The sequence below is a fragment of the Amphiura filiformis genome, chromosome 19 (genome assembly GCF_039555335.1).
Source record: "Amphiura filiformis chromosome 19, Afil_fr2py, whole genome shotgun sequence".
Taxonomy (NCBI): domain Eukaryota; kingdom Metazoa; phylum Echinodermata; class Ophiuroidea; order Amphilepidida; family Amphiuridae; genus Amphiura; species Amphiura filiformis.
The window spans coordinates 1,502,698-1,629,945 of NC_092646.1; the positions used below are offsets into that span (position 1 = coordinate 1,502,698).

The 127,248-nt window shown below is 36.4% G+C and overlaps 7 protein-coding genes across 11 annotated transcripts; 1 reads left to right on the plus strand and 6 right to left on the minus strand.

Moving 5' to 3' along the window:
• Positions 1-11,374: 11,374 nt before the first annotated feature.
• On the minus strand, positions 11,375-34,497 carry LOC140140793 (low-density lipoprotein receptor-related protein 6-like). 3 transcript variants are annotated; one of them, XM_072162547.1, is made up of 10 exons: positions 22,186-22,300; positions 21,559-21,671; positions 20,496-20,621; positions 19,711-19,824; positions 18,761-18,877; positions 18,107-18,220; positions 17,440-17,637; positions 15,550-15,655; positions 13,386-13,942; positions 11,375-13,316 (listed from the first exon to the last, which is right to left on the minus strand). In XM_072162547.1, exons 2-10 carry the CDS (start codon positions 21,626-21,628, stop codon positions 13,243-13,245), a joined length of 1,476 nt encoding a protein of 491 aa, XP_072018648.1. In that variant the 5' UTR covers positions 21,629-21,671; positions 22,186-22,300; the 3' UTR covers positions 11,375-13,242. The 3 variants fall into 3 exon arrangements, with proteins under 3 accessions (XP_072018648.1, XP_072018647.1, XP_072018649.1); XM_072162546.1 differs by having other exon boundaries at positions 11,376-13,942; XM_072162548.1 differs by lacking the exons at positions 11,375-13,316; positions 13,386-13,942; positions 15,550-15,655; ... (2 more) ...; positions 18,761-18,877; positions 19,711-19,824 and adding exons at positions 24,399-24,656; positions 24,882-25,009; positions 25,603-25,765; ... (1 more) ...; positions 27,182-27,301; positions 34,214-34,497 and having other exon boundaries at positions 20,495-20,621; positions 22,186-22,302.
• Positions 34,498-36,591: 2,094 nt separating this feature from the next.
• On the minus strand, positions 36,592-52,048 carry LOC140140794 (low-density lipoprotein receptor-related protein 6-like). Its single transcript, XM_072162550.1, has 13 exons — positions 51,871-52,048; positions 49,780-49,883; positions 48,514-48,759; positions 47,351-47,513; positions 45,764-45,894; positions 45,197-45,454; positions 44,687-44,803; positions 43,577-43,687; positions 42,955-43,080; positions 42,230-42,343; positions 41,282-41,478; positions 40,509-40,617; positions 36,592-39,153 (listed from the first exon to the last, which is right to left on the minus strand). Exons 2-11 carry the CDS (start codon positions 49,844-49,846, stop codon positions 41,285-41,287), a joined length of 1,527 nt encoding a protein of 508 aa, XP_072018651.1. The 5' UTR covers positions 49,847-49,883; positions 51,871-52,048; the 3' UTR covers positions 36,592-39,153; positions 40,509-40,617; positions 41,282-41,284.
• A 4,729-nt stretch (positions 52,049-56,777) lies between these two features.
• LOC140140795 (uncharacterized) lies at positions 56,778-75,604 on the minus strand. Of its 3 annotated transcripts, none has more exons than XM_072162553.1 (17): positions 75,466-75,604; positions 74,717-74,827; positions 73,849-74,082; positions 72,806-72,968; positions 71,585-71,712; positions 70,682-70,930; positions 69,832-69,954; positions 68,364-68,486; positions 67,819-67,941; positions 67,194-67,463; positions 66,698-66,815; positions 65,595-65,932; positions 65,291-65,371; positions 61,734-62,051; positions 59,355-59,405; positions 57,729-58,040; positions 56,778-57,438 (listed from the first exon to the last, which is right to left on the minus strand). In XM_072162553.1, exons 2-17 carry the CDS (start codon positions 74,769-74,771, stop codon positions 57,389-57,391), a joined length of 2,736 nt encoding a protein of 911 aa, XP_072018654.1. In that variant the 5' UTR covers positions 74,772-74,827; positions 75,466-75,604; the 3' UTR covers positions 56,778-57,388. The 3 variants fall into 3 exon arrangements, with proteins under 3 accessions (XP_072018654.1, XP_072018653.1, XP_072018652.1); XM_072162552.1 differs by having other exon boundaries at positions 59,355-59,408; positions 75,466-75,603; XM_072162551.1 differs by having other exon boundaries at positions 59,355-59,408; positions 61,728-62,051; positions 75,466-75,603.
• Positions 75,605-80,124: 4,520 nt separating this feature from the next.
• Positions 80,125-81,405, plus strand: LOC140141674 (uncharacterized). The gene has a single exon (XM_072163586.1). It carries the CDS (start codon positions 80,125-80,127, stop codon positions 81,403-81,405), a length of 1,281 nt encoding a protein of 426 aa, XP_072019687.1.
• A 2,358-nt stretch (positions 81,406-83,763) lies between these two features.
• Positions 83,764-102,269, minus strand: LOC140141675 (pro-epidermal growth factor-like). The gene is made up of 13 exons (XM_072163587.1): positions 102,039-102,269; positions 101,400-101,510; positions 100,197-100,421; positions 99,120-99,282; positions 98,674-98,801; positions 97,970-98,239; positions 95,402-95,521; positions 94,985-95,105; positions 94,568-94,764; positions 93,956-94,069; positions 86,806-87,012; positions 86,197-86,299; positions 83,764-85,672 (listed from the first exon to the last, which is right to left on the minus strand). The coding sequence occupies exons 2-13, from the start codon at positions 101,461-101,463 to the stop codon at positions 85,285-85,287; spliced, it is 2,100 nt and encodes a 699-aa protein (XP_072019688.1). The 5' UTR covers positions 101,464-101,510; positions 102,039-102,269; the 3' UTR covers positions 83,764-85,284.
• Positions 101,497-111,046, minus strand: LOC140141676 (uncharacterized). The gene is made up of 2 exons (XM_072163588.1): positions 110,686-111,046; positions 101,497-101,510 (listed from the first exon to the last, which is right to left on the minus strand). The coding sequence occupies exons 1-2, from the start codon at positions 111,044-111,046 to the stop codon at positions 101,497-101,499; spliced, it is 375 nt and encodes a 124-aa protein (XP_072019689.1).
• A 503-nt stretch (positions 111,047-111,549) lies between these two features.
• LOC140141677 (uncharacterized) lies at positions 111,550-112,662 on the minus strand. Its single transcript, XM_072163589.1, has one exon. It carries the CDS (start codon positions 112,660-112,662, stop codon positions 111,550-111,552), a length of 1,113 nt encoding a protein of 370 aa, XP_072019690.1.
• Positions 112,663-127,248: the final 14,586 nt, after the last annotated feature.

Sequence of the window (127,248 nt, forward strand, 5' to 3'; positions counted from 1 at the left end):
TAAAAACGACAACTATAGACTGGTTTCGAATATCCATTATATTGCCAAAGTTCTTGATAGTCTTACTGCCAGCACAGAGGAGGCTTAAAGGCATTCCTACAATGCACTATGATTGGGAAATTTGATCAATATAACCTAATTGTGGGAATGTCTTTAAACATCTAAAGATTCTAAGACTATTTCACTGGACATAGTTTGGATGACACATAACAGTCTGCATATCACCACAGCACTGAAACTACTCTCTTAAGATGTAAGAGGGATATTCTCCGTGAGTTAGACAGTAATCGTGTTATTCTTCTGGTTATGTTAGATTTAACGGCAGCATTTGACACAATTGACCACCATGCCACGCTTGTATGTCGTCTTCAGAACTCATTTGGAATAACAGGTCCTCATCTCGACTGGTGTTCTACCTATTTGTCATCTAGACGCAGTCGTGTTAGCTTTGAAGGGGCATATTCGGATGAGATGCTTCTGGACTGTGGTGTGCCTCAGGGTTCCATATTGGGACCACTTGTTTGTACCAAATACACTCATCCGCTCAGCAACATTATCTACAATCGCAAGCTTAAATACCACTACTACGCTGACGGTACTCAATTGTATATTTCTTTTGATTCTAAGATTCCTGATGACCATGAACGCGCACTCAAGCTGCTGCAAGACTGTATCAATGACATCAACTCATGGATGATAATTTTTTTGATAATTGGCTCATCACACCATCACAGAAATCTGCATCCTCTCCAACTACAGATCAACACCACAACAGTTGAACCGGTTTCCAATGTTCGCAATCTTGGGATATATTTTGAACATACTATGTCTATGGACAAACAAGTTGCTGAACTTGGTCGCAGACTCAATTATCAGATTCACAATATTGCTCGCATCCGTAGATACCTGAAACCTGCCACCACATCATTAGATCACTTGTCACATCTCGAATGGACTATGGTAATTCATTGCTAACTGGTATCAAAGAAACTCATCTGAACAAACTCCAACTCATACAGAATAAAGCCGCTCGGATAATTTTGCACCTTGCATTAACTTCCGGTCAGACAGAAGATCAATTTCAAACTTTTGGTTCTCATATACCAAAGTATTCATCATGAAGCTCCTATTTATTTGTGCAATGCTATATGTCTTCACTCATCTACTGTTAAGAATACTCGCATGCTAAGATCTGCAATGAACACAACTCGACTGAACATCCCAAAGACATCCAAAACAATTGGTGATCAGGTCTTCTATGTCATGGTCCACGCACCTGGAACACACTGCCAATATCCATCCGGGAAGCATCAACCACCAACACTTTGAAAACTTTGTTAAAATCATAGTTGTATCCTTATTAAGTGTTTTTGCATTAATTGTTGCTCATTTAAGATTCTTCTGGATTGTTTGAGGTTCGCCCTTTTTGTTATGCACCTAGATCTATTTGAATAGGTATGGTATAAAATGTTTTCATAACATTCAAAAACATTACTGCCAAAAATATTTTACATGACAACATTTTAAAAATGTTGTTTTAGTGTTAGTCAGACTCAGGTGGGAAATGGGGTCCACTTTATATTTGATGTTGATTTTCGACTTGTATGGTTCAGGTGAGCATGTTAGTAAACACCAATTAAAATATAAATGTGCCAAAAGGTGTCCTATGGATTTGAAAACGCTAAAAATCAATTCCAAAGTATCTCAAAATGTTCCTCCTGGTACAAGGAACAATAAAAAGTCAACCATTTCATTACTCTGAGATGTTTAGTTTTGGAGATTTGACCGAAACAAGTCAAAGGTCAGCGACCTATTGCATGGGGTCAAATTTTTCAACAATCCCCGATTGGGTCAAAATCTTCCTCTAGATGCAATGATTTTCAAATAGTTTCCTTTAATGTACCATGTATATTAATTTGATCTCGTGCACTAATTTGATCTCGTGCGCTCGTATAAATGTTTGTTTGTTCAAGTGTATGATGGGTAAGCCTCATCCCTTGCTTGTAATTTGTAATTATATTAGGCTGGCAGGTAAGCATCATTAATTGATCTTGTACACTGGTGTTATGTGTTGTTTGTACTGTTTACCCTGACTGCTCATCAGGGACAGTCTGTGTAGCTTAGTGGTTAGAGCGCTCGCACCGCAAGCAAGAGGTCTGGGGTTCAAGTCCCCACACATGCAGGTTTGTCAAGAGCTTTTACTCTGGTTTATCTGCCTATTCCAACTTGTACTTTCATTTATAATTGTGCGATGCGTAATTCATCTTACCCATGTACCATGTGTAGTTGTCCTGAAATTTGTTAATATAGCAAAAGCCCATTTACCACTGTGTAAATAAAAGCTAATAAGCCTTCTTTGGTATTTTATATAGTGGTCAATGGGCATTTGTTATTTGATTTGTATGGTACATGTAGGAAATATAAATATTTGGAATCATTGCAAGAATTTGACATGTATTTTGACCCGATTGGTGGATTTTGACAATTTGATCCGTGCAAAAGGTCGTTGACCTTTGACTTGTTTCGCCCATATCTCCAAAACTAAACATCTCAGGGTAATGAAATAATTGACTTCTTTTGTTCCTTGTACCAGGAGAAACATTTTGATACTTTTGAATTGATTTTTAGAATTTTCAAAATTCTTATACCATTACACCCCGACCTCCAGGGGACTGACCCCCAGGGGACCCCTTGGGCACATTTATATTTTAATTGTCATTTACTAACATGTTCGCTCAACCCATACAAACTAAAATCAACATCAAATATAAAGTGGACACCATTACCCACTTGAGCACAGTGCTGAGACGGACTACAGCCTGTCTAAAAAAATTGTGCAAGTGAAAAGCGTCCTCTTTGGCAATTAGAAAATACCGCTGTGACATGATGCTTACATCAACGTCACGGGCGCAGTGTTAGCTCTCAAATGCCGTTTGTTCTGTTTAATTTGCTTGTCCAATTTTGAGATATGTTTATTTAACAACGAAAGGGTAAAATGACAATTGTGGCACTTTTACTAGGGAAGAGAGCTGTACATGTAAATCAATGATAGCTGATGTTGATGCGTCTAATGCACTCCCCGTTTCGGGGCGCATGCATTAGACGCATCAACATCAAACGCATCAACATCAACATCATCATCTATTATCTCTCCCAACAAGTAATACGCGTTCATTAACCTATAACATGTATAAGTGCGCAATATTTATTTGTCTTTTAACATGTCTTAAGTGACTAAGAGAACAGTATTTGCCATGATAAAATCATTGACATGCACATGTATTTAATTTTACAGCAGAATGTGAAATATTTATTTATCTTTTAATCTCTTTTAAGTGGAAAAAGAGACTCATCATTCCTGCATCATGATAAAACAGTAAAAACAGTCGGAACATTTTTGAATTGTGTAATTGATGCATTAGTTTGATTTCACGAAGGAACTCTTGATAAACTTGATGCTATCACTGTTACATGTAAAGCCCTCTTCCCTAGTAAAAGTGGCACAATTGTGATTTTACCCTTTCGTCTTTAACTAAACATATCTCGAGATTAAAACAAGCAAATTGAACAGAACAAACGGCATTTGAGAGCTAAGACTACACCCTTGACCTTAATGTAAGCATCATGTCACAATGGTATTTTCTAATTGCCAGAGAGGGCGCTTTTCACTTGCACAATTTTTTTTGAGACAGGCTGTATTATGTTTTCATACAAAACGTTTAAAAAAAGTTTTCATAACCTTAATATAACCCGACATTTAGTGTTATTAAAACGTTCTGTCCAAAACCAAACCCCAAAATATAACCAATTTAAAACAAATGTGTTTGCTGGGTTGGCATTGTTTATTGGTGTGATAATAAGTGAATATTGTAGATTAAAGTAAGAAATGTATTTTGTCTCTTAAAGTTGTTTATTGGTGTGATAATAAGTGAATTTGAAGATTAAAGTATCTAATTTATTTTTGTCTCTTTAAATTTGATTATTGGGAGTGTCAGCCATAATCTTTTATAACCTTTATTAACATATTCTCGTTCATTAATAGGTTAAACGAGTAGCATATGAACAAAAATAGTATACAAATTTATTTGCTGCTTATGACGGATCTGGTGGAATCTATTGGTCCCCGAGGTGAACTGGAGACCGTGGACTTACTACAGACCCCACAACTAAGCCAAAGAATTAAGGTACCAGTTATGTTCACCCTTGTATATCCTAAACAAAGACAAATTTGTCAAAATTAAAACAAGCAGCCAATACCTGCAATCAGAACCCTAGTCACCAGCTTCTATTGTTGCGCAAGAAGTCGAACGATACATGTTAAAATCAGCACAATTCAGAGATACACCTTTTTTTGCTATGAAATTAATTTTCTCGGTCAAATATAAACCATAATTTTTTCTTAAAATAAATATAAAAAAATAGTCCTTGGATATACATTTTTTAAATCCTGGGATTAAAATTATTGCTTTTCATTTGTCCGAGAAAATTTATTTTTCGCGTCTTTACTTCTCAACACCAAAAATTACTTAACTTCTCAACACCAAAAATAAGCAATGAACTCCATAGGAGAGCCACTAGCATGAAGCTGACTCTGAACCCCTTTTTAATGCCAGTCGCTCTGCCTGTGTGGTGGTAAACCAACTTTGGTTGATTTTCATTTTGGTGATAATCTTGTGAAATCTGTCAATGATGATTTTCAATGGCGATTCCATGGGTTGCTGGTTACATTTCACGGAAAAGAAAAAAGAAATTTATGAACATATTATCTCTCAACTTAACGGAAAATCAGATTTATCTTTGATTCGCAACGAGTAAAAATTGGCTATTTACATCCATCGTTGCCTTTCATCATTGAGATTCCGTCTCACAGGCCACGATCTCACTAGTTCAAATCTCCAGGTTTTGGACCGTAGAGCTGAGCAGTTCCTGAAAAGCTGGCTAGGGACCTTCAAATAACCTCAATCATATTTTGAATTCAAAATAAAGCCCAGACCAAGGAGGATTACGCATGGCGTATCAGGCTCACGTTACGTTATCAGCAGTCTTTAAGGGATCTAGAATGAGCGTTTATGGCGTTTCGACAGTATTTTTTGTGGGACATGAGAGCACCTCAGACGTATCGAATTGCATTCTGAATACGAAGCATGTCTTTCTGATATCAAATAATTTTTATTTTTGAAATTCACGATATAATACAAATTTTATGACAAATTATTAAAATTTGATATTTTTCAAATTTTGATATATAACAGTCCTCGAAATAAATTTGATAAATCTAATGATATATTCTTAAAGTGTATGTAGCTGGGAGGAAAAGCCGACGATCAATTGAAAATTTTGACCATTCATATTGAAGATATGGATTTTTTTCCCAAAAAGACCTAATTTTTGTTGGTGTTTTGGGAAGAAAATCCACATCTTCAATACGAAAGGTCAAAATTTTCAATTGATCGTCGGCTTTTCATCCCACCTACATACACTTTAAGTATAAATCATCATATTTATAAATTTTACTTCGAGTACTGTTAAATATCAAAAATATCAATTTTAATGATTTGCCATAAAATGTGTATTACATTGCGAATTTCAAAAATCAAAATTATTTGATATCAGAAGGACATTCTTCGTATTCAGAATGCAATTCGATATGTCTGATGTGCCCTAATGTCCCACAATAAATACTGTCCAAACGTTCATACCCCAGTTGTTTATTGGTGTGATAATAAGTGAATTTGAAGATTAAAGTATCTAATTTATTTTTGTCTCTTTAAATTTGATTATTGGGAGTGTCAGCCATAATCTTTTATAACCTTTATTAACATATTCTCGTTCATTAATAGGTTAAACGAGTAGCATATGAACAAAAATAGTATACAAATTTATTTGCTGCTTATGACGGATCTGGTGGAATCTATTGGTCCCCGAGGTGAACTGGAGACCGTGGACTTACTACAGACCCCACAACTAAGCCAAAGAATTAAGGTACCAGTTATGTTCACCCTTGTATATCCTAAACAAAGACAAATTTGTCAAAATTAAAACAAGCAGCCAATACCTGCAATCAGAACCCTAGTCACCAGCTTCTATTGTTGCGCAAGAAGTCGAACGATACATGTTAAAATCAGCACAATTCAGAGATACACCTTTTTTGCTATGAAATTAATTTTCTCGGTCAAATATAAACCATAATTTTTTTCTTAAAAATAAATATAAAAAAATAGTCCTTGGATATACATTTTTTTTAAATCCTGGGATTAAAATTATTGCTTTTCATTTGTCCGAGAAAATTTATTTTTTCGCGTCTTTACTTCTCAACACCAAAAAATTACTTAACTTCTCAACACCAAAAAATAAGCAATGAACTCCATAGGAGAGCCACTAGCATGAAGCTGACTCTGAACCCCTTTTTAATGCCAGTCGCTCTGCCTGTGTGGTGGTAAACCAACTTTGGTTGATTTTCATTTTGGTGATAATCTTGTGAAATCTGTCAATGATGATTTTCAATGGCGATTCCATGGGTTGCTGGTTACATTTCACGGAAAAGAAAAAAAGAAATTTATGAACATATTATCTCTCAACTTAACGGAAAATCAGATTTATCTTTGATTCGCAACGAGTAAAATTGGCTATTTACATCCATCGTTGCCTTTCATCATTGAGATTCCGTCTCACAGGCCACGATCTCACTAGTTCAAATCTCCAGGTTTTGGACCGTAGAGCTGAGCAGTTCCTGAAAAGCTGGCTAGGGACCTTCAAATAACCTCAATCATATTTTGAATTCAAAATAAAGCCCAGACCAAGGAGGATTACGCATGGCGTATCAGGCTCACGTTACGTTATCAGCAGTCTTTAAGGGATCTAGAATGAGCGTTTATGGCGTTTCGACAGTATTTTTTTGTGGGACATGAGAGCACCTCAGACGTATCGAATTGCATTCTGAATACGAAGCATGTCTTTCTGATATCAAATAATTTTTATTTTTGAAATTCACGATATAATACAAATTTTATGACAAATTATTAAAATTTGATATTTTTCAAATTTTTGATATATAACAGTCCTCGAAATAAATTTGATAAATCTAATGATATATTCTTAAAGTGTATGTAGCTGGGAGGAAAAGCCGACGATCAATTGAAAATTTTGACCATTCATATTGAAGATATGGATTTTTTTCCCAAAAAGACCTAATTTTTGTTGGTGTTTTGGGAAGAAAAATCCACATCTTCAATACGAAAAGGTCAAAATTTTCAATTGATCGTCGGCTTTTCATCCCACCTACATACACTTTAAGTATAAATCATCATATTTATAAATTTTACTTCGAGTACTGTTAAATATCAAAAATATCAATTTTAATGATTTGCCATAAAATGTGTATTACATTGCGAATTTCAAAAAATCAAAATTATTTGATATCAGAAGGACATTCTTCGTATTCAGAATGCGATCGATATGTCTGATGTGCCCTAATGTCCCACAATAAATACTGTCCAAACGTTCATACCCCAGTTGTTTATTGGTGTGATAATAAGTGAATTTGAAGATTAAAGTATCTAATTTATTTTTGTCTCTTTAAATTTGATTATTGGGAGTGTCAGCCATAATCTTTTATAACCTTTATTAACATATTCTCGTTCATTAATAGGTTAAACGAGTAGCATATGAACAAAAATAGTATACAAATTTATTTGCTGCTTATGACGGATCTGGTGGAATCTATTGGTCCCCGAGGTGAACTGGAGACCGTGGACTTACTACAGACCCCACAACTAAGCCAAAGAATTAAGGTACCAGTTATGTTCACCCTTGTATATCCTAAACAAAGACAAATTTGTCAAAATTAAAACAAGCAGCCAATACCTGCAATCAGAACCCTAGTCACCAGCTTCTATTGTTGCGCAAGAAGTCGAACGATACATGTTAAAATCAGCACAATTCAGAGATACACCTTTTTTGCTATGAAATTAATTTTCTCGGTCAAATATAAACCATAATTTTTTTCAAAAAAATAAATATAAAAAAATAGTCCTTGGATATACATTTTTTTTAAATCCTGGGATTAAAATTATTGCTTTTCATTTGTCCGAGAAAATTTATTTTTTCGCGTCTTTACTTCTCAACACCAAAAAATTACTTAACTTCTCAACACCAAAAAATAAGCAATGAACTCCATAGGAGAGCCACTAGCATGAAGCTGACTCTGAACCCCTTTTTAATGCCAGTCGCTCTGCCTGTGTGGTGGTAAACCAACTTTGGTTGATTTTCATTTTGGTGATAATCTTGTGAAATCTGTCAATGATGATTTTCAATGGCGATTCCATGGGTTGCTGGTTACATTTCACGGAAAAGAAAAAGAAATTTATGAACATATTATCTCTCAACTTAACGGAAAATCAGATTTATCTTTGATTCGCAACGAGTAAAAATTGGCTATTTACATCCATCGTTGCCTTTCATCATTGAGATTCCGTCTCACAGGCCACGATCTCACTAGTTCAAATCTCCAGGTTTTGGACCGTAGAGCTGAGCAGTTCCTGAAAAGCTGGCTAGGGACCTTCAAATAACCTCAATCATATTTTGAATTCAAAATAAAGCCCAGACCAAGGAGGATTACGCATGGCGTATCAGGCTCACGTTACGTTATCAGCAGTCTTTAAGGGATCTAGAATGAGCGTTTATGGCGTTTCGACAGTATTTTTTTGGGACATGAGAGCACCTCAGACGTATCAATTGCATTCTGAATACGAAGCATGTCTTTCTGATATCAAATAATTTTTATTTTTGAAATTCACGATATAATACAAATTTTATGACAAATTATTAAAATTTGATATTTTTCAAATTTTGATATATAACAGTCCTCGAAATAAATTTGATAAATCTAATGATATATTCTTAAAGTGTATGTAGCTGGGAGGAAAAGCCGACGATCAATTGAAAATTTTGACCATTCATATTGAAGATATGGATTTTTTTCCCAAAAAGACCTAATTTTTGTTGGTGTTTTGGGAAGAAAAATCCACATCTTCAATACGAAAGGTCAAAATTTTCAATTGATCGTCGGCTTTTCATCCCACCTACATACACTTTAAGTATAAATCATCATATTTATAAATTTTACTTCGAGTACTGTTAAATATCAAAAATATCAATTTTAATGATTTGCCATAAAATGTGTATTACATTGCGAATTTCAAAAATCAAAATTATTTGATATCAGAAGGACATTCTTCGTATTCAGAATGCAATTCGATATGTCTGATGTGCCCTAATGTCCCACAATAAATACTGTCCAAACGTTCATACCCCAGTTGTTTATTGGTGTGATAATAAGTGAATTTGAAGATTAAAGTATCTAATTTATTTTTGTCTCTTTAAATTTGATTATTGGGAGTGTCAGCCATAATCTTTTATAACCTTTATTAACATATTCTCGTTCATTAATAGGTTAAACGAGTAGCATATGAACAAAAATAGTATACAAATTTATTTGCTGCTTATGACGGATCTGGTGGAATCTATTGGTCCCCGAGGTGAACTGGAGACCGTGGACTTACTACAGACCCCACAACTAAGCCAAAGAATTAAGGTACCAGTTATGTTCACCCTTGTATATCCTAAACAAAGACAAATTTGTCAAAATTAAAACAAGCAGCCAATACCTGCAATCAGAACCCTAGTCACCAGCTTCTATTGTTGCGCAAGAAGTCGAACGATACATGTTAAAATCAGCACAATTCAGAGATACACCTTTTTGCTATGAAATTAATTTTCTCAGTCAAATATAAACCATAATTTTTTCTTAAAAAATAAATATAAAAAATAGTCCTTGGATATACATTTTTTTTAAATCCTGGGATTAAAATTATTGCTTTTCATTTGTCCGAGAAAATTTATTTTTTCGCGTCTTTACTTCTCAACACCAAAAAATTACTTAACTTCTCAACACCAAAAAATAAGCAATGAACTCCATAGGAGAGCCACTAGCATGAAGCTGACTCTGAACCCCTTTTTAATGCCAGTCGCTCTGCCTGTGTGGTGGTAAACCAACTTTGGTTGATTTTCATTTTGGTGATAATCTTGTGAAATCTGTCAATGATGATTTTCAATGGCGATTCCATGGGTTGCTGGTTACATTTCACGGAAAAGAAAAAGAAATTTATGAACATATTATCTCTCAACTTAACGGAAAATCAGATTTATCTTTGATTCGCAACGAGTAAAAATTGGCTATTTACATCCATCGTTGCCTTTCATCATTGAGATTCCGTCTCACAGGCCACGATCTCACTAGTTCAAATCTCCAGGTTTTGGACCGTAGAGCTGAGCAGTTCCTGAAAAGCTGGCTAGGGACCTTCAAATAACCTCAATCATATTTTGAATTCAAAATAAAGCCCAGACCAAGGAGGATTACGCATGGCGTATCAGGCTCACGTTACGTTATCAGCAGTCTTTAAGGGATCTAGAATGAGCGTTTATGGCGTTTCGACAGTATTTTTTTGTGGGACATGAGAGCACCTCAGACGTATCGAATTGCATTCTGAATACGAAGCATGTCTTTCTGATATCAAATAATTTTTATTTTTTGAAATTCACGATATAATACAAATTTTATGACAAATTATTAAAATTTGATATTTTTCAAATTTTTGATATATAACAGTCCTCGAAATAAATTTGATAAATCTAATGATATATTCTTAAAGTGTATGTAGCTGGGAGGAAAAGCCGACGATCAATTGAAAATTTTGACCATTCATATTGAAGATATGGATTTTTCCCCAAAAGACCTAATTTTTGTTGGTGTTTTGGGGAAAAAAAATCCATATCTTCAATACGAAAGGTCACAATTTTTATCCCACCTACATACACTTTAAGTATAAATCATCATATTTATAAATTTTACTTCGAGTACTGTTAAATATCAAAAATATCAATTTTAATGATTTGCCATAAAATGTGTATTACATTGCGAATTTCAAAAATCAAAATTATTTGATATCAGAAGGACATTCTTCGTATTCAGAATGCAATTCGATATGTCTGATGTGCCCTAATGTCCCACAATAAATACTGTCCAAACGTTCATACCCCAGCCCTTAACATTACGTTAATGTCCCTCTTAAAATTTGATTCTTCTTCATATCCATTTAATAGATAACTAGTAGTTTGCTATAATAACAAAGGTATTATGTATCGTAGATGTGGGGTCAGTATCATCAGATAACCTCGACCAGTCCTGCTTACCAGAATGTGACATTCACATAAGGTAATTCAGCTACAACGTTGGTAAAATATGACAAACTGTTTAGGATACTTAACTTAATTGATGGTAAGTGAAAAACTGACAAAAGACACCAGGACACAAACGAATTATTTTTTTTCAAGTCTTTTTTGGTTTTTATTTAAGAATATATTCTTTGAAGTGAGTTTCAAAGAATGGTTGGAAAGATTTATAACAAAAGTATTAGTTTATTGACATTTTCTTTTTGATAATTATAGACATCATCCCAGCAAATGCAAAACGTTTTCGACATGCTTCGCAAAAGGTTGTCAGAAAAGGTTTAAATGTCGGGTTATATAAAGGGTACATTAATGGTATAAAACGTTTTCATAACATTAAAAACATTTGTTGGTAATTTACTGCACATCAAACACACATGTTTTACAGAAAACATTTAAATGTCGGGTTGTATAAAGGGTATAAAAACGTTTTAATAACATTCCAAAAACATTTTTAATTGACAAAAATCATTCTAAACAGAATGTAATTTTGGGGTTGAAAAAATATTTTGCACAAAATGTTTGCCCAAAATATTTACAATAACGTTTTAAAATGTTTTCACGACCTTTATATAACCCGACATTTAAATGTTATTAAAACGTTTTGTAAAAAACATTTTAAGAACATTTCTGTGTTTGCTGGGTGCAAATATTTTAACATAATGTTTAAGTGTTGACAAAATATTTGGCCAAAAATGTTTGCAAAAATAGTTTACAATGACATTTCGAAAACATTTTAAAAATATTGTAGTAGTGTGTTTAACGATTTCATGACCTTTATATAACCCGACATTTTAATGTTATTAAAAGTTTTTACCTAAACCAAAACCTAAAATATAACTTATTTAAAACGTTTTTGTGTTTGCTGGGATATCGTAATTATCAAAACGTGATGTGATGTAGTCAGTTAATGTATATGCAGCTCATTAAAACGCACCCGTTTATAGTGTATACATGTTTTCAACGGTTAGGGTTTGTGCAATAATTATGAGCCCTGATGGGAGGGTGAAAAAAAGGGGGGGGGGCTAGAATATTGTGGAGAGGCAAAGGGGGGAAGCATTATTTGGGACCCAAAAAATTTTGTCATGTGCAAAGATTTTTGGCAGGACGAGAGGTGGGGGGCAAGCAATTTTTGGCACACTATTTAAATTTTGAAATTCTCCCCCGGGGCTCATACTTATTGCACAGCCCCTTATGTCGTCTTTTGCTAATGGTATTATGCATGTATCGTAGATTTTGTACAAATAAGTTTTCTACGTCCTTAAAGCCCATGCAATTGGGTGCAATTGGGTGTTGCGTTTATATGTCTTGAGTGCTATTATATATCCAGATTATTGTAAGCTTGCCAAACCTCTGAACTAGTGTATTGTTTCATTATTTTGCGAAATTCTTGAACATAAACCGTAGGTATTCAAAGAATAACTTAAAATTCAAAAAAGAAAATGAAACTAACATGCAAAATAATTCTTACATAAAATGCAAAAAATCTGGATATTTTGTAATATTTTCTGTTTAGCGAATCACTGATTTTGCAAGAAATAAAAATAATCAAGATAACTAATTACTACATGTAGATCAGCGAACTGTGTATTGTGTATGGGACATCTTATTCCCACTGTTGCTTAACGGCATGTAGAACTGTATTCATATTAAAGCAAAGTTGAACACGGATGGCGCTATTTAACTTAAATCTTGTTCGCATCTTTACACGGGGTAGGCACTGGTATAATTGCATTAAAACTTCGTAAAACTGAGTAACATATAGCAAGGAAATTGTCAAACTACGTTTAATTTTGAAAAGGAATAACTCATATTATTGGACTCTAAGTTCAAAACTATGTGTATATTAGTATAATTAATTATAAAAGTTGTTGGTATAATTGTAGTTGTCTAGAATTGAAAATTATCAAATCCAATAACCGTGTTCCACTTTCAAAGGAGATAATGTCATCTTTATCAGTTAGGTCTATTGGGCATTCGGATATCAATCTTAACACCCTCTTTCATCGCAACATAATCAGACTCGTCATCTGCATTCGCACGGCTCAAGTTTTCTTGACTTCCGCTGTTCACGTTCTCAACATAATCAGACTCGTCACCTGCATCCACATGGCTCAAGTTTTCTTGGCTTCCGCTGTTCACGTTCTCAACACTTGCAATGTTTTTGTTCTCAGTACCTGCGCTGTTCGCGTTCTCAGTACCTGCACTGTTCGTGTTCTCATTACTCACACTGTTCTCATTCTTAATACTTTCGCTGTTTGCGTTCGCAAGTGTACCGTTCATACTCTCACTATTTATACTGTCCCCGTTCTCATTACCAGCACTATTTGCGTCCACATTGCTAGTACAGTTCTCGTCTATATGTGTACTGTACGAAGACTCCATCTCGTCATTCTTACGCAGTGTGTCATAGGCTGGTGGATTAGGTGGAAGCCTATTAGAAATAGGTATTTCATACAATTCAGGTATCTCTGCATAGGTAGGACTTGTTCTCCGCTCATGATAGCTGATTCGCGTGTCGTAGAGAGGATCCTGTCTGTGATCATAGGGACCGGCATAGTGCGATGAATGCGATGGAGTAAAGGGCCGCTCTTCTTTTGGGACTGGCGGGTCAAGGCGCGGACGTTCCAGCAAGTTGTTGGTTCCAGATTTTCTCCTGCAAATGGAAGAAAAATGAAGTTTGTACTGTATTGTGTGACAGAAGCGTCTCTTTGTTAAGATTTTGTTATTGAAAAGCATACTGTTCCAATATAACTGTGAGCCTATAATAATGTGAGGAAGGGCATTAAGGGGTTACCAAATTTCCTTATATTTGCCAGGCCAAAGAATTTGAAGCAGGTTTTCAGTGTCTTGCTAGTGATGCCAATGGATCCAATTTCTAAAGGGAAGCATTTTTTAAAGCTCACATCCTGCCAATTCCTTTTCTCAGATAAGGTCTTCATACTTGCCATTTAATAGGCGGAGGCGCCCTATTTAACGTTAGCTTTGGACATTTTATTATTTTATTGATTTTTCACCCGGGTTAGTCGGGTGGAAAATAAAGAAAGTAATTAGATATCAAAGCTAACGCTAAACAAGGTATCTCCTTCTAATGCATTTTTTTCGGTGGTTCGCTTTTGCTTTGTCATATTCCCTTCAGCTGGTACCGTCAGCTTAATGACTACGCCCAGTATCATTAGTGGGTGAGTAGATGGTGATATCTGCATGGTCTCCTTGAGGTGTTCCCTAATATTGGCGGGATTATGATTAGGTATTTGTTTCATCCCACAACACCTTCCAGGCCTCAAACTTGTTCAAGTTGGTTGGTCTGGGTAGTGTGTTTTGTATTATGTTTAATAGGTAGAATTTCAGCATTTTCAGGTGACCAAGAGTAGAGAAGCTTGCTCCATCTGATGTCCATTTGCATAGCTGTCTCCAAAGCCAAGCCTTGTTAGGCCATGCTGTACAGGATACCAATGTCTATTTCTTCAATATTTCTCTCTCCAGAGAGGACAGTAATTTATGTGTTCTTTCTTAGTCATCTGGTCTCTGCCTTTACAGCCTTTACCTGTTCTAGTGAAACCACGACCATTACGGTTTATTATGTTGTTCTCTGCAGAGTTCATTGCAGTTATCCTAACATTCCATTCCAAGTTATTACGCGCCATTCCACAGTTTCGTATCTCCGTGTCTGGACACGGGCCATACACGAACTGGGTCTCCAGGTCGACTGGATATTTCATGGTGTGTTATTTCACCACTTGCATACACTTGAGGTGAGTGATGAGGGCCTTCAGTTTCAGTCCTTTCGGTTCTCTCTTTTCAATATAATGGGTTTGCACATACTAAGTATTGACAGCTCTGCCCATCTCTTGAGATAACGTGTTGCCAATGCGTGGAGATTCTTGGCATACGATAAAGAGAAGTAGTAGATAATAGTTCAGGCAGTGGCAAGTAGCTAGGGTGAACTTTCTGGATCTTTCCGGAGTACACTTTCCTATTTTATGTCGGTTGCAACCGATATAGTCTCCCTGCTGAGCATTATAAGTGGTTGCTGTGATGGATGTGTGATGAACAATTTTTTTGTGTAAGTGTTGAAACTATAATGAAGGACGAAGTATTTTTACACTACCGTGCATGTAGCATCATTTAACCATGCGTATTGCCAAAAACGGCAGGTGACGTGAATATTTGGGAGTATATAAAAATAAATCATTAATAAGTGAAATTAAGTATTAGTTTCATGATTATTGACTCTCTGTGAGTAATGAATATACTACATACATTTTGGTGACGCAGACTACAAGGAGTATTACAATCAGAATTAAAATGATCACTCCGATGCTTGATCCTCCTCCGATGAGGGCGCTTGTGTTCGGTCCGTCCTTCTCTGTACGTAAGAGTATACAAGAGTTACAATAAAAAGGCAATGCAAAGAATTGATTTCACAGTAAAGAAAGTTGTAAAATATGGTGGACCAATAATATTTCATAAAAGAGCATTATTTGACACAGGGGCAGTTTCCTATTCATATAGTCACCCTACATGGTCTAGCATAACATAGCATAATAGGATTGACTCCCTAAATGCTCAACATCATATTAAATTAAAAACAGGACAATCAGAAGAGAATCGTTAGCCCAGAAGAATATATCAAGCTGGCTAATTTTTAACAAGAACGAACGATATCTATGGCGGGAGCGCCTTTCATCGACTGAACCAACTAGCATTGACTACTGGACTAGACCGCTCAATAGTTGACACGCATACACCAAACATAACTATGTTTTTGTGGAATATATCATCTATCACATACTTTTGAATTTTGACAATTGACCTCTCCATTTTGAAATAAAAGAATTTTACGAAACTACCTCATTTTCAGCCCGTTCCACGGAGTCAAATGAATCAATGACAATAAGCGCCTCATGCATACTGTTGCGCAGTGATTAGCACTCCGAATACAGGACATCGATTGATATTTGAATCCTAAAATTCATATAAACTGAGCTCAAAAAGAAACTTATAATTTTTTACAACTTGTGAATCACAAGGTCATATCTTAAAATACTGTCAATCAAATGAACCAAAATTACACACAGGATTACCTTAATACTCTACTCAAAACACATGTCAGTAACCAAGCAGTTGTCCAACTGACACAATAGCAAAATGCACTGTCATGGGACAGCTTCCTGGACTTCCTTCACTTTCACAGCCCAACATTTGGCACCCAGGACAAAAAATCTGTGAGAATGCACACAAGATCCTTGCACAGATGATAAAACGGTGCTGCTTTCTGCTTTTCATACACTTTTTCATGAAACAGGGCTGGGCTGTGAATGTGGTCCAGGAAGCTGTCCCATGTCAGTGCATTTTGCTGTTGTGTCAGTTGGATAACTGCTTGGTTACTGACATGTGTTAAGAGTAGAGTATTGAAGTAAATCTGTGTGTAATTTTGGTTCAATTTGATGGACAGGATTTCAAGATATGACCTTGTGAAAAATTATAAGTTTCTTTTTGAGCTCAGTTTATTTCACGAACAGTGTTGTCAAAATTCAAAAAGTATATAATAGCTGATTTATTCCTCAACCACACAAGTTATTTAGTTATGTTTAGTTGTGGCGTTAAAATAACCAAACAAAAAGTATCCGACGACACAGTTCTTTCAGGGACAACCTATATACAATATATTTTATTGGTAATTTAGATATTGATACCTATAATAAATTCAATATAATATAATGAAAGACAGAGATAAAAAGTCTAGTTTGCGTCTGACGTCATCTGTCAATCAAATTCGAGCACGGTTTGTTTACAAGTGTTGTGATGATATGACTGAGTTGCTGAACACGGCAGTAAAACCGGGTGCCTAATTGTTAATTTTGCACATTCAAACATGCAAACCATCTCAAAAGTTAGGTCTTAATAGTAGGAAACTTATTTTCGCGAAGGCACTATGTCAACAATGCCTAGAAAAGTTGCTTTTTGCTTTGTAAACGTACGTAATTTTTTGCCATTTACTGCTATTCCTTTTCTCCGATCGGCACCAGATAAATCGACCTTACGCGCTAATTTTAAAACCAATCAAAGATAGTAGAGAATTTGACTGACAGTAACGTTAGACGCAAACTATTTTTTTTTAAATTTTTGTCTTCAATTATACCTCTTTACCTTCAAAACAAGTAGGCATTTCATGGGACCATGTAGAATCTGTTTGACAGAATATCACTTTCGTGCCTAGTAGTTCATAATCGTCTACACAAACATACTCTATTCGTTGTCCATGAGGATATATCGCGTTAGTAGTACCACCGGATATGACGTAACCATTTGCTAAGTCTCCTGGATGGGGACAGCCTATTGCAGCTTCTGCAATTTAAGCATTACGATGGAGATGATTCATTTTCAAGAATGCGTAAGGGCGGTAGAGGCACCAGGCACCACATGCGGTGGGCATGCTGGGGCGCAAAAACTGAAATTGTCGTAATTTCTTATTTTGCTTGGTTCATGAAGGGGGGCAAGAGTTCTTACCGGGGAATTTTCAACCATGGCCCAGTACAACATACTGAACATATATTTATGTCCTTTCCAAAGCTTCTTTGTCTCAAATGGTTAATTGCTTCTAAGATTCATTCAGTACTTCCATCGGATTAATTGATCAGAATTTGTCTTTTAATACTCTTTAAGCGCCATAAAAACACGTTTTTTTCCAGGTTTTGATATGCTAATTTGGTTGATTTGAGGACCTTTTAATCATTTCAAATTCTGAACATAATTCATCTAACCAAATGGTTTATTAAGTGCCTATACTATTTTAATACATTTCGAAAATACTTACGCGATTCACAAAGAGCGCCCTCATAATAATCTGTGCAGTCGCAGAGGAATCTGTTTACCAAATCATTGCACGTACCGTCATTTTGGCATGGGCTACTTGAACACTCATCTATATCTGTGAAAACAACACACAGCCCCAGCCAATTATTTTATTTTAGATTAGTTTTAAATCAACATGAATCAACACATTACGAACATTAGGTTTCATTATCACTGAGGTATGGGACTTTTTATTTTATTTTTTTCAGAGAAGGCAACTATCTTTTCACATACTGTTAAAATAGTAATACAAGGAGCATTTTAAAAACCATGAAACAATTGGACATTTATATTACTAAAAATGGAGGATATAGAACCCTCACTGGGGATACTCTCTACAGAACTCCATTTAAACAGCTGTTATAGGAAAACACTACTACAATAAATAAACAAAGTTTGCATGATGTAAATTCAACATCTGGAATGTAACCTTAGTGATGTCTTCAAAGCTCTTCTAAATTCTAATTAAAAGTCCAGACTAAAGTGAATGACGCCATTAATAGTACTAAAAATACACTTACATGAAAATGTATTTGTTATAAAAAATGAACTGAAATTACAAAGTAAATCAAGGATTACAGGTGCTATTTCTTATAATAATTGGACAATTATTTACCTGTATCACACAATTCTCCTGTATATCCATCTACACACTGACACATAATTTGATCACCAACTGATGTGCAGATTGCGCCATTTCTACACGGTTGGTAACGGCATGGGTCAGATGGTGCTGAAAAATGTACATTAATTAGTCTGAAATAGGAGGGGGTGTAGGGGCGGGGTGAGTTTGGGGTGCGTATGTGATGTGCGTATGGGCAAAGGTTACGCAATTTTATCAAAACAAAATCGGTTTTCATTTTGTTGCATGAATATTGTTCTTAAACACTTAAGAAAGATACTGCAATCTCATTGGTTCTTAACCGTGTTATATGACACAAAATATTGACTCGCACGCGCTATTTGAACCAATAGGAGTCGCATAGCAACAGCGGGCTAATCGATTCAAGTCTTAGGTAATTCCTAGCAAAATGTGGGACTTACTTTGATTAAAATTCGGTATACTTAAGATTATTATTTTTATTTGAATTGAAGTGAATAAGAATGAAGGTATTGGTTTTTAGCCGCTTCGTACATTTATCGTCTCATATAACACGGGTGACACAATTATGTTTCTGGTAAAACAAACGAGGCGAATACTTATAATAATGTTGTCGCCCGTGTAATATGAGACTATAGATGCACGACAGCGGCTAAACAGTACCTTTATTCTCTGAATCTTGAACATGTTTTGTACCAGGAGTTATATTTTTCCAGATAATAAAAACACTCTTGCGAAAATATTTTTGACAAAAACATTTGACTAAGTATTTTTGACAAAAACATTTGACTTTATATCTACCAAATGTAGATAAATGTTCCTTAACTTTGACACGGATTTACCCAACACACATCTCTGGATGTCTGTATGAACATGATGAAAGTAACATATACGCAGAAGGTAAAGCTAGGTAAGGTGTCTATACTCTGTTCTACACATAATAGCTATAAACATTTATTACTCACCGACATCGCAAATTTTCCCGGTGAATCCGTTTATGCATGAACAATCAAAGTCGTTGATCCTATTGATGCAAGCACCATCATTCTGGCATGGGTCAGGATCACAATTGTCTATCCCTATCATCCAAAATACAAGATGCAACAAATAACATTAATTACATTTTTAACTTCATTTAAAGCTATATCTTTGTATCCTAAATAATTTGTAAGAAGTTTTGATGTATTTGTAGTATCCACATCTGATTTACGTTATTACAACGCATTCATGGTGACTTGTGAGCAGTCATGTTAGCTCAATCGATTAGGCGTTCGACTATGGTGCGAGAGGTTGCGGGTTCGAACCCTGGCGGTGCCTAGTACGCTCCCGTGGAAAAAATTAATTGAAATTCCCCTGGACAAGGAACTTACTGCTAGTATGTCTCGTTGTAACCCGTACGAAACTCGAGGAACTGATCCTGGTTGCGAAGGTTATTTATGGAATGATGTGGGGCCGTAGTGTGCTGAGCCTTGTGGATCAACGTCTAGGCGTTGTGCCTGTGCGTATTGCACTAAAAACCACTGCGTTTTTAGTAAAGATGTTATAATGTAGGAATGACGTTAGTTATGATATAATAACGCCATACACAACCAAGATATACCAAATTACAAACATTACTTTAATGCAACTTGATCAAAACCAATTTCGCTCACTGGGAAAGACCATACTGGTACTGGCAGGTCTTTCTCAATTTTAATTATGTTATAATTTGAAAGTATATTATAGCGTACGAATTTTCAACAAAACCTACCAATGCAAGTTGTGTTTCCATCTCCAGTAAATCCAGGTTGACATTGACAGATGTAGCTGCCTATACTATTGAAACAATCTGCATCGACATGACACGGGGATGGTGTCTGGGTGCATTCATTCACATCTAAAAGAAAGGACAATATTTCTGTTGGTTGGTTATTGCTATCATTCTAATGTAGTACCAAAGGAGTGCTGCCTTCCTGAATGAGCTAGTTCAGAGAGGTTGATGCTTCGTAATCCTTTTCACTTGCCAGACGCTTTTAAAATCCCAAATATTACGGGCGTATCTTTATGATGAGCGAGAAAGTATTTTACTCTTATCTGACCATAAAAAACTTACGCATTAATTATATATTTTGAATTAGAGAACAAGGCATTAGGCGCTTTCAATCTTAACGGTTTTTTTAACGATGTTTAGCGCAGGGTCCTAGCTAGGATTTGACAAGTGCCTGTAACTTCCACCAAAACTGCCTGCCCAAATTTTGACCCTGAAAACAAAAACCACACCTCTACCCCTTCTGGAGGTTCAGCCTTAGTTCAAATAGCTTATATAACCTTGATTTATATGTCGGGTATTGTGTCGGTCCACAGATCTTATTCAAGCATTAGAATTTAGCATACGTCACAGGCATAATTTTGCCTGTCCCAGGTACAAACTGCCTGTCCAAAATGATTGGTGGACGGGTGGCTAGCTAATATCCTGGTTCAGCGAAAGAGGGCGGCATACATGGTTAGCTACAACTCAGGTGCTGCTAGAACTGCTACAAAGTTTAAGCGTTGCTTCACTGCGCACCTACCTAAACACAACAAACACCCATTCTAGTCCCTTCGGGGGCGAAATATTGCGACTTCAACAAACTGTTTAGTGCAGCGTAGTACGATCGACGTTGATTAAAATTTCATATATTGCCCTCTTCAGCTGGCGCTGGTTCCCTATTCTCTAATTCAAAATAATTTATGCGTGACATGAATTTAACAAAAAAGCCGGATTCGACCGTCTGCTGAAATCATAACGACATATAAACCCACAAAAATATAAATGTACCAATGAATGTGCTCACCTAGTTCGCAGTTCTCCCTCTCCAGTTTACTGAACATTGACAAACATAGCTGTTTATTCCATCTACGCATTGCCCATCATTCATACATGGACTACTGGTGCATTCATAAATATCTATCAAAAACAATTTCGTCGAATAGAGTTATAGTTATGTTATAAAATGGTTGAGACCAATGAGGTTATACACAAAGAGCATTTCCTCTCAATATTGCCCCGTGTTTATGGCTACAATCTAGGCAACTGGACTTACGTTTTTCTTCTGGCGGTAAAAGGTGACCTGTGATACAACAACATCCGCTTCACAGGTCCATGAACTTTTACCGCCAGAAGATCAGTCGGGCTGATGATGCGTTCAGGATCGAACGTGAAAATTTTCCACTCAAAAACGAAAGTCCAGTTGCCTAGATTGTAGTTCAAAATATTATAGCATTATCAAATGTTCCCCCAAAACATCAAAATTTAAACAAATTGCTATAACTTTACAAGTATATTTATTACAAACTTAATATTTGCTGTGAAGATAACATGTAACATAAGTAAATATCTGTAAACGAAATAAAATCGCCATTCTAATTTAATTCTAAATTGTCTAACATTTTACATGACTTAATTATACCAGGATACCCACCAGTTTCACAGGTATTCCCGGAATATCCAGGCACACATACGCATTGATATCCACTAGGTAGTTGTCGACATCGACCACCATGCTCACATGGATCACTTGAACAACTCCCGTCATGCTCTATGTAGAAAACAAATGAGAGCAATATACAAAGTATTGCATGGACTATTCCAGTTGATGCATTCATTACAACACCTATGGAGACGTAGATAGGGTGTAGATTTCAAATGGAATCACCCATTCAGATAACATTTTGTGACTAATTTTGTATTTTTCTCAAAAAAATAACTACACATTCATAACAAAAGTTATGTATATTATAGGGCCAAGAAATCCAATTACTTCACTGAAATTTCGGTGATTCAACACAAGTGGTTCATTATAATATGTTAAGAAATGAGGTACATTCTAGCGGTACCTCTTTTCTTATCATAAATAACGTACCGCTAGTCTTGAGTCACTGAAATTCCAGTGTAGTAACTGGACTCCTTGCCCCGATAATATACATAACTTTTGTTACCAATGAGTTTTTTGTTGTTGAGAAAAATGCAAAAATAGTCACAAATTTATCAAGGGGTGTAGTGCCACCTTAAGGTCATGTATTCCATGTGTAATGATTTCATCTGGAATATCCCATTGCAGCATCCCCATTCATTCATTCATTCATTCACTTTATTTGTACACGGTTACATGTTCAAAATTTTTTTTGTTCTTCCACACATTGGTGTAAAACAATAAACATGAAAACAAGATTAAAAGATAGATATATAAAAGAACATTATTATATACAGGTTATTACAAAACATGATAAGAGATCGTTTATCTTACAGATGTAAAGAACATTAAGAAAATACATAAATCTTTGAATAATTCAAAGTTAAATGTACAATTTTTCAAAATAATAACACCAAAAACAATTACACAAATAATATCTAGTTAAAACGTAAAACACATTGAGATGGATTGCATTTAAAAATAATGTTTGTAAGTAACCTGTTTTGAAATTGCGAAATATTGCACGCTTGTTTTAATCAAATCAGGATGAGCATTCCAATATATTGCACCTTTATACGATAACGACCTTTTCTTGAACTCTGTTCTGGGTTTTGGGATGAGAACGTTTTAGTGGCCCCTTAGATTGTACACAGAATCTCTTATAGAAAATCTATTTGTCAGATAGGAAGGCACATGGTTATTCATTATTTTATACATAGTACTTGCAAAGTGATTGTCATGCCTTTCTCGTATTTTTTATTGTGCCACTTCATAGCGCTTAATGCTGCCGCAGAGGATGATTTAAGGTAGCCCCATCATGCACTGTAAAAGTGTTATCACTAGAGTTTCAACTGCCACTTTACTTTTCAAATCCCATTGAACTCTGTGCAAAAGATGTTGTTTTAGAATTGCCCGTGTGTCATTATTACTTGGTCGATTTCAGATCTAAAGTGATGTATGCATGAAGGATAATTTACACCTTCTGTAGATAACATAAAATGTGAAATCGACCAACTTTTTGAAGGTGTTTTTATTGTAAATATATTTGTCCAAATTCAAATTTAACCATGCACGTGTGTATGCAGTGGGCGGGCAGTGGTGTCATGTTCACTCACACAGCTGTGCTAACCGCAAGACTTGCTGGGAAGTGCTTAAATCATCCTCTGATGCTGCCGTCGCAGATTCATATCGACCAACATCAGTAGAGATTCCAGCAGTTCTGTTTTGGAGTTTTTGGACCTTATGAAAAGAAGATTAGTTGCATGTACCCCATATAACATTACAGTAACCAAAGTTATCATCCATAGTAGAAGATGCACATAAACAATAGATCTTCAAAAAACTACAAACGAACCAACTGACTTGCGACCATCTTTGGTGATTTTATTGAAAAGAAAACCGCTACCTTTTCCATTTTCATGCAACCATTTCACACACCGTTTTCAAAGCAAAATTTAAGGCCACTCGTAATTCTACGTTTTACAACTGCGACCAATTTTGGGGTAACGTTTTCATACCAAGGTAGAATATTGTGCCACAGCGAAAAAACATGGGAATCAGGAGTTGCAACGTATTGTTTGTCCCAACGGAAAAACTTAGCGTAAAAGACGTTTTACTATAATATTGGCTCATACGCTGGCAGCTACGATAGTGTGTTAATATTTAGATATGAGAGATCTCCTTAAAGAAAGTGACGCATATAAATCACCCACAAAACATACCTTGGTGAATGTGTAAACCGCCAGCTTTTTGAAAGATCAATGATCCGACATGTTCTGCTATTTGCACAACATGTTTCTTAACTGTAAGGAGTCTAGAGATTCGCCAATCAGTCCAATAAATATTTTCTTTATACACCCCAATATCAAATGGGATGATATCGGGATTCGATATATAGAAATGTTGTTGTCGGTTTTCACCATTCAAATCTGCGGATTCAATTTTGTTTGTGCCCGCATCGCACCAGTAGATCCGTTGATCTGAAATGCAAGAGACAAAGACTAAAATTAAAGACAGAATAAAAAAAAAAAGAGTAGTTTGTGTATGAAGTCCTGTCAACCAGACCAAAAATGTCGCACTGCGTAGGTCAGCAACCAATCACGCCCGCCTTTGCCCTGACGTCAGACGTCAAACGCAAGCTAAAAGGCGGTATCTGCTACGGAGAACATATTTAACACCTTCAAGAAATAACAAAAGAAATTTACCTTTAAAATCCACATCGACTCCATTCGGGTTAGCCAGGTCGCTACCAACAAGTGTCACTCTCTCTGTTCCGTTCAGTGAGGATCTTTCTATCTTCCTGTCGCGTCCCCATTCTGTCCAGTAAATGTGCCTATGGTATAGAAGAAATGTTTTAATATTTAAAAACGATGTCATTATTTTATGGGGGAAATTTGAAATTGGATGGTTAAGATCATAGTTTCAGCCTGAAGTAGTTTGATATTAGCAAAACTGTCGAAACCTTGTCGACGTGGAAATGTGTAAATATGGCGCTGAAAGGGTATACGGAATGTGAACACAACTTCCTAGGAAATTTATAACTACAGGGATTTGACTTAAAAATCGTAAGTACAGTGTTGATAAAATAATATCGCTGTTATTCCGCCTGTGCTCAATGTCATGTCAACACGTTCACAGAGAAGTTTATAATCTAGGTGGACTAATATGGCAAAAAAATGGCAACAACTCAAATATAGGGAAAAAAATTAAAAGTAACACAGAAAGCTTTTAAACAGTAACAAACAACTTTTAATGAATATAAATGCAATTATTGGCATCTTGGCTTATTGGCTTCTTTGGCTCATTTCTTATCAGATCAATGGAAATATAACCCCACTCACCTTAAAGACTTGTAATTTTGAATTGGGACTTTAAAAAAATTACTCAATTTTACCTTTTCTCTAAAACATATATAATGATGCTTACCTGCCAGCAGAGTCGACGATGATACCTCGCGGTTTATCAAGATTGTCTTGAAGAATTATCTGACGAGAACTGCCATCTAAATTGGATCTTTCAATTCGGTTCGATCCTTCATCTGTCCAGTATATATGTCTGTCGTCAATGTCTATTGTTATTCCATATGGAACTGTAATGTGAATGAGGAACATTCATAATAGTGAAAGTTTGTGTTATTTCTATGATTGCAGCTTATGTATTAAATCTTTATCATATCAAATCTTAAATTTTCATTTCATAAATTTGAATGATGAAATATTCAAGAGGCCAAAATGCCTAACTGTAACATATAGCCTTTCGCTTTATGGTTCTTTTTTCTACGTCATAAGCTAAAGCTTAGAGTTCAGGTGGTTTGTGACGACAAGAGCAACGTTATTGTTCAGCCCATGTTTAGGGACCAGTTTTGAACCCTGAAGAATCACATTACTTGATGGTATATTTCAAACGAGAACAATTCAACCCACACAGATTGTACATCTTTTTTGTCTGACGCTCAAGAGGAAAAACAGTGCAACAAGTTTTTTTGTTGTTGTTTCGTTAAGTTTCTGGCAAACGTCATTTTTTGGTAAATCTTGTATGTTTGGGCTCTGCGTGTGATGCGATGTTGTCGATTTCGCATTGTAAAGCACAAAGCTAAAATAGGTAATACTTGTATAATTTAATGATTCTGTACCTGATGGTGCTTGTAGCTCTACTACAACCTCCTGCCCTGTTCCATTGATGAAAGCACTATTGATATTAATATCGGTTTCATCAGTCCAATAGATTCTTTGTTCAACAGGATCATAGTCAATAGCAACTGGTCTTTTCACATTCTGTAACGGAATCCGTTGAAATTGTAATGTATCTGTTGGTCCGGTGAAGATGGTTGCATTGTCTATGTCAGTTACTATGACAAAGTCATTGTCTGCAATGGAAAATGATCGATAAACATCATCAACAACAACAACAACAATGATAATACTACTACTACTAATAATAATAATAATACTATTACTACTACTACTACTACTACTACTACTACTACTACTACTACTACTACTACTACTACTACTACTACTACTACTACTACTGCTACTACTACTACTACTACTACTACTACTACTGCTACTACTACTACTAATAACAACAACAACAACAACAACAACAATAATAATAATAATAATGACACTAATAACAATGATAATAATAATAATAATGACACTAATAACAATGATAATAATAATAATAAATAATAATAATAATAATAATAATAATAAAGACACTAATAACAATGATAATAATAATAATAAATAATAATAATAATAATAATAATAATAATAATAATAATAATAATAATAATAATAATAATAATAATACTTATAATAACAAGTTGGAGTATTTTGACACTTTCAATTAAAGTTAATGACAAAAAGTGTTGAATTATTTATTGCACAATCAATTTTCTTTTTATGCACAAACAACTTTGCAAGGGTGTAACTCTCCTTTTGTGGGTGCGGGGTTAGGGTGGATTGGTTGCGGGTGTGTGTCGGTGAAATATACCTACCTGCTGCTTGGCATATCAGAATATTCAACAGAATCACAATAAACCGTACTGCAATGAACACCATGTCCTTCTTAGACGACTCGAACAGCGTCATTTCACTCAGGCACTTTATCTAAACCACTGAAAAAAAAAGACGCACAAAATTTACGTAATCAGTTTGTTACATAATGTTCTGTATATTAAAATAAAAATAATCACCAATAAATAATAATAATAACAATAATAAATAAATTTCGGCGTTTATATGGTCAAGCGGATAATACCACGATTGGTAAAACAAGGGCTAGGCTGCTGATTGTAAGTGTGCACTTTTTGTTCCCTGTTTCTTTCCTGATATTTCGCAAGTATAAATTGCAAATACACAACTATATAAATAACAAAGATACGAAACTCCGTTGTTCAAGTGAATCTTCGAGGTTTAATATCAACAACAAAACAACAAAACACCAAAACCTTAATATTTTATGCGCTGGTAATTGTTTTGTTAGTTGCAAACTAAAGATTTTGAAATCTAACGCAGGGAATTCCCCGCGAGCCAAGGTTCCATATACGTACAAGAAAGCTTTTTTACTTCCTTCATCAGTCTTGCGTCAGATTTTAACTTAAATTAGGACGTGTTAATTGCAGAAAATCAAAATCGTTTTGATTTCGACCTAATATTATAATGGTAACAATGAACGCTATAGGTTAACAAATGCGTAATCACTTGTTGGGAGTGATATTGTACAAAAGAATGCACGCGTACTGAGATGTAGTCTACTGTAGTAGACCATTTTGATTTATCATCCCTCTAATCCCTCTGACCATGGAAAATCAACCAATGATCTGTTCTGACCCAACAGCTAGCTATCCATGGGAAAATGTTCTTTGGGCATGGCAGTCAGTGGGGATGTGTTGTGTTTTATGCACGGAATGGTATTAATTGTTTATCAAAAAGGGAATGCAGAGCAGTCTTACTGAGATGTTGATTCGTCTAGTGCACGAGCCTCGCAGGGGGAGTCCATTAGACGCATCAACAGCTAAATACAAGTTCATTGTTTTGTACAATTTCTCGAGCATTTTATACATAAGAAAAAATCCCATGATTTTTGCTATTTTATAACAAAATTGTCACTAAAATATTGGAAAATACGAGCAAGTATACTTTACAAGTGACTAACTTTGGAATTTAGAGTGCTCAAACCCATTACAGGTGAGCTATAGAAACAAATTCAAAGTATAGACCTCTGGCAAGGCAACCGTTACTTAAAGTTTCACGGAATACCCTCACTTACGATCATTGGGTAAACCGATCATCAGACGGATAATTTGTCATGATTTCAAATTTACAGGAATGTATATACGAGCAAATATAAATGCATCAACCTGCAAGAAATATTAACGCGTCCGAAAGCACTGGGAGTTGTACAGTGAGTGTGCGCCCGTTCATTATTATTTCTAATGAACGCGTATTACATGTTGGTAGAGAAATTAGACAAAAATAATGCACGCGCGCTGATGTTGATGCGTCTAATGCACGAGCCCTGAACTATTTCATACACGGGAAGAAAAAAAAAAGTGATTTTTGCTGTTTTTATATCAAAATTATCACTAAAATGTTGGAAAATAGAACCAAATATAAATGCATCAACCCGCCCGAAAAGTGAATCAAGCCTACGAGCGAGAACGCGTGCGAAAGCACTGCGCGTAGTACGCGGAGTGCACATTATACACAATCAATGCATGGTTTGGATTTTTCTAACGCAAATGGAGAAAAAGGTGAAACAATCCGATTTTTTTAGCGGGCGCGACACACCGACATCGCCTGGTTAATAATTACTTTATACAGCAGAGACACTAATATCAGTACCCGGGATCGATACACGTGAATGTGCTATGTACGATTTGATATTCAGACGATAAATCTTTGGATACCGGGGTAGAAAATGATGAATATCTCCCGTATTTTTTTTTATTCTAAAGAAGCCATATTTTTTGCTTGCACTTGTGTTGAAAAAATATGATAGTCGTTAGTGCACCAAGAAAGGAGAGGAAAAGTGGTGTCCACAGCTCACTTTCTTACCCTATCAGAGATGATTTGAAACTTTGTACAACTGACATTGATTTGCCACATTCAGAATCGGTTTTTGTCGAAATCCTGAGTCCCACCAACAAGAATACAATTATTGGTTCAATTTATCGTGCACACAGAACTGATGTTAATTTATTTATTACCGATCTTGATCATAGCCTCAACACTATTTCTGCTGAAAACAAAAATTGTTATATTTCCGGTGATTTCAATTTAGATCTTTTACAACACAGTGAAAATGATATTATTAATAATTTTCTGGAAACATTTCATAATAATAGTATGTATCCATTAATTGATAGACCCACCAGAGTGACACCTACTACTGCAACTTTGATAGATAATATTTTTACGAATGTTCTTACCCATCAAATCAAATCTGGTGTGTGTGTAGTGGGTCTAACTGACCATTTTCCAATCTTCCAATGTACAAAATCAATGCCACTTCGTTTTATTCAACCACACATCGGCACTACTCGCACTTATAACCAAAGTGCAATTGAACATTTTTATAATCATTTGAAATTGATTGATTGGAAGTTTGTCACTGATATGACATCTGCTGATGGGTCGTACGAAGCATTTGTTAGTAAATTCCTTCGTATTTATAACACTCATTTTTCCGTTAAGGCACGTGGTACTAGAAATTCACGTAACCAGCATATTCCACGTAAACCATGGATCACTTCTTTAATTCTCAAATCAATTCATAGGAAAGAAAAGCTGTATAGAAAATATATTGGTCATCCTTCACCAAGCAATAAAAATGCTTATATTTCTTACCGCAACACACTTACTACCCTTATACGAGCCGCAAAAAAGAATCATTATTTGCAAACATAACACTAAACTTATTTGGAATGCCCTAAATGATGTTCTCGGTCGCAATAATAAACACCCCCTACCGTCATTTTTCTATGATGATAATGCTCACCAGGAGCAAATAATAAATCAAAACATAATAGCAAATAAATTCAATTCTTATTTTGCTAATGTTGGTCCTAACCTAGCTCGCAAAATCCAGATTCCTGGTGCAAATTTTCATATTTTTCTGCATAATATTAATTCCCCAAATAATTCTCTGTTTTTTACTCCAACTGACCCAGAGGAAATAATAGATATCTGGCGTTCATTCACATCGGGTAAAAGTAGTGGCTTTGATGAAATACAACCCGATATTGTTAAATACCGGCACAAATTTTGCAATCATAGGCCAATATCCGTCCTCCCTGTTTTTTCGAAAATTCTTGAGCGAGTTGTGCACAATAGATTATATGGTTTTATTTCAAGTTTAAATATTTTGCATCAATCTCAATTTGGTTTTCGCCCAAAACATTCTTCTTTTATGGCTATTATGGATGCATACAACAAAATTGTCACTGACTTAGATAACAATCAGCACAGTGTTGGTATCTTCCTGGACCTCTCGAAGGCATTTGACACGCTAAACCATGACATTCTTCTATCCAAACTAACTCATTACGGTGTACGCGGCGTTGCCTTCGAGTGGTTCAGGAACTACCTCATGAATAGGCCACAATATGTTTCATTTAATAACGTTAAATCAGCATTAATTCATTCAACTTGCGGCGTTCCTCAAGGCTCAATTTTAGGTCCGTTACTTTTCATCCTATATATGAACGATATTGTTTACGCTTCAAAGTTTTTCAAATTTATAATCTTCGCAGATGACACTAATCTCTTGGCTTCCCATAAAGACTTTACCTATTTTATCAACACAATAAATCAAGAATTATGTAACATTTCCAACTTCCAATTAGCAATCGAAGATATCACAACTCATTGTTGACAATGTATCAATTTCAAAGGTTTCTTCTATTAAATTCCTTGGGATCACACTGGATGAGTCCCTTACTTGGAACCACCACACAACATATATAGCTAATATTGTGTCCAAATATTCTGGTATTTTATTTCGGCTCAAACATGTCCTACCTTTAAAAACATTGTTTACATTATATATAAGTTTGGTTTTGCCACACATTAATTATTGTAATATTATTTGGGCTGATCAAAATAACTGTAACTTAAACAAAATTCACATTAAGCAAAAGCGAATAATTCGATTGTGTTCAAATTCTCATTTTCTTGCCCACACTCCGCCCCTTTTTGCTTCATTCAATAGTCTCACAGTCTATGATATCCACAAACTGCAGAAAGCAATTTTCATGTATAAATTTTATAATGATCTTTTACCAGATATTTTTTCAAATTATTTTATTAAAGCTAGTACGATTCATGCATATAATACTAGGTCATCGGAAATGTATAGAGCTCATCATTTTAAAAATGATTTAGCCCGTAACACAGAAGACAAGGGCCTATACTATGGAACAATATTAGTTTAAATACCAAAAATTCACTTACTCTGACAAGCTTCAAAAATAAGTACAAATCTGAGTTATTATCTCGTTATAAATAATCTCGTTAGTATGTGTAATGGATTATCATGTAATTTTAAAATTATTATTACTATTATGTATAATAGGTAATCTTAAACCATAGCCAACATTGCCTGTCTCACGTGTCCTGTCCGGTCTTTGTCTGCACATAATTATGTCCTCATACGTCTTTGATTGTGTTTCGTCCTGAATGTTTAACTTAATATTGTAAAGGGTGGCCAAAAATTGTCGAGCTCTGCTCTGTTTGGTTTCCTGCCATATGATTTTGCTTTACTCTGTAATAATTATTTAAAGGTGAAATAAACTGAAACTGAAACCAAAATAGGCTTTGAAAAAGGGGCCATTGATATACCAAGAGGCTGAAAATGCTACCCATATTTGCGGCACGTCCCCGTATGTTCATTTGTACTGAGAACCCCCCGGATATCGGGGCGATGACACTGTGCGTGAGGGCCGCAAAATTTTGTGTCCCACTTCACCCTGCTGGCGTATGTATTGAACGTTCACTTGAGGCAATATATGTACAATGTGCATCGACTTATCGAAGCTCTGGGATAGAATAGTTTTCATGAGCGATGATCTTATTATTGAACCTCCTGATATATAAACATCCACCAAAAATTAATTACCTTCCTTAATTAATGGCCATTGTTCTAAAATGGTTGATATGCATTCGAAGCAAACTTTATTTCTGCGTATTATGGCAACTCATTTGTTGCAATGATCCCAATATTGATAGCGTAGTGTACATTTACATGAAAGTAACCCTAGATCCTATTACCTTGTATTCAGTGACATGGAACTATGAAAGGAAATGTTTTCAGCTCTCATTGGAGTAGTCTTCTTGTTTCGTGAATTTGGAGGAGATTAAAACATGTGATAAATCAATAAAAGATATTATTATCCACATCAGTGGTCATTGTGTACTTAATCCCAGTATTAAAGCATGACAGGTTCAGAAGTGGAAGACCACGGGTTACAACTGCTGGTAACACCTCTCAATCGGGAAATTTTGAATCTAACTTTACCACTGAAATGACAACTTGCAAAATAGCCATTTAGGATCTTTGTGGTCAGAAAAAATATTGAAATCTTCATATTACAATTTGACATTACATGAATAATGATCACTGATATGCATGACAATAATGTTATTGATAATAACATGTTTTGATTCCCTCCAACAGCATAAAACAAAAAGAATAATCCAATGAGATCTGGACAGACTTCCTTCAATGGCAACCGAATACAAGGCAATAGGATTTTACTGCAACTTTCAAATATTGGGTTACGTTCATTTAAATGTACCCTGCGACATCAATATTGGGACCATTGCAACAAATGAGGTGTCATAATTCGAATGCATATCCCAAATTTGGCATACAATTAACCATTTTGGAAGAATGGTCATTTATTAGGGGGGTTATTTTTTGGTATTAAGGGGGGGTACTTTTTGGTAGATGTTTATAAAATAATCTAGATAACCAAAACAAGGCAATAGCCTAATGCAGACATGTGCTGCATGTCCCTTTCTAGCTATGGACTTTCACCATCATAAACCAGCCTGATGAGTGCGGTTATACATGGACCATGATTACACCGTATGAAAAATATGTGAAGTCTAGTATGTAATAACCATACAAGTTCCTTATATTTTTTATTGTTTGACTATGAAGCTGTAGGCTACTTATTTTACTCCGAGCACGATTCAAAAGCTCCAACCACCAAGGATTGTTCTACAATCTCTTATTGAATTGCCTTCATGACATAGCATTAGCAAGAACCGGTCTTATAAGGCTGTATCAAAATGATTTATTGAAAAGCCTGCCTCTTCCAAATGCAACAATTGGATACTCTTGTAGGTATACGGTAGTCCATGACTTGTAATACAATTAATCTAAACATTATTTGGATCTTATGTTTTGATACAGCTTGTGTAGCCACTGTACATGCTGTACACGACATGAAATTCTTCTCTTTATCAAAACCATATTTTTTGAGGGTTCGAAGCATAAACAATCGCTTATCATTAGTCTGTTGGTAATATCATATTATCGACTGTCGTATTCCATTTGAAGTTGCTTTGCAGAAAAACTCCCAGGACGATTCTATAGAAGCTATGCTGGTGACGGTCTTTGGTAAAACAGACTTGGAGGGCCTGATATTGGGAAGGGTTTAACTTGAGCATATTTTGTAAATTTTGAGACCATTTTGTAAATTGATCAAGATCAGCCTGCAATGAGCTATAATATAATGGATGGAACATACTGCCATTTCAATAAACATGATAGATCATGCAACAAAGAAAGCATTATTACAAAATTTAGAAACAGTTTAAATGCATGTTAAACAGACTTTTTAATTGTAATCCATATCAAAGAAATGATATTGAATTTCTTTAAATCATAACATAATTTTGCACTCAATGTAACAATTTTCATTCTTTAATCATCATCGAAAAACGTTTTTAATACTATCCGAGCTAGTTCTTATCAAAAACAAAATCAGTAAATTCATATAATATAATATTTGACTTACTCTTGTCCATGTTTGGGGTGAATATCGTATATCCTACATTATTGTTAATACTTGCCAACCGGTATCCGCACATCGTAATGGAAACTGCTGGTCCACTAGTCACCTGTGTGAACTTTGTTGTTTAATTTGTCTCACAATTCATGCCTGCCTGACTTCAATTAACAATCCCCTATTCTTGTGACGACCTCTGGGTGATGAATACATTATGCACTTGAGTTTACTTTACAGACTAACTATTAATTTTTCTCCGTTACTTCCCTTTTAAACATTTACTTGTAGGGAATAGAATTTACACGGCTTACGAATTTATCATGTATAACATAACAATCTATTTATAATTCGACAAATTTTGTTCCATATTAATATTTAACATGTTAAAAAACAAGAAATATAATTAACAAACTAATGTCAACAAGAGTGTTGTGTTTTTATAAGCAATTTTTCAAGGGTAAGCAACGTTTTTTTAAAAATTATCAAGCATTCTGTAGAGTGTGTGTTAAAGTTTTAGTATGGTGCAATAAGCGTGGCGTAGCTAGGGGTTGTGGCGCACAGGGCTAAGTAATTGGGACAAATAAGGCCTACCATTAATTAATTTTGGTTACTAGAAGTTGAATATCGGTCTTAAAATGTTCTTTCAATTGATTTTGGAGGGACGCAGAATCGATGCTGAATTGGTCAATTCGGCGCTCCCCTAAGGGTGGCGCCCGGGGCACATTGCCCCCCTTTCTCTCCCTAATTACGCCACTGTGCAATAAATAAGTAATCTCTCAAGGCAGCTATTCATTATTATAACCAAAATTCGACACTTCAATTTTTAGTTTTTGTTTTCATTAGGAACCGTCCAATACTTACGCCGCCTGTAGTTGACAAGAAATTTTATATTCCCCCTCGCGTCCGCTCAAATTTTGGGCTCCCCTCTTGCTTGACCATTTTCGCTACTTAAAACTTAACATTCCCGTCATGGTTCAAGTATTAATCTAAGATTCCTCTCCAGATCCCCCAAATGGACCCTCTTAAACCCCCACTAGCACCTGTCGTAAATATTGAATGGTCCCTTACATACGGTGTAACCGATGAAAGGCTTCCCAAGAACATATCAAAAAAGGAGAAAAAGGAAGGGTGATATTGATAATTTGCATCAAACAAAAATGACCACCTATACAGCACAAAGTTGATCGAATTTAGGTAAAAAATCAGATCAATATATTCCTCTAATTATACAGATTCAGAAATCTCTGATAGGTCTGCAATTCTTAAGTTAGAGGCAGAAAGGTCACATGTCAAATCTGAACTGAAATGCACCCGTGATCTATCAGTTTTGAAAGTGGAAAGAGCTTTAAAAATGTAGTTCTTAAAAGTGATACGCACATAGAAAATTTGAATGGTCCCCTGGGGCCAAATGTTATAAACTTACTGTACACAAAGAAACAGCAGTTGTTTTTGAACCGTTGACCCCAAGGGGGCGATTCAAACTTTCTGAGTACGTACAGTTTCTAAGAGCCCCATTTTAAGCTCCTCCCCTGTTCAAAAATTTGGTACATTGTAAATGTATTTCAACTGTGATGAATGTCAGTTGCTAACGAAGTTTAAGAAATTTCGCCTCAAACCCCAATAAATTTGATAATAACAGAACCATGTTGCATAGAGTCCCCAACAAAGCTCAAATTCAGCCTCTCTAAATCCGCCATTTTGGGCAAATTCGCTACATTATGAGCGCCAAAATGTAAACATATGGAAAGCACATGTTCTATCAAACAATTATTTTACACCATCCCCCGACACACCCCAACTATTTAGCCCGTGGGGTATATGCAGACTCCGTCCAAACAAGTCTGGGAATTTTGCGAAAATATTCCATATTAAATGTTAAGTCTGTATAAAAGTTTTCAAAAATGTGTTTGAATGTTATTAAAACTTTCTATACCCTTGAAATACCCTTTATTTAACCCGATTTTTGAACGTTTTCTGCAAACCTTTTTAAACCTTTTGCGAATAACGTCGAAAACGCTTTGTGTTTGCTGGTCACTAAATTCAGTGGTGCAGATTCTACATATCATCTGATGGTTCAAAATAACAAGTACAACAATTCAAGACCTTTGATCAAGACACTAGAGTACTTTAATTAACCCCATGGGCCATGAGAACTACCTGCCGATTGGTCAAAAAGAAGTTTTCATTATCAATTGGACCAATCACCAACATTGTTAGAATAATTTCACCACGCAAAAAATTGGGTTGAATTATTTGCAAAGCTCCATTCTGATTGGTGATTAAAATGAAGAGATCATGTAATTGACCAATCAGATGCAATGTTAGATCGGCAGGGAGTGCTCAGGGGGTTAATCAGTTGCAGTTTAATGACGGTAACACTCACATAATTATTATAAGGATTTCAGTTGGTTTATCACTCATTTTATTCAGTACATACATTTATTAAGTGAGAGCTATGAGAACACAGCACTTCACTGTGTTTACAATAAAAAACCAATACGAATCAGCCCACAAAAAAAAACAAAAAAACAAAGACATTAAACATTACGCCATTAATAGGTGTAAATTGATAGCTACTGATAATTAGTGATACGCAGTTTAGAGTGCATTTCAAAGGTTGTCTGACGCCGGTGGGTACCACTTTTGTGTGAGAGTGACCCCCCCCCCCCCAAGTAAACCCTCCAGTTGTCGTGGTATGAAAGCGAATAAATTGTACATGTAAAATTTTGTTTGACACGGATAATGGTAACAAACGATGAATGTTTATTAATCTTTATTAATTTGTATTATATTTAGTGTGACCCTCGGCTTCCGGCATTCGGCTATGAGTCCTCAATCATAGCTTTTACAAAATGTCACAACAATAAAGAAAATATAAGTGTTCATTTATAATTTGTGGAGAAAAAGAAGATATATACGTCGTATGTAAATTGAAATTAAAGTCCCATTCAGTGATCCCAGTGAAATTATGAAATAATTAAAATTGTGTACAAATCCCTAAAAAGTGAAGGATAGGTCGTTAAAATTTTCATTAGGTATTTCGAAATGAATAAAAATTGGCAAATTCAAGGGAACAGCATTATTGACAAAGTTAAAGCCCCATTGAAATACATGTAGCTAATTTATATATTGTCAGTATATAAATTATCAAGTCATGTAAAAATGTCTTATTTTGAATTTCATACACGGCTTTCGGCTTTACTACTAACAGGCTATGTTAGCACATCAATGACAAATGACAATGACAAAGGTACCCAAATCTGAATTTTGATGATCGTTCGGATGGGCAAATTACTGAATGGGCCTTTAGATGACAAAAGTTGACGATAGAGATGATATGTTCTGAGTAATACTGCCCATTTTAGTGTAATAGTAATAGGTCACTAGTTTGATCAGCTCGTAATCGGCGGGCCTCATAACATCGCGCATTAATATCAATTATTCTAATTCAAGACTAGCCTTGTGACATCTCACCAGAAACATCACAAATTATTTATTCAAGTCCTATACTTTGTCTACTTTCTTCAACACACACTGTACATATCACTCTTAGCGTGGGTCCATTGTTCGGCGTAGTAGTAAAAAAAGTTTACAATTCCCACCAATTACGAGCTGATCAAACTATAGCATCATTTCCACTTGGCAGTTGTGTTAAAGTTTTTCACAAACTTTACATGTTAGTGTATGAGCCCGATCGACTCCCTCATATAAGCTGTTTGGTACGGGGGTGGGATGGGATGGCAAAGCGGCACTATACCATAGCTTGACTGGGAGCACATCATCAATAATTTGGTGGGCACGTTCTCCCGCAATATTGAGGCGATGGGTCTTTGGGAGCTGACAGCGTATTTTTAGAGCTCATATTAACAAAATCATGGGTCTTTCAGCACTCTGTTTTGGTAAAACTCGGGGATCGTTCAGAGCTGTGCGGTCAAAAAACAGGGGTTTTCCAGGTGAGCAGATCCGTATGGCCATTTGTGTAAGTGCCCCCACCCTATTGCACCCCACGGCTATTCCGGGTAGTATACTATTGGGCACAGAACTGAGTAATTCGTTTTCTTTTATAATTTCTACAAATATTTGTTCCTGTGGTCATTCGCAAGGAAACCGGAACCATATCGAACTTTGCTCTAGGAATTGAGTAATAGTGTAATGTAGGTCACTACTCCAAAGTGAAAATGATATAGAGTACCGAAGTGTGAGTCATAAAATTTTCTTTTTTGCATTTCAACATTTTCACCGATTCCCACCAAATTTGGACTGTGGATGTTTTTCATCATGCTCCGCCAATACATGGTATTCAAAACGCTGAAATGCAAAAAAGGTTTTCTGTGACGTCATCACTTCGGTACTCTATATAGGCTATTCACTGATTATTTGGCGGCATTCGGACATCAATCGTGACGTCATTCTTCATGATCTCATAAGGAGACTGCCCGCTCGCGTTCTCGTTGTTTGCAATGTCCAGGTTTTCTTTACTTGTACCGATCGTCGCTTGCTTATTACTTGCACTGTTTGCCATCTCGTTACTTTTGTGATCATTACTTGAGCTATTCACGACCTCACCACTTGCGCTGTCCACGAGCTCATTATTTGTATTCCTTAAAGTATCATAGGCTGGTGGCGGATGCGGAGGAAGCCTACTTGGTGGTCTATCATACCGAGGCAGCTCGACATGGATATTAGGTGGAAGCCTGGTTGATGGGTTATTGTACTGATCATGTTGAGGCAGTTCGTATAATCCATTCCCGGGTATCTCGTCATAGATGCGATCGAGTGTTCCTTGCTGTTGCGCAAAGCTAATTCGGCCGGCATAGAAAGGGTCGGGCTCATAGGCGCGGTTAATCGTGTTAACGGATTGAGCTGGTGTAAAAGGTCGATTGTCTGGTTTTGGAGCTGGAGGATTAACACGCCTCTGTTCCAGCAAGTTATTGGCTCCGGTATTTTGGCTGAAATATAGGAAGTATATGAAAAAAAACGAACTATAAGAAACAGCACTAATAAAAACAGCACAAATACCTATGGTTAGCAACTCGAATATATATTATATTGTGGTCAACAACAAGAACATAAACACTACTGACTATAATAAAGAACAGTAGCTACTTTTAATATTTATTTCATTTAAAAGCGGTTATATTAATCATGCTAAATATTCATTTTTTTTCATCCACACGAATGTAGTATCAAATTACTCAAATTAATTTAAATGGATTCATCCTTTTTGTTACACCGAAAGTAAAACTAAAGCTTGCTTGTCAAATTAAAGCTTGATGATATTACCTTCATGCAACTTTATTGAGTAATTTTGTAGATGTAGATGTAAAGGTCGGCCTAAGGTCAAATATTTAGTTTGTATTTTGATGAATTTCACATAAAATGATGTTTATTAATTTAATTTCATGCGAATAATGGTATGGCAAAGACATGTTCTGTTCATGTCTTGTTTCGTTTCTTGTTGGCACTATGAGTGCCCAGTAGGGTGGATGTGCGCGCGGTGGTTCAGTGGTTACGGCATTGGACTCATAATCTAAGAGCTTGCTTGACGTGCGTGGGTTCGTTCCCCGTCCCGCCACCGTGTTGCGCTCTTAGGCAAGGCACTTTGTCTCTCTTGCCTCACCCCACCCAGGTGCAATGGGAAGCTTTTAGGGTAGTCACAGTCGTTGTACTGATGAATCCTGCGCCATTTGTAGGCAGCAAATGTGGTTCCGACATATTCTAATAACGGCGGAATAAATGTAAAGCGTTTTGAGGCTGTTTACGGCATAAAGCGCTATATAAATATCTACATTTACATTTATTTTATTTTTATTTTATAATGTATTGAATTATTGTATAGAATTGGCCCCTTACTCCTGTTGATGGCGTTTAAGCTCGGCTAATTCCAATGAAAACAAACAGTGCAGTAGAATGTAAAAGGTGCCTTTGTAATCACAAACAAATTCAAAGTGAATTAGAACTATAGGACTAATTGCTTGAAAAATTAGTATGAAGCTGAGCTCTAATTAATTATGCAGATTGAAATCAGTAAAATTTTGAACGTAATTTGCTTCTATTGTGCTTGTAGTACATAATTTATGTACCAAGTCTCATTTAGATAGTCCTTACAGTTACCTTGCAAATGAACTTAAGTAAATTGTATAGGGTAAGGGTTAGGGTATATTGGCAAAACCAGGTAATTTTGTTACTAAAGTATCAAACTATATGTTGGGTAAGGGTTAGGGTATATTGGCACAACGAGGTAATTTTGTTACCAAGTATCAATTTATATAATAGTTAAAGACTATATCTCAATGTGACGTACTTCTTCTTGAAGCAGACAACAAGGAGTATTATGATAAGGATAACAATGACCAATCCAACTGCGACTCCTCCACCAATATAAATGGCTTGCGTATTCAGCCCGTCATTTTCTGTGAAACGAAACAATTTGAGTTAAAAACTTACTCGCAAACAAATAACGTGTAATGTGGTCATGGAAAATATAACTAATATAAAGGACTTGTGTAGGCAGTGTGGTAAAACTAGTACACTGGTCATTTCAGGAGTAGGAAAAGGATTGGACTGTTCCAGATGAAATCCATGCACCACCTATGGAAGACATGACCTTAATCTTCCACATAGGGAATGTGAATTTCACGAAGGGGTCTTGATTTCAGGGACCTGTAGGGTAATCATACTAATGGTGGGGTGGGGTGTGAATGTGAGTAGGTTTATCAAAATACAGTATATATGTTTAAGTATGCTCATTGTAAAACAATTATATATAAATGAGTTGACCTCAATTTTTATCAACAAAGGTATATATGCTTGAGCGAACTGCATACAACCACTACACTGTTCAATAGCCGTTTTGTGATATGGCAGTAGTTTTAAAAGCACGGGCCCTGAACAAAATATGATGCGTGCGCATACTGTCAGGCAAAAACAATGGACATTGTGATGATACGTGCACAGACTGCCAGGCAATGACGTCATCAGTGAACTCATCTTATCAATTTCTGAAATGCAAAAGCAACTATTCTATTGATTGTGGTTGTGTCTGTGACTGAGTCAGTGTTAGTGAGTTACCCTTACCTTTTACACACACTGGCACTTGATGCGACCATGTTGAATCAGTTTGACAGAATATGGTTTTTGTACCCTGCAACTCATAATTATCTTCACAAATATACTCGATCCGTTCTCCCGGAGGATAAATCTCATTGTTAGAGCCCCCTGATATGACATAACCGTTTTTAACTCTCCCGGATGAAGACATCCTTCAATGGATCCTATTATAAATATGAGACGAAAATCAATTTGGATCTGACAATTCATATTAACTTAAAACGCTTCCTCAAGTTAGATATGTTAAATATATCTACTCTACAACAAACCAATTTTCAAGCTGAAAACAGAAGCCATATTTGATCGATTTTATGGCCACTTTTGGATTAATTTTGAAAAAAATATCTTCTCTTGAATTACAGTGCAGATTGCCTTTGTCTTCCAAAGCAGCTAAGCGGCTTAGATATTAAGTGAGATTTCTTTCATTTCACCTCATTAGTTTGGCTTAAAATTACCACAAAACTGACAGTTGCTACTAATACATTATATTTGGGAAGGAAAAACAAAATTAAAATCTGACCAAAATCGTATATTAAGGGTAGACTAGGTATTGTTGGTCGAAGCAGCCAAAAAAAAAATCGATTTTCATTAGATAAATAATAAATTATTGAAAAATAACACACACTTTGTTGTTTTGCAAAAGTTCATTCTACAAATACTTACTTGATTTATTGTTGTTTACTAGTTATGTAAATTTTACCAAAGCGTTTTACACTCGCTATGCAATGATCAATGCAAATTTTGCCAAAGTTCACTACCATTCGCAAGATGCTGTGAACTACCAAATTGCAACAGTTTAAAATAGTTGCTAACCTTAAGGCTTTAATTATTAAAATGTTTAAACTTAGATTATTAGATTAGAACTTCGAAATATTGGTTTTATTATTGTTTTTCACACCATAAATAAACACTTACGCGATTCACAAAGAACACCCTCGAAGACAAAACTGCAGTCACAACGGAAATTGTTGATTAAATCATTACATGTACCGCCATTCTGACACGGGTTAGATGCACACTCATCTATACCTGTGGGGGAAAAGCGCAGTGAGTTATAATAGTGAGGTTCGCGCAGGCATAAACCCATAAGCCTCAGCATACTTTACAGAAATTCGCTGACCATTGCGGCCCAAGAATCACTATATAAACCATTAAGCAAAAATCAGGGATTTGTGGCTTAGAATCGCACACTACGAGCGCACAACTTATGCATACTATAATAAACCATCGCAGCCATGAGCGCCCTGAGTTCTCGTACGGGTAAACGAGACTAATAAGCACCTGGTTCCTTGTCCAGGTGAAATTCAAGTAAGCTTAAAATTTCACGAGGACAAGCAGAGATTGTGCCGAGCTAGAACTAGCATTGTCAAATTACCCATTGAACCGGAGTATAACGCCTTACTTTAATTGCGGTCAGGTATATTAGCACTAATGACGACAGTTAGATCATTCTGAATTTCAAGACCTTTCATTTACGACTCTACTCAACGAGGGCACGTGTTAATAGGATAAAGATCACAAAATTTCTAATGTTATGTTTATAATGTTATCATGAACGTTTTCTCTAAATCTAACTTATGAAAGGTTTAAAATTAATTCAGGTTAGTGTTAAAATTAAATTAATCCAAACTCAAAACTACCTGTACAAGTTGTATATCCATCTCCAGCAAATCCAGGTTGACATTGGCAGGTATAGCTGCCTTCAGTATTGGAACAATCTGCATTCACATGGCACGGGGATTGTGTCTGGGCGCACTCGTTTACATCTGAAAAGAAAACAAACATGTTTAGCTAGGTCAGTATTTGATATATCTCCGGTAAAAGCTACACTTCCACAGACTACTCTCAATAGACTCAATATGTGAAGAGCATGGCACAGTGACTAGCGTACCAGAGTGATGCATAAGATCCCAGGTTCGATGCATAAGATCCCAGGTTCGATGCATAAGATCCCAGGGTCGATGCATAAGATCCCAGGGTCGATTTCCGACTAATGCGATTTGGTGGGCCCTTAAAAATGTTTACATTTGTTTGGTTAAATTCAGAACTCATCTCACTGTATTATAGGATTCAGTAAATAAGAGTACCCGTCCTTCGGAGGGGGCTTTGATCCCGAAGGCAGAGAGCCATGCGCGTAAATGTAGTTGTTGCATGCAAAATCATTCAATCAATCACACACACACACACACATGTAAACGCAAGTGTCCATAAATATACATCACTATGCTCGAAACTCTAATTTAATCTACAACATATACCCACCAATATCGCAGCTTTCTCCTGTCCACCTCATTAAACAGTCACATACAAAGCTGTTTGTACCATCTATGCATTGTCCATTAATGCATGGGTTACTGCTGCATTCGTCAATATCTGTGGAAAATAATATCATGAGAGATATACTAGTAATTCGTACCATCAATCTTTCGGAAGTCAGTTTCCACAACGAGTGACAATGATTTGTTCCGAAGATTGTTTAGTTAAATCTATTTGCAGAAATATTTCCTTTTTTGACAAAATGTTGATACAGAAAGTTTTTGAAACCCTACATACAGAAACACTCAGACTGTGTAAGAGACATGTTCGAAGATCAATCAACATTACTTTATTTATGAGAATAATAATTTCCTAAAAAATAAAAAATGTAATTTATTGCTATGTTGACTTGGTCGCAGACTATATTCGTCTGTGTATATAAATCATGAGTAATTAGCCCTTGACTAAATTTAAAATGATTGTTCTCCACTCCATCCGTTTATGGTGTTTTTAAAAAGCCTGCCATCCACTTCCAAATGCACAAGAATGTTAAATAAACTATAACTTACATTTCATTTCAAGTTCATCCAATGGTACTTTTGGAAGAGGCAGGTTTGGCAAAAACTGCAAAAGCCGATGGCGAGCACTCATATGACACTGCCTCCATTAAACATTAATACAAGTGTTGTGTTTACTTAAATTGATATATTTACCTTATTATTCTATCAATTCTGTATTTTGCATTGTCAAATTATGCGATTATAATTATATAAAGTGACTCAGTGGCGTAGCTAGGGGTTGTGGAGCCCGGGACAATGATGCATAATGCTCCCCGCACCATCCTTGAAACAATTTTGCTCGGCGAGCGAAAATTTGCACAAACACCAATTAATTTGGCTATGATGATGTTGAATTTCGGTCTTAAAGTTGATTTTTCAAATGACTATTTGTGCTGAAATGCGCGCGAAGCGCACGAAAATTTTGAAATTCACCGCTTGTAGGGGCGCCGGATTGATTACTTTTTATCCACCATCATTTCGGCGCCCCCTAAATGTGGCGCCCAGGGCACGTGCCCCCTGCCCCTCTCGCTACGCCACTGAAGTGACTACTGCTTACTGATTTCACAGTATGTTCCCGTATATCCTGGTAGGCATGCGCACTGGTATCCACTAGGTAGTTGTCGACATCGGCTACCATTCTCACATGCATTACTTGAACAACTTCCGTCATGCTCTGTATATGAACAAACAAACATAAAATGGTAGGTAGTAGGCTAATTGTAAACTGATTTCGGGAAAACAAACCATTAAGGAAAACATTTAATCGTTAATTTACAATAAATAGCATAACCTAAAAATACAATAAAAGAATATATATTTTCTAGCCATTTCATTCTTGAAACGTGTTTCTACCAAATTGGTCACTTTTATGAATAAGCATTTCAAGCACTTTTATAGTTTCGCTTACATACTGCTCGAAGAAAGAAGTTGAACGGTGCAATATAATTGAATGCAACAACAACACATACGATAATGTAAATGGGTTTTTTGAATCGCCCGACTTAATCCTTTAAGTGGGCAGGCCAACGAAAAATTAAATAACAACACATTGCCTTAACAAACTTACCTTGGTGAATATGTAAACCGCCACCCTTCTGCAAAGTTACCGATCCGACAGGTTGTGCTTGGGCTGCGCCGGCTTTAGGATATTCAATGAGTTTTGTCACAGCCCAATCAGTCCAGTAAACATTGTCTTTATACACACCAATGTCAAATGGATGGATGTCAGGTTCTCGTATATAGACAACAACTTGTCGGTTTTCACCATTAAAATCTACGGATTCAAGTTTATTGGTCCCTGCATCGCACCAGTAGATCCGTTGATCTGATATATGAGAACATTGAAGATAAAATCAACATCTCATTAGAAATGGTATAGACATACAGCCTGTCTAAACAAATTTGTGCAAGTGAAAAGCCCCCTCTTTGGCAATTAGAAAATACGGCTCTCAAATGCCGTTTGTTAATAACGGTATTTTCTAATTAGCAAAGAGGGCGCTTTTCACTTGCACAATTTTTTTTGAGACAGGCTGTACCCACTAATTATTTTATAGCACGGAGAGTATTTGGCCTAAAACTTCGGCCTTGTTGTAATGTACCTTCATCTCTAAATATCACTAAAACCAGTGCTTACCTTCGAAATCAACATCGATTCCGTTCGGAAAAGTCAGGTCTGTGTCAACAAGTACTACTCTGTCCGTTCCATCTAGTGCGGATCTTTCTATCTTCTCATTGCCTTCACCCCAATCGGTCCAGAAAATGTGCCTAGAAGTAGAGAAGATATGTTTAGATTCCGGTAGCTATATCGCAATACTTTTTGAGCAGTTTCAGTGTATAGAAAACGTTTTCTAAATGCGAAAAGAAACCATTCTACACCTCGACATCCCAGTGGCGTAACTTTGGGACAGGGTGCCCGGGGGCGAAAGTAGTTCGGGTGCCCCTAATGGGCCAAGCCACAATGTGCATGGTGCAGAGCTAATTAATTTTGGTATAGCATATAGACCTACCGAATAACTTACAAATAGTGTTTCAGATAAAATTTATTTCATGTTTCAATACAAGCTAATGCAGTGCATGTTAATAAAACAAAATGTTTTCATATTCTCCAATGTCTTTACTTTTGAAGACTCATCACTAGCTGCAGTGACGTATAGCTAGTGATTGTGGCGATCAGGGGCAAGAATACAAAATACCCCCTCTTCGTAAAACAATTGCGTGCAGACGTGCAAAAATACCACTAATTTGGTATTAAATCAAGTTGAATTTTGGTCTTTAAAATGCCAAGTTATGTTTCAATGCGCGTGAAGCGCGCGAAAAATTTTGTGTTGAAGGGGCACCCAAATGAAGATTAATTCTATGCATGGTGGGTAAAGGTTTCCACTTCTTTCCTATAACAAAGTATTATCGTGTCAAAGGCTATCCAGGCTTGGGTGCCCCTTAGCCCGGGTGCCCGGGGGCGCGGCCCCCCAGAGCCCATAGGAGTTACGCCACTGCGACATCCCGGAATGCATCGGGACCCGTCATCGATGACGCTTACACGTCGCGTCGATTTCAGATTAATAACAGTTAAGGTTGTACAGTATTTAATTTAAATATCTCCATAATAGACTCAAAATATCTCGTGATCATGCACCTAATGATATTCCAACTATTTAAAGCAAAATATCAACCTGTGTAGACTCTCATTCATCTTGTTATGTTGAAATTAAGATTAAATTTAAATTTGGTCAACCAGACTAACTTATTTGCAACATCTGGGTTGTGATGCAAATTATCGTGAGTATCGGAAACTGATGATATTGATGACAATCAGCGAGGAGTATGCAGTTGACAACATTTCGACACCACGGATGTCCTAATTTAGATCGCAAGCATTGCTGCGCGATGATCCTGTTGCCATGAAAAACTAGTGGTTCATGAGGGGTTTGTCACACGACACCGGGGAGCAACCAACCCTCAACCGTTAAGGAGCAATCCGGACTTTCTCACGGCTGGGACAGAATCATAAATGATGAAGGACATTCCTAGATCCTCGCCGATGGTCATCAATACCGGAGGTTTTCGGTACTCAAGGTCATTTGCATCACAACCCAACTGACGACTGAAAGTTTCAATCGCAACGTCAGTTTCGTCCGTCAAAAATAGGTTTGTCTTGTTGACCAGATAAATTAAATTGATTTCTAAATTTCTCATTGATGATACAAAAATATTACAAGATTACCTGCCAGGGGGGTCAGCAACAATAGCTCTTGGGTCATCAAGATTGTCTTCAAGGATTATCTGGCGAGAACTGCCATCTAAATTGGATCTTTCGATCCGGTTTAACCCTGCATCTGTCCAGTAAATATGTCTGTTGTCAACGTCTATCGTAAGTCCATCTGGAACTGTAGTGCAAATGGTAAACATCGGCTTCATTATGGTAATTATTTTTATAATTCGAATCAATTATTAAGGGCGCCAAATCGACCGATTTCGCGCCACCTAGATCGATACTGCGGTTCCTCCAAGCAGTAAAAGTCAAAATTTGCGTGCGCTTCGCGCGCAATTCAACATAAATAGTCATTTGAAATATCATTTTAAGACCAACAGTCAACTTGATTATGACCAAATTAGTACTATTGTGCAAATATTCAGCAATATTGTTTCAGAAATGTTTCAGTAATTTCACTACTGTTGCCCTAATTACCTTAACGACATAGAGTTTCCAAAACCCTAAAAGTGGTCCCAGGAAACCCCAAGAAAAGGTGGTCATTTACGTAGCGACATGGTCTATGAACTATAGATAAAATATAGGCAGTTCCATTCCAGGAAAAAATTAACACTTTTCCCTACTAGAGCCACACTTGGCACATATGTTGCTTGGGTTAATAGGATCAAAAAAGCCCACGGGCCACCTCGATTTTTTTCCTGAATCCAAGATGCCGCCCCAAATAAAATAAAAAATTCAATGTCAAGTGATGAGACATTGACTGAAGTTAATGTTTGTATATTTTGCTTATACATTTTAGGCGAAAATAGTAGGATTTACTTCACATAAAGATGTCAAAACATTATTTTTTCAACAAATTTTAACCGGAACAGTGCAAATGGCAGCCATTTTGAATATTTCAAGATCAAGTAATGAGACATTGACTGAAGTTATTCTAATCTGGTTGTATGGTTTGCTTATGCATTTTAGGTGAAATTTGTGGCATTTAACTGACATAAGGATGTCAAAGCATTATTTTTTCAGTGATTTTTAACATGTGCAATGCAAATGGCAGCCATTTGTCAGTTTGTATATTTTACTTATATCTGAATACATTTTAGGCTATATGGTAGCATCATAATGTGCCAAGTGTGGTCCTGGTAAGAAAAAGTGTTCCTTTTTTGCCTGGGATATACCTGATTGAGCTCCAGGGATGTTGGACAGTCGCAATACTTCCTCCTGAGCTGTTCCGTTAATAAAAGCCCTATTAATGGTCCTCTTTCGGACATCAGTCCAGTAGACTCTTTGTTCAACAGGATCATAGTCTACAGCTACTGGTCTTTGTACATCTTGTAACGGGATTAGTGTGAATTGTAATGTGTCTATTGGCCCGGTGTAGATGGTTCCATTGTCTAGGTCACTCATAATAACGAAGTCATGATCTGAACGAGGCAAACAATGACAAAATCAGAATTAAAAGTTAATTTGATAGATCCTGTTAAAACAGTAATATATTGATGAGGTGACGATGATGATGATGCCGGCGACGGCGACGACGGCGACGATGACGACGACGACGACGATGATGATGATGATGATAATGATGATGATGATGATGATGATGATGATGATGATGATAATAATGATGATGATGATAATAATAATAATAATAATAATACTGATACTATTATTATTACTACTACTACTACTACTACTACTACTACTACTACTAATAATAATAATATTACTACTACTACTACTACTACTACTACTACTACTACTACTACTACTACTACTACTACTACTACTAATATAGTAATAATAATAATATTATTAATAATAATAATAATAATAATAATAATAATAATATTATTATTATTATTATTATTATTATTATTATTATTATTATTATTATTATTATTATTATTATTATTATTATTATTATTATTATTATTATTATTATTATTATTATTATTACCATATTAGGTCTAACATTAGTATCACATGATAATGAATAGACTCTGTTGGTTATTTTGTCCCATGGAGTACAGCATCCCGTGCAACAAGACGTGTATATACAAGAGATACCCTCGGGTAATAAAACACGTGTGCGTCACGTGGGGGCACGGTGGCGCAGCGGTGTGTGCTCTGCCTCACAATCGGATGATTGTGAGTTCGAGACCCGGCGATGCCTTCGTTTTGTGCACTTGGGCAAGGCGTTTTACCTCACTTGCCTCTCTCTACCCAGGGGTGAAATTGGAAGCTGTTATGAATATTGAGCGCCGCCCAAAGGTATGAACATGCCTTGGGCATCGTATGGCAGCTGACATATTCTAACGACAGCGGAATAAATGTAAAGTAGTTTGATACACGCTGCATAAATTCCAGCATTTATTTATCTTAACATTTTATGGTGTGTATGCGGCTAAACATTCAAGGCTATAGTTTGCATTTATACTTACTTGTCGCGTGACATGCCAAGATATTCATCAGAATCAAAAGATAAATTCCGATTGGGTCCATCGTCATTGTTACATTGGCTCTCTCCAACACGTTACATTAAGATCTGAAAGTAACAATGATATGAATCACATTTGCAGCATTCAAATGAAGACGTTTGTCTGTGTGTTTTGGGGGTGTTTGTTTGTTTGTTTGTTTGTTTGTTTGTTTGTTTGTTTGTTTGTGTGGATTCTCTGCCAGCATTTATTTGTAATTGTTACTATATCAGCATGTTATTGGTGTGTCATGTATCTGTATGGTATGTCACATTATATAGTACTAGGTTTTTGATGGAATAAAAACATGACATTTTTGGAGTAAATTTGAAGAGATGAGGCTCTGGCTCACGATGAAGTACCTTGTCAATTTTTACATAATTGTCAATGAACAAGTTTTTAGTATTTTGAGTATTCAATCAATTCTGTTAAAAAATATAAGTACCTGTCTTTACGTTGAACTTACATTTTTTGTACAATATTATCAAGGTATTTCACTATATAGTTTATAAATTTAGCAAGGTCCGTCAAAACGTAATCTGTATTTCACAATAATATCAATAATAAAGTTTATGAACTATCTTAACAAAAGAAAACAAATAACTGAAACTAGATGTCTATTTATATTTTGAACAAGATTTGATCTGTTTTGTGTTATAGTATTATAAGCGTATTTACAGGGTTTTTTGTGGAATTCCCCGCGCATATCCCCGATATAGGAGTTTACATGGGTCAATGAACAAAAGTATGCATGCAGCGAAAAGTAAGAAGTACGTCTTCCCTCCGTAGTAGAATGGCTGTATCTGATTCAGTGATTACTAGCAGATATTACCTTTTGCATTGCAAGCAGACGGGCTCCATACAATTTATTTTTTGTATTTTCTACATCTTATATTAAGGCCTACCAGCAAAATCTTTTCCCCCAAAATGACATGGATTAGTAACACTTAATAAGTAATGCATGTTCAAAAAATAATTAATACTGAAAGAGTCACATCAGCATTTTGCAAAAAAATATGAGACAGGAAACTCAACATCAACTTTCATTAGCTTTTAGAAAACATCAGATGAAAATTGAACGATTTGTACAATTTTTAAGCATATCAATGTTGGTTAATTTCTTTCATCTACATGTACATGATGTAGGGTTTCTGAGTTTCACACATTATGACGACATTAGAGGCTGTCATAACCTGGTCATATTGATACCAAATAAGACCATGAAGCCGGATTTACCACGTGGAAAAGTGGTCCGGTCTGCCCTGAGAGGTCAGGGTGTGAAAGGGAAAAAAATAATAAATATAATAATAATGATAATACTACTACTACTTATAATAATAATAATAATAACACGAATGAAAATAATGATAATAATAATAATAATAACACTAATGATAATAATAATAATAATAATAATAATAATAATAATAATAATAATAATAATAATAATAATAATAATAATAATAATAATAATTATAATAATAATAATAATCACCATAATAATAATAATAATGACAATGACAGGGGCCAGCAAAAGGTCAAGCCGGACCTGCAATCTTGTGCGAAAATCGTTGGGACAGATGGTGTTTTATAGATAAAATTCCTGTGAATTGAGCAAAATGCTGAAAATACATGATACGTTTCATAGCTCATGTTATGTATTTACTTACTCCCCCTCCAGTCCCCTGCCCTGGACACAATGTTGGAGCAGACATTGAGCGCAACCACTTTTTACTATTTTTCAGCATTCAACATATTGATGAGTAAAATACACAAACTGTCCCAAACATTTCTCGCGGGATTGTGCATGAAGGAACGTTTAGAAAATCCTGGTGCTTGAAAAAAAGGAAAATATTAGCTCAGTATCTACAGAATTTGGTTCTGATAATGCAGAACAACGGGATGCGCAGATTGTGTACCGTTTATACGTTCTGATATATTAAAAAGAATGTTCCTCATGTTCCAAATCTGGACGAATAAACGTTTAAACTGATTCCTCACTCCACAACCTGCATATTATATAACAACTTAAATAAGAAAATGTATGGTTTAACTTACCCTAGCCATGTTTAGTGCAACACTATTTCCTAAATTGCTGCCGAACACAACAGCCACCGTCAAACCACACGTTTAACTATACAAGTTCTGCTTCTCAAGGTGCAGAAAAGTTATTGTTTTCTCGCCAGGTTTCATTGACTCAAACAAAGTATTGCCCTGTTGGTATGACCGTATTCGAGTGCAAGTATGTATGCGAGTTTATATTTATTTACTTAAGTATGGTTTTACTTCCTGTAGAATTCTGATTTTACTTCTTAAATTGCTAAATATTTATTTGAGTCCCCCAAAAAGCCAAAATTGTATTAGTATTCTTACAACTCGATAAGTATTTGTTTTATTTGATTTGGTCGGGTTTTGATAACTCTGGATAACCCTAGAAAGCCTTCATTGAAGCTTATTTCCATTAGGTCCATTTGAACACCGGGACAGGTTGGGACACCCTACTCTTTTAGAAACTGGCTGCGAAATACATGTACAGGTTTGGCTCTCTGTACACAGGACCGACGGCGTAACGTCACATCAGAAGGACGGAGTACTTTCATGATTCATTTACCCACTTCAAAATAAACCATGGGGAGAGCGGAAGTCTGAATTAATTTAAAGAGGCTGTCAATTAATCTAAGACATAATTATTTTCACATTCAATATCCCAGCAAATCTCCAACGTCGGGAATTGAACACGGGATCTCATGCACTAAAGGCAAAGTACCCTAACCATTAGGCCAAGTTCTTCCATATGCTGATTGATTTTGTATGTAGATAGCAGAATTGTTCTTGTTTTCTTATTGATCATGCAAAAAGCATGCAAATAATAATGAGATGATATAGGTTATACACCACTAATAGGCCTGGGCGATGCATGGAAATACGACGAGTAACTATTTTTTGCATCGCATCTGAAAAGACTGCTTTAAAATCACTGAAATTAACCAAGTTATATAGCCAAACAAGTACATTTTATGGTTTGATGCTTCATAATGGTATATTTTCTCTCATTATATGACATTTTTGTTGCAATAGTATGATGCATTTAAGTGTGACATGATGTATTTCCTCAGTGTTTATGTGTATATTTGCTGTTTGTAATTGTGTTTACCCTTGCCTGAGATCGGCATGGATCTCAGTTGATCTTGGGGTTATTTGTTCTTCTTCTTTTGGTTAATAAAGATGATTAAAAAAATACGCACGGCATTGGTTTTTAATAAATATTCGCCCTATCATATTGTAGCTTTCAGCTTCGAGGGCACACTTCCATTTCAAGGTGTTTACGGTTCAGTGCGTTAAAACAAGAAAAGTCCCAGGTCAACCTGTGTTAAGTTTTTGATCATTTGGCATCTAAAATCCTATATCTTCACCTGATATTAGTGGCATTTAACTGTGAGAGTTCTGAATATGATGTCCACTCGAAATTAGCCATTTTCCCATTGAAACCCGTGTAACACATAATTAGTGGTGTTGAACTTGGAAAGTCTGATGTAACTCAAAGATACTGTGAGTCTTTACTACGCCAATAAAGATGTGTGAATTACAAGATAAAACAGGCAAACCCAACATAATTGATCATTGCATTCTGGGTTACTCTTTCATGTAATTTTACACGAAATTATGGTTAGGGTTATGGTTAGGATTAGGGTTAGGGTTAGGATTAGGCTTAGCATTAGGATTAGGATATACTTAGGGTTAGGGTTTGGATTATCTTACACGGAATAATTACAAGGATCGACCACATTCTGCTCCGCATGACCCAGTTAAAAATATCTAGGGAATTTTCAATTGTCTATTACGAAATTGCTTGATATAAATAGAATTACTGTTTATTCTATTTGATCATGTGACAAGCGATTGATTCACAGACCTTGCTGAATTTACAATTCCAAATGTATAACAAAGGTCTGATGCCCCTGTCAGACTTTCCTACGTTGTTTAAAATCACCATTGCCAATCATGATTTGGAGGTATAGAGGGCAAAGTGAAATGGTTGCCAAAATGCAGAAAACTTTGTAAATTTACCCAGAATAGTGGGATTTTCGATGATTGTATTTTTGAAGGGGGCCACACGGGGGAGAGGGTTTGGGATTTTTTTTTGGGGATACTCCTCCCTGGCGGTTAATAGGGAAGATGATAATGAATCCTAAAACTGAGGACTACTACTTTTGCTATAATCTAATAATAGTAAGTTGTCTGAGTAAAAAATGAACTTTATGATTTAATTGTACACTTTGGAAACCAAAGGCACCACGTACAAAGTTCAAGTCTCTAATTTAAATACAAAACAAGCAATAAGTTCGAAACCAATGCTCAATACCAAAGTGCATTAAGCGTAAAATCTTTACCATTATATTATTGTCATAAAGTTTACACAATACATGTAGAATATTGATTTAATGCACGAAAACATTTGGCTACGTGCCTGCGCCTCCGACTTTACAGATACAGGGTGTTCCTGAATGATTTATACCGTGTTTGAACAAAATATAATAGTCAACAGTGTATCTAATTTTAATAAATGCAATACAATTACACATATTATGATGTCTCCTACTTATTCTATGACTTGCTAAAAATTGCTTTACTCGTTTTGGCGTGACATTGCTATTACTGAAAATGGATGAAAACTGCACGGAAAATGTATGCACAAATGCATCATAACACATGGATCCTGTATCACCATCGTCCAGCCGCACTGTACAATATATTGGAGAAATCCTATATTCTTTTATAGATAATACACCATAATTTGGGACAGATGTAGAGCTTATAACGCAGAATATTTGTGATTAAGTGAAACATTTCAATATGACTTCAGATATTTAGGTTGAAACACATACTTTTTATGTGATTTTTACCACAATTTTTACCCAGAAATGTCATTATTTACAGAGGATATAACTTCCTCAAGGATCCTCCGCAGTAAATTCTTCTCCGTTACATAGCGTCAGCATCCCTATATCTTCGTGTCAAATATTGCCGTGATAGTACGGCGAATCCTCTCGTTTTTCAAAAGCTACGCACGGCGATTTTGTTCGAGATAGGCCGAGCGACTCAGGCTAAGCATACCATTTACACGATATGAGATACCACAGAGTTTCTATTCTGCACGTTTTTACGATTTGCGCCTGCTCAGTACCCCATATGATGTTGCCATTACAAGGAAATTCGATTTGTTGTCAGGCAAAACCCAGGTTTTGTTTTCAATACACTTTGCTGTTGTCGTTATACGCATATAGTTTACTGCATTTTATACATTACGATCGTACATTAAAATTGTGATATATTCAACTGTTTGAGAATTAAAATCATATAAAGCTCAGATCCACGTGCTCTATAGAATATTAAATCAGAAGTCTATAATATAATGCACTATATCGAGAGCTTTCGAGACACTATGCAACTTTCTTAATCTGCGTCAATAATAGAATATTGATTTTTATCGAATTGAACACATCTCTACATTTTGAGTTTGTACTTCAGCACTGAGCGATCTAGCGATCGATTCCTAGCCAATTAGATAGGACTCCTTTTCTTGCGTTCGGTGAAATACCAATCGCCCGTCGCTCACCAACGGAGTTGCAGGGGAAAATCTTTATAATACAGAGTGTCGACACTGTGCGTTACGTAGCTGTGGGTTTGTCAATATACTGTGGACATAAATACATGCTGTGACGAACCTTCTCTATACTTTATGAAAAAATCTATCTCTGCCGGCATTTCAAATGATGAAACTCACACACCGCAATAATTGTCTTCAAAACTGCCGCCATAAGAAAGAATAGCTTAAGGTCACTCAAACGTTACAAAACCTTTATTCCATACAAGGATTGCTTCGTAGTATCATAAATAATCGATAGATATAGACTATTTACTAGAAGTAAGAACAGGACACAATACTGCATAACATTTTCTAAATAACTTTGCGCTGAACGGTTACTAATGTTACAGGTTTTCAAAATAGATAGTTTTGTCAAAACTTGGAATTCAGCATTTTTACGCATTCTCCTGTAATTTCTATTAGAAACGTCCCATTTCTAAAATCTGAAGTTCCTAAGAAAGCTAAATATATGTCAATTTTAGAATTTAAAATAATACTACCAATAGTAATACTCTTCATACCTAAAAAATTCACGGTATAAATCATTCTGGGACTCCCTGTGTACAGTAACTTATTTAATGTTAAAACTATTGAGCAAAACCTTTAATTCTGTTAAAATTCTACCATTTAAATACGTGTATTAACACCCGTATTACACTTGCTCACTATTTTGGAAGTGTTTACGTGCTATAATTTAAACACTTTCGTCAAACTTTGAACATTTACGTTATATTTTAACACTAAAACGCGAGTTCACTCAGTATTAGGCCACGCGCGCATCTCTGATCCATTTCTAATGTGCTTTGTTGTTCTAAATTCCTGTATATTGCATATTATTAGACATTTCATGTCGTCGACTTATTTATTATTCATAATATTTTGTTCATATTGCCTTGAACATTATGTTATATTCTGTCTTCATATGTTCGGACATGGAAATGAGATTGGGTAGTGACTCGATCGACTCCCGAATCGACCGCTATGACTTGAGTCGACCCGTGACTGGGCATGACTTGTGACTGGACTTCTTATTTTATTGGAAAGTCACCCAAATTATTTGGTTCATAACCATTGGTCTTCAGACTGGTCTGTTGAAAATACATGGCATATTATGAAACCGGTGCCTGCCACATGTACCCATACACGTAGGGATTGAATTTGATAAATTGATCCTAGTCCTGACAAACATCACGAGTAAAGTTACATGAAAGAAAAATGCATTTTGCCGAAATGTAATAATGTAACTAGTCACATCAAAAGTACGATGAACTGCCTCAATTTTGTCTCATAATATTAGTTGATAAATACTGCTTAATCATAGAATAGAATTAGATTTTTCACACTCCCTTTTGATGTTGCTGGTCAGAAATATTACCTCCTGTATGTACTGTAAAAATAAAATATAACTCAAGGTGCTTAATCATTTGTGGTAAGTTGGGTATTTAGCGGGTTCGCCGTCGGACAAGTACCGGTATAGAACTGTCAAGCTTTCGTCAGGAGTAGCTCTGACTTCTTCAGGTTAAAGTTCCTAAGTATGAGACACGTAGGCCACCTCTTGCCTACTGATGGCTCTGAAAAGAGCCGTTCATTGAAGACTGTCCCTTGTGAACAGCGAAAAAGCAGACCTCGCCTATCTGCTAATGTTAAAGTTTTTGGTGGCTCTGAAAAGAGCCGTTCACTGAAGACTGCACCTACGTGATATTATTTAAGTTGGGTGTCAATAAACGAAGTGACTCAATAATCCAGGAATCAGACTCGAATCAACTTATCCACATTCACTCAGCTCCGCTCGAACTGCTCATTTAAATGAATCGACTCGACTCATGACTCGACCCCTCCATGACTCAAATCGAATCGTGACTCTTACTTTCAAGTTTGCATGGTGGAAATTCAAAAATATTGTTTTGGCAGTCAAGAACTTTCAATAACTTATGATTCTTCTGTTGAAGGCAGTCGGTCCCTAACGCTGCAAACACAATCTGAAAAAAAAACCCACAAAAGTTAGAAAATCTTTATCAACGTGGAAATGCATAGACAAGCTGTGGGTTACATAAACAAATTTATTGATTATCACTGGCATTCTGCATCTCATCAGACGATGACGTTTCAACGGGGAAAACATTTTAGCGGAGGGGGAAATCCATTCTCCGTGTTCTCAAGACCAAATTATTGAGAACAGAGGTTCTCAAGTACCTATTTTTGACAATTTCCGCGGGACAAACCAACCAAAATAAAAGTAGAGTCCACAGGGCTCGATATTTACACGTACCGGAATTTTGATGTCTATTACGAAACTCCCGTTTTATCTTATTTAACAAAGGCTTATTGTGTTCTTCCAGAACTATCACGAGAGCTTCCGGCCATCTTGATTCCGTCCTCATTATTGTTCTTATGAACCATTCAACTGCACGTGTTTCTCCTTTGTTGCGTCTCTCCGCTTCAAAATCATTTGCATATTTAGAATCAAAGTGACGAAGTTTATTGGAAAATACGTTGGAAATGGTGTTGAATGGAAGACTCCGTAATTCTATCATGTGACTTCTGACAACTTCTGTCCAAATACTTCGATGTAGTTGTTGTTCTATATAGGTAGCAAAATCGAAGAAAATTAATTCCAAATAAGGTACATACTCTCTATATAAATACAGTAAATCACTCCAACGTTTTTAAAAAGTAAGAAAAGGAGAACATAACGCGTTTAGTGACGTGACCTCGGGATCGTGACCAGTGGAATCGTAGAAAGGTGTGGTGAGTGAGAATTGTTGGAAATCCTAACAATCTACTTATTGGTTAATGAACGCGTATTGCTTGTTGGGAGATAAATTAGACAAAATAATGCACACGCGCTGATGTTGATGCGTACACGAGCCCCGAAGGGGGAGTGCGTTAGACGCATCAACAGCAATGCAAGTGCATTATTTTGTCTAATTCATCGAGCAACAAGTAATACGCCTTCATGAACCTATTTCATACACGAGAAGAAAAAACACATGATTTTTGCTGTTTTATAACAAAATAATAATTAGTGTCACTAAAACTATTGGAAAATTGAACCAAATACAAATGTTTCATGTTTCCTATCAACCCGCCTGAAAAATGAATCAAACCTACGCGACGCGAATGCGTACGAAAGCATTGCGCGTAGTATGTGGAGTGCACATTATACACAATCAATGCATGGTTTGGATTTTTCTAATGCTTGTTCTGATTGGTTCTCGCTATCTAAGAGTGTATGAAACTATTATATCACCACCTCATGGAAACCTTAACTAGCAAAATGGACGGTTAATCGTATCCCAACCGGCCATCCCTTATTGTATTAAAACAAATAGTTAAAACAAATAATTATTCTTCAACCAATATACCCTTGTATTTAAAATCTGCTAGAACAATAGGTCAATTTAAAAGAAATCTGGTCTATCTTCAGACAGTGTAATGCTTATTTTTTGTGGTCAAAAAATATGAAACAATTATAATCTATAATCTTGTTGATTTAAATTGCTATTGTATTATAAGTTTATTGAGCTTACTTGCTACATATTTGTACTGTTTTTAGTAAATATGTTTTGGGTTTGTTGTTTTGGTAGTATTTTTGTAAGGTAGTATTTTTCTCAGTTTTGTATAGGGGGGGGGGGTTCAACATTTTGCAGACTTATTGCCTTTCTTTGTACCTCCTCCATCTTATTGTATTTTGTTATTTTCCATTTTGTATATGTTTTAAGGACATGAAGGATGGAAATAAAATAACTATGAACTCATAACCCTTCTGCAACCTGCCAACATTGCCAATGCAACCCGCAAATGAAATGAGAAACCCACTTTCATCTTCGTATTACCAACTGTAAAATTATCAACATCAACAGCATGAATATGATGAGTATTTGGAAATACTTACCACTGATCTCATCGTCTGACATATCAGGAGTTTCCACCGTTGGAAATACAGCTGCTAAAACATAAATCACAAATATAACTTGTTTAAAAACACGAATATGGGGTACGTTAAAAAGGTACACAATTATGGCAAAGCAAGTAGAAATAGTTTTAGAGAGGCTGCTCTAGAAATACATAAATCTTAATGAGGCTGCTCAATGCAAGTCAATTGTTTACTATAGTTGTTGTTACGAAACGATATGATAGAAATTAAATTAAATCTTGCATGAATAGTAATTTTTTAAACTTCATTTTAATGTTTATTTTTTCTACAAATCGTGCAATATTTAGAATAACAATGACGAAAGCCAGCAATGGTGGACCACTGAATTGTGCAGGAAACACAGATACGAACATCTTTTCAAGTTCTCTTAAGGGGTATAATCCATGCGTGCAGTCACGCTCGTTTCTAACTGGAATTTCTGACAAAATCTTGTCCGCGCAGTTCTTGCCGTCAAGCGCGCGTCAAACTAAAAACTGCGTGGAGTGTGCGCCGGTCGCTGGTAAGAAGTTCAGCTACGCGCGAGTATCGTGTTTTCATCGCTATTTGCCATACGATTTTTGTAAAAGAAAGAAAGACAAAAAAGAGTAAAAGAAAGAAAGAAAGAAAGAAAGAAAGAAAGAAAGAAAGAAAGAAAGAAAGAAAGAAAGAAAGAAAGAAAAAAAAAGAAGAAACAAACAAAGAAACAAACAAAGAAAAGAAAAGGAAGGGAGAAAGAACAAAAGAAAGAAAGAAAGAAAGAGAGAAAGAAAAAAGAAAGAAAGAAAGAAAGAAAGAAAGAAAGAAAGCAAGAAAAAGAAGAAACAAACAAAGAAAGAAAGAAAGAAAGAAAGAAAGAAAAAAAGAAAGAAAGAAAGAAAGAGAGAAAGAAAGAAAAGGAAAAGGAAGGAAGATTAACAAAGAAAGACAAAGAATGAAACAACAAACATGACAAATAAAATTACGGAATAAAGGGAAAAAAAACAAAGACCGAAGAAGGAAAGGAAAGAAATAATTAGTTTAAAATAAAGCAATAGGCCTAGGCCTAATTAGACTCTGTATGCGAGCCCATTTCAGAAATTCAAAAAATGTATATTTCATGAAAAAGAAAATTATGCTGTAATTGAAATGGTTTTTTAGGCATGTTGTCCATTTATAAAAGGCCGCATGATACCAAACGGCCTGTTATCTTATTAACTAGTATTATATGACATATTTATTATGAAGTAGTTTTTATATTATTGATTATAATGAAATTATTTCAGCAGTATTTTAAGGTAAAATCATGTAATTTGAAATAAATATCACATGAAATCAATTTTTTATATAAAAGGTATATTTTCACATCTAACATACTTCGCATGCAACTGAATAAAACGGAGATAAGTGGATTGAACCCGAACCCAGTTAGGCCTACAAGCCTAAAATGTGATATTTGAGTAATTCTAAAAATGATATATAACGGGATCCGTCTATTTTAAGTCCATAATTAAAGGCCTATTCAGTAATCTCAAAGCTGCGGTGAAGGTGTAAAAAATTAACATATAAATTGCCTATAAGTCATTAAAATTGTCATGCGAAGCAGAACAGTGAGAAAAAAGGCAATACTTCGTACATAGATACTTTGATATCAAGAGGGTTACAAAACCGAACGAAAATCACCTCCACGGTCATGTTGCAGGTGTTTGTCATATCACCTGCATACGCGGACAGTTGAGCGCGTATGAGCTGCGACAAGTTTTCGCGAGTGACGCGCTATATATGTCACACTGGTATTTTGAACCAAAAAATATACCATTTATGCTCAAATTGCGAAAAAAGTAACTCCGTGACCCCTATTTTTTATTAGCTTTAATGAAATATCCTATCAGTGCGCATATTATATCAAAAAATAAGCAAAATTGTTCGGGTAGATTTTTTGTTACAATCGAAAACATGTCTAAAATTTCCATTTTCCCATAGACGCCTGTACAAATTTCCCCCCAAAACAGCCTTTTTAAAATGGTTATTTCTCGAAAACTAACTCCGTGACCCCTCTTTTTTATTTTTGATATTCGAAGTATATCGATGAAATTTAATTGGTACGAAGTTTAAGAAAAATCGTTCGGCGGGATCTTGTATGGATTATACCCCTTAATCAAGAAAACCTCAAATTGGGAATGTTTGATCTACAATCACGACAATAAGTCTTGGGACAGCTTAGAACCAGGAGGGTTGAAGCTACACGTAGAACATTATTTGAAAAACATCCATCAAAATGTACGTGACTGGGGATGGAAACAAGGAGTAGAATTGACCACGTGTCCCAACATATTTTTTCCATGATTGTAGGTCTATTCCAGAGATGTTTCTTACCCGTACCTGCTCCGTTATTTCCCGGAATGATTGGTTCCATCAGCAATTCATACAGATACTTGTGTACATCGTGCTGCCTATCTGCGCAAAGTGCTTGTAACAGTCTATTGGCTGACTTTAGTTCCATCCTAGATAACTTTTCTATGAAAACATCCGCTGCTCTCTGAGGATGATATTTATAAGTTGAAGTTATTTCTTCCTGATCAGGGATGGTCATGTCAAGAAAATAACTGAGGTAATCAACGGTGAGGATTGGTTTAAGATGTGAATGTACATCATGTTTGTGTAACACATTACGCCACTTCTCCAAAAGAGCCAATTTATCTACGATAAAGCACAATGTAAAATAACGGAATTGTAAGTAACGATAAAAAAAAGGGGGGGGAACGAAAATACGGTTCAACCTTATGTCAAGAGGCTCTGTTTTCAGACGTTCTAAGTATTAGAGCATGCAAGTGGTCATTACATTTTTACACGCTAACAAAACGTGCCTATTCGCTGTCGAAGTTATGGAATAATATACCATAGCAATAGATGAATACAATTTTTGAATATATCGCCCTGCACTACAAGAAGGATGCACTCATCACCTGTGTATGTCTGCAATAGATTGAATACAATAACGCTCTTTTCAACAATGTTCAATGATACTTATCTTACAGCTGCGAGTGATTAGCATTTATTTGACATCTATGATTCAATGCATATGCACCGCGTGATTGTTATAGTGCAGGGCGATCTATTCAAAATTTGTATTCATATATTGCTATGGTAATTAATCCTGTTACATCATCACTTACGAGGGTCAGTCAGTGTGTAATGAGAGTTAACTTGTAACCCCATATGAAGAGCTTAGTTTAAAAAACCCTTACATCCAGAATATCCACTTGCCGAATTTTGAGAACACATCAAAAAATCATTTAAAAAAAATCACTGATATATGTATCGGGGTTTGCAACAAAAGCAGTTTTTGGTGGGATGCTCATCCTGACCAAGCATCGCACCAAAAACTGCTTTGGCTAAAAAATCCCTTATATCAATGATATTGTTGATGATTTTTTTATGTGTTCTCAAAATTCGGTAAGTGGATGTAAGGTGTTTTGAAACTAAGCTCATCATATATTGATTATTTTCATGGCATTTCTCTATGAGCATAATAAGACACCATACTGTTCATTTTCCTATACATAATACACAGTACTCTCACCATTGACGCGTGACCTCTACAAGCAGTGTATGTTATAGGTATATGGACATTGCCTAGTTAACGTCACTGTGTGAAAAATAACCGGCCAATATTTAAAGTACTCTCTGATATTCTAGAAAATATAGTTTTGTCACATGTCCTAAATTTTTAGCTAATTTAGGTGTTTGCAAATATTTGCACTTTGGTGTTTTAGTGTTATTGTTATAGGTATTAGGGCATTGCCAAGTTAACGTCACTGTGTGAAAAATAACCGGCCAATATTTAAAGTACTCTCTGAAATTCTAGAAAATATAGTTTTGTAACATGTCCTAAATTTTTAGCTAAATTAGGTGTTTGGAAATATTCGCACTTTGTTAGGAAGGATATGTAAACGACAGATAACACCAAAGAAATTATTTCCAAACCGTGTTAAGTCTACAACCATTATGTTTATCATTTTCAAGAATGCTGGTTAACAATATGCAGAATATTGTCTCATTTCGGAAACAAAGGCCCACACAGTATTGTTACCTTGCGTTTGCTTTATAATCGTTCACCCAACTGAAACTATAATACCAGCTCATTGCGATATTGCACAGGTAAAACAGAAACATGTGTTGTGTGGATTTAACCAGAGAAGATCTGATTTAACATAGTTGAGCTGTTTTCAATGAGTGTTATCTTGGTTTAATAGCTTTTAATGGGGTTTAAGTCCTGCAAAGGTCGTGGTGAATTCTACTGCAGACAAATCTGCATCATGCTGCACCTTTGCCTTTCAAACAGCACATGTAAAAATTATTTCACACACTTGAATACGTAACAGCATGGTAACAGTCACTGGCTGAAAATGAGTCGTTTTTGTTAAGGGAAATAAGAGGCTGAAAAGAGGTGTTGTTGTATAGACGAATCCAAATACACGCATTCCTACACCTGACTAGCAGCCTTTAGTTGGGTAGCCGTCGGCTACAATGCACTCAAAATGTGAAATGATTCGGCCTTGGCGGAAATTTTAAACTGCATTCCATCACCCGTTTTACACCTTCCGCGAAAACACAGGTAGACAAAAGAATAACACAATACAGTCCCCTTCGACAAAACACACAGCATGGTCTATTCGTTGTTGAAGTGACATAATAATCGGATTAACTATACGCGGTATCTATGCACTGATGTACTTGCGAACAAAAGGACTATGTATATGAATAGATGCGACGGGATTACCTGCGGAATTATCTCCATTATATATATTATTAGCTATTATTCTATTAACCCTCCTCGTCCTTGCATCTTCTCTAGGTGTTAGGCGGCTTTTATTTGCACAATCGGACGCTCAAAACACCAGGTTGGTGCTAGCGGCTACCCAAAGATGTCCGACCAAATCCTGACCATGACTTGGCTACTTGGATTCGTCTATACCTTTGGAATAATAGTAGTAGCATAAGACATACATGGTATCAGTTTCTGTTGACAATATTCGACGTACAGCTCAACTTTGCCTAACCAGACAGTCCATGCCAAAATTGTTACTACACCTTTACATTTCATCAAATCTCTTTTTGATGTCTGTCATTTTGAACATCACACTTGAAAGATGTATGCTATGTAGAAACTTTATTTTGCAATTTCATAATTTGCATATTATTAGCATATTTGCAAGAAAAAACATGAAAATCAATAAATACCTATATTTTTCACAATTTCAATATTTTATTAGAAATTAAGCATGTAGGCCGTTTGTTATGACTTGATGAATGAAGCTGTTAAAACAGATTTTGATATTTTTCCTTATTTTTCCTTTTTTGCCCCAAAATGTGTAAAAATCAACATTTTTTGGATGACATATATTTTCTTTGAATATTTATCAAATTTCTTAATATAGGTATAATACAGTGCAGAAAAAGATGTCAAAAAAATCTGTTAAAACAGATTTCCAATAAATTGTTCCATTTTCCATTTTGGGTTAAATACTCAATTTTAATGCGCGGGATATTTGAAACATAAAATGAAAACATGTCCATTGCACTTTTTCCTCGAGATGTACTATAATATCAAGGTTACGGATATATTATAATCCTTCTTATCTTCACTGATCCATCAGATACCTATTGTTATGAATGATCAATGAAAAGGTTCAGAACTGGGCTACTAATGGTCTGTGAAGTATCTATAGTTATTTTCATGACTGTGTCAACTCAAAAATCATGCAAGGTCGAATGTAGGAAAAGTATGATCAGTTGAGCTGTACTAAATAGGTTTCAAGGAACTCAAACTGCGCTCTATTCTTCCGATTCAATATACGGTACATGTATTACTAATGTTTGTCATGTATAAAATTAGAAGTTTGATGATTTTGCACTGACATCCTTACACTACTTACCTCTAGTATTGACTGGAATCTTTATGAGCTGTGGACTGGTGCATGGTATCCCAGTAACAACTGCTCCCTGTTGGTCACTCTCTAACAAAACCAACAAACCAAAAACAGTTTAATATCAATGATAAAATATTGTATTGAAAATATAAAAATATTTTGTCTACTTCTAACCATTAAGAGGGTCATAACGTAAAATAATTTGGAGAACGCCAACCAGATACTGTTATAATTGAATTTGATAATGTTCGTCACTAGAGTGATAAACATTGTAAAATAAATTATATAATTGTGTTGTTAGAACTAGTACCTGTGATTGAATCGTCCACATTGGCTAAACCATCTTGCTGACTTCGTGATGCCACTTCTATACCACCCGTTTCCATGGAAGGTTGACCTCTGACAGGCGAGTCCTCCAATGGCTGTACTTGATGTTGAGATGATGTCTGGTCTGATGGTTGTCCTTGTTGAGATGTAGCAGCATCATGATTTGCTATTTCTTTAGGAACCATATACGTGTTATCCACACAGGTGTTATGGGTACTTGGAGTCTGGGTGGCTACTAAGGGCGTGTTGGGTACATCATACAAATGATTGTTACTTAGTGCCAGGTTGACCCCTGCATTTGGCTGGTGTGCAGGTTGGTGTCTTGAAAAGAAAAAATATCATGTCAGATGTAAAATTGATTAAGATAGCTAAAGATATTGAATTTAAAATATTATATTGATATGATTGACTGAGAGAGACGATTCTGCCAATTGACATGCTTTAACGTAGTCATGGTAAATAGCCATTACAATCACGTAATTATAAAAAAGCCAAAAAGGATAGCACGTGTTTTTTATAATCATTTAGAAAAATCTTCTATTCATTCACGTGGCCGTTCTCCCTCACCTCTCAGCACCCTCAAGCAACTGAAAGAACAACGGCCTATTTCTAGGTCCCCGTCACCCATTTTTCTACATCAAAATTCGAACGTCATATTTTTCTCATTACCTCAGTAATTTAACGCTCTGGATATTTTTTGTTTAAATGATATGAACAAAACCGTAGTGATTTGTGGTAACCACAACGGATATACGGATGTACATGTATTATCCTATAGGGCATTGTTATGCATCTACATGTTTTTGCTTCTCATATCAAAATCGCTGCAGCAGTACATCTCAAAATTAAGAAACATATTGTTTGAATGGTAGACCTCAATCTAAGATAGAAAAGAGAACATGAAAAATCGAATCACGCCTCTTTATGGTACTGATTACAAAGCGACTTGTCATGATTTGACCATTTTTTCTTTGGCATTGTCTCCCGCTAAAAATATCACGAAACTACTGAAACTGGCAATATTATCATGATTACATCACGTCGGTGGATATTACTTTCATGAAGTGTTTATCGGTCTTGACATACCTCTCTTTCTTAAGAAAACACAGGGCACATGCAATTATAACAACAAGAAATATTGCTAATATCCCTCCTATCATAGCTCCTACAACTACGTAATTGTGTTGATTGTTGTTCCCTGGATCTGAAACAATTAACATCAAGTTATGCCATAAAAGTTGCGAAAGTAATATTGTTAATAATAATATACATTTTTGTATGCGTGAATTCTTGATATTGATGGATGGAAAGTATACCGTGCATGTAACCTGGGCATAAATCTAATAATTACCTGCTTATTGTACACGATCATCCCAATATAACAGTAACGTTTTCCTAATAGAACATAATGTTCTGAAATCGATCATTATTTATTTACTTCCTACAGTGCTTAATTGTATTTAAAATTATTTGATATCAGAAGGACGTTCCCCGTATTCAGAATGCAATTTGGTGTCTAATGTGCTCCCAGATCCCATAAAAATACGATGCAAACGTCGCTATCCGAGCCCTTGGATTGTACCTTCATGATTGCCCGCATCTTTCAGTTTACAGGTAGGTTTGTAACCAGACCAAGATAAATCCTCTAAACAATGCACCTCCGGGTCACCGACAAGGAAATACGTCTTGTCACAAGAAAATGTAACTTTTTCTCTAGGTAGGAAAAGAGTTTTTTCCGAATCAGTTGGAATGACGTGACCGTGTTCAATGGATCCAGGATGTATACAGCTCGGGATTGTGGTGGACGATTTAGGATTGCCAAAACTTGTAGTGGTTTCTGGAGAGCTTATTTCTAGAAAATAGAATCAATTCAGTAAAGATAATGAAAGACAGAATTAGCCTTATAGGTCTGATATAAATGGATAGGATAAGGAGGAGATGACAGTCATTTGTACCTCGAACTTAAGAAAACCAACGGCATCACATTTTCCAGACAATTAAATAACTGAATGACTTCGTTTCACGGATCTTTTAACATGGATATTTTGTTATACCTGCACGATAAAATTGTCCAAATAAAAAAAAAATACTGCCTTGGACACATTATTTGTGTGTAAAGGATACATCATTACCCTTTATTATTTCTTGCGTAGGATGGTTATACATCGATATTAGAATAGACAAATTGACGAAACTGCAACAAATACCTGTGCAGCTTTTCCCGTCTCCCAAGAAGCCATCTTTGCACTGACACAAAAAGCTTCCTACAGTATTAGCGCAGTCTGCGTTGCTGTCACACATAAATGGTGACTGTAGGCATTCATTGATATCTAATGACAAATGGAGACAAAGTACATATAATTATTATCAAAAAAACAGCATTAGGCCTATACAGGTGATTTGTAAGAGCTTGTCGGACATTAGTCAGTTTTCATAATAAACGAACTCTCTACTTTAAAAGAAAACGCACAAGTTGCTTCAATATGATGCCAATTTATGTCAATAATCGTCAAGGCTGTTCAACTTGTTGTCCGTCTTACCAACGTTTGTCCGAAATAAATTACCCAAATAATACATCTAAATCCAGTACGTTTCCTCGCCATCATTTTGCTCTTCTAAATTTATATCGAATAAATTATTCGTCTTTTATCCCAAGTAAAATAATATATTTAAAGTATAATAATTGAATCATAAATGTAAATATAAATATATATTAGAATATAGTAGGGTAAGGAAAAATTACAACAAGTACCTGTGCAGCTTGTCCCGTCACCAGAGAAGCCATCTTTACACTGGCACGTGTAACTTCCAAAAGTATTGATACATTTTGCGTTGGTGTCACATACGGATGGTAACTGCTGACATTCGTCGGTATCTATAAGGTTCATGTACCCAAAAGGAGAAAAAAAGATTCACGTTTACTGCACTTTCATATAAAGCTAGTCAAGTTTTATTTCAAGAGTTCATTCAGAAATTTAAAAAAATCTTAAAATATATCACAACAGCGATTTCAACTCAACAAAACCCAAACAGAACCTAAATTCACAAGATTGTTAATTATGTTGATGACAGGAGATACAGCGTGCAGAAACGCCTTCACCAAAACGTGTTCCTCTCTAATTACCATCTTCCTTTATTTGTTACCACCAAGAGTAAAAAAGCTCTAACACTTTTTTTCAGATGTGCAATATTTAATTTGTTATGTGACTTTTTTGCAGTAAGTTCAACCATGCCAAAATAAAAGCAAACAAAAAGAGTAAAAAAGAAAGAAAAAAAAACATATAAAAACAAAGGTGTGCTTGTGTTAAACTTTCGTTGTGCGATATTTTGATGGTTATTCACTCTTGACAAACCTGTAACCATGCGATCATAAGTTAAGTTGCTTTTAAGATACGATGTTCAAACTTGGCAGACAATTACAAGACGAATGAATAAAAATATCAGAAAAATTGTTTTGTTTTACCATCACCAAATGCGGTCAATTTTCTACCTTTTTATAGGACACCTTATATTTTACTATAATAGCATTTTACTAAAGGCGCAAGTGGTTTTGAATTAGTGTGCTCAGTTTTAAATGTAGTATACAGAAGTAAATAGCGAAATTTATTCGTGAGGCAAATAATTTGTTTTCAATCAGTTTTTAATTTAATCATTTTTTTTTTATTTCAATCAGTTTTTAAGCAACAAATTCCAAGTATAATAATTGAACCGTAAATTAAAGGTTAACCTGATTGACAGCCTCATCCCCCCCCCCACTTCACCCCATCAGATGCAGATTTTGACATTAGGTAAAAGCTCATATTTTCCCATTAACATATTGAAATTAGGCATAAATCGGTATATTTCCAAAGAAATCGTAAAAAAATGATGAATTAGTCTCGAATAAGTTTGAGACTACTTCAACACCGATTTGGAACACCAAATTTCAATATGTTAATGAGAAAAATAGGATCTTTCATTTGATATCAATTTATTATATGCTCATGATGATTGTCATTAATAAACGCATTGTAGTATCACGCTGTATAAATGTCAGTAATTCCATAAAGAATTTTTCACATTTACAAGGAACATTTAGATGTTCTTTTTGCATTAATGAGTGAAAGGGACAACATACGTTGTACGTAAGTTTAAAAAAATTATATTTTCCAAGTATATCAGGTCACTTTCCTTTAACATTTAGAATATGTAACAAATAAAAACATAATTATAAAGATTACCTTCGCAGGTTGTCCCGTCACCAAAGAAGCCATCTTTGCATTGGCACATGTAACTTCCCACAGTATTAGTGCAGTCTGCGTTGGTGTCACATACGCGTGGTAATTGCTGGCATTCATCAATATCTATGTACCCAAATGGAGAAACAAGGAGGAAAAAGTCTACAATTTTACTGGCTTTCCAGGTAAATAAATAGGCAGTATTTGTAAATAACATAGCAGATACTATCATTTTACTAAAGAAGCGTATGGTTTGTCTAATTTTAATTTACAAAGCAGACGCTGGGCTTTCATTTCGGAGAGGGGATTGGTAAAAGTGTTTTTAAATATGTCTTGTATGCTGTACTTTATTAATGGTTTAATAGTATGAAACAAATTAATAGCAATAATTTACACACGATTAACCTTGGACATCATCATGCATTAAGTTTTCTTTAGTCGGTCGTTACTTATTCCACGTAGAGTAAATTATTGTACTCTTAATTGTTGTAATGTACAGAAAATGGGAAAGGTTAAAGATAATAGATAATTGGTCTACCTTCACCGCATGTCTTCCTTTGCCAGCCAGTTGACACGCAATGACACGCATATTCATTGACCATATCTGCAGATAACCCTAAATGGGTCACCCCATTTGACGTTTACACTCCCTGTGTGGAAACCATACCATCATGACCATGTCTTCCATAGGTGGTTTATGGATTTCAACTGGAATAACCATTTGGAGCAGACCGGGGGAGCAGACGACCCTGAATAGGTGAGTCCATTTGAAGTCTTAACCCCCTGTGTGGACGATTGAGGTAATGTCTTACGATTTTGAAAGCAAACCTCTTTTCATAAATTATGGCTTTACCTTGAAAAATGTGCAGTCCTCCTGCACGTCGAAATATGCCTTGTCCTACCCCTGTAGCAAACCCAGATTCCTTATCTAGTTCCACTAGTTTAGTAAATAGCCAATCGGACCAGTAGACGTAACCGTTATACACTCCGATATCAAAAGGATGAATCGTGGTCCCTGTGTATATGTTCGATCTTCCACTTCCATTGAGATAAATAAATTCTATTCTGTCGAGGCCAGCGTCACACCAATATAACCTCTGATCTGTTGGTAAAATGTAACGATGATTGTTAGGCAATAAATCATGTCATATTTTGATTTAAATTATTTGTTATTAATTATTTATGCATAATACAAGAAAATGAAGAATATTATAAGACTACTGTAACAGTACACATATTGAGCATATTGAGTGCTTCTGATGAAAGTTAACTTAATCCAGGCGCCATTATGGAGTCTGAGCAAATAAGTTACAGATCCAAGCATATACTAACAAGTATTATTGTAGACCAATCTACTGTATAGGCATTTACGCTTGTTTCGTATTAATTTAGCTTTCATCAAAAACACTATGCTTGCAGACGAGGTTTTACGGTATATGTAGTGGAGTAGGCCTACTTTAAGTATTCAGAACTAGGTCTATGAATATCAAATTGTTATACATAGATCACAGACATTCAGGTCTTCATATATTCCGTAGAATTCCATCTACAAGCAGATAATCTCTAAATGAGTTTTTTTTGACGACAGAGACAAAAGGCAGACACCCTCCACAAAAATATTACAATAGATTGGTCGTATAATAGTACATGTTTGTACAGCCGCTACCACTGTGACAGTAAAAGTTATAGTTTTGTGTATTGATATGTTCATGTTCACGAAAGGTGACAAGTTTTCTAATGCTGAAACATATTTTACCTTGATAGTCAATAGCTAACCCATTAGGATATTGAAGATCGCTACCAACTAGTGTTGTCCTATCGCTTCCATCTATCCGACCTCTTTCAATCTTTGCAGAACTCCCCCAATCAGTCCAGTAAAGATACCTACAAAAGAGAAATGGTCTAAGTTCCAGTAAAAAGTGCCTTGCCTGGGCTTTGGAAAAAACGAAGGATTCGTCTTTGCGTTTAAAAGAATTTCCAAATTCCGCCATGTATAAATCACTAGAATGTGCACGAGATGTCACCATAAGTGGGACCTTCCATTGGTAGCCTGATTTGACTTATTTCATGCAAAGAACATTGACATCTACTACATAATGTGAACTCGATAGCATATTGGACAAATGTTCAACTTACATATTGCCAAATTATATTGTTTCTTCAGCGATGTTGCAATCCTATTGGCCAGTGTGTAGTGGCGTAGCGTCATAGGGGCAATCAATCTGAAATGTTTAAAAATCCCATAGGAATATTGCCGAAAAATGGCCTGTGCCCCCCAAACAGACCCGGTGCCCCCCAATCATGATTGGTGCCCCTTCCCCCCACGATGACCCACGCTGTGCCACTGCCAGTGTGGGTATTTCCATTTAAATGTGAGAGTGCATAAATACACACACTGGCCAAAAGTATATAACATATTCCTGAGAAAAGAAGAATTCAACAACTGTAAGTGCAACATTCGTCCGATATCCTTTCGATTTTACATTACGTACTAGGTGGCAACAATTAAACATTCAGCATTAAATAAAGGAATGCGGGTGATTACAGTGGTATTTGTAGCTAAAACAATTCAAAATTCCATATTATTCAAACTTCCACATAGCAATAACTACACCAGGTACAAAAAGAAACCCGTCAGTTAGAGTCATCCTTGCTGTTCAACAAACCCTCAAACCCCAAAATCAAAGTTGCATTAACTGTGCCTGTTTACATTGTGTGCTTTATTTATTGGCCCGTGGTGCTTGTGTGCAATATAACGATGCGTTCCTATTGAAAATCGTTAAAGTTGCAACTTTTGATTTTGGGGTTTGAGGATTTAGAGGCGCATATCTTGGTTAATTCCTGTTCGATTTTCCCGAACAGGGCGTCAAATAGGAAAGCAAAGTCAAATTAACAAACTTTCAGAATAATCCAAAATTATCAGGTTGTTGAACAAGCAAGGATGACTATAACTGACGTTTCGGTCCCCCGTTCTTACCCTGCATTTGAATCAACTACAATAGCTCTGGGTTTTTGCAGACCAAGGTGAAATAGGGTTTGCTTGTTGCGTCCATTCAGATCGGACTTTTCAATCGTGTCAGTACCATTGTCTGTCCAATAGAGCAGCCTATTTTCTATATCAATAGCAAGTCCTTCTGGCACTATAATAGATAATGGAAAACGTAAAGAATTATGAATTTGGATTCTTTTTTATGGTATTTCATGTTATTTACGGTTCTGATTAATTTTGTTATATATATTTTGCTGCGCTCATGCCAATATCCACGCACCTATATATCTACATCTCCACACATACACCAACCCACCCCTTCTTGTAACTATCTGCAAACGAGGACATTAGGATATCTAATCAAGGACATGGATCTAAACGAGGATATCATAATTATAACTGACACACTAGCCTAACGGCATGAACCGCGGACCCCTATTAATATCGATATAGTTTTACTATCTAATCGAGAATTTTCTCTATACAATTTATTACATCGTAATTTTACGTTGTTTGCAACATGCTGGTGGGAAAGACTGAGGACGTGTCCTCGGTTGGAGAGTTTTGACTGCTATCACGTGTGTATCCAGGAGGATTCACTCGGTCGGACATCCGGGAACATTGTCCCCTTCGTCCCCTTTGCACAAGCGCGCATAGCAACCAGCTCGAGAAAGGGGAACTGCACATGCCCACACTGGTTTTACAAGGATATTTCCCCTTTGTGACGTCAGCCCGACCAAGAGAATGTCCTTGTTTACAAGTAAATACCAACATACCAAAGACCCTTGACAGGCTAGCATTTCATTTCATATTTATGGTATTATGATGGAAGTTATAGATTTGAGATTTGAGGAGTTCCATGGTGTTAAAATCGATGAAATAATATGACAAAGTATGTTTTATTTTGTCTTTATCTCAAGAATGGTTGTTTTTGAGTTATGAGCTATCTTACCATCCAAATGTTCTTTATTACTTAAATTAAAACTGATTACAAGTTTATTTTGGCTCAGTCATGAGAAATAGTGACTTACCAGATGACATAGGCATCTGAACCACAATCTCCTGGTTTGTCCCATTGTTTAAATACGCTCTACTAATGGTGTTTGTGTCCGTGTCCGTCCAGTAAACCATCTGTCCTATAGGGTCATAATCCACTGCAGTAGGTCTAGAGACATTATGGAGTGGAATCGCCACCAAAACCAGTGATTCTATTGGTCCACTCCAGATTTTTCCTTCCAAGATATCAGTGACAATTATTAAGTCATCTAAAAAAGGCAATATTTTGACACAAGTTTAGAATAAGGAATAACTTTTCCCACGATTATAACCAAAGACATAAACCTTATCATGATGCAAATCTAAACAAGAAACTTATAAAGGGTATAAAAAACGTACCACCAATAGTTTGTAGAGAACTTTGTTTTCAAACAGACCCACCTAACCTCACCCCCCTATATAAGGAAACGCAAAAGCATTTCAGCCCTTATGGGTACCTATAAGCTATCTTTTCATTATTGGATCCACGATTTAAACCCCACACAGAAATTGTACCCCCAAGCTATTGCTGCAACTTACACAGTACCCCACAAGAATGCTAGCACCGGATCAACCAACTACAATTACTAATTATTTACATGTAGATGTAATTAGGGCAGTAAAACTTTAGCCTTTCCTGGTTTTATCTTGTTTTTTGGTGTGTCATGAAATTGATTGCTTTATATATTTTAATATTGATAATAACAGGCATGAAAATAAGATGACATTCGGATTAATTTAATTTTTATCGTTACGTGAAAGGTGTTTTTTTTCGAAGTTGTAAATGCAGGCGATACCTGTCCATAGTGCAAGTATACCAATATCAAGATACCGTATATATAAACAATATCAATGGCGCCTTACCTGAATACCCACATGTTATGTTAAGTAGCAATACAATTACTGCCAAACGTGCCATTTGATTGGATTAGTCAACAGGATATCTCATAGAAGTAGACAAAATACAACTGACACCTGTAAAATTTAAGATAATTAAATATAGATCAAAAGATAATTTCAGCTGAATTTACTTAAGAGTTAACTGTACATTAAAAGTTTGGTTTACATTTAAGTTACATTTAAATTTAAGGCGACGCAATCTTTTGTAGGTCGAAGCAACCAAAAAATCAATCTTCATTGTCTAAATCAATATATTATTGAAGAATAACACTTTAATGTTTTGCAAAATTTCATTCTACAAATCATATACTTTGAAAACTTGCTTGATTTATTGTTGTTAATGAGTTATGTACGTTTTACAAAAGTGTTGTTGTTTCAGCACTCTTTACAACATAATTCAAGAACCACATGACCTACAGAAGTATATCTGTGATATTTGAATTCGCTCGCTATGAAATGATCAATGCACTTTTTGCCAAAGCTCGCGTATCCCTACGATTTCCAAGTTGTTGTGAACGACCAAAACGCAACAGTTTATAAAAGTTGCTAACCTTAACAACTGGAGCATTGCATTCGCCAAATTATTCTATTTAAAACATAACACAGTTTGTGCTTAAGACCGGGCTTAAGGCATGGTACAAATATCATTATACAATACTACACAGCAACACAGCAATAACGTTAATCGATCATGTGTATTATATTTAAATTACCTAAAACATGTACAATTTCCTCGTAGATTTGAATTTCAAAGTTTGATTTCCATTCAGCGTTGATTTTAGTTCCCGTCTCAGTTGAACATGGCCATGACTGTGTCATAAAACAGTTCATATTCTTTATTGTTTTGTTTACATTTGACCTACCTGCACCACCGAGAAAACTCACGTACATATGCATATATTGCTACATGTTTAGCGAAGTGCACCCGAGCCTAAATGTACAAAAAATATTAAGACTCGGCCTTGAACCTGCTATATGCATGACCGACTACTTCAAACAACAATCTTAATGTCAAATGCAAAACGATGACTCATCGATATCTTAATATTATTGTACTTGCCATAATAATTTACCTAGTATTGTGTTGGTACTATCTTGTAAACAACCGAAATTTAAGTTTTGAAGCGGAACTGGCAAAAAAAAAACACATGTTTGTGCCGCACAACGTGTAGCGGCATAGTCTCAGCAGTCAAAATTAGCTAATTAAAGACCCTTTCAAATGTTTTAAAAAATAAAATTATTTATAAATTGCTTAAAAGTGAAGCATAGGACATTAAAATTGTTATTGGTATTTTTGAAATGAATAATTTGGCAAAAAACGAATAAAACAGTAGAATTGGCGAAGTTGAAGCCCCATTCAAATACTGGTATTTGTAATTTCATACAACTAGTCCAAATATTTCCACTTACTTGCAGACGTTTCGGAAACTCACCACAGTTTACTTTATCGATGCTATTGTTGCAGTGACGATCTGTGTACAGCAGATGATTTTTACTGCTTAGCAACCGAGTTGCCAGTTGATTTTTCAGCTCTCAGATCGTAAAAGACGTGACTCAAGTTGTATTGCCCCTCGTCTCGATTCAAATACATGTAGCTAATTTATAATACTGTCAGTATATAAATTCCAGATTCATGTAAAAGGTCTTATTGTTTCTTAAATACACGGCTCTTGGCTGAACCACAAGCAGGCTATGTTAGCACATCTATGACAATGACAAAGGTACCTAAATCTGAATTAATGATTTTTACGATCGTCCGGATGAGCAAATCACTGAATGGGACTTTAATTATCAACTAATTAATTTGGGCGTGAGGTTACAAGATTACATTCATAATGGCGTATCCCCCTTACGCCAACGCCACTTTTTATACACATTTTATATAAGTAAACACACCAAGAAATAATCGGCACTTGAAAATGAAAAATATACTGGCGAATCAACCTTCGTTACATTCCATGGCCTAAAATGGGTAAGGTTAGATCCGCCGTAAAGTAGAGATACATTGGGATTACACATCAGCCGAGTTGGCGTAAGGTTGGGGACATATGACCGGTGAACCAACGTCCCCGATAACAACTGAAGAAGAGGATCACGAATGTCACTCAAAATTTTTGTGTGAGTAGAATTAGTTTAAATTTATCTGTAATCACGTTAGGGACATACGTTTTGCCTATTTTCCATTCTGATGTACGTAATTGTTTTAAATTTGCAGTCTTCATTTCTTTTGAAAGTTATATAACGATAAAATCTATTTTACTACAGAAATTTCATATCAATTACAAAATACAATGAATGTCTGATTTACACAACTCGATTTATGTTGCCATTTCTTTCAACCTGATATTCTCAAAATGCTGTTTCTTAGCAGTGCCCACCTTACGCCACTATGGTATAAAGCAAACGAATTGGCAATATGTTAAGGGACTACAGATGAAGTATACAAATGCGAAAAACAACAAATTGGGCATCTTTTTGTCATTTCCGTTGTAAATTATATAAAGAATAGATTTTGAGTTAGGGGCTTTTTAGTTTTGTTGCTATTATCCCGGAATAAGAGACAATAACAATTTTTGTTGTACGGGTTGCCAGATTTACTAACTTGAATTTTCTATTTCTTGGAGTACTGTCTAATATATACACAAAACTTGAAACGAATTCATCAGGTTTGGTAATTAACGAATTAAGAGAGTTTTTCTTTTGTCAAAACCAAATTGAAGAAAACTTACTAGTAATGGTTTTGACAAAAGAAAAACTCTCTTACTATATACAAAATTCAAAAGGAAAAAACACACATATCTTCTTCAAATCTTTATTATCGACATTCAATTGAAGAAATATAATGCACCTCTCTTCATTTTTCTGAAAATAAAAGTACTGATATGCTTTATGATTTAGAGTTAGTGTATGTCGATCGATACATGTTGAAATCAGCACAATTCAGAGACACACCTTTTTGCTTTGAAATTAATTTTCTCGTTCAAATAAGAAAACATTTTTTTTTCATTAATGTCGGATAAAAATATGGCACTTGGATATACTTTTTTAAATCCTGGTGTTAAAGTTAGGCATGGAAATGTGTCTTTTAGTGTAAGATGCTTGATTCTACAATCCTCAACTTCACCCGTTTTAAAATTATTTTTTTCGCATTTCAAACTAATATAGTTCGGTAAAGAAAGATTTTCCCCACCGCTATTATAATAAGGCACATCGTGTGGGTCTATATTTTATAGTTTTGTCAGAATATTCGTTTTGATTGCACCATTTCACTCGCAACTGCCAAAATGTCCAACTCAGAAATTCATATCTAATAATTATAACCGGCAGATATTCTTCGATATTTTTATTGTGGCTTGTAAAATCATCCATCCATGTGTATATATTCGCAAGTTGATTTTGACCAAATTGGTAGTCGGAATTGAAAAATGGTGCAATCAAAACCGAAATTCTGACAAAACTATGACATATAGTCCTATATGATGTGCTTTAGAAAATATATTTCATTAGCGAATTATGGTACTTTCAAAAGCAAAAAGTTGACCCCTAAAAAGCCTAAATATCTTACCTAAATTTAACACCAGGGTTTGGGAAAATATACAGTACAAAAGAAAATTATTGCTTTTCATTTGACCAAGAAAATTAATTATGAATTGAAAAGGTTTAACTAAACATTTTGCTAATTTCAACACCCGAGTTCGATAGTTTCCAGGGCACAAAATCAATAGCGAACTGAGTGAACTATACTTCATACATACTTCCGTGATTTCAGCGTTTCTGATTGGTCGAGAGGCAGGCATAAACAGCGTTTATGCCCGGCTATCGGTCATCCCAAGCTCCAATAAAAGCCACCCCGTGATTGGCTACTAGCACTCCTCATGAATATTCAATTATGCATTATTATAATTGCTGAGTATATTTTTTCATGTGTTTGTTTACCGTCTGCATGGTTGTAAACAAGTAAATAACAACAACAACAGCATTTTTCAACATCATGGCATTCCCCAGTTTCTATTTGGGGAATATATACGACATAAAACGAGAAGTCAGCGCTGCTATCGGCGAATTAACGCCACAATCTCCATCAACAATGCCACCGCCGCCGGCTCAGCCGCGGCCGCTGGCCGCTGCAAGTGTTACAAGACCAGGGCCGCTTGGTGCAAGCAACAGAACCAAGCTAGCGGCTTCATCTGTCGCCCCCAAACCAGGTAAAAATAATGAAAATATAAATAAAATAAATTTAAAAAATATATACAATCCATGTCCATAATATATTAATAATGCACTCCGCCTTTCGGCTACAAGCACATGTGTATTTGTTATGATTAATGCGCCCGCATTGCATATTCATTCACGATCACCAAATACGGTACGGTCAAGGTCAAGAGGCGGAGCGCGAGCATACACAACATTGTACGCTTCGTGACTTGATTCATGCATGCTGTAGTAAAACATTAAAACATTTATACATATTTAACAAAGTAATTTTGCATCCTAATTCTCAATTTGTATTTTTTTCTATGAAAATTATAGGAACTACAGTGTCAAACATAAAGCTTACACTGAAGAGAGAAACCCGCCCAACAACAGCAAGTGATCATGGACATGGTTCCATTCCCAAACCCAGCTGGGTGGTACACAATGACAAACAGGCCAACGGTACATGTTTAATCAAATTATTTTAATTTAAAAGCATAGAAATAAATGAAATAAAAAACAAGCAGTCCTCTCAACAAAATAATCACTAGTTTTGGCTTGTTCGTAGTGGCAAACTTGAAGAAATTGTTAAAATCAGACATGTTGTTTTAAATAATATACTAGGCCAAGATATTTAATGACCTGACTGCCATGCCAAAAATATATATTTAAAAATACAACGGAAATCTAGAAAGTACCGGTATATGATATAGTAGGGGCTATTTTTATCCTAATTTTTTATATGTTCTGATTTAATTTAAAAAACAGTGTCAACATTAAACCAGACTCAGGGTAGATCGGACCGGCGTTGGGCTAAACTCAGTGAAGAGGATATTATTGAAATAGAAAATGCAAGAAACGAGAAAACCACTGACCAACAAACCAAGGTTTACATCAAAGTTTTCAAAGGTATTTTAATGTGATGAAACCCTATCATGAATCAATCACCGGTATACAATATATTATATATATATGTAAAAACACTAAACTTATTATTGAAGACAACAAATTTAAAATGTAAATAGTAAAGTACACCAAGAATAAAGTAAAATAAAAAATACCACAAGCATCTTAAAATAATATTAGAAGAAATTTAACACAAAAAGAATGTTTATTTTTTAAAAAGTAGACAAGGACTAGATAGTTCATGACAATCATGAGTTAGTCATATGAGTAGTATGTTTAGGCCTAGGGTTTTGGTGTTCTTTTTTATAATTTCAGAATGGTGTGCAGACAATGGTCAAGACCCTGTCTTTGAGTACTTGGAGCCACAGGAGCTGAACAACTTGTTAAGAAGCTTTTACTGTGAAGTGAGACGGAAGGATGGGGAGCATTATTCATCAGTTTCGATGCGCTGCATTCGAGCTGCGATACAAAGGCACCTCAGGAGTGCACCATACCATCGCGAGATTAATGTCATTACAGGGCCTCAATTTGTGTCTGCTAATAATGCCTATGTGGGCATCTTAAAATCCAATAAAGACCGTACCCCAGTCCCAAAACACAAAGTACCTGTACAACCTGAAGACCTCAAGAAGATGTTTTCAACTGGTGTTTGTAGTAATTTAACTCCAGTTTCACTGCAGCATATGGTGTACGTCATGATTACACTTCATTTTTGTAGACGAGGGCGAGAAGGGCTAACTACGTTGAGGAAGGATTCATTCATATTCAGATACGATGATGTAGGCACAGAGTATGCAACGATGTCGCATCTGCAGTCGACTAAAAATCACAAAGGAGACCAGACCAACGATCCTGACAACAAGCAGGAGAGGCGGATGTATGCCACACAGTCGGATCAGTGCCCCGTTGCTGCCCTGAAGCTATACTTGAGTAAACTAAATCCAAAGCAAGACAGTTTCTTTCAACGCCCCAAGAGCATGAAGAAATGGGTTCGGTCCGATACCACCTGGTACGAAGATGCCCCAGTAGGGAAGAATATCCTTGGAAACATGATGAGCACCATCAGTGACCAGGCACAGCTAAGCCAGAGGTATACCAATCACTGCCTACGTGCGACAAGTATCTCAACACTCATCCATGCTGGGTTCAGCAGAAGTGACGTGAAAACTTTGTCAGGTCACCGGTGTGATGCCAGCCTGGATTCATACTTCCAACCAAGCCGAGCCCAGAAGAGGAAGCTGTCAGACACCATCCACAATGCCATCGCTGCCTCTTCATCTAGCACCAGCATGACCAGTGTTCAAGTTCAGGGCTTAGTACCTGCTCCCTCAACCATTAGCCGTGCTCCACCAAGTCCCAATCCGTATATTAATTATGATATGCCATCAGCACAAAGCCTTCAAAGGGCAGCTCAACCAGTTAGGCATGAGGAAGTAGAAGTGCAGGCTTCATCTCATCATGAACCAGCAGAATTGGCTGCAAAGCTGTTCAAGAAATGCACTTTCAACGGTTCTGTTGTCATAAATGTGCATCAACACATGCACCGTCATTAAACAATGTTATAAACTCGGGCAGTGAACACGGTGAAGCTTACCTTTTCATGTTTTTCAACTTGATTACTGATATTCCAATTCAGCACATAGCATGTACAAATTGTGTATAGATTTCCAAGACACACTGTAGTGTAGACTGTAGATACCATTGTAACACAAGTCATGACCTCACATGGTGAAGTTTTTTCACATGTACCTGTCAGTCAATGCCCGTTCCATGGTAATGATGGTTCTTGTTCATGTGTTGATTTGTTCATGATATCCATAACATATATTCCACAGAGAAATTTAGCTTCTTGATTTTCTTTTCCAATCAGAAACGCCGAAATCACGGAAGTATGTATGAAAAATGTATTAAGAATGTGGTATTTACTCCGTGTTTTCCTGATGATTTCGATTCGTGATATTTCCGTTGTTCCGTGGTGTCTCCACGTCCGCGATGTCGAATTAATTGATTGAGTCAGCTGTTCTGACTTTTAACCAATCAGAAACGTTGTTAGACAGAAACATGTCTCGACCACTTTTAATATTCATAGGAGTGAATAGCGTTTGTAGACTTTTGATAGAAATAATATATTGAATTTTATTTAATGAGAAGTATTTTCTTGAAAAAAAAATATATCATTTGGAATAGTCTGCAAATAATTTATAAGAATAATAAATCTAACAGTGCAATATATGAAATGACAATTGAAGTATTTTCACAATGTGTTGCCGATTATTTTGTCACCCCTATGTATAAATCGTCTCGACCAAAGGCCCGATTAAAATGTCGTCGTAAACAAAGATTGCCGGGGGTAGAAAATGGGAGTGGAAAGTCGAATAAAAACCCTGTTTCCTGCACTTTAAACGGATAAAACGTGAAAATAAGGTATGTATGAACGGGGTTCATTCATATATTTTCATGACTAAACGATTGTTTTGGCCCTCGGGCCGCTGGCGGGAAGCGCTAAAGCGCTTCTGCCGCCAGCGGCCCTCGGGCCAAAACAATCGTTTAGTCATGAAAATATATGAATGAACCCCTAATTCATACATACTCGCTATATAACAGCATGCGTGATTAGTCGATAGGCGGGCATAAACAACGTTTATGCCCGGCGTTCCGGTCATAAACAAGCCGCGCGAGAACTGATGGACGCGCGCGAGTAGGATATTACGCGTCTATGTTCGCGAGCTATTTACGCAAAGCGCGAGTGATGTAGGCGATGTTCGCGCGCGTCCAAGCACGATGGACTGAGCAAGAAAACGTTTTCTTACAATTAGCGATGGAGAAACTGTTAAAAAATGATAAGGAACTGGTAGTTTTTAGTTTAAAATGATGGTATTTTTAGTTTTGGAGGGAAATAACAGCTAGCAGAATGTTGCGTATGTATGAACGGGGTTCATTCATATATTTTCATGACTAAACGTTGTTTATGCCCTCGGGCTAAAGCCCTCGGCCATAAACAATCGTTTAGTCATGAAAATATATGAATGAACCCCTAAATATTAAACATGATTCTTAGTCAGTGGGAGTGGTCTAGTTCGTAGACTCATAATCTGATTGGCCAATAGCATGATTTCGGGTGCCGTCTATCAGGCCGTAGACGACCCCACGTCATCATGAGTGTTGATAACGCGTAACACGCGTGTAGAGGTGCGAGTATGTATCGCGTTGTATGCGTAGACTAGTGCAGTACACGCAACAGAATACGTGAAGTTGTAAACAAGTTTCGTTCATTTTATAATAAGGGGAGTTTTTACGACGGTAACTTAGTTTTTGCTTTAAAAATAGTTTACCGTTATTAAAATGATATTTAACTGACTAAGAATAAGAATAAACGATGGGAATTTTTGTTTTTACTATCCTCTACCTATGATAGACGACAGTCAGGTCCAATATTTTTTATCGTACTACTCAAAATATTGGACCTATCCTTCCTGTCGTCTATCACACGGAAGAGGTTAGTAAAAACAAAAATTCCTATCGTTTGTTCTCTAACTATAACATAAGACGTGCGTGAAACCAACGGTAGCAAAATAAACCATACTTTATATTATGTTGCAAACACGGTTACATTATACTTATACTACACCCCTTGATAAATATGTGACTATTTTTGCATTTGTCTCAAAAAATAATAACACACTGGTAACAAAAGTTAGGTATATTATAGGGGCAAGGAATCCAATTACTTCACTGAAATTTCAGTGACTCAAGACAAGTGGTTCATTATGTTAAGAAATGAGGTACATTCTAGCGGTACCTCTTTTCTTATCATAAAAAAACGTACCGCTTGTCTTGAGTCACTGAAATTGAAGTGTAGTAACTGGATTCCTTGCCCCTATAATATACATACCTTTTGTTACCAGTGTATTATTTTTTTTTTTTTAAATGCAAAAATAGCCACTAGTTTATTAATGGGTGTAGTACCCCCTTAATGATATATATTCCATGCAAATCATACATATAGCAGATCAATAATTACAGATCAAATAATGTAAAAAATAAAGCCTATACACTAACCCACCAGGAGATGTATGGGTTCAATACGTGAGACGGATCCCACGGCGCATTGTGATGGATTTTATTTCCCACCATGTACATGCATGATTTTTCATAGTAGGGGGAAATTATGTTTTGGCCTATTATTTATCATAACTCAAAAACTGCAAGAACTGCAATATGTAGCCAGTGGCTTCCTTGACTCATTTCCTCATGAATCACTCTGGAGAAATAAATTGTATTATTTAAGCAAAGTTACCAATACTGGAAAAAGATGGCCTCCGAACCGCCTTACAATTATATATCAAGCCTGAGGTTCCGAATAAGAAATACGTGATTCATATTTTGAACATTTCTGAATATATATATAGTTTCTAGGAGCTAGCAAATCCAATAGTAACCCAATATATTTAGTGTTAAAAGAATTTAACAAAATATGATATTCATATTTTGAGGCACGGGAAAGCTACCAAACAGGACCCATGGTAACCAAATACCGTAAAACCCCGTTTACAAGCATATAGTGTGCTTCTGATGAAAGCTACATTAATCCAGTCGCCATTATGGAGTTTGAGCAAATAAATTACGGATCCAAGCATATACAAACAAGTATTATTTTAAGACCGATCTATTGTATTGGTATATTAACGCTTGCTTCGAATTAATTAAGCTTTTATAAAAAAACACTATATATGCTTGTAGACGGGGTTTTACGGTATGGAATAATATAATTCAAACTTACAAATAAATGTTAAAGCTACTGGGCAAATATACAAAGGAATTGTAAAAACAACGAGACTTTCAAGAATCAAAAATACGATATTCATATTTTGATGCACGAAATTGTCTTAATTTCAATTTCAAAACTGAACCATATTGGGATAAATATGGTTTAGTTTTAAAATTAGGATTTTTTATTCCAAGTGTAAGGATACTTTTTTGGCGTAGTATAGTAACCAAAAACAGAGTATTTTACCAAGACCTAAGTGTTTAGTTTGCAGGTTATTAGGCTAATGTGCCCAAGAATAAAAAAGCTTTTTTTTTCATGTATCAGGTTTTTGATACTCGGTCCAAGACTTTTATGAATAGGTAGCTTTATTTCTTGAACCACGCTACGCGATTCCTATTGCTGTCGCCACCTAAGGTTTACTGCTGCCCAGCTACTCCATTGGTACTCTAGAGTACCCGTGTGGACTCTCGAGTACCCATGTAGACTCTAGTGTACCCGTGTGGACTCTAGAGTACAAATATCAGAGTCACAAGTACAGTATACACACTGGTACTTCATTGGTACTGCACTGGTACTCTAGAGTATAATCACAAAGTAGCTGAGCACCAGTATACCTCTGGGAATATAGAAGTGTATGCTTATGAAAGCCAAAAAATATTGATGATCAATAAATATTATTCTGTTCATAACTGTTCCCGCTTGCTTTCCTAATTGTTTGCTTCATTGAAATATACCCATTTTCATCTGCTTCTTTCTCTTGGTCTCCAATGACATCAATATATGATGGTGGGGATTGCATCCCTGCGGCACCTTGAATATTGTCCAAGTCGTCGTACAAATGGCCTGGATGTGGGCGGGATTGAGAAGGTATAGGCGCTGGCTTTCGGGATGAAATAGTCTCTGCTGTGCCTGGTCGTGTCCATTGAACATTATGGTTGGCGGCATACTGATCAAATGCCGCATTGTATAGTCCCTCCTCCTTTGGCAATGTGAGATTTGCTGCGCAAGTAACAGCAATAGCTGGCAGTTCGCCTCTGCTTGCAGGAGGTTGGCTGAATTGTAAAACAGAAATAATAGCATTGTGGGCAATTGAGTGCCCCAGTATAAAAACGGCCCATGGCACATTTTTGAAAAATAGAGGGCGCTGTTGAAAAATGTCAAAGGTTACCAAAGGTCATCCATACAAACATAACACATCATGAATGTAACTCGGGAATGTTGTCAATTTAATCTTTTAAGCATCAAATTTCTTATGTATTTTATTGAACATTCGTACATTTACAGTGCCGATTTCTCCCAATGACGAAAAATGTGCCATGGGCCGTTTTTATACTGGGCCACTCAATTATATTATCATCTTCAACATAAATAACAGCATTATTAGTAATATGGCTTAAATCAGTAGCGCAGAAGGGGGCCATTTCAGACCTCTATCACCGGGAAAGCCCGTTCAATCTATCAGGGAGGATATCGGCCTAAAATTACCATATGCGTCGTCTTTTTAGCTCGTTTAATAGTTTTCATTGGATTCAAATATCTAAAATATGATTAGAGAACAACAAAAGTCAATACGTACCTCTTTTTACAGCAGACCACAATTAAGACAATGATGAGAATCAAAATGACGATGCCTCCTCCAGCACCTCCTCCTATAGCTGCTGTATAGCTCACAACACCGCCTAATTAAAGTTGAAACAGAGCAAAAATATCAATTGAAGACCTCAAAGCTAAAACGGAGTTAAGTCCCAAAATCATGAAAAGTTAGTGTCCGTTTCTGCTACGCCCTCCGTGCAAAATATTTTCATAGTGAAGTTCATGTTGTGGAGCATTGTATCTACATGGACAAATGCACCTCCTTGCGTTGAAGCTACATGGACTTAACAACCGTATTTTATCATTTATTTATCTCGTAATGCACTCAATGTGACTTTACCCCAATTTAGTCTTCAATTTATCGACACATGGGAGTAAGACCTCGTATCCATAGGCTGTTCCTTGTGGCGTGTGCCCCTTGTTCCGTGTTTACTTCTTCCAATGTCAACGTAAACACGGAACAAGGGCACACGCCACAAGGGAACAGCCTATGGATACGAGGTCTAAAACACCGCCAGTTTGGATTTCAAAATGCAAAGACCATTGGTAGACTTTTCAAAATCTTGATATTTTTTAAAACATGAGTACTCACCATCTTCTGATTTACAAACAGGGTTCTCATCCGACCAAGTGCCATCGATTTGACAGAATGCCTGCTGCACCCCGCCTTCAAGCATGTATCCATTCGCACAAGCAAATTCCACCTTCTCCCCTGGTTCATAGATATCACCGGTGTGACCATGAGCAGAAATCACATGACCATTTTGTATGTCACCTGGGTACTTGCAGCCACTTGACACTGCAACAAAGCCATGTATTAGATATCGTTATTAAGGTTAATAACTATTCTAAACTGTAGCGATTTGATAGTTCGCAGTATCTTGCGAATGGTAGCGAGATTTGGTAAAAATTGCATTAAGCGAGAAGAATTCAAATCTCACAGATATACTTGTGTAGATCCTGTGGTTCTTGAGTTATGTTGTAGAGAAGGCTGAAACAACAACACTTTTGTAAAACGTACATAACTCATACACAAAAATAAATAAAGTTTTCAAAGTATATGATTTGTAGAATGAGGTTTTGCACAACATCAAAGTGTTATTTTATAATAATATATCGATTTAGATAAAGATTTTTTTGGCTGCTTTGACCAACAATACCTAGTCTACCCGTAAGCATACATTATTTTGAGAGAAAAGGCTACATAGTGCAAACTATTCTTTTCTGAATTGTTTTTCCACGATGAGCAATTTCAGGCTGATATGTTAAATACCATAGTGGTTTCAAGTGTTAGCCCACGGTACGTCACATATAGGCAAAATCATACGTTTTCTTAATACTCCAATCAACAATTTGGTGAGATCTTCAAAACTGGTATAAACTTTGACTGTCAACATCTCAAATTGCCCAAGTGAAGTAGATCAGTTGATTTATTTTTCATATTGGTTGTCTTAAAGGTGTATTTCGTGATCCTAGCATCCTCTTTTTATGAAAAAAAAACTTATTCCCAAAATTTCACTTGATTCCAAGATCTGCAAGAAATTCTTTTCTTTGCACATAAACATTATGTGTAGCCAGAGGTTTCCAGTGTTATAAAAATCTCAACTTTTTTGCTGAAAAGTGGGGATGAGGCTGTGGATCACGAAATGCCCTTTTAAGAGGCAAAATCCACCATAAACAAAATAGAAGACGTCACAACAAACTTAAACACACAAATGAACAAACAAACAAAAAAGAACAGTGTGTGGCACCCAGAATTTATCTGGTTCATCTGAATTGATAGGAAGAAAAAGGTTCGTGCATTATTTTTAGTCCAGGCCCTGTCCTACAGACCCGTATACATTTTTCAAAGAGGAAAGTTTGAAAGTTGATTCGAGTAGAGTATGCATAGGTCTTCCAAATTCTACTAGGTGGAAAATTCCAAACCCGGGCAAACTCTGTATATGGCCATTTTTCAAAATGGCCGCCAAAATGCACTTTTGAACCAGGTAAAATGACAATAACTCTGAAACTACTTGACCTAGAGGGGTGATTGAGGTGTCTATCCCCACTAAATCAAGGGTGTCTAATTGAATGAAGGGAGTTTCATGGATGTCTGAGGTCCAGGACACCTGGAATCCAAGATGGCCGCCCGTAGCGACCATAATCATCATATTAGCCACATGATATGACACTAATTCGGAATCTGCCTAACCTACAAGGGTCATTGAGGTGTATATCCCCACTAAATCAAGGGTGGCTGAGTGAATGAAGGGGGTTTCATGGATATCTGAGGTCCAGGACACCTGAAATCTAAGATGGCCGCCCATAGCAACCATAAATCATAAAATTAGCCAGGTGAAATGACAATAATTCGGAATCTGCCTGACCTACAAGGGTCATTGAGGTGTATATCCCCACTAAATCAAGGCTGGCTGAGTGAATGAAGGGGATTTCATGGATATCTGAGATCTAGGACACCTGAAATCCAAGATGGCCGCCCGTGGCAACCATAATCATCATATTAGCCAGATGAAATGACACTAATTCGGAATCTGCTTGACCTACAAGGGCAATTGAGGTCTCTATCCTTACTAAATCAAGACTGTCTAATTGAATGAAGAGGGTGTCGTGGTTGTCTGATGTCTAGGACACCCACAATCTAAGATGGCCACCCATAGTAACCATATAATATTCACATTAACCAGGTGAAATGACAATATCTCGGTAAGGGGTGGTGCAATAATTATGTGTACCTGGGGGGGTGAATTCTCAAAATGGTCTGCCAAAATCGCTTGCCCCCCTTTGGCCGTGCCAAAAACCTTTGCCCCCCTTTGACGTGCCAAAAATCTTTGCCCCCACCCCCTTACACATGCAAGATTTTGGGGAACCCGAATTTAAAACCTTAAATTGTCTTAACATATAATGCGAGCGCAGCGCGCAGGAAATTTTGCATATTTGAACGTGTTCGTAACGTTTTCATACGCCTTTTTAAGGCGTAATATAGAAACGGTGCCCAAAATATCTGTGCCAAAAATTGCTTGCCCCCCCCTTTCGACCTGCCAAAAATCGCTTGACCCCCCTTTCGACCTGCCAAAAATGCTTGCCCCCCCTTTTGGCCTGCCAAAAATCTTTGCCCCCCTATAATTCACCCCGGGGTACACATAATTATTGCACCACCCCTAACTATTTAATCTAGAAGAGCAATGTTACAGGTGAGTAGAGATTGACAGACATGACAGAGGAAAAGGAAGAAAGTACATCTGAGATCGATGGACTTAATTTCCTTATTCCCAAGCCTGCTCATGCTCCTCCAGACCCTGAAAAATGTATCATTTGTCAAAAGAAGAGCAAGAAATCACAGTCACTTCAGAGTGGTGAAACTGGTAGGAAACGTGTACGAGCACTGAAGAAAAGTAGCTGAACTCAATGATGATGATGTTCACAAAAAGCTTAAGGTTCTTGGACCTGATTATACATTCAAGTACCTTAACATGATTGCATGTTATAAAAGGTATATACAAATACACGAAACGTCCACATACCACCAGAGGAACCTCAGGTAGATGAGGGTCCTTAAGACCACCTCATGCCAGTCACGCGCAGCACCGTCGTTCCCCGTCCAGGGCCTAGTAGCCAAACCAAACCTATTTATATTAACTGTGCGATATGTTGCTCTGATAGGGTACGAGTAAAAGAAACAAGGGTGCGGGAAAAATTTCGTAATAGAGAAATTACATTTGTAATAGAGAAATTACATTGAGGTTTTTAGAAGCAATGAAATCTAGGAAAGATGACGTCTTTATCAGATGCGCAGACTTGGCTACTCCTGAAGATGTATAATGTTGCTGACATTTATTGTCATAATAAGTGTTTTAAACAATATGTTACTTTATCAAATCAGGAAGAAAATGATGCAAGTCAAAATTCCCAACCTAACTCTAAACGTAATTCGTTCATGGAAGCTTTGTCTCACTTAGATCCACTTATTAAAGATGGGTACTATGGGTTTACCATTTCTGAAATAAAGAGATTTCATGTTGTGTTTAGGAAAGCATGATATCGTACAGCTCAACTGATCATACTTTTCCTACATTCGACCTTGCATGATTTTTGAGTTGACACAGTCATGAAAATAACTATAGATACTTGACAGACCATTAGTAGCCCAGTTCTGAACCTTTTCATTGATCATTCATAACAATAGGTATCTATGGATCAAGATAAGAAGGGATTATAATATATCCGTAACCTTGATATTATATAGTACATCTCGAGGAAAAAGTGCAATGGACATGTTTTCATTTTATGTTTCAAATATCCCGCGCATGAAAATTGAGTACATGTATTTATATTATATTGGTATTAACCCAAAATGGAAAATGGAACAATTTATTGGAAATCTGTTTTAACACATTTTTTTGACATCTTTTTCTGCACTGTATTATACCTAAATTCGTCGGCTGTATTCCATAGTGGCGTATAGTGATTTTTGGTCATTTTTTTGAAAATTGGCACATATGTTTTTAATGATGTTCTCTTTCATTTTTCTAAGTCTCATCAGTCATAATTAGCTAATTAATTAGTAATTAATTAATTAAATGTGGCGTATAGTTACAAAGTGACATTTTTGTATTCCATAGTGGCGTATCGACCATACGCCACTTTTTACACACATTTTATAATTATGAAATATCGGCAAAAATGAAAAACATCGTATGTCATAGTGGCGTACGCGTATCGGACCTATACGCCACTATGGAATACGAATGACGAAAAGTAACGCCATAGGGATTACACGGCGACCGAGGTGGCGTACGGTTAACGTAAGGTTAGGGTATTGCGTTTTGTTCGTTTTCCATAGTGACGTATAGTTTTATTGTCAGTTTGCCAGCAATAGTATGTATTTATTTCTTTTGAAAATATATAACAATAAAATCTATTTAGTTTACTACAGAAATTTCACATCATTTACAAAATATAATGAATGTCTGATTTACACAACTCGATTTTAAATTAGCATTTCTTCAAACCCGATTTTCTCGAAAAGTTGTTTATTCGCGGCGCCCCACTATACGCCACTATGGAATACGGACGACGAATTAAGAAATTTGATAAATATTCAAAGAAAATATAGGTCATCCAAAAATGTTGATTTTTACACATTTTGGGGCAAAAAGGAAAAATAAGCAAAAATATCAAAATCTGTTTAACAGCTTCATTCATCAAGTCATAACAAACGGCCTACATGCTTAATTTCTAATAAAATATTGAAACTGTGAAAAATATAGGTATTTATTGATTTTCATGTTTTTTCATGCAAATATGCTAATAATATGCAAATTATGAAAGTGCAAAATAAAGTTTCTACATAGCATACATCTTTCAAGTGTGATGTTCAAAATGACAGACATCAAAAAGAGATTCGATGAAATGTAAAGGTGTAGTAACAATTTTGGCATGGACTGTCTGGTTAGGCAAAGTACGGTAAGTTGAGCTGTACAGGTATACAATAGAGATGTTAAGAAATTTCTTGTGGACCAATATGGTGACAAGATAAGGTTCTGTCCTAGTCACCGTGTCAATTAACACGAAATGTGTTTTCCATCAGATATTAGCATAGAAATTGCTGCCAAAATGAGAGACATGAATGTTGTAAAGTCGTGTGAGGAAATTCTCAGAGACGCATAGACACTTCCTCTATTACAAATTGAATTTTTTCTCGCACCCTTGTTTCTTTTATTCGTACCCTATCAGAGCAACATATCGCACAGTTAATGTAAATATGCTTGGTTTGGCTGCTAGGCCCTGGACGGAGAACGACGGTGCTGCGCGTGGCTGGCATGTGGTGGGCTTCAGGACCCTCATCTACCTGAGGTTCCTCTGGTGGTATCTGTGTACCCGTTGTAACATGCATTAGTGTTATGGTACTTGAATGTACAGTTAGGTCCAAGAACCTTTTGTAAACATCATCTTTGAGTTCAGCTACCCCTTGTACACGTTTCCAACCAGTTTCACTACTCTGAAGAGACTGGAGGAGCGGGGGCAAGCTTGGAAATAAGGAGATTAAGTCCCTTTATCTGAGATGTACTTTCTTCCTTTTCCTCTGTCGTGTCTGTCAATCTCTACTCACCTGTAACTTTAACAAACAAAAGTTAACAATCAATAACGTAACATTGGTTATTTCATGTACCCTCCAGTCAAATCATTTGCAAGAGTTATAACTGTGGAAATATGCATGAGGTTGCTAAGGTAACCGCACCCTTGTTTATTGTCAGAGCAACATATCGCACAGTTAATATAAATAGGTTTGGTTTGGCTACTAGGCCCTGGACGGGGAACGACGGTGCTGCGCGTGACTGGCATGAGGTGGGCTTAAGGACCCTCATCTACAAGCAGATTCCGAATTATTGTCATTTCACCTGGCTAATTTGATGATTTATGGTTACTATGGGCGGCCATCTTAGATTTCAGGTGTCCTGGACCTCAGATATCCATGAAACCCCCTTCATTCACTCAGCCAGCCTTGATTTAGTGGGGATAGACACCTCAATGACCCTTGTAGGTCAAGCAGATTCCGAATTATTGTCATTTCACCTGGTTTATATGATGATTTATGGTTGCTATGGGCAGCCATCTTGGATTTCAGGTGTCCTGGACCTCAGACATCCATGAAACTCCCTTCATTCACCTAGCCAGCCTTGATTTAGTGGGGATAGACACCTCAATGACCCTTGTAGGTCATGCAGATTCCGAATTATTGTCATATCATCTGGCTAATATAATGATTATGGTTGCTACGGGCGGCCATCTTAGATTCCAGGTGTCCTGGACCTCAGACACCCATTAAACCCCCTTCATTCAATCAGACAGCCTTGATTTAGTGGGGATAGACACCTCAATCACCCCTCTAGGTCAAGTAGTTTCAGTGTTATTGTCATTTTACCTGGTTCATAAGTACATTTTGGCGGCCATTTTGAAAAATGGCCATATACAGAGTTTGCCCGGATTTGGAATTTTCCACCTAGTAGAATTTGGAAGACCTATGCATACCCTACTCGAATCAACTTTCAAACTTTCCTCTTTGAAAAATGTATACGGGTCTGTAGGACAGGGCCAGGACTATTTGAGTTGAAGCTGTGACTACTCTTCTTTACACAATTTGTGTTTTATCAATTTGAAGTTGCCAGTTCCCAAGCTGTATGTATTATATCACAATGACCCTAAAATAACCTCCAAAATGGACCAATAGGGAACTACGCGGTGGTCAAAACCTCAAATGATCCAATTTAGTTTTAGCGGCATTTCAAATAATTTGTCACGAAAATGTAAAGTTTGCCAACAGTTGTGAAAGACATATGCTTGTTTCAGCTGCATTTATAGTAAACTTCTGAAAAGGACAATATATGTGTCACAGAAGTCGTCATTCATCCAAAATAGGACAATACTACTAGTTCCACGTGTTCATTACCGTGCCCATCAAGGGAATGAAGAACACTCGGTCAAACAGTATTATCACCGTCCTTAAATGCTATATCAAATATAAAAACAATAAGCCCTTTCTATCAACTCCCAAAAATTAAATACAAAGTGAGAATAGCATTTTGTTCAGATTTGTATAAAACTATAATTTCCTTGTTCAGTAGTACGAATGTAGAAACGTTATTTAGACGACAGAGATAGAAAGATACCATTTGATATCTTATTAGTAATGTTTTCTGATTTTCCAATTCTATATTATTTATTCTATATTATGTACTTACAGAACTGGCAGATGTTACCAATGTATCCATTCGGACAAGTACAGATAAATGCGTTGACCTGGTCGACACATTGTCCTCCATTTTGACACGGGAAAGACGAACACTCGTCCAAGTCTGGAATTAATGTAAATGAATACACAATAAATTTCGGTACTAGAGAAAGCGCACTTGGCGCAATGCTGAGCATGAATGCGAAGTGTGTTTGTATGTACACTACTTACAATAAATTTAATTTTACATTCTTTCTGTTATATTCTCATGGTGCTGTAAGTGTTTTTCAGTGTTTTGATACATCAGTAAGTGTTCTATTGCCTTACTGTATGAAATGAAACGCAATTGATTTACACTGAGGGTAAATGCTTTATATTTGAAAAAATGCTAACAAACCATCTGCTCATTTATTTCTTTGAGTATTATGTTTAATGTATGAAGCGTATAGATTACAAGATATAGAGTTTTTAGAATTTGTGATTGTATTATACAGAATATTTCAAAGGAATAATCCTGTACGATAACCATTTACCTTTCATATTTGTACAACTATGCCAGAATGTTCGGAATAGAGAGTTTATGCCAATTGCACAAGACTTAGAAATATATAATATAGCATACCTATGCATGTGCTGATGCCATCTCCATCAAAACCAGGTTTGCATTTGCACTCATAGGTACCTAATCTGTTGGTACAATCCGCATTTTCGTTACACACATATGGGGTCTGTTGACACTCGTTGACATCTGTGGAAGAGATTGATGTGAATAGCCAGTGGTGGCACCAGGGGGATCCCCCAACATCTTTCTTTGTTCTCCTATCAGAACCAATAATCACTGAAAATCCACTAGTTTGGGCTAAAGTCACCCAATTTTAGGAACACTTCCCGATTTTTGCCCCCCCCCCCCCGCATTTTATTTAACTTTGCCTCCCCCTCCGAAAAAAATCCTAGCGCCGCCACTGTATATTATTTAACTGGTCGGCATTTAATAAAGTTGTTTTGAGAGCATTCTCAAAAGTTTTCTATTGAGTTTTACCTGTGCGTTATACCGTCTCCTTGATAGCCGGACCTGCATTGACACATGTAACTACCAAATGTGTTCGTGCAGTCTGCAGCTGAATCACAAACAGATGGTGTTTGAAGACATTCATTGACATCTGAAAAAAGAAATTATTATTTGATTGATTGATTGATTAATTGATTGATATGCTAATTGATTGGTAAGCGGATGATCGATGGATGGATTAATGGAATAATTTTTCCAAAAGAAAATGCTGACTGTATACTTAGTCGTGGTAGAAAGGCAGTTAGGCAGACTGCCCATCATAAAAATCTTTATTTCTCGATAAAAAATCTCTCTTAGGATCCTGGTTTTCTTCATATCGGGACAAAAATAAAACCATCTGGCCTTTGCCTTATTTGCAAGGCCTGGCTGATTACACACTCGACTCACCTATTTGGCATATGTCTCCTTGATACCCAGTCCCGGTGCAGTTGCATTGATAATAGTCTATTTCATCAATACACATTCCTTTGTTGTTACATGGGTTGCTGACGCATTCATCTATTGTATCTGGAATTGAAATAAAAAACAGAGTTACATTAAGTATTACATTAGGTTAAGTATTGTTCCATTAAATGTTGGAAAAAGTGTAAATATATGTGTGTGAACGTAATCCGCGCAAAGTATCTAAATTTACATTAAAAAAAATCGACTGGTAATCAACTCAAAACACGGACTCTCCGAGTATGTGGAGAGTTTCCTTTCCATTTGCCATAAATTAATGGAAATTCTCTTTTACCGATCCTTGGTCAGGCGAGTTTTTTTTTGTAAATCACGTCCGTGCTCTCACTGCCTTGCCGTGTGCGTAAGCGACCACTCATACTGCATTTACTGTTCATTTTCCTATACACAATACACAGTGCTCTTTCCCATTGACGCGTGACCTCTACAAATAGCCTACGTTAAAAGTATGGGGATTTGCCTAGTTAACGTCGCTGTGTGAAAAATAACCAGCCGATATTAAAAGTACTCTTCTAAAATTCTAGAAAATATAGTTTTGTAACATGTCCGAAATTTTTAGCTTATTTAGATGTTTGGAAATATGCGTACTTTGGTGTTTTAGTGTATGTTATAGGTAATAGTACATTGCCTAGTTAACGTTGCTGTGTGAAAAATAACCGGCCAATATTAAAAGTACTCTTCAAAAATTCTAGAAAATATAGTTTGGTAACATGTCCTAAATTTTTAGCTAATTTAGATTTTTGGAAATATTCGTACTTTGGTGTTTTCGGAAGGATATGTAAACGACAGATAACACCAAAAAATATGAAGAAATTATTTCCAAACCGTATTAAGTCAACAATCGTTATGTTGCTCATTTTCAAGAATGCTGGTTAACAAAAAGCAGGCCATTGTCTCATTTCGTGAACAAAGGTCCAGATACCATTGTTTCCTTGCGTTTCCTTTATAATCGGTTACCCAACTGAAGCTATAAATACCAGCTCATTGCGATACCGCACATATAAAACAGACACATGTGCACAACCAGAGAAGATCTGATTTAATCAGTTGAGCTGTTTTCAGTGAGTGTTATCTTGGTTTAATAGCTTTTAATGGGGTTTAAGTCCTGCAAAGGTCGCGGTGAATTCTACTGTAGACATGACTGCATCATGTTAGCCAGATTGCCCCGACCAATCAATGCAGTTAATACCAAGCGTGGCGATATTAGAAGAGGCTTTTCTTGATAACATAGAGATAACTTGCAAGTCGCGCGGAATAGGAATGACCGTGTCCAAATTTGAATTGACAACGGGCGGGGCTATAATTGAAACAAAAGTCACCGTACATAGTTTCAAAATTATTTGAATGGAATATTTGTAACAAATCAAACAGTCTCGTAGACTGGCCCCCAGTCTCGGTTCGGTTCCATCTCTGGATAATGTACATGGAACAAAAATAATTACATAATATGCCCTATGAAAAAAATCCCCCCCTTATTTTCCTCAATGCCAAAAGTCCATTCCTTTTCATCCACAAATCGACGCCACTGATTACACACACAGTCAACCATGCAGCAGTATAGAAATTTACTCGTATTATAAGCATGATAAGTGAACGCGAAAGTCCATTGAGCGCTGATTCCTCGACTGATCCAATCTGTTGGAGATCTCCCTTCCAAATAATCGTTCAACGGTGATTCCGATGTCAATTACGAACGCCCCGCCCCAGTTTGAATTCAAATATGGTAGCAAAAAGCTATGCCGCGGGATGTGACGCAAGATCGGATGGGACACTTGTCAACAACTGAGAGGTATTGAGCTCAACTGGCACGCGTCTGATAGACCCATGGTACGCGCAATAATAAAAGGCAACCACTCGACTCGGACTTAGGCATATTGTCGATATTGCGTATATTATCGCGTGCGGTTTGCAAATGTTTGCACATTATTTAGCTAGGGAAGCAGTGCGCCTGACCCAGGATGGGTAAGTGAATTCCCACAAAATGCTGGGTGCTGGAAGGCAAATTGCTTACAGACTGGGAGGGTCCATGTATTGGGTTGATTTTTAATGCTATGTAATCTACATTACCAGTCGTTTTTTAATAGGGTCTATGGTTGCAGGAGGCCCATGGACAAGGAGCAGTGCAGGACTCATTTATATTCTTCTTAATCACCACTTATTTCATTTCCGCATTTGTGCGGGCCCCCTGAATACTTGGGACCACTGGACTTCGTGCACCCTGTCCACCCGCTTGCCACCTCTCTGTATGGTTGCATACATTACTCCTATCGAGGGATCCGAGTATACACGAGTGGTTGAACAAGACTTCTATTCAAAGATGCAGTTATCATCACCGGTTATCATCCCTATTTCAAGCTATATAACTTCGGAGGAATTATCCCTAAGAGAGAAGTGTGTTGCCTAAACATTATTTACAAGAATAATCAACATCTAAGCCCTGATGACCGTTCTTCCATGACCAAATGGATAAGATAACCAATTATACCCGTAGTGTACCTGTGAATACGTGTAAACCTCCTGCTCGCTCAAACACAGATGATCCTACCGCTATTGCCTGTTGTCCACCATATTTGTTATATCTTACGATCTTAATTAACGCCCAATCCGACCAATAAATGTATTCGTCATATAATCCAATATCGAAAAAGTGAAGGTCCGGAATTTCTGAAGTCGGCGTGAATTCAAACAGTTTTCTTCTGTCTCCACCATCCATGTCTGTTGTTTCAATGGTGTTAACGCCAGCGTCACACCAATACATTCTGTTTCCTGTATGTAATTAAAATGGTGGGGGTATGAACGTTTGGACAGTATTTTTTGTGGGACATAAGAGCACATCAGACATAGTGAATTGCATTCTGAATACGACGGCTAACCTGGTGAAAAAATTAGTTTGTCTATATCATTCCCGTCGAGTCGTGCCACTGTTTTTCCACGAAGAATGTCCTTCTGATACCAAATAATTTTGATTTTTTTTAAATTCGCGATATAATATACATATTATGGTAAATGATTAAAAATTGATATTTTTGATATTTAACAGTCCTCGAAGTGAACTATATAAATCTAATGATATGTACTTAAAGTGTATGTAGCTGGGATGAAAAGCTGGACGATCAATTGGAAATTTTGACCATATATATCAATGAACACGGAAAACCCCCAACATGCATTGCGCATTTAGTATTAAATGATCAGCGAACCTTCAAGATCCAGGGCTAATCCATTTGGTAGCTCAAGACCAGTGTTTACAATAATCGTCCTCTCGCTTCCATCAAGATTAGATCTCTCTATCTTCGGATTGGCTCCCCAATCGGTCCAGAATAATCGGCTTATTTTAAGAAACAAAATTAAACATTCTTTAAATGTCGTGATTCTCAATTATATTTCTATTACTTACCATGCTTACAAGGTTTTTAATCTAATATTGTTCTTATTGAAACTGTATTGTTCTTTTATCCAATTGTTACCAATTATATCTAGAACAGTACAGGTGGCTTCCGTGTAATCAAAAATACGCCAGTAGAAAGGGGTGTATCAAAGTTGTTACTATTAATCAAGTCATTATCAGTGTGAGCACTAGGGACACGTGGGGTATCTTTGACAACTTGGCTTCTGCCCGGTATCCCTTCTAACGACTGCTACTTACCCCCCAGCAGAATCCACCACAATTGCCCTGGGTTTATCATGACCATCCTGTAGAATAATTTGTTGTCCACTGCCATCTAAATTGGCTCTCCCTGTTGTATTGGTCCCTGTATCTGTCCAGTATATGTGTCTATTTACCACATCAATAGTTAGACCATCAGGAACTGAAATTAAGATTAATTTAAAGTCATAATGTATGATTTGGTCAATTGTTAATTTTGTTATTCATTGGCAAACATTATTACATAATATTATTGCCAAGGAAAGTTTTCTGATCATGTTAGCCGAAATAATGAGGTAAAATGAAAGAAATCCACTTAGCCGCTTCACTGTGGAGCTCCATGAGACACAAATCTGTGATCGGTTGAAAAATCCTTGAAAATTCTGTGATCCAACACAGATTTTTCAACCAGTCTATATTTTCATAGAAAAATGTCTCCTAGTGCCGGATAATTGGCGAATAAAACCAACAGGAATCCTCGGTTTTAATCAAGAACTCTTAAATTTGACTATAATTAAAGCACTTCAGGCTTATAGTCTGTATACCTTCCTCAAGTCAGTAATTTAGATATTGTTTTTTATTGTATCTCTAAATATAATAATTATACAGTATATAATAAGTATACATTTTCAGAAAGGAAATGATGCAATAAATCCAACTAGCATAACAATGTTTTAGAAAATCTCAAAATTTTACTGTACTAGCTGGAGGAAGGTATACGGACTATAGGGTAGTTTAAAGTACACTATTGAGTATTAAAATCGTGCAAAAAGTAGACATTAGAAATATTTAGTGCTTCCTTGTGAGCAAATTAAATATTATTGCTTTAATAATTAATATAATAATGAATTGCAAAAAGAGTGAAATTCCATAGCCGTGGAGTGGATGCTTCCTGGCTTGATCTGCAATCGACGTGTACAGATGAAGCAAGTTGTTGTTTGCTGTATCCTCTTCTTCCCAACCAATATCCCAGACCGTGCAAAGGATATTGTCAGCAACGCATATAGTGTTTGACTATTTATCAGTATGTGTTTGTCCCTCGTGTCTACCTTGTATAATTATGGAAATTGTTCTTACTTGTTAAAAACCCCACCACAACTTGTTGTTCGGTACCATCTAGTTTCGCTCTACTAATGATGCGACGTCCAACATCAGACCAATACACTTTGTGCTCGACGGGATCAAAATCTACAGCGACAGGTTGAACAATATTTTGAAGCGGAAGTGCCTCAAACTCGAGTGTGTCAAGAGGTGCTGCCCATATTCTAGAATTAAACAGGTCGGCCACGAAAATTGCATCTCCTGCAAACAATAGCCAAACAGAACTTGTAACATAAATTGTATCTTATTTGGCCCTAAACACGGTGCTTTTTGGACTCAAAGGGAAGATGTACAGCTTGAAATATTCTTCTAGTAGGATTTTAGTGGGTGGTGAGAAGTTCCCCGCATGGAAAAGCGCACGGAAAACCTGCTTATGTTGTCAGTCACTTAGTGACAGATAGAAAGCAATTAGGCAAACTCAAGTTGTGATGTAGAAATGAAAATTTGTTTAAGGCACATGTAACGTTATGCAAAGAGCAGTTTAATCCTTCAATACCGAATTAATGGCAATGAACAATTCCATTTAAAACACACACTACCCACGTGGAAGATTTTGGAAATATATTTCACAGAGGGAGTATGAATTTCAAATGGAATGAACAAATTAGCAGCTCCGTTTAAAAATCACCCTCTCTCAGTGGAAGATTCAGATTCTCAGATGGTGTATGAAATTCAAATGGAGCTGCTTAATGTGCTCATTCCATTTGAAATTCATTTTAAATGGAATGGCCCAATTTTTGTATAATATGTACTTAATAAACAAATAAGTAAAGGTATAATGTGCATATCGTCGTTGGGCAGACAAAACCAACTATGTGCATTTTTGACGTTTGAAATCATAATATCCTATGTAAAAATTGTTCTTTTAGAACCTCATAATGTGCAAATTAGCGTGCAACAACAAAGCACCCTATTGCCATCATGTGCACACTGAATTCACATTTCCTTGGTGCATAGATTTTATAGAAGTAAAGGCAAAAGCTGAAGCAAAAACAACACATCACATCACACCATTATCACATCGTAATGCCTAAACTATATATTCAGAATTTTAGTTCCAGGCAGTGTTAATACTAAATCCAATTTGTGTATAGGATGAAACTGGGTCTAAATTTTCAATAGATTGTTTTGAATTCAGAGGTCAACCGCACGAGTGACAATAATTATGTACATACATACTTGCAATCACATGACCGGCAACAGTAACAGCAATTAGAAAGATGTAGGCATTCAATCTACCCATAATGGTGAGGCATCAGGAAAATGATTGGTAGTTCTATGATGATATACCTGCCAATACACATAATTGAGAAAGATTTTTAGAATGTGGACCTGTCCTTGTTTCCCGATCGGTTGTTGTTGAACACATTCACATCAAATAGAATACATTAAAGACCCATTCAGTGATCCCAAGCGTAAATTGTTTACAAATTGCTAAAAGAGGATAAGTCATTCAAATTGTCATTTGGTATTTTTGAAATGAAAAAAAAGGAAAAAAACAAAGAAAACAGCAGTATCGACGAAGTTGAAGCCCCATTCAAATACATGTAGCTAATTTATATACTGTCAGTATATAAATTACAGATTCATATGTAAATGCCTTATTTTGTCTAAAATACACGGTTTTCGGCTGGACAACAGGGAGGCTATATTAGCACATCTATAACAATAACAAAGGTACCAAAATCTGAATTTGGATGATTTTTAAGATCGTCCGGATGAGCAAATCACTGAATGGGCCTTTAAGTAACAATTATTCACCGACACCATTCGCAGATCAACGAAATCAATTCAAAAATATTTTTGTGAACTACTTACCTGCAATACATGTAGGCCTATCTGCTTCTTTCGCCTTTCTATGCAAAAAAAAACAAAACGAAAATCTCTGAATTTCTTTTCCTTTTGTTACTTGAGCACCTGTCCTGTAAAATTGATGGTTGCGTGTCGTGTTGTATTAGCTATACAGACTATTAGAGAATATTGAGTCTGAACTTCTTTATTCTTTTTCACCAGCCTGTAGTATCGCAACAATACAAACGCAAGTATATATTTGCCTGGTAGAAATATTTGTTTGTTGTTAGGGGCTGTACAATAAATATGTGCCCCAGGGAGCACAAACTTTTCAGTGACAATGCTAAATTTGCTTGCCCTTATTCTTGGTGTGCAAACAAATTATTGTTCCTACCTTATTTGTGCCACTTAAAGCAAAAATTAGGTTCTGTCGGTGTCTGATGACTTGGAAGATGCCAAAATTGGATGACCTGGTATTTCAAATCGCAATGAAAAATGAAAAAGTGCATATAATTTTAACATTTTCATTTCTTGTATTTTATTTCGTAATATACAAATGGATCTAGTAATCAGTATCGCTTGACCCAATGTAGTGATGATTATCGCTTGACCCAATGTAGTCCGCACCTCCCCCAATACTAATTTTCTCCCATTCCTCAAGACACATATTAATTGCACCGTCCCTTATCATGCTTACATTGTTCAACTTCTGTGATACTTCCTGCAACGCTATATAGCATGTACACACGTATTACTATAAGAATTGCTGAAAATATTTTTTGACTATAGTTCCTTCAATACTGTATTAATCCTTTGAACTGCTATTGACAAAAGTCACAAAACCTCAAAGTCTTTTTTGACCTGATGTGTAGTTGCCAAAACCACAAAGTCCTTTTTGATCTGGGTAAGACAACTGACCTATCTACTTACCCGATATGAATAATAGACGTCTAATTAAAGCGCCTCATTAATTTGCCAAACCAGAACTTCCCAAAGATTCCAGAAAACCATTTTTGAAACAGCCATAGATGTGCTAAATTAATTGCAAAAGAGAAATCAATCTGATTATATAAAGTAAAAATTTTACTTTTGAAAAGGTGATATAAAAAGTAAGTAATTGATCAAGTGAGTCTGCAAGAAAATAAGCTCAACCCTCTCCATGAGGCTGTCGACTTTTCAAATTTTTGTTTAAAATTTCAAAAATGTCAGAATTGTACATTTGCATTACCATATTTGGCATCAGCATGAAAAATACATTAACATGAGTACAAACAAGCCTAGTATTGGTTCATACGTGAGCGACAAGCGAGCAAGCTGGGAGAGTGTATACACATCCAGCGCAATTAACGCCAAGACGAATACATGCAAAATACCATGTTCCACAACAAAAGACCGGTTCAATTAAATTTTAGCGTTTCTTTTATTTTCATGATCAGGACAACAAGGTTGAGAGAAATACGAAAGAGCAATTGTAACTTAGAAACAAGGCATTATTCTTGTTTAAATTAGTCATTACGTTTCAGATTTAGTGTTTGTTTCTGAATACTATAATTTGATGTCTAATTCAGACAATTTAAACTGAGATATACATATCATAATACGTGACTGTCTGTATAAAGTTAGCAATGCCTCACCCTGAGTATTAGCAAGTCAGTTAGTAGGCTAGAAAAAAATAAACTTTGTAAAAATGATTCTGACTTTTGCGAGGTGAATTAAGATATAACTTCTTCACTTGTTGTCTTTAATAGGAATATTATATATAGGTAACTTACAATAATTACCATGATTACTGAGGAATTAGTCCAACAAAAGTAGTTGTTGAATGGCTATTACGTTTTTAAAAATTTCGTGGACCTTATATGATTTTATTTGTTTTAATATTTGTTATGCTCACTATATACCACTGAGAGCAATAATAACCAACTACGGTCTGTACCCGTGATTCTGACTTAATACGAGTGTTTTGCAGTATTGTACTCAAATCACACGCACTTGTCACGCCAGACAAACGCGAAGGGTCTCTGACGGGGATTCCCCAAATATATAGTTGAGTACATAATAATAAAGACATGACCTGGCGATAAGTACTAAGCCTAATAAGAAGAGACTAACCTGAACCTTGTACATAGTAAGAAACAAAAAGTCTCAAGGACTGACATGTTTTGATATAATGCTAATGGTATGTTATTGTTCTAATTTTGAAAATAATTTGGGGCACCATATTACATTTAACACTTGCCTCAAAAAGTGGATATAATCAACTTCCCTTCGAATGCGGGCGTACTTTAGGGTAGTAGTGGATGTTTGTTGGATGTTGTTGTTGTTTTTTTTCCTTTTTGGTTCTGCCCCTTGCCTACCAACCTGTGTCAAAAGTTGTTTATCACTCTCAGCAAGCAAACATGCACCCTTTAATACCCGAGTTATCAATGACATCGAGTGCCATGTACAGATCGTATTTGTGGTTACAGTATTCTATTGCAAGAGGCAGCCTTTTTGTATTCTATTGCAAGAGACAGCCTTTTTTGTATTCTATTGCAAGAGGCAGCTTTTTACTGTTTAAATCGAATATATTATGAGTATATGAAGAGTTTGGTTCCAAAATTCCAAAGGCTGCTTGTGGAATTTTTATTTGAAGATATTCCTAAGAGTAGCAGCCACAAACACAAACCGTTTTCGACATCATTCGTAAAAGGTTATAAAAAGGTTGTCAGAAAACGTTTTAATGTCGGGTTATATAAAGGGTATATTAAGGGTATAATACGTTTTCATAACATTAAAAAACATTTTTTGATTATCTACTGCCCAGCAAACACAAAATGTTTTACAGAAAACGTTTAAATGTCGGGTTACATAAAGGGTATAAAAACGTTTTAATAACATTCCAAAAACATTTTTGAAAACTTGATACAAAACATTCTAAACAGAATGTTATTTTGGGGTTGAAAATGTTTGCCCAAAATATTTGCAATAACGTTTTAAAAGCGTATTTCATGACCTTAATATAACCCGACATTTGAAAAAATGTGGTTTTCTTTTCAAAACGTTTTAAATGTTATTAAAACGTTTTGAAAAAAATATTTTAAGAACATTTCTGTGTTTACTAGATGCAAATATTTTAACATAATGCTATTTAAGTGTTGACAAAATATTTGGCAAAAAATGTTTGCAAAATTAGTTTAGAATAACATTTTGAAATTTTTTTTTAAATATTGTTGTAGTGTGTTTTCATACAAAACGTTTTAAAACGTTTTCATGACCTTTATATAACCCGACATTTTAATGTTATTAAAACGTTTTTACCAAAAGCCAAAATATAACTTATTTAAAACGTTTTTAAAACGTTTTTGTGTTTGCTGAGAGTAACCTTACCAATGCAATAAATAACATTAGAGCAGTAGAATAGTTTTTTGGTTACCTTTAGAAAAATTATTGCAAATCTCTTTAACCTCCCACGTGCGAAGAAGAAAACAATAAATATGATTTTTTATATTGAAAATATTTAGAGCATAAGCTTGAGTTACAAATATATCCATTCCAATCGTTAAATGTCATTTCAACTTTAAAAATGTAAAAATATACCAGAAAAATGTGACACAAGGCAGCTATTGGACTTAATGCCTTTTGGAAACAAACTCTTCATATACAGTTTTTTTAAATTTTACTTGTAGCATTGACAGTCTGGAGTAATTTGACACAAAAGCAAATCAAATAAATACAAACAGACATAGAAATTCTATAGATCTGGGAAAATAATTATTATTCCAAATCAATCTTGTCGTGTCAATAAACAACAACAATTCACAATACTTTTTATGCAAACTCTATTTCATATCGAGGGAAGTTGAGATAATCATTGTCATGGACTCCAATGGAAATAAGCGCGGCTTTCCAGGGTTTATCCAGTGTTGCCAGATACAAATACTAATTACAGCAACAAGCGTGTATTGCAAAAAAACACGCACGCATAACGGTGGTATCATGTTTACTGGGCATAGTGTCATAATTATGTATTATAGCTTGAACATTATTTGAGAAAATGTCAAAAATGTCCTAAATAAAATAATATAAAATCAAATCAAATACTAGAATTAAAAAAATACAAAGCTCTACCCTTCGGTTTGCGTACCAGTTGCGTCCCCTCTAATCCCGGACAACTCCACTGACTGCACATTCTTCGCCTTCGCAAAGGTCAAAGTTGATCTTTGCCTAAACATTCGTACACTTTGACTTTTAAGTATTTTGTTGCTTAATATGAAATAAAGTTACTTTTTAATGATAAAATAGTTTAAGTATCGTGCCAAAAAATAGGTGGCCTAGTCCTTCCCTAATTCTAGAGGTTTGAATGTTTGATGGCTAACATTTGCCACAAAAGATGGTCCCACAATAACCCCAATCATTTGGTAGTTTATTTCAGCGTCTTAGACCCAGGATTCAGCGTATACACAACTCTTTTCCCCAGCCGATGCGACCAATAACCCGGGCCAATAACAGGTACGTTTGCACCAGTGGCGTAGCGTCATAGGGGCACGGGGGGGATTGGGGGAGGGCACGTGCCCCCCAATCGATCTGAAATCTTTTTTTATCCCATAGGAAGACGGCTTGTGCCCCCCCCCCATCAGACCCCCAGCCCCCTCCCCCATCTGATGACCCACGCTACGCCACTGGTTTGCACAATATTAAAATTATTGTGTTCGGTTATGTCTAGCTTGTAACTGCTTCAATATAACAGCAACGACAACGTTGCATGAGGCAAAATTGCTGCCCCCTTGTTGCAACAGCGACACACACACGAGAAAACGCCAAACTAAATACTAGTGTTAATTTTTTTGTCTTTTCAACAGATTCCTCATGTGCACCTGCTTCAACATACTCAATTAAAACTACGGGATGTCCAGATTCTATTCCAAGAGGCAAAGATGCAAGAGAAGGACTCCCCTTTCTTCCTGAGTGTGAGAAGGACAACATGAAATGCCAGAGGATGATTTAAGGAAGCCCCATCATGCACTGTAAAAGTGTTATCACTAGAGTTTCAACTGCCACTTTACTTTTCAAATCCCATTGAATTCTGTGCAAAAGATGTTGTTTTAGAATTGTGTGTGTGTGTCATTATTACTTGGTCGATTTCAGATCTAAAGTGATGTATGCATAAAGGATAATTCTGTAGATAACATAAAATGTGAAATCGACCAGCTTTTTGAAGGGGTTTTTATTGTAAATATATCTATTCAAATTTAACCATGCACGTCTATGCAGTGGGCGGGCAGTGGTGTCATGTTCACTCACACAGCTTTGCTAACCGCAAGACTTGCTGGGTAGTGCTTAAATCATCCTCTAATGAAATGCTTGCTTTGTTTCTTTCACCTACTCCTTACATTTTCTAATCCGGCAACTGATGACTATTACGAAATTACCGGAACATGAGTGAGAAAATCGCAGTATTGCGCGCTGGCCCATATTAAATACCAAAATTCACATTCATTTAGGGCTAAGATATGAAAATGTTTCACTTGCTTCGCGTGCAAATATTTCCAGTAAAACGGGCATAAAATATGCTCGTCCCTCTTAGCTTTTCGCCAGCCCATAGGGCTGGTACCTAATTCTGAGATGGGGTTTGTGTACACTAAAGATTAGCTAAGAATGTAGCCTTCTTCTATTGGTATGAATTATTTTCTTTACTTCTCGTGGTGGAAATGTTTTTGATGTCTACTAATTCGATTTGCAAGGAAAAGAAAGTATGTTTTGCCGTTTCAACGAACGAAAACGATTGAGTATTGCCAAAGTTATGTTTGAATTAATTATGACTTAAAAAGTTATCATAGGTTAGGCCTACACATATAAACATAAACTTGTTCAGCAATCAGCATATCAAACAAATGACATGGTCAACGCGGGGGATGATCACGAGGTCATATCAGTGGACTACTGAGCATAGCATGATGTTTGGTTGCCTGTGAGTGCATAATTGATATGTTGATAACAGATCTAATAATGTTGTAGAATCAAAATCTTCATTATATGCACCACATTGAAGTCAAAGTAATTATCTATCCTATCCTGTATCATGTTATGGATAAAATTGATTCAAAATGTTATTGATGATATTATTGTAGGTAACCTAGGCAAACCTTAGTTAACACATTTACTAGTCAGCGAATTCGCCGAGACCGGGGCCCCAACACAATGCATATTTACATAGAAATTTGAATTTTTTTCGAGAATAGGTGGGTGAAGGAAACCTACATAAATATGTTTTCTATACTTCACTTGACCCAAATATATGATTTTTTATGGTGATAATCAAGTCGCACATGGAATTTTAGAGGATTTTGATAGCAGTTCCATTAAAAAAGCTGCTATCGCCATGAGACTAAGATCTAGAAACACCCCGAAATGCCGTTTTGGGGAATTTTGCTAGCTGAATCTTTTTGATGAAAGTCAATCTTTGACAAGATGTAACTTTGCTACGGAAAGTGCTATGAAAAAAAGGTTTTCAGTTTTGGCTTAGTTTACTCAAGAGCTTTAATTTGATATATAAAACGATGCAATTTGATGGCAAATTTGAATTCACCTAGCATACCTAATTATTGCTATCTTTAACATCAGTTTTGTCTTTTCAACGGAAAAATCCGATTGAAAATAAAGTTTTTAGGGGCTAGCTATAATATTGAACAATATATCCCATATTTTGACATGCACTTATAGAAAATAAATAAATTATTGTCTTACTTTATAAAATATAAATACTGTAAAATGACACATAACTAAAGTGAGGCCAATTTCTATCTTTTTTATTTGATTCATAAAATTACATTCAACAAAATGATTGAAGACTGAGAAAACACACAATGGAGACTATTACAGAATGGAGTAGGTAAGATGCCATGTCCATAGCTTTGCAGGAGTTTCGGACTAACAATCAACAATACAGTTTAAAAGTGAAGATTGTAGAGAATGATCAGTCCTTTATCATGTGCTTGCCACTATCTACTTTATAGTAAACTATACATTGCGAAATAATATAAAATTATTTTTAAATAAAATGTGCATGTAAGTTGAGTTAACATAGCGAATTAACTAACAACTGCAGTGTATTTCTTGATTTTAATAATAAGCATGGGTAAAAAGCAGTAAAGACAAAATACAGAACAATTTGGAGTAATGAATTAAAGAGTTGACAGGAGTTAATGTTTTTGCTGTTTCAGTGTGCATGTTCTCACCATTGATGGTTTGGTGAACTGTCATGTAACATGGATGTAAGCGTGATCCTAAAAATGCCTTTCACGGTGACCCAAACTATTTACAAGACCTCTTCTGCATTGAGGCTGGCCTTCCCTTTTAAAGGAATTTTATAAAGCTCATGGTAAGGTATAGTAAAGATAATAACCCATTTACTTGATCGTTTTTGTTTTTGCTTTTTGCTGAGAAATAATATTTGTTATTATATTACGCCCCACTATTTATAGTGGTTGAGCAAGTATTTATAAGCTGTTATATAATATATATATTATTGGACTTCAAACAGTACCCATAAAAGGAAAGCAAAAGAGTACCTTATTTCGGTGCTGCACATGTCTCAATCAAACCGTCATAATTGGCGGTCATTTCAAATCATCCCCAAGTCAGCGAGGGTCAGGAATGTCCTGTCATTGTTAAAATAATTGGTTTTACATACCTAGACCAAATACAATGCGTTGTAACCCACCACTTGTACAGGGTTTAGCCAAAGCACACAAAGCCTAGAGCTATTTAAGCTCATTATCCTCTTCAACAATAGGATCATTGATTGGTTTAAAAGGTTAGTGGGTTTTTAGCGGGTTCGCCGTCGGACAAGTTTAGAACTGTCAAGCTTTCGTCAGGAGTAGCTCTGACTTCTTCAGGACAAAAATACCTAAGATTGAGACATGTAGACCGCCCCTTGTCTACTGATGACTCTAAAAAGAGTCGTTCACTGAAGACTGCCCCTTGTCAACAGAGAACAAGCAGATCTCGCCTATCTGCTAATATAAAGGTTTTGGTGGCTCTGAAAAGAGCCGTTTGCTGAAGAAGAAAAAAAACCACAAAAAACTAGTAGACTGCATATACTGTAGTAGAAGTATACGGCTTACCAGGAACCGTTTGGCCACTCATGGACCGATTGATTGATTGTATGAACGATGAGCGTTTATATCACTTAATTGCGGACGTGGTACAGATTAACGGCTCTGTGATTGGTTGTTTGAAAATAGAGAGCGCCACATTCGATGTAATAAGGATTAGTGGCTCTGTGATTGGTTGTTTGAAAATAGAGAGCGCCACATACGACTGATGTCTTTGCCGTCATTTCTATTGATAGTAGAAGTTTCATTAACTCTGATTTCCAACGCTTCACGGGTCAACCTCATCCCCAAGTGAGGTTCATGACCTTCTTTGCAAGCATGTTCAGCTAATGCCGAGCCTTCTTCTTTCTTTTGTCTTGTGGCTCTTCGGTGTTCAGATATTCTGACTTTTAGTGGTCGTTTGGTTTGGCCTATGTATTGCTCACCACAACTGCAAGGTATAGAGTACACACATGGTGCACGATCCTTGGGCAGAGGATCTTTTGGGTGGCTTAGGATGTCTCTTAATTTGGCCGACCTAGAGTAGAATGTTTTGACCCCTGCACGGTTTAGAAACCGACAGATTTTGTCTGATACACCTTTGATATATGGCATGAAGGTAACGCCTTTATGTTCATCGTCCACCAATTCTTCTGATCGTTCTCCTGTCTGTTTCTTGATTGCTTTGTGTATGAGGTTTGAGGGATATCCATTCTTGTTCAACGCTTTTTCAATGTGTTTGAGTTCGTCTTTTTGATGTTCTTCATCACACAGAGTCAGTGCTCTGTGAACCAGTGTATTGACAACACTGTTCTTGGCAGACATATGGTGGCTAGAGGTAAAATGAAGATATTGATCAGTATGAGTGGGTTTTCGGTAAATGGCGAAACTCAAGCTAGTGTCAGATCTCTGCACTTTGACATCAAGGAAAGGTATGCCACCTGCCTCCTCAATCTCCATGGTGAACTGGATACACTTGTGTTCAGTGGCGTAACCAGTGGGGTGGCCGGGGGGGCAAGCTGCCCCCCCGGACACAAAAAAACTGGGAAGAAGAGCAACAAATTGGGAAGGGAAAAGGGGGAAGAAGAGAAAAGAGGGAAGAAAAAGGGAAGGAGAAGAGAAAAAGGGGAAAAAAGAGGGACGAAGAGAAAGGGGAAAGAAGAAAAGAAAAAGAGGGGAAAAGGGGAAGGAGAAGAGAAAAGGGAAGGAGAAGAGAAAAGGAAAGAAAGAGGAATTTGAAATTTGTACTCTGAAACACTGATTTTTTAGCTTCTAATATGCCAAAAACCAGGAGCTTCAGGGGGCTCGGAGCCCCCTTGACCCCCGCCGAGACTTTGCCCCTGGACCCTACCAGGGCCCCTAAGGCGGGCCCATGGACCCCACCCGTTTAACGCTTCGCGGCAAGCCGCTCGCGACTTTTGGTCAAGAATTGGGAAATTTTTCAACCTTGCCCCCCCGGTAGGTCAGGTCTGGTTACGCCCCTGCTTGTGTTGATTGTTGAGATGACTTAGGAATTTGACCAGTTCGTCTTTGCCATGTCGCCAGACGACGAATGTGTCATCAACAAATCTGAACCAAGCAACGGGTTTCAAAAGATACGTATCTAGTGCTTTGGTTTCAAAGTGTTCCATGAAGATATTCGATGTTATTGGGGAGAGGGGTGAACCCACTGACTGACCCTCTTTTTGTTCATAGAATTTCCCTTGCCATTTGAAGTACGTAGATGTGAGGCATAACTTCCTAAGTTCTACGATCTCATCACTTGTCATGCGTGTTCTGTTTTTAAGTGTATCATCATCACGTAAGATATCTCCTATAATCTTACTAGCATCATCAATTGGTACATTAGTGAATAATGATACCACATCAAAACTGACCAATAAGTCACCTGGTTCTATGGGTATTTGCCTTGCCTTTTCAACAAAATGTTGCGAGTTCTTGATGTAGGAAGTACCTTTCCCTGATAAGGGTGTCAATATATCCGCTAGGTGTTTCACTAAATTGTAGCATGGTGAATTGATTGAGCTGACAATAGGTCTAAGTGGCATGTTTTCTTTGTGAATCTTCGGTAGACCATATATACGTGGAGACACAGTATGCTTAGGTGTTAAATGTGATGCCTTTTTCTTATCAACCTTGTTCTGTTCCTTGAACTCAGAGATGGCCTTACCTATCTTGCGTTCAAGAGATAGGGTGGGATCTTTCTTCATGACCTGATAAGTATCGCCTTCAGACAATAAGTTGTTCATTTTCTCTTGGTACTTATCTTTGTCCATAACAAAGGTAGACCGCCCCTTGTCTGCTGGAAGGACAATTATGGATTCATCATTCTTGAGTGAATTCAACGCTTCTCTCTCTTCTTGAGATATATTTGGTTGAGGAACTTTGGCTTTCTTGAGAACCCTGAGAACATCACTTCGCACTAGGTTGGCTTCACCTTCACATAAGTCTTTTAAACCGTGTTCGGTCGCCGCTATTAACTCTTTGACCGGAATGCTCGTTGGAGTTGGTGAGAAATTCATGCCTTTGCTTAAGATAGCATTTTCAGATTCACTAAGTTCCCTACTACTTTTCATTGCGGACTGTATTTTGAGGAAAGTCACTATTATTTCGCTTGGTAAGCCGTATACTTCTACAGTATATGCAGTCTACTAGTTCTCTGTTGACAAGGGGCAGTCTTTATTGAACAGCTCTTTCTCAGAGCCAACAAACATTTAATTTAGCAGATAGGCGAGGTCTGCTTGTTTTCTGTAGACAAGGGGCAGTCTTCAGTGAACGGCTCTTTTCAGAGCCACCAAAACTTACAAAATCAGCAGATAGGCGAGATTTGCTTGTTTCTGTTGACAAGGGGCAGTCTTCAGCAAACGGCTCTTTTCAGAGCCACCAAAATTTACAAAATCAGCAGATAGGCGAGATCTGCTTGTTTCTGTTGACAAGGGGCAGTCTTCAGCAAACGGCTCTTTTCAGAGCCACCAAAACCTTTATATTAACAGATAGGCGAGACCTGCTTGTTCTCTGTTGACAAGGGGCAGTCTTCAGTGAACGACTCTTTTCAGAGTCATCAGTAGCCAAGGGGCGGTCTACATGTCTCAATCTTAGGTATTTTTGTCCTGAAGAAGTCAGAGCTACTCCTGACGAAAGCTTGACAGTTCTAAACTTGTCCGACGGCGAACCCGCTAAAAACCCACTAATTGTTATGAATTCCCGTCGTAAAAGCCTATCCCACAATTTGCATTAAAAGGTGTTTGACTGGCACTAGCAAAATGAGATACGTCTAGCACCAACTAGAGATACCTGGTCCTGTGTCACAAACTGGGGTATTGTGTTACATAGTAAAAAAATGAAATGTTTCAAACATTTTTCCTACACGTCTCATTTGAAGTGGTTCATCCTCCTGAGCATTTTGCCACCTTTTTTTATGGAAATGGGTTAAAAACGAGAGACTGCGGGCAAAAACAATCACAAAGTAGGCGGGATTTAACCCCACCTCTTTATTCCACATTTACAATCATTCTGAGTCTTTTAAATGACCTTCTGTATTTATTTACTTGGTTTAGATGTCTGAGAGTTCATTTAGACAAATATGTTTTTACTAGATTTAAATTTTTAATGGGGGTTTTAGATCAAATTTACGATATGAATCCCTACCCCTAATCCACCTCCATTTTATGCCAAACGTCATAAGAAAATAATTAAAAATTATTTTAAAACAGGATAAAAACATGAGTAATAAAGAATAAATTGAATCTTCTAAGTGAAGGAATACTCAAGAGACAGTGTTTTGAAATCCAAGCTGCACATCAAAATGTAACAAAACCATTTTTTTGTTTTTTGGGTACCCCGGTATATGACGCAGGATCACAGGATATTTCGGATATAAATAGGTATGGGGCATTCCACGTTTATGGGGTGGTTTGAAAGGTCATCGGAGGTCAAGGTCAAAGGTCAAATTTTAAACTTTGTCCGATCGGGCCCACATTTGGTGGGTGGAATCCTTGATACAAGGGGAATATATGCCCAAAATAAAATTGAGGTCAAGCGAGGTCAAAGGTCATTACGGAGGGGTCACATTTCAAACTTTGTCCGATCGGGCTCAAACTTGGTGGGTGGAATCCTTCATACGAGGGGAATGTATGCCCGAGATACAATTGAGGTCAACCGAGGTCAAATGTCATTATTGAGGGGTCAAATTTCAAACTTTGTCCGATCACGCCCAAACTTGGTAGGTGGAATCCTTGATACGAGGGGAATACATGCCCGAAATAAAATTGAGGTCAACCGAGGTCAAAGGTCATCACAGAGGGTTCAAATTTCAAACTTTGTCCGATCGGGCTCAAACTTGGTGGATGTAATCCTTGATATCAGGGGAACACGTAAAACTTAAAATCGAGGTCATCCGATGTCAAGGGTCATCCAGGAGCTAGATTTTAAACTTCATCTGATTTGACTTAAACTTGGTGAAAGTAATTTTCCATATCACGGGAGCACTATCACGGCTACAGGTGCTCTTACAGCTACAGGTACACTAGTTGATCAAATTCTTTATAAAGGGACGTGTCTGTCATTTTTATTTTGGATCTTTGGTTCTCAAGTGCCATGATAAGGTGCTCAGAAGGTGAAGGTGTGTCGGGTGGGTCATGGGGTGTCATGGTTGGTCAAGAGGTGTCATTGAGAGTAAGTGGTGGGTCAAGGGTTTCATGGTTGGTTACGGGTGTTATACTGAGTCAATCTTTAGTTTTTGTTGACATCGGTGGTCAAGGCCTAATATCATTGGTTTAAAGAGATATGGACACTTTTTGGACTTTTGTGCACTTTACCCTCTTTCTTTTTAACCAATCATCATAGAGATTCGTGCGATATGTCAAACTTTTCCTCTGGTCTTAAGGAACAAAAAAGTCAGCGGTCGCGTATCTGTAGGATCATTGGTTAATGAGATATAGTCACTTATTGTACTTTGTGCACATATCTTTGTATCTTTTTAACAAATTATCCTAGAGAGCCGTGCGATATGTCGAACTTTTCCTACGGTCGTAAGGAACAAAAAGGTCAGTGGCCGCATATCTGTAGGATCATTGGTTAATGAGATATATTCACTTTTTGTACTTAGTGCACCTAACCCTGTATCTTTTTAACCAAATATCCTAAAGAGTCGTGGAACACGAATCGATTGGCGCGAGGTTCATATTGGTGCGTATGCACCAAATATGTATCTTGTGGTTTGTTTATGGTGGATGGTCACATTTTAGGTCAACATTCTCAGTCGTCTATTTTTTTTTTTCATTTATGTGTATTTACAGGTGTATCTTATAAATCAGCTACCAAACATTTCCTGATACCTCATCATTATGGGTGGATTGCATTCCTACATCTTCCTAATTGCTGTCAATGTTGCCGTTCTTGTGATTGCAAGTATGTACATTTACTTATTGTCGCTCCTCTGTACATTTTGGAATTGAGAATTCTTTCAAAAGCGATGAGAATTGGACAAAACTATGAGAAATGAAAATTTGCCCATTTCTATGAAACTTAAAACCCTGTGGGGCTGATCGGGCATGCTATACTAATTATCGTGTTGAATGTTCTTGTTTAAAACAATGTGATAGGTTGTTTACACGTTAATTTGTATTTCTCATTCATTTGGATGAGAAATGCCCGCAATGTTGAAGGTTTCATAGAAAATGTTCAAATTCTCATATCGGTTTTGAAAGAGTTCTCATTATAAATTTCCACTAGACCAGTGGCCTTTAAATTCAAAACTTTCTATTTGAAAACAAGGTCCAGATTGAACACCTATTAGTATCTGTCTACTCACTCGAAAACTCAAAATCAAAAGGCTAAGCACAGGTGCATACAAATACAAAAAGTTTGCAAATACACAATTTCATGCCCAATTATTTTAACACCAAGATTTTTTAATGTATACCCAGCAAACACAAAAACGTTTTAAAAACGTTTTAAATAAGTTATATGTTGGCTTTTGGTTTAGGTAAAATGGTTTTGATAACATTAAAATGTCGAGTTGTATAAAGGTCATGATAACGTTTTAAAACGTTTTGTATGAAAACACACTACAACAATATTTTAAAATGTTTTCATAAAATGTTATTGTAAACTATTTTTGCAAACATTTTTGCCAAATATTGTGTCAATACTTAAATAACATTATGTTAAAATATTTGAAGCCAGCAAACACAGAAATGTTCTTAAAATATTTTTGTCAAAACCTTTTAATAACATTTAAATGTCGGGTTATATATAGGTCATGACAACGTTTTTAAAACGTTATTGAAAATATTTTGGGCAAACATTTTTCGCAAAATATTTTTTCAACCCCAAAATAACACTGTTTAGAATGTTTTGTATCAAGTTTTCAAGAATGTTTTTGGAATGTTATTAAAACGTTTTTATACCCTTTATATAACCCGACATTTAAACGTTTTCTGTAAAACATTTTTGTTTGCTGAGCAGTAGATTATCTAAAAAATGTTTTTTAAGGTTATTTTTTGGTTGTGAAAACATTTTATACTCTTAATATACGCTTTATATAACCCGACATTTAAACGTTTTCTGACCTTTTATAACCTTTAGCGAATGATGTCGAAAACGTTTTGTGTTTGCTGGGTATCCAAGCACTACGGTTTCATCTGACATTAGTAAAAAAATTACAATCATTGTATTTTATTTGACCGAGAAAATTAACTTCAAAGCAAAAAGGCTTTATTAACAAATTTATTGTCACAGGATAACATAATTTTAAACATCCATTATTATTTTTTATCGAAAAAAGATGTTTGATTGTCATTCACATTTCATTTCACCATCTGGCCCTCTGTTACTAAAACAATAATGTTAGAATTTAGGATAAAATAGGCTACTACTTCAACATTTTACGCCCAAAAGTCAATCAAGGTGTCTTCGTCATATAAAACACACGCCTAGTATTCGCATCTAAATTTACCCATGTTGCGGCCTAAAAGAAATGACCCCTGATGACCTTGACGTTTAATAACAATCCATCTAATTAACTAATTTGACCTTTGATTGACCTCTGATGACCTTAAAATGACCTTCATCATGTTTTGAATCATATCAATATCACATATACTAATTTCCATTCAAATTGGACAAACTTTTCAATTTTATCCTTTTTGACCTCTGCTTGACCTCTGGTGACCTTGAAATAACAGCCATATGACATTTATACTACCATTCTATGGTTGAAGTGATCAAGTGATGACATCATTGTACTGTGTAATTTGCGACAGCAGCAGTATTTTAAAGGTGCTTGGTGGTTACATACCGGAAATTACCCCAAAATGACCTTTGACCAAAATTTTCTGTACAACTTTTAGACACTGGCTATAGATGATGCATTTGTGCATGTGATATCATTGTGTCATGTAATTTGTGGAAGATGAAACATTTTTAGTGAAAATCTAAATTTCTTGTTTCTGACCGGAAGTGGCCCCTTAATGATCTTTGACCCCAAATAAAAAGATACCACGAATACACCGAGTAACATTAATTCATGTATGAACATACGATCACTGTACTATATTTGGTTGATGATTTTGTTTAACACCGGAAGTGACCCCTTAACGACCTTTGACCTCAAGCTTCATTGTTGTAAACCTCAGATTCCAATAACCACGGATATAAGACAACGTCATAGCAAAATATTGTATGCTATTTAAGTTCTTTAGTTCTTTATCATTCGCCAGTTTTTCATTACAACTGTTCCTGTTTTTTTTAACTTTCAACGCTTCAAGCTTAACTCTTTTTGGCTATATTTTTTCAGGAGATACAATTTTTGTGGCCGATAGCGAAAATTATAAAATATGGACAGCGCCTCTCGACACGCTCGAGTTTGAAGCACTCCCGTTTCAAACTATTAATACACCAGTAGGTGTAGATTTCGATCCTGTCGAATATAAAGTGTACTGGGCAGATCTTACAGGTTTTCAAACCAGTGGTACCATTAGAAGGGCCAAACTTGATGGCACTGAAGAAGAAATTGTTGTTGGCTTTTTAAGAAGTAAGTATGCTTTATAAATAGAAGACAGTAAATAAAGAACGATTATACAGAATGAATGAAGGATATACATACACTCCGAAAAGAAAGGTCAAAAACTGCCAATACGCTTTGGACGCTCTAGGTTATTATGATAAGGAAAATTAACGGAGTGCAAGGCATGAGTCAATATAATCACAAGCGCCGTTTAGTTATTGCCTTTCAGGGCTCAAGATCCAAATACGATAACATGGAAAGTGCGATTATCTTGACGAATAATTTGCACAAACCTCATTATCCATTATCCATCCTTCCTTCCTTCCTTCCTTCCATTACTGCATTGATTATTTTAGTTTAAATACTTAGGAAAAAACATCTTAAATTAAAACACCGTCAGTCCACTTAACTGGTTTGAAGGCAAGACAAGACTGCTATCACCTGTCATGAAAATCAATCTCTGCATCGAATTTAAATATATGTGACATGTCATGTCAAAAGGAGACACTTTTGGGCAGGATCTTAAATGGGGAAATAGGCAAAAATCTGTCCGAGGTGATTTTTTCACAATTTGGGTTTGTTGCAAATTTGTGATGTTATTAATGTTACAAATATTGTCTGATAGTTTCAGACCGGAATATAACTGACATATTGCATTTTTTGAGATATTTTTCAAGGTAATTCCTACTCTTAACACTGTCAATAATATATTTAAAGGCCGATATCTCAATTTCCAATTTTATAATACCATAACTTACGAACTCAATATCTTCGCTTATGAATGTCCGATTTCATTGGGGAAAACGGTGTTGTTGAGCAAAATATCGATGGATGGTTATAATGGTTGTAAGCGAATCTTTCCTACTTACTCTGGTCTGGTGACTCTTTTGTTAAGTTTCTTTTCTGCTTCCGCGCAGTGCTCATCTAGTCACGTGCCAAATTTCCTCCCCGTTTCTCCTCTATATGAGAGATCACAATTCAAGCAAGGAATGATGTATAATTCTTGAGTAATATCAAGCGGATCGCGTTTATCCTTCGGGTGCAACAGTTGATTCCGTAAGAGGGTGATGTGCGGTCGCATGGCAGTGGAGATGTTTATGGATTTTATGACTCTCGGCACTCTTTCGCTGACGCCTTTGACGTATGGCAGGAACACTATCCCTTTGTTCTTTGTCTGTTATTCTGTACTCTTGATGGATTTCTTAGGTTTGACTGCCAGGGAACTCAGGTTCTGAAGTATGTGTTGGCTTGCGATTAACGAGAAACTTAACCGTGCCGTCTTTCTTCCTGATTATGAGGGTATCCAGAAATGGAATGGCTCCTTCCGACTCTACTCCATGGGTGAACGTTATGGAGTCTGATTTATAGTTTTGTTGATGTGATCCATTAGCTGTTGGACAGTGTTTTTCTTCACCACCTCGAGAATGTCATCGACATACCTTAACCACATTTTGGATTGTTTCTGCTCTTTTATGGTTTTCATTTCTTCTTTGGTAAAATTTTGCTCTGGTACTTTTGAAGACTTTAACGTGTTCGCTACTTTCGTTCTTAATTGGATTTCATCAGCCTCGAGGTATGTGCGATTACATGTCAACTCAGTAGCCAATACAAATAATTCTGCACAAATATCTGGTGGGCGAACACACTGGTCTGCGCTGGTTTTAACCCAGTTTGAGACTTTTCCTATAAGATGACTGGTTTTCCGCTAAATTCTTTAGCTTCTGTAGGTGACATCGTAGACTCCATGACGGTCGCTAAATGCTGGTTTCCCAGTTCAGATTCCGCGGGAATTTTACGACTGAAGTCCTTCTCCAATTGTAATTTCTCGGATTTAAAACTCTGGAAAATGTTGTTTACTACACGAATACATTTTCTAATAAGCCCCTTCTCTGCACGCTCGAGAGTGTACTTAGCTTTGATGGTATTTATTGGGCAACGTAGTTTTAAACTGGGCGGGTGAGGTTTTAGTCACGGCAACGGAGGATATAGACGAGATTCTTTCTATACCTCTGTATCTTTTTCTCACTTTTTCTCAATCAAAAAAAATCTTATATGGTGCTAGTGTTCAAATGCCTCAATGGGATGACACCGGACTACTTATCGCAATGTCTTTCTCTTCACATTCCAACCCGTCAAGGTCTCCGTTCAGCAGCAGACACAACTCGCCTCTCTGAGCATAACTAAACCAAGACATTAATATCTTTTGGAAAAAAAGACATTCTCATACACAGCTCCTCGCATCTGGAACAGTCTACCTGTCATCATCAGAGAGTCTACCACATTACCTGCTTTTAAGAAATCATTAAAAACGCATTTGTTTCCTGCTTAAGTGACTTTGTCTATCTTATATACATGCCTGTATTTTCTCCTATTTGTAGTTTTATTTAGTTCATCTTGTTCAGCGCTGCGTTCTTTATGTAGCAGCGCTATATAAGCATTTTGTATGTATGTATTTGTATGTATGTATATCAGATCCAATAAATTGCACTTACTGTGCACGTTTCGATAGCCACGACCTGTTATCTTTGTCAACACTGAATGAAGACTGCTACTGAGAATTGGTCATCCAATCTCACCTATTGATTTCTTGGTGATTGACTTGGTGTTGCCAGTTGACTTTTTTCCTGTTGGATGTTTTGATGGATTTTTTGACACAGGAAGGAGCAGTTATTAAAATAAACATCTTAAAAAAAGTAACTAACCCCCCTTAAATAATAGCCATTATTCAAAAACGGACTACTGTATTACAAATCTGTTAAATGTGTTGGAAGTAGAATTTATTTATGCCCATTTTGGCACCTCATTTGATACGACAGCCCACAAAACAATATAACACCGGTCAATTTAATGTAGTGAGGTCCAGATTTGAAAGTTTTTTATGTCTATTCAGACAATCTGTATTGAATTTTATGGTATTGCGCACTTGAAATTATGGCATATTGACTTCAATGGTTTTACGCACTTGAAATTATGACATGTTGTCTATTGATTTTATGTAACATTATGTAATCCTTTTGAGCATGATTATTCTTGAAGTTTGGTGTTGTGTATATTTTAGTTTATGCCTCATTCTGCATTAAGTTTCTGATGAGTGAGGGCCTATTGGCCCTTACGAAACAGCTCTGTAAAGCTATGTAGTATCAACCAAATCCAAATTCTTTATGTTTATGCTCCCCTAAAGGGTTGAGCACTTTTCTTTTGGATGGTTTCAACTTACCTGAATTTAATTAATTATATCTAAAAATATATATGCTTGTAAAATTTATTACAGCACACGACAGTGGAATATAGAGTATACATGTATAAGCACGATCATGATATGCGATAATTAAAATTATGTGAATGTATATTTTTTAGATGTAATTTAATTTGTTTATTGATGAATATTGTGCACTAATGTACTTGTGATTGATAAATATGATCACCCCCTGTCTATATTATCAATATCTACTGTTTAATTAACATAAGCTCGATTATTCTCATTCATGTCTTTGTATATTCGATTAACTTGGATTCATTAAACATAATTTAATGCCAATAATATCTATAGATAGAATGCAACTTGTTATTTATGATTTACCATAGCTAGGGTTTTCACATTGCAGAATGTATTATTCGTTCATCCATGATGTTATATACAGGGTGTCTCAATAAAAATAGGCCCTACGAAAAGTGGTGCATAACTTAAAATACCAGCAGTAAAATAAAACTTTTCTTAAAAATTCAAAATTCATGAAGTGTCTGCTTACAAATGGTGAAAAATCACCCAAATCGGTTCACGCGTCACTGAGATAATCACGATTAGACACATTTTCTACCATTCCAATGGAGCAATACATATTAACAATAATGTGTAGTTTAGTGTGAATGAAATAAAAGGAAACGCCAAGTGTTGATGGGTAGGAATTCAAAATTAATCAATCAATCTCCCAAAGAATGTTTTTCACATGTTTCTCTATGGTTTAACAGTATGCGAAAGTATAATCTTCTAAAACATACTGTTCATACATTTGTCAACCAACAGTAGGGCTGGACTTTATATTGAAGTGATTGAAATAATTGATTCTAAAGAAATTGAATCCCTCAAATTCAAATGTCCAGGTGATGGTATTGATGGTGAAATAAAAAAAAATTGACAAACAATAGCAATAACAGAAAAGAGGCACAGTTGCTGATCAGGTATGTTATCTCTATACCCAACAACAATGGAAGTTGTTTATTTCACTTCTTTCTTCCATTCTAAACCACAAGAAATGCAGCACATTATTGTTAATGTGTATTGCCCCATTTGAAAGTTGCAAAAAATTAGTCTATTTGTAGTTTCTTAATTATCTCAGTGACGAGTGAGGGAATTTTGATGGTTTATACATCAATTTATACACTTCATTGATTTTGAATCTTCAAGAAAATTTGAATATTACTGTAGTAGCGGTAGTTCCCTCGCTTTGCACCACTGGGGTCCCGGGTTCAAGCCCCTGCGCGGCCCAAGGACTCATGTACACTTATCCTGATTCCATGCTCGCTCTCGCAGGTTTTCTTTGGGATCTCCGGTTTCCACCTGTCAAAAAATCGGTGATCAGCGAAATTACAGCGCTTTCTACACTCCATGATCTGTGATAAGGCGCTATATAAATACCGAAATTTATTTATTATTACTATTTACTTACCAGTTCAGTGGACTGCCTATATTTAAAGTTATGTGCCCCGATCCACGGGGCCTATTTTAATTGAGACACCCTGTATATATAGAAATTGTACATTTCTAAGTTGTGTGATAAGTAGTAATTCTAGTATATTTGAGCGCAGACTTACTGCTCACTAACCATACCCACCCTCGCCCACCCCATCCGAAGTTCCGGAGCAATATTATCTAACGTATATTGTTTACCGTGCCAAGTTCAGATAATATCTTTATGAAAGATACAGTAAAATATAGTGAAATGCTCGGGCGAAGAATGCGTAATGATATTTCACTGGTATACTTCGAGGCAAATTACACAAATTGTATGATATCTATGCAGAGCCTGAGCGTCTATCCATCGATGTGGCTAACAGACATGTATATTGGACAGATTCCGTCGACGACACAATATCGAGGGCAAATTTGAATAAGACTGGAGAAAAACAAATTATTGTACAGGATGGTCATGATCAACCGAGAGCAATTGTGGTGGATTCAGCTGGGGAGTAAGTAGCGGCAGTCAAGCTTGTAAGGGGGGAGGGGTAACAAGGAAAAGCCAAGGTTTTGGGCAAAGATACCCATGGAGCCAGTTACGTTGCACGAGTAATCCTATTGCGACGGGGGCACGGACAATGATTGGGGGTAACGGGCCTGATGGGGGAGGGGTGCATAAGCGGTTTTTCGGCACATGAACAGTGCCTACAGTCAGTGCTTCCTTGTGGGGCCGGGGATCATTGCCTAGTGGCCGTTTTTTTTATTATTATTATAGATGTGTAGGCCTTCCCCAGGAAAAGTACTGGTTACGCCAATAATCAAGAGGGTGTGTAGGTCAGGTTTTTTATGATACATCCACTCTTAATTAGTTAGGATAGTTAGATGGATAGGCTTAGAATCTTAAATAGGATCTACAAGATGGTCCAAAAATAGAAAACGTTTTGTCCTCTCATGACATTTTGATAAAGAACAATACAAATTCCAATAAAAGCAATTCAAACCTTGTTAATTCCTTTAATTGAACAATACAGTAAGGAACAATCTGGGAAAGAATCACCACATGTAATATTTTGTTTCCTAAAATAAGCCGATTATTCTGGACCGATTGGGGAGCCAACCCAAAGATAGAGAGATCTAAACTTGATGGAAGCGAGAGGACGATTCTTGTAAATACTGGTCTTGCCCAACCAAATGGATTAGCACTGGACCTGGAAGGTATTGGTTTTAGATTTATTATTATTTGATAGTGATTATTATTACGTGGACAGTGCCTTACGAAATCGAAGCAGTAAGACTTTATATTCGTCATCTCAATCTTTCGACTGTTTTAACCAGTCAAAAGTACAATATGGCTTGGAGCTGGTTAATAGGTGCAAGATTAGGATGATATATAACCTCTAATTTTTATTTTTCATAGGCCTTTCTACTTCGGTTTTAAGGCACTATCCACCCAATGTTAAAGTTATATACATGCCTATACTATTATATTTGATTTGATCTTTACTTTTGATATGGCATGTACATCATGTACATAAGGACTATATAATTATGCTATAAAGGAGAACAATGAAGGTTGTCCTTCAATTCCAAAAAACGGGAGAAAATGTAATGAAGATAACAGTTACTGTATCATTACCAATGCATTGTGTATGATTATCACATTTTAAATGATGGCATTTATACGTAAATATCTTTACAAAATATCTCTAGCGAAAGATCAAATTCTACATCGTTCACCTACCAGAAGAATTGTTGTTCTATTGTGCATTTCACCTGTTCACAACAGCTTACAGTTAGGCCTACTGCGTATACAAACTGATATATACTTGAAATATGCACGAGCGGACCAGGCAATTTTAGCCTGCAGTCCCCTAACCCAGAAATAGCCGAAATAGAGATTCCATGAACACTATCACAGTTCATACTTTTAATCATTCAGAAGTGTTTTTATTAACTTCTAGAAAGTGAAATTTGTGTGAAAATATTAAATTAAAATTATTAAAGGGACAAATCGTCTCTCCTCTGTATCCTTTAGGACCTGGGTATGTTTAATGAGAAAATGGTTGCAGGTGCCGGTTGAAGGTTTAAATATCTGTACTCCAGTTATTATCCAATAATGTTCCGCGCAATGACGATGAGCGTGGACTAGATGAGCGAGGAGTAAATAAGCAGGAAAGAAGATCTCGATAAATAATAAAGAATATATTATACATCTTGAACATTTAGGAACACATGTGTCTATTTCCTTTGAATGTAATAGACACATTCTAGGGTTAGGGGACTGTCAGGAGACTGTTACGGGACTGTCAGCTAAAATTCCCTGGTCCGCTCCTGCATATTTCATTAAATGTAATAATCTAAATTTTAATGGATTAATCGGTACCGGGTACTTGAGACGATCTCGTATTCAAATAATGTTGCCACTGGTAATGTTCTACCATCATAGTATTGCCTACTTTGTGTCTACTTTTCTGTGTCATTAATCAATGATTTGCCATCTGGTCCAATACCATTTCGACTATTTCCGTCTACATCTATTTGGTCTAAACCCATGAGGTCTATTTCGACCCCGGGATATCCACTACGTCAAATACTAGTATTCATTAAATGGTCCAATAATAATTTTGTCTGATAACCATTTAGACCCAAAACAAATTAAGCTCATAATTAATATATGTAAAACTATTTAGTACAGTAACCGTTTGATTTAACACACATCTGGTCTATAACCATTAAGTCTAATATCCATTTAGTCTAATATCCAATTGGTCTACTAACCAATTGGTCTATGACTATTAGTTCCGATTGGTCTAATAGCAAGTGTGATTCTGAATAGACGCAATAACGTTACTATACATCCTGTGAGGTAATAGTCCGGGGTCATCGTGATCTTAAAGGAGGGCGCTTAATTGCTCTCAGGATTCATCGCAAGTATAGCAGACCTATACATGTAGCATTTGTAATACTAGTAACCAAGGTAATAGGGTTGAGAATGTTATACCCTGAAAAAAGAGACCCCAAAACATCAAAGTTATGCTAGTTAACTGCCGTGGTCTCAAGAGTGACAGGAAGCAACATGATCTTTTAGACTTGATAGAAACCCATAAACCTGACATCATCTGTGGTCAAGAATCACATCTTGATAACTCCTTTGCAACGACAGATGTATTCCCGTCCGAGCATAATGTTTCTCGTAAGGACAGGAACATTCATGGCGGTGGTGTATTTGTAGCTGTAACAAAGAGGTATGTATCCACCACTGAATATTCCCTAGACACTCAATCTGAAATAGTGTGGTGCAAGATTGAGATTGCAGGTACCAAACCTCTACACATAGGATCGTTTTATAGACCCACTGATAACAAAGCTGAACCTATCCAACAATTAAATATTTCCTTAAGCAAGATAACACAGAATGGTACGTTACCTAATGTCATCCTGGGTGGTGATTTTAATTGTCCAGATGTCGAATGGGTAACCAACACCATTAAGCCAAATCCTCAGTATGGCTACAAAGTCAACAGAGCTTTATTGGATACCGTTGAAGAACATGGTTTAATCCAACAATTAAAGGAACCAACCCGCTTGAATAACATCCTAGACCTCTTATTAACCACCAACCCAGATCTGGTGGAGCAGGTCGATGTTTGCCCTGGAATGAGCGATCATAGGATAGTAATTGCTGTGATCAATGTTAAAGCTAAGCGTATTACAAAACCTCCACGTAAAGTGTTTGTTTACACGAAAATGAACAAGGAAGGTTTTAAGAATGGTGCGCTTGCTTTCCAAAAAGTGTTTCTTACGAGCAATGAGCGTTCTACCAGTGAAAACTGGTCGCACTTCACCAATGAAATCGGTGGGATGGTAGAGAAGCATGCCCCTCAAAAAAGAAAATCAGGGAGCGTTGGGATGTACCCTGGCTATCGCCCGAAATAAAAAGGCTCATCCGTAAAAAACAACGGGTTTATAATGCTTTTAAGAAATACAAGTCTGATGTTCTATGGGAACATTTCAGAAAAATTTGAAAAACTGTTCATAGAGAAATGACCAAATCCAAAAATGATTATATGAGGGGTCTGGTAGATGAATCGCCCAACACAGGGAGTACAACTGTTGGGAAAAGATTCTGGTCCCACGTCAAAACAATCCGGCGTGAGAGTTGTGGAGTTGCAACACTTAATGTGGATGGAGTTGAAATATCCAGCAGCAAAACAAAGGCAGAAGCCCTCAGTTACCAGTATTCGAGTGTCTTTACAATTGAAGACACCACGGAAATACCCAAAATGGAAGGTGACCCTTTCCCCACTATCAATGATTTGACAATAGATACGGAAGGAGTGAGAAAACTCCTTGAGGACATAAATCCAAAGAAAGCCTCCGGACCTGATGGAGTATCTTCATATATACTGAAAGAGTTCAATCAGGAACTGGCTCCCATTATCAAGTTTACATTTTCCCAATCACTTGAAACAGGTGACA

Excerpts from the sequence above, each read along its gene's own strand:
- LOC140140795 (XM_072162551.1), bottom strand. The coding sequence starts at position 74,771 with ATGGCACGTTTGGCAGTAATTGTATTGCTACTTAACATAACATGTGGG. Across the intron at positions 74,083-74,716 it reads CATAACATGTGGGTATTCAG|ATGACTTAATAATTGTCACT; the intron begins GTAAGGCGCCAT and ends TGCCTTTTTTAG. Across the intron at positions 68,487-69,831 it reads TGACGGGACAACCTGCGAAG|ATACCGACGAATGTCAGCAG; the intron begins GTAATCTTTATA and ends TGAACCTTATAG.
- LOC140141675 (XM_072163587.1), bottom strand. The coding sequence starts at position 101,463 with ATGGGTAGATTGAATGCCTACATCTTTCTAATTGCTGTTACTGTTGCC. Across the intron at positions 98,802-99,119 it reads GTGGTGGATTCTGCTGGGGG|CCGATTATTCTGGACCGATT; the intron begins GTAAGTAGCAGT and ends TCTTAAAATAAG. Across the intron at positions 85,673-86,196 it reads GTGGTCTGCTGTAAAAAGAG|CCAACCTCCTGCAAGCAGAG; the intron begins GTACGTATTGAC and ends TTTACAATTCAG.
- LOC140141674 (XM_072163586.1), top strand. The coding sequence starts at position 80,125 with ATGTTTAGGCCTAGGGTTTTGGTGTTCTTTTTTATAATTTCAGAATGG.
- LOC140140793 (XM_072162546.1), bottom strand. The coding sequence starts at position 21,628 with ATGCGTAGATGGAATAAACAGCTATGTTTGTCAATGTTCAGTAAACTG. Across the intron at positions 19,825-20,495 it reads TGGAAACACAACTTGCATTG|GGATAGACAATTGTGATCCT; the intron begins GTAGGTTTTGTT and ends TTTGGATGATAG. Across the intron at positions 13,943-15,549 it reads GTAGTCTGCGTCACCAAAAT|GAGAAAATCTGGAACCAACA; the intron begins GTATGTAGTATA and ends TTCCATTTGCAG.
- LOC140141677 (XM_072163589.1), bottom strand. The coding sequence starts at position 112,662 with ATGAAAAGTAGTAGGGAACTTAGTGAATCTGAAAATGCTATCTTAAGC.
- LOC140141676 (XM_072163588.1), bottom strand. The coding sequence starts at position 111,046 with ATGGAGATTGAGGAGGCAGGTGGCATACCTTTCCTTGATGTCAAAGTG.
- LOC140140794 (XM_072162550.1), bottom strand. The coding sequence starts at position 49,846 with ATGACGATGGACCCAATCGGAATTTATCTTTTGATTCTGATGAATATC. Across the intron at positions 48,760-49,779 it reads CTTGGCATGTCACGCGACAA|ATCATGACTTCGTTATTATG; the intron begins GTAAGTATAAAT and ends TGCCTCGTTCAG. Across the intron at positions 43,081-43,576 it reads AGGAGAAAGCTGCGATATTG|ATGTAAACGAGTGCGCCCAG; the intron begins GTGGGTATATGT and ends TTTTCTTTTCAG.